Source organism: Capricornis sumatraensis, chromosome 4 (genome assembly GCF_032405125.1).
Source record: "Capricornis sumatraensis isolate serow.1 chromosome 4, serow.2, whole genome shotgun sequence".
Classification (NCBI taxonomy): domain Eukaryota; kingdom Metazoa; phylum Chordata; class Mammalia; order Artiodactyla; family Bovidae; genus Capricornis; species Capricornis sumatraensis.
Genome location: NC_091072.1, coordinates 161,664,884 through 161,809,062, shown reverse-complemented (window position 1 = coordinate 161,809,062; position 144,179 = coordinate 161,664,884).

The window sequence follows — 144,179 nt, the reverse complement described above, 5'->3', positions numbered from 1 at the left end:
TGACAAGAAGAATAAAATACTTAGGAATAAATCTACCTAAAGAAACAAAAGACCTATATATAGAAAACTATAAAGCACTGATGCAATAAATCAAAGATGACACAAATAGATGCAGAAATATACCATGTTCACGGATCAGAAGAATCAATATAGTGAAAATGGGTATACTACCCAAAGCAATCTAGATTCAATGCAACCCCTATCAAGCTACTAATGGTATTTTTCGTAGAACTAGAACAAATAATTTCACAATTTGTGTGGAAATACAAAAAACTTGAATAGCCAAAGCAATCTTGAGAAAGAAGAATGGAACTGGAGGAATCCACCTGCCTGACTTCAGGCTCTACTACAAAGCCACAGTGATCAAGAGAGTATGGTACTGGCACAAAGACAGAAATATAGATCAATGGAACAAAATAGAAAGCCCAGAGATAAATCCACACACCTATGGACACCTTATCTTTGACAAAGGAGGCAAGAATATACAATGGAGAAAAGACAATCTCTTTAATAAGTGGTGCTGGGAAAACTGGTCAACCACCTGTGAAAGAATGAAACTAGAACACTTTCTAACACCATACACAAAAATAGACTCAAAATGGATTAAATATCTAAATGTAAGACCAGGAACTATAAGACACCTAGAGGAAAACATAGGCAAAACACTCTCTGATATAAATCACAGCAGGATCCTCTATGACCCACCTCCCAGAGTAATGGCAATAAAAGCAAAAATAAACAAATGGGACCTAATTAAACTTAAAAGCTTTTTCACAATGAAGGAAGCTATAAGCAAGGTGAAATGATAGGTGGATTCTTAACCTCTGGACCACCAGGGAAGTCCATGTCTGTATACTCTGATCATGATTAGGGGTGATAACAGTAGCCTCACATGCTTATGTCCATCTTTCTAAACTGTAATTCAACAGTGAAGAAAAAGACATTTTTAGGCAAACCCTTTATCTCTGTGTGCTTCCTCTTGGTTAATTTCCATGGTTTTGCCTCTCAGTTTGTTAATTCTCTCTCTTATGCTGTCTCTAATCCTATGTTCTCAGTATGACCAATGAACTTTAGATTTTGTAAATATGTGTGTCTAATTTTTATTTCTAGGGGTTTAATTTGATTTTTCTATAAATCTGTTTATTGATTTCTACTTTATACTTTTATCCCTTAATCTGGTCCTACTTATTTATACTCTTTTTCAGGTTGTTCTATCCTGTTTCCTCCCATTTGCTAAGGAAACATGTGAGCAGGACCTGAAGACTGGGAGTGAGTAGATTCCATGTGTGTTGTTGTTGTTTAGCTGCTAAGTCATGTCTGACTCTTTGCAACCCCGTGGACTATAGCCCACCAGGCTCCTCTGTCCATGGGATTTCCCAGGCAAGAATATGGGAATGGGTTACCATTTCCTGGGTGTTCATTGGAAGGACTGATGTTGAAGCTGAAACTCCAATACTTTGGCCACCTGACGCGAAGAACTGACTCATTTGAAAAGACCCTGATGCTGGGAAAGGTTGAGGGCAGGAGGAGAAGGGGAAGACAGAGGATGAGACGGTTGGATGGCATCACGGACTCAATAGACATGAGTAAGCTCCGGGAGTTGGTGATGGACAGGGAGGCCTGGCGTGTTGCAGCTCATGGGGTCGCAAAGAGTTGGACACGACTGAGTGATTGAACTGAACTGAACTGCCATTTCCTACACCAGGGGATCTTCCTGACCCAGGGATCAAACCCACGTCTCTTGCATTGGCAGGCAGACTTTTTACCACTGAGCCGCCTGGGAAGCCCTCTGCATCTGTGAAGGAGGAGAATTTCGAGCAGAAGGAGCAGTGGTTCCAAAGCCAAGAGGAGCAGGTGACTGGAAGGGTTAGGAGGGAGGTGAGCACGGAGGGGTGGCCAGGGCCAGCTCACAGAGTCTTGGAGGACCAGACCTCAGACTTCACTCCAAGGGAAGAGGAACTCCACTGCGATATTTGAAAGAAGAGATAGATATAACCTGGCCAACTTCCGTTCATCTTTCCAGCTGCTGTTTAAATGTCATTTACCAAAAAAAACAAAACAAAACAAAAAAAAAAAACAAAAAAAAACGCCTGACCCTGCTCTCCACTCAGCACCTGGGCCCCACTGACTCCTAGCTCTTGATTCTTTTCCCACCACCTGCTATGCATGGCAGTGAGACAGTCCCCATGCATCCCACCTTCTGCACACACAGTTTGCACATAACTTTGTGGTTTCTTTCATGCTTGTCTCACAACGAAGCTGTGCACTCAGGAGGTATCAGACCAGTCTGTCCGGCCAGCAGTTCCATGCGTCTGTCTGGTCCCAGCCTTACTGCTCCCCCCCACCTCGGAGCTCCCTCCTCTCTCTCCTCCATTGCTGCGCCCCTGGCAAGGCTGCTCTGTGTGCTGGGCGGCAGGACGTCTCACCTACCATGTGACTGCAGAAACACTGACTTCATGTCTCTATGTTTTAGCATCACTCTCTGTAAAATGGGAGCAAGAACAGTACGAACCTTGCGCAGCTTGAGTGAGTTCTGAGAACACGGTTGCCAAGTTCTCGGTACATAATCACCAATTCCCACCTTGTCTCCTCTGTGTTAGCCTGGAGCTCCTGGAACAGAACCCCATACATGACCCTTCTATGGCGTCTCTCCAGCAAGTCCTACAAAATTTCTCTTACTGTATTTTTCAGTTCAATTCAGTTCAGTTGCTCAGTCATGTCCAACTCTTTGTAGCCCCATAGACTGCAGCACACCAGGCCTCCCTGTCTATCACCAACTCCCAGAGCTTCCTCAAACTCATGCCCATTGAGTCAGTGATGCCATCCAACCATTTCATCCTGTCGTCCCCTTCTCCTTCTGTCTTCAATCTTTCCCAGCATCAGGGTCTTTTCCAATGAGTCAGCTCTTTGCATCAGATGGCCAAAGTATTGGAGTTTCAGCTTCAGCATCAGTCCTTCCAATGAATATTCAGGACTGATTTCCTTTAGGATGGACTGGTTGGATCTCCTTGCAGTCCAAGGGACTCTCAAGAACCTTCTCCAACACCACAGTTTAAAAGCATCAATTTTTTAGTGCTTAGCTTTCTTTATAGTCCAACTCTCACATCCACACCTGACTACTAGAAAAACCATAGCCTTGACTAGATGGACCTTTGTTGGCAAAGTAATGTCCCTGCTTTTTAATATGCTGTCCAGTTCAGTTACATAATGTCTATTTGACTCTTTTACAACTTCTATCTCTTTGCTGAGGTTGTTTTTATTATTTGTTTCAAGAGAATTTATAACTGATTATTGATGCCTTTTCATGATCTCTGCTTGAAATCTCGTCAGATGATTTCAATATCACATTTGTCTTGGTGTCGCTGTCTGTTAATCGCTTATTCTCATTCAAATTGTGACTTTCCCGGTTCTTGGTAAGACAGGTCATTTTCAATTGTATTGCGGACATTTTGTCTATTATGTTAGGAGAGTCTGGGTACTATTTAAATCTTTCCTTTTAGCAGGTGGTCACCATGGGGTAGCAGAGAGTTGGACACGACTTAGTGACTGAACACCACCACCTGTCTACGTTAACACACATGTCCTGGCCTACGCTGGGAGGTTATGGTTCCAACGGTGATTTAATTGTTGGAGTTTGTGTGGTATTAGTTTGGGATGCTTGGCTCATCTGGTGCCGTTGGAGTACCATTTATTCCACCTGAGGAACAGATGGGGTTTCTATAGACCAGGCCCCTAGTGTCTCTTGATGATGAGGGGGGGTGGTCTTAGCATTCTCTGGCCAGGCAGTCATCATGGGGGACCCCTTGTTGGTGCCCCTGGCCCCTCACTGTCAGTGGAGGGGTGTCTCAGGCCCACAGCGGCTGAGAGGGCCCCCACCCACACCATTTACTTTGGGTGGTCCCCCTTGAGCTGACCCAGCATCCATGTGTCTAGGTTGGGGCAGCCTCAGGCCTGATGAGGAAGATGAGTTCGCAGCTGGCCACTTAGCTCTGGTAAAGCTCTCAAGTGATGTCCTCGGCCATGGTCCTGGGATCATTGTGTTGTTGGAGGACTCGTGGGATCAATGAGTTACCTGAGCCAGCTTTTGGTGCTCTCCTGGGGGTGGAAAACACCAGCTTCCTTTCTACTGTGAGTGAGGAGACAGAAGGCCTCCTGCCGCTGTGCCATCCTTCCCTTCCCTGGGATCCTAAACTGTTTGCCTGCCTCTTGCCAGTTTGCAAAGACCCCGGGGTCACCTCCTGCGTTACCCCTGGTTGTAGTTGGGCTGAGCAGAGGCAGCATCTCAACCAGAATGAAGTCCCCTTGCTTCCATGGGCCTATCTCTTTGAGCTCCCGGGTCCATCCCGATTGGGTCCAGGCCCCTTCTCCATTTCTCCTGCCCCTCTGGCTACAGGTTCTCCTTGGGTGACCTGCCTGCCCCCCTGACATCAGATAGCATCCACACGCTGGTGACTTGCAAGCCCCTCCCTGCAGCCAGAGCCCCAGTCTTAAGCAGCAGACAGGTACACCCATCAGCTACTCACACAGCTTTTCTCATCCGATGTCTAGCTGTGTTGCCCTCTTATCTGGCTAAGCAGAGCCACTGATTTTAGCCCCAAGATTCACAGTGCCTGAAGCTTTCTACCTCTTAGAAGACTGCACCCCGCCACCCAATCGTTCTGACCCAAAAGCAGGGAGTAGTCACCGAACGGCATCTTTTTTGTCACCCACATAGGATGCGCTCCTGCCCCTTGGCCCCTACTCACGGTCACAGCCATGACCCTGGTCCCAGTGGACCCCTGCATCACCAGCCCAGCCTCCTTTAAGATCCCTCAGCATCCCCTCTGCTCCACAGCAGCCAAGTGAAAGGTTGGAAGTGCAAAGCACCTAGGACACAGCACTTCTCAAAGCTCTCATGGTTTCCACGACTCCTGAAATTAGAGACACAGGAGCCCAGAGATGCAGGCCCGGCCCTCCCCACGTCCCCGCCTCCTCTGGCCTGAGGTTGGCCTCAGCTCCCTCATTTCCAGGCCGGGATGCCCCTTCATATTCTTTCTGTTTGGGATGCTTTTCCCCCAGATCTCCTATGGAAGCTGCTTCCTTAGGTCCTGACCAAGTGTCCCCTTCTCAGAGAGCCCTCCCCCTGGGGACAAAAGCTCTACTCATCTCCTCCTCTGTCCCCACCCTCAGGATGGTCCTCTGTGTCCTCCCCTCATCCGATCCTCCCCATGGTGCAGCAAGCGCTGGGCATCCATGATTTGTTCACTCAGCCCGTCTCTGCTCCTGAGGACCCACACCCTGGAGTCCAGGGTCCCGTGTGTACGGTCCACCACTGCGTCCTCACCCCCCGCAGAGCAGGACCCCAGCAATTGACAGCTGGAGCATGACCGGCCCACGAGAGCATCAGCTGTGCTGGGCAGGTGGCAGGGAGCCATGCAAGGTATCTGATCAGGGCCACTTTAGCAGCCTTCCCATGGATCACTTCCCTTTGTCTCCCACTGTGAAATTCCCTCCACCTTGGAGCCACCTGGCTGGCGGGGAGGAAGAGGGAGAGAAACACGGGACAGCAGAGAGGGGAGCGGGGAGAGGCAGGCAGAAGTCGAGGGCCAGAAAGGGCTGACCGGGCCCTGGTCTGGACCATACCCCATTGCGGCCCCAGATTTCTGGAGACAACCCTGTGAAGCTGAGCCCACGCCCCAGACCCACAGGGGCAAGGCTCCTCTAGCGTGTGCCCCAGGTCTGGCGCTCGACACGTGATCTGTTTTGACGTCTTCAATTCACAGACCCCAGGCCAGACCAAGGTCCCACATTTACTGTGGGGCAGGGAAGGGAAGAAGGCAGGAGGGGACACTGTGGGGAAGGAGAGAGAGTAGGAGGGAAGGGAGGAGGCCTGCCAAGGACGGGGGGGGAAAACACGATGAGCAGAAAGAAGCAGGGGCAGGAGCAGGGACGTAAAAGGAGAGAGAGAATTCTTAAATTGGATGCTGTCTCTGGCATGGATTTTATAGCCTTTTATGAGATTCTAATGCAAACCAGCGCCTCTGTTTTTCTCCCTAATTTATTTATTTCTGTAGAAACCCCACTGAACAACTGTGGGGAGATTCACGGGTTTGAACTCCTGCAGATGCAGTGACTCGGGAGCAGTGGGCTGTGTTTTTCTTACTCCTTCCTACGCCCCACACCCCGGTCTTCGGTGTTTGTTGCTCTGCATAGGGAAATAATCTTCCCTTTGATGTCAAATGGTCTCTGCATCTTGGAGAATCCTTGGGGCCGTGGTAGGAAGCTGGTGAAGCCATTCACTCCAGAACCTGGCCGGGTAGATAGAGGTTTGTAGACACAATGTCTGTACAAAAACAGTCTCTGGACCCAGAAGGACTGTGAAGCAATTTCACTGCAAACATGGTCTTTTTTTTTTTGGCCTCATCCATTCATTCATAAGCTGTGGTATCGCACCTGTGCAAAGAGCCAGCCACCCATCCCTTCTTTCATTCCAGGGGCAGGAATTAAGTCTCTATTGTGCAGAGAGGCTTTGTGGAGGATGGAAGGGAGAGGGGGCCTCACCCGTGACTTGCAAAGACCAGAAGCAGGGTTTGCAGCCACTGGGGACTACTGCCCAAGTGTGTGACTCCCCAAGTGTAAAGCGAGGCAGGTACCCAGCGATTATGTGAGTCAGGCGATGCACTTAGGTCTTAAAATTTACCCGTGACCCCAGTTCTTCAGGCCTGATTTCCCCATGGACAGTTGAAAATATTTGCTGCACAGTTGGGAGAAAATTATTTTACTTAGTAATTTAATCACTTAAGACATATGCTCAATGATTTCTATTTTTTTTATTTGATATAAAACTTTAAATATGCCTGAAAGTAGAGAGGTCTTACTTTTCACATATTCTCCTCTAGTCACTAGTGAATTTCCCTTCTTTGAAACCTATCTCTTTTTTCAAATTCCAGATGTTGTGTCACTCCTAAATATGTCAGCATGTGTCTCTGAAAAATGGGCATTCTCACTTTTAACCAAATTTCATATCACATCTAACATGATAAATAATTTCTTGAATTCATCCAATGTGCAGTCCAGACGGCTCATAAACATCTGCAGAGTCAGTTTGTTTGACTCAGAATCCAAGATAATGCAGTGACTGTGGTTGTTAAGTCTCCTAAGTGCCTTCATTGCTCCAAAGTCCCTCATCCTCTTTTATCTGGTACATTAACTTGTTTCAGAAATTAGATCAATTGTCCTGCAGAATAACAACCAAACAGGATTTGTCTGTTTGCTCCTTGTGGGCTCATCAGGCTAATCTTCTATTCCGCCCTTTTTTTTTTTTTCCAAATGAAAGGTGGATGCTTGAGTCATTTCAGATGTAATATTTTGAGGAAGCACACATTATAAGTGGAGCTGTGTGATCCACACTAAATCGCATCAGGAGACACACTTTATGACCATCTTCTGGGATATTAAAACCAGTTTTAGGTGGTGGCATCTCGATCTTCGCATTGCCAAGTTTACTGTCATTCATCCAACGGATTCATCCATTGATAAGCATTGCCTCAGTTCGGTTCGGTTCGGTTCAGTTGCTCAGTTGTCTTCAACCCTTTGTGACCCCATGGACTGCAGCACACCAGGCCGCCTTGTCCATCACCAACTCCCAGAGCTTACTCAAACTCATGTCCATCAAGTGAGTGATGCCATCCAACCATTTCATCCTCTGTCATCCCCTTCTCCTCCTGCCTTCAATCTTTCCCAGCATCAGGGTCTTTTCGAATGAGTCAGCTCTTTGCATGAGGTGGCCAAAGTATTGGAATTTTGGCTTCAACACCAGTCCTTCCAGTGAACACCCAGGACTGATCGCCTTTAGGATGGACTGGTTGGATCTCCTTGTAGTCCAAGGGACTCCAAGTGTCTTCTCCAACACCACAGTTCAAAAGCATCAATTCTTTGGTACTCAGCTTTCTTTATAGTCCAACTCTCACATCCATACATGACCACTGGAAAAACCATAGCCTTGACTAGATGGACCTTTGTTGGCAAAGCAATGTCTCTGCTTTTTAAAATGCTACCTAGGTTGGTCATAACTTCCCTTCCAAGGAGTAAGTCTCTTTTAATTCCATGGCTGCAGTCACCATCTACAGTGATTTTGGAGCCCCCCCAAAATAAAGTCAGCCACTGTTTCCCCATCTATTTTCCATGAAGTGATGGGACCCGATCCCATGATCTTAGTTTTCTGAATGTTAAGTTTAAGCCAACTTTTTCACTCTCCTCTTTGACTTTCATCAAGAGGCTCTTTAGTTCTTCTTCACTTTCTGCCATAAGGGTGGTGTCATCTGCGTATCTAAGGTTTTATCAGTCCATTTTAGTTCACTAATTCCTAAAGTGTCAACATTCACTCTTGCCATCTCCTGTTTGACCACTTCCAATTTGCCTTGATTCATGGACCTAACATTCCAGGTTCCTATGCAATATTGCTCTTTACAGCATCGGACCTTGCTTCCATCGCCAGTCATATCCACAATTGGGTGTTGTTTTTGCTTTGGCTCCGCCTCTTCATTCTTTCTGGAGTTATTTATCCACTGATTTCCAGTAGCATATTGGGCACTTACCGAGTTCATCTTTCAGTGTCCTATCCTTTGGCCTTTTCATACTGTTCATGGGGTTCTCAAAGCAAGAATGCTGAAGTGGCTTGCCATTCCCTTCTCCAGTGAAGCACTGCCTGGATGGGTTAACTCTATAGAAGCTGCAGAACAGGTAGTGGTAAAGACCCCGCCTGCCAATGCAGGGGACATAAGAGATGTGGGTTCAGTCCCTGGGTCAGGAAGATCCCCTGGAGGCAGACATGGTGACCCACTCTAGTATTCTTGCTTGGAGAATCCCGTGGACAGAGGAGTCTGGCAGCTACAGTCCACAGGGTCATAAAGAGTCAGACATGACTGAAGCAACTCAGCAAGCACATGCACGCAAAGATTGTCTAAGTCCTTCTGCAGTTAACAACCTACAGCTTGAAAGAGTAAAACTAAAAGGCACTTTGACATGCTCAGTGCTCAATGGCATATCAGTGTATTAATTATTAATTCTTTCTTAAGCATGATGGAGAAGGGAATGAACACTTTCTAGCTTTGCATTTTTCCAGGAGGATGGATGCCCAGTTATTTCAACTCTATCCGTGTTTACTGAGAAGTAACTCTGTGCATGGGTCTTAGGTGAGCCTCTGGAAATCTGAGGTCCTTTCTGCTTTCAAGGAGCTCACCCTCAGGAAGGGAGAGAGAACATAGCATCAGCAGTTCCTTTACAGTCCACCTTTCATAACAAGAGTCCTGTACGAGGAGCAGGATGGGCAAAAGACCAGGTATGAGCAAACATGCCTCCACTGAGCACAGCAATTTAACAGAAGACGAGGCATGAGCATTTACTGTGAACAGTGAGCTGTGTTTCCAAACAGATATGGGAGGGCGTGCAGAGACCCCGTGCAAGGGAGGAGACGTGCAAAGACTGCATGTAAAAGTCCAGTGTTCCTGGGGAATTCACGCGGTCTGGTTGGGGGGACACGGAACAGCCATGTAACTGGCCATCCAAACCAGGATCTGCTGGTACTGAAGGGGCCACGTCCAGGCCTACCCAGGCAAACCAGGATTTAGAGCTACTGTGAACATTGGCTCAAAGTTAAGAATGATGGAAAGTAAGACTGGATAATTAAGCAGGAATCAGTGAAGGACCAACTATTAAGAAAACGAATCTGGGTATAGGTATTTGATTGGCATATTTTGGCAGAATAATGCCACTCCCCAACAAGATGTCCATGTCCTGCTCCCTGGAAACTGAGAACATGTTCAGTTATACATCAGAGGGAAATTAATGCTGTGGTGGAATCAAGGCTGCCAATCCACTGCCTTTAAGATACGGAGGTTATCCTGAATTATCATTGTCACAAAGGTCCTTAAAAATGGAAGCGAGAGGCAGAAGAGGAGGTCAGAGAGGACGCAGCCGTGACAGGGAGGTCAGAGTGCAGTAATGCGCCGAGACTTGGCCCTTCACTGCTGGCCTTGATGATGGAGGGAGGGGGTCACAAGCCTGCGGCTGCACGTGGCTTCTGGGAGCTGGAGAGGGGGAGGAGTCAGGTTCTCCCATAGAACTTCCAGAAACAGATCCAGCTTGGCCAACACCTTGCTGTTCACCCAGAGAGACCCATAGCAAACTTCTGACCCAGAGACTATAAGACGATAAGTCTGTTTTGTTTTAAGTGTGTGGTCATTTGTTACAGCCATAGGAAGCTAGCAAAAGGGTCAACATATGACCCTTAAGTCTCATTTTTGGAAAGCTAGGTGTATCATGAGACCATTCACTGATAAATAGCAAAAAGAATCCTATTCAAGGACAAAGATGATAAATTCAAATGTAGTGGATTCAACTGCCTATTTCTTCAGGAGCCACTGTCACTGAGAGTCCGGAGGTCGACAGCAAGCATAGGAAATGACCAATTGGCTGGATGGATCTCAAGAGATTTTTATGGCCCACTTGTTATTTAGCATACCGCAGGGCCGAGAAAAATGTCTCAAAACCAGACTCAGACTAAGAAGTGTTCATTAACATTTAAAGTCACTCTCATCATAATATTATTTCTGGGTTCCTTTCCCTGACCACGTCCACAGATTGACCTTGATCTATTGCTCATATTTTAAGATTTGAGTAACTGCCAAATTGATCAAACTCTTGGCATCTTGTGGTAACTGGAATATACATTTGTTGCCTGTATATCCAAACAAAATCATCTTCTCTGGGGAAAAGCTTTGTTTTAAACCACGGATTTGTAAGTAGACTACTATTTCAAGCCTCAAAAGTATCATAGTGCCTGTTCCACAGTGATTATAGAAATCCATTTCTTATGCCAGAAGTTTGTTTCAGAAATGCACAGCTGAGCCCTCACTTGATATAGCTGAAACTTGAGAAGATGAAGCAGGCTTGTTCTCTGGGTCAAGGCTATTAGGATATAAACCCACTGTTTACAGCTTCAAGATTTGTCCTTGTGAAGTGAGTCTTGTATCAGTTAGCTCAGGAAAATTCTGCTGCAGTAATATGCATCCTCAAAGTATCAATTGACTCAAGACAAGAAATGTTTGTTTCTTACCCACACTGCCTGCTAGCTAGGGATTCGCTGCTCTGTGTCTCCCTTATTTTGTGATTCTAGAAGAAGGAGGAGGGTCCACCCGGACTACCTGTGAACCCAGGACAGGTGGAGAACAATAGGACAACCGCACAGCAGCTCCTAAAGCTTCTGTTGGGAGGTGGCAGAGTGAATTCTACCCACATTCCATTGTCCAAGCAAGTCTGGGCCAGCTGATGGCCGGAGGACAGGGCCATGTCGTCATTTTGCTGGGGATGAGGGGAGATGGGAGCTCTGTTATCACCCCCCTGCAGTGTGGCATGAAGCCCACGAGAGATGGGCGCTGAGAAGGGACCACCACGGTGTCTACATTCTGGGATGCTACTGCTCCCGAGAGCTGCTGCGACTGGATTGTGGGAAATAAACCAACCACGTTATTTTGCTCGAGGGTGTTCAGCTGGATTTCCATCCTTGGCATTACAAATATCTGGGCTGATTTTTACTCAATCCCCCCAGAGATGAGGCTGGCCAGGGAAGTTTTGTAAAGCTGAAATCCAGGATAAGCTTATATGGATATGACCTTAATTTTTTTGCCATCTGTTTTCTCTCGAACAGTCAGATCACAATGTCTGATATGATGATTTAAAAATACTTAGTCTGAAACATCTTTGCAGCCTTTTTAATTGAGTTGAACACTAGTGAGGCAAAGTGCATAAATCTTAAGCTTCCAGCTCCTGATATCTTATAAAAGGAAATGCGCAAAGTCAGGTTTTTAAAAATTGAACATTACCAGCATCCCAGAAGGCTTCCTCGTGCCCCTCTCCAGGGTCAACAACATTGAACCTGAAATTAACGAGGGTTCAGGCACCACTCATGGTGGTAGTGAGATCCATCCATGCCGCTGTGTATAGCAATACTGTTTCTTTTGTTGCTGTGTACTTACAGCATGAATCGACCACAGCCCGTTTGTTCACCCTCTCGTTAGTGTACACGGTTGTCTCTGGTTCTAAGGCTCTCACAGCTACGGCTGTTGTGACCGTTTCCCCCTTCTGTTTCTACTTCTGTTGAATAAATGCATGTCTGTGCTGGTCCAGTGTGCCTGGGAACCCGTGCTCGGTGATGACTCCATTTCTCCTTAGAGTTCTCTAACTTTGGGGTTCACGTATGTTGAGGTTGCATTAGGTGGACTGCTGTATTACTTAAAGTTGTATCTACCCCTTGAGTTGACCTTTTGCTCATCAAGAAGCATCCCTTTCCACTCTTACCGCTCACCAGCTTCAGTCCACCACGTCTGACGTCAGCCCAGCCCTACCCACCTTCTTGCAGTTGATTTTTAAATATCATTTTGCCTTCAATCCTTCTTTGTCCCTCTTTTGCACTTAATCTGTATGGCGGTTGTTGCTGGTTGAGTTTTTAAATCCGGTCTGATCGTCTTTGTCTCTTAGTAAGAGCTTGCACTTAATTTTCGTTTCATATGTTGGATTGAGCCACATGGCATTGCCAATATGTGATGAATTTAACCAACAGAAAGACAATTTCCCTCAGCCTAGTAGTCGCTGTATATTTGGTTTCAAACTATAATCCTGCCATGTGTTTTCTGTTACTCTCATTGTTTTCCATTTTCCTTTGTTCCTTGAATTTTCTGCATAAATCCAGTATGTTTATTATTCCATTTTCTTCATCATGAGCTTGTTAACCATTTTCTTGTTATTTTAGTGATTAAATAGATTATAATAGGCACCTTTTATATATTACAGCCTTCCTTAAATTACTAGTTTTGCTACACCCTGGATAATACAGTCTTATGACACTTACATGTCACTCTCCAGCCTGCCTCCTTTGGGGCATAGCATGGGCTATTATTCCTAATTCTTCAGTCCCTCCCTGTAATAGGATTACATGTCACACCACTCACCATGTGACATTGTACTTCCTCCCCTCGAGGGGTGGGCTACACCCCCTCCTGCTGCAATCCTCAGCTGGGCAGTGCGCTCCACGGCGGGCCACGGCTGCCACAACACCCGCTAAGACCACGTCATCCCATGTCCCCTTGTGCCTCATCCACTTGCCACGTGTGGGACACGCTCCAACACACAAGGAGTTCAAGGAGAGCCAGCCACAGGGAGGGACGACGGGCCTGCCCTCCAGCCTGGGGCCAGACCCCGGGAGCCCGACTGTACCCAGCCTGCTGGTGAGCAGCCAGTGGCTCACCCTTTTGGAGGCCCCACTCTCCTCCCTAGCATTTACACTTGGGTGTCTGACTTCCATCTCCAGGAGGAGACCCCCGATTTGTCTTCCCTTCTCCACTCGGCCCTGTGACACAACTGTCATGGGCTCATTAAGGTCCCTGTTGGACAATCCCACCATCCAGACCTTCTCTGCATGCTTCCATTGGATATTTCTTCTCAAGACATCGGTCCCACTTTCTTCCTGTTTCTTTAAGTATCATGCGCTTTTGTATTTTATCCTGGACATTGTTTAAAAAAACAGATAGAGACCGAAAGTAAATAAAAGTTAGATAATATTTCCCTCCAGAAGAAAGCTTGAACTTCTCCTGCCAGACCATTATTGTGTAGAGTTGACGTGGGTGAATCCATCTGCTCATCGGTTGAGTTGGGTCTGGGCTGTGCTTGAGCCATAAGCAGAGTTTGTTCACAACTAGACTGGAATATTTTGAGGGGGATATCATCACCTATCTGTTAGCACAACTTGTGACCTCAACATGAATGGTATTCCAGAGATTTCTTTGTGTGTTAGAGACCATTCAGGTGCTTTCTAAAGCAGAGGCCTCTGCTTTTTGACCAACTTGCCAGCTTTGGAGAGGCATCTTCCCCCAACTCACGTCCCCAGCTTTGTGCCCCTCACATACCCCTCCCACCTTCTGTCTCACCCCAGCTCTCAGCCTGCTCCTGTGATCATTCAGGGAGGGCCTGGGGTGCCTTGAAGACATTTCTCCTGGTCCCTGTCCTGCTCCCAGGTGGTGATGGCCCCTGCCCTGTGCTCAGCAGAAATCTGCAGACCTGTGAGCTCCACACCCTAGAAATTGGCCAGCTTATACCCTGCAACATACCAGTTCCCACTGGCTGCCTCAGCTGAGGCAGCTCAGCTCTTATCTGAGAAACACCATCATCTCAACATGTGCTCCTGCCCATCCCCCGAGAAGGGCCAGGTCTGCTGCGTTTGACCTCCTGAGAGTGAAGGGGAGCCCAGAGGGTGCCATCTGTTTTCCTTCCCTCTGCTCTGTTCCCGTGGGGAGGGGCTGGCATAGCGGACCCTGGCAACCTCTCGGGCTGCCCCTGAGCCCAGGTGAATGGGGGAATGGTGCAGATGTCTCCGCCACAGCCTCAGGGCCCAGCTGGCTTCTCCAGTCCATCCTGATCGCCCTCCAGCGTGGCTGTGGGGCTCAGGTAGCCACCACAATCCCCAGTTCAATCCCGGGTTTGCGTCTCAGCCAAGCAGAGCCAGGGCCACCAGGACGTGCTGAGTATCTAACGAAGGACCCAGAGCCCGTGTCCCTGGTGAGGAGAGGGGCATGTGAAGCAACAAGTCCAGGGCGAGTCCTCAGGGCGGGGGGGGGTCCCCTTGATCTCCCCCAACCCCACTCGCCTGCTGACTAGAGACAGCCCCAGGCCCTGCGTTGATGCTGGGGCAACCGTGGACCCTCATGCCTTCGCATACCCTCTGGAAACTCCAGCAGCAACCACTGCCAGTCACTGTGGGCACAGGGCAAGGCTCTCCCTGCAGTGAGGATGGGGGCCAAGCCCTGGCGAGGGGAGGGGCATGAGGCTGGGAGGAGGTGAGGGGCTTGCACAAGTGGAGAGGACCGAGCCCCACCAGTCCCCACTTTCTGGGCAAGTCCCCAGGGCTGACTTGTAACCCTGGTCCCCCACCTGCCTGGGAAGGGACCAGAGGTCCAGGGGTATCTTGCATCAAATCCATCTTGTTCGCCTTTCCTTGGAACTAACACAAACCCTAGTCCAGGCAGAGAGGATGGGGGATGGGGCTGCAGGGGAACATCTCTGAGACCCGTGTTCATCTCACTCGGTTCGGCCCGGTGGACTGAGGTGCCAGCCTCTGGCGTGCAGTGGCACCTGGGCCGAGAGGAAGGCCTCAGTGAGGTCTCCATCCTGGCTCCTCCTGTCCGACACGTGTGGCTGGGAATGGTCGCTCTGCCTTCCGGGCTCTCAGTGGCTTCCGCTGCCCCAGGATCTGTGATTCCCGTCGGGCAAGCGATGGGAGCAGACACCTCACTACAGGGGACCTGGCAGGTCCTCCTCAAACTGCCTTAATCCCCCCATCACCACTGTGCCTTGACAGCCAACGCCGTGCCCCTCTCTACCTCCCCCACACTAGCACCCAAGTGGATCGGGGAAGACACGCTACAGGTCACTTTGTTTGCAATACTTACATTTGTGTCTTTTTTCCCCATACATTTGCCTTTAATGTCAGAGAGAAAAAAGAGAGAAATTCTTGTTGCCAGTGTTTCCAAAGACAGAGGTCAGAGATGCCCCCGGCCCGGGCTTCCCCAGCCTTCCTCAAGAGCGACTCTTGTATCAGGGTAGGCGGCAATGCAAAGGATGCTTCCAGTCTCAGAATCCAGGAGAGAGCCCTGGGTCCGGCGCCTTCTTCCCTGTTCCTCCTTGAACCCCTCTCCCTGCCAGGTCGGGGGCCGAGGTGTATCCATCCTCCGGTTTTCCTGCCTCTGCCTCTCCTGGGGACTCTTCCCGGCTGGTGAGCCACCAGGAGGACATGGTCCCCTGCAGGGAGCTGGTGGTTGCCCAGCTGCCCCGTGCAAACCCCTCGGCCCACAGCCTTGCATGGTCCCCGTGCAGCACCGCGCAGATTGGAGACCACCTCCCGTGACCCCACGGTTGGCCGACAGAGAAACTGGGGATCTGAGGAGTGGGCAGCGGGGAGTCAAGACGATGGTGTCTCTTGTCTTCTGAGCCAGAGCTTTCCTGTTGTTTTTCTGCCTTTTCTTTTTTCTTTTTTCGCTACTGCCCAGTGCCTCAAAAAATATGCAGTTATATAGTTCCGCTTTCGGGCATCTGCGACCCCTGAGACCTAGGTAACCTGGAAAGGAGTCCCCCAGTCCAGCCGGAATGTCATCCCTTTTACATTTACTCAGAAGAGAGGGAGTGAGAGACGATATAGAGACAGAGATGGAGACAGACATCTGAAGAATGCGTGAAGTCAGACAGAGAAATATAAATATCATATAATATCACTCGTAGGTGAAACCTCGAAAAAGATCCAGATGAACTTATTTCCAAAACCGAAAGAGACACAGACATAGAAAACAAATTCATGCTCCAAAGGGGGAGAGGGGGGAGGGGGATAAATTAAGAGGTTGGGATTAACAGATACACATGCTCCTACGTATAAAAGAGATAAACAAGGGTCTACTGTGTAACACAGGGAGCTGAATTCAGTATTTTGTAATAACCTACAGGGGAGGGAAGCATAGATAGATAGATAGACTTGAATTACTTTTCTGTGCACCTGAAAGGAACACAGTGGTGTAAATTGACTACGCTTCAATTAAAAAAAATAAATAAATTAAGAAAAGAATAGCTTCCATTTTGTGCCCAGCACCAGGACCCACTTCAGGAAGCCTCGGCGAGCCTGGCAGGCTGTGACGCTGGCTCTGAAACCAGCATGGGGCACATTAAGCCCTCATCGTAACTGCTTTTGTCTCCCCGATGATGTTTTGTCTTATATGACAATTTCTGCAGGAATAATTGATTTTATGGCTTGATTTCATTCCTTGCCTATCATGCTGAAGACATAAACACATAATGAGATTGTTGTCTAACATTCAGAGAGATGAAACACCCGTGGAGGGGTCTGGGATTAATCAGCCCGGTTTCCTTCATTAGATTATCTGGATCAAGGCGGGGTTTCCTCGGGACTCAGCTTGCAGCCTGTCCCCGCACACGTGGCCCAGGAGCGCATGGCCGTTCCCAAGCGGCCTGACCGTAAAGGGTTCTGGCTTATTATCAGGGGGATATTGCAGCCAGGGAGCCCTGACTGCCCAGATCCGGCTTCTCCTGGTTGCTCCTCCCAGTAAGCTTCCAGGCGTGTATCAGGAGAGCCTCAGGCCTGAGTCAAAGCACCCCTTTTCATCACTCCCACAATCCGGGGCTAAGTGAAGCGGAGATGTGGTTTCACAAACCAGGCACGAAGTCTCCTTCCTTCTAAGAGGAAAATGGACGGGGGACGGGGTGGGGGGCAGCACCGCTGCCCTGCCAACACCTCTCCCTGCCCAGTGATCAGTGTCCTGGGCTGCCACACGAAGGCCTGCAGTCTGGGCAGCTCGCACAGGGGACGCTTACTCTCTCACCATGTGGAGGCTGCGAACCCGAGGTCAAAGTGTTTGCAGGTTCCTGTGAGGCTGACTCCTGTGGTGTAGATGACATCTCCCCGTGTCCTCACGTGACTGTCCTTCTGTGTGTCTGAGTCCTGACCTCTTCTTATAAGGGCCCATCCTAGTGACCTCCATAAAGACCCTCATTAATCACTTCCATAACGACCCATCTGCAAATACAGTCACGTTCTGAGGTCCCGGGATGAGGCTCCTGGATGTGAATTTCAGGAGGCTTCCCAGGGGGTGCTCGTGGTAAAGAATCCACTTGTCAATGCAGGAGACGTACGAGCTGTGGCATCCATCCCTGGGTCGGGAAGGTCCCCTGGAGGAGGGCGTGGCAGCCCACTCCAGTGTTCATACCTGGAGAATCCCATGGACAGAGGAGCCTGGCGGGCTACAGTCCACAGGATCGCATAGAGTCGGACACGACTGAAGTGACTTAGTATACGTCACAATTCAGCCCCTAATGTCAGCTTATACTTAAGAGGAAAAGCTCTGCAGGAGTGTGTGACCATCACCACTTTGGTCCCTCCCACCAGAAATGAGGCCAGTCCTGAACCCTCCTCCCTCAATATGATTTCCTGCAGTAACGCTTACTGAGCACAGAAAGGGGCAGGATGGCCAGACTGGGCAAGCCCGGCATGGTCCTGCTCTCTGGGGATGGGGCGGGGACGCACAGTCCCCAGGTGACACACACACATTGTTCTAAATCAAGGCCGACCAGGACTCCCATCTAGGAGTGAGTAAGAGGCGTGACAGAGCCTCTGGGAGGAGGTGGAGAAGTTAGGAGAGGTGGGAGGGCTGCAGGAGGGTCTCTGCTCAGATTGAATTGCTGTGGACACGTCCTGGTGGAATGAGGGGATGATGCTCAAGATGGAAGGAGCAGGGTTTGCAGAGAGGCAGTCATGGCTTCAGATTCAGACCACAGGTGAGTTTCAATGTGGCTGACACCTTGTGGGGAGGGCAGACACATGCTAGGATGAAGGACAGAGAAAGGAACGGGCCCCACAGTGGCTTTGGGAGCTGCTGACATTGGCCTTGACAAACCCCAGAACCTGGCGTTGCACCCTGCAGACATCACATTTGACCCTCCCAGGAAAACTCCCAAAGGAACTCTCACATGGCAGCTCCACGGACACTGAAGCCGAGTCCAGAAGCACCTAAGACCACACATCCGGGAAGGGTGGGATCCGAACCCCAGGGCCCCTATATCCTGGCAACGCCTGTCACCTTGACGACACACAAAGGTGGTTGTGCAGAGGCAGGTGGCTGGGGGAGAGGGCCAGGATCAGAGCGCTGCTGGGCTGTGCAGAGAGGGTGCCCCATCCCCTCAGAAGCTCCTGCCCTGCCCCCAGGTCTCCCCCACCCCCTTGAGAAGACACTTCAAATCCCCAGCTCTCTCGGCCTCCAGGGGAGGCGGCCTCCTGCCCACTGACAGCAGAGGAGACTCAACAGAGAGCAGCTGAGGGGCGCTTCTGCTTCCACCACGTTTTAGCTGCTGATCAAGGGAAGAAGCATCATCCCCAGGAGCCGCACGCCGGGGACACGCTTCCCAGATTGTAGGACACCGTCACCCCCTCCCGTCCCGTCTCCAGGGCTCTGGAAATTGATCCTCGTGGGCTCTGCCCTGCCTCTCCTGCCCTCTCTAACAGACGCTGACTAAAACCCACTGAAGTCTCTAGATGACAGGTCAGACCCCAGCCCACCCCTTCTGGGAGCCTACTGCTGTGGATTTCAGCGCACCGGCAAGACACCAACCCCACCTCCGACCCGCAGGTCTGATGCCCTCACTCCCCTCCCTCCACCCACCTCATCGCCTCTCCTCTCGTTAACTTTTCTTGCCGAACTGACCTACTTCCAGATCATTCACTGATTCACAAATATTTCCTGAGCAACTACTATGAGCTCCAGTCTAGGACAAAGTCACACCCCCATAGAGCTTAAAATGCCAGCTTCTGAATTCCGCAGGCTCCCAACCCCTGAGGGTCCCCGGGGGTCCAGACTCCCTGGACCTTCTATCCCTCGAGGCCCCTCACCCTCCCCCAGGGTTATTTCTTGAGGATGAGAAAGTTTCCCCATGCAGAATATTTTCTCTGTACCAACGACCATTCCAGGGCCTTGTCTGTATTTATTAAATCTTCAGAGCACTATGAGGCATCATTTTTTTTAATGCGGCATATTTGCTTTATAATGTTGTCTTGGTTTCTGCTTTTCAACGAAGTGAATCAGCTATATGTACGCATATACCCCTCCCCTGGTGCTTCCCTCCTGGCCTCCACCTCGCTGCTCCCAGTCATCACAGAGCACCCAGCTGAGCCTCCTGTGCAGCCCAGCAGCTTCCCACTGACTAAGCAGGGAGAAAAGAAAATCCTCAGGATGGGAGAAAAGACGTGCAAATTAAGCAACTGACAAGGGAGTAATCTCCAAAACACCTAAACAGCTCAAGAAGCTCAATATCCAAAAAAAAAAAAAAAAATCAGAGAATGGACATGCTAAGCTGCTTCACTCATATTTGACTCTTTGCAACACCACGGACTGAGCCCGCCAGACTCCTCTGTCCACGGGATTCTCCAGGCAAGAATACTGGAGTGGGTAGTCATGCCCTCCTCCAGGGAATCTTCCCAACCCAGGGATCGAACCCATGTCTCCAGCGGCTCCTGCATTGCAGGTGGATTCTTTACCGCTGAGCTACTGGGGAAGTCTCCAAAGATGGGCGCAAAACCTAACTTCTCCAAAGAAAACATACAGATGGCTAGGAGGCATATGAGAAGATGCTTGGCATCACTAATTACTAGAGAAATGCTGAGGCATCATTTTCATCCTGATTTTTCAGGCCAACAAACTGTCACAGACCCAGAGGGATAAATAACACGCTTACAGTTATACTTGGGGCATAACTGAGCAGGGACCCCCAGGCCCACAGACAGTTGGCGTCCCTTACTATGGACTGTATTCCCTCCTACATTAATTTAACACCTGTAAGCGTCCATCATGGGAGACTAGTGATGAAGTTTACAGCATCTCCAGGATGATCAGTGAGAAAGAGTCACCCCTGGATCACTGTAAGCTCTTGCTATGAGCCGAGGTGCCAAGCACCTGCATAGACCGCAGTTGAGCTGAGCTGCCGACAGAACCAGCCCCAAAGTAGGTGATGGGCAGAAGGTAGCGGGCACGGAGTGTAGTGTTGGTCACAGAGCCCAGAGCAAGGGAGGACTGCTCAGGGCTGGAGAGCCCAGGAAAGACTCCAAGGAAAAGGTCCTTGTCCACCAGGAGCGGAAAGACAGCCAGGCTGGTAGCTGGCGGATGCATCTGAGCATCGTCATTGGGAGTGGCGGGCACGTTGGTTTAAGTGGAACACTGGGCAGACGAGGTCCCTGGAGACAGGAAGGCGAGATGCAGCTCAGGGTCATGAGAGGACTGTGGATCAAGTTGAGGGGTGGCTCCTTATCCACGAGGACTTGGTCCCTGGAGTTGATGGGACAGGGTGTGACAGAGACAGGAGACCCTCCTTCCAGGGTGAGAGGGGAGAGGCTGGGTGCCAACCTCTCGGAAAGTTGGTGGGTGGATCCTTTAGGGCAGGGGTCCCCAACCTCCAGGATTAATGCCTGTTGATCTGAGGTGGAGCCAGTGTAATCATAATAGAAATAAAGTGCGCAATAAATGTAATGTGCTTGAATCATCCCGAAACCATCCCTCACCCCCGTCCATGGAATAATTGTCTTGCACAAAACCAGTCCCTGGTGCCAAAAAGATTGAAGGCCACTGCTCGGGGGAAAAGCCAAGACCCGGGCCCACACTGGGCTGAGCGCCAAGATCAGCTGGGGAGTTCACAGCAAAAAAAAGGCCAGTTTCATCCACCGAGCTCAAAATATCTGTTTTCCCTGTACCATGAGATGGGGCCAAGGAAGCTGGTTTGAAGGCCACGTAAGTTTCTGGTGATTCATCAGCCTTGGGAATCCCTGGCCATGCCAGGGGGCTCCCTGGGGAGGCGTCTGCCCCTCAGAGGCAGGGTATTTGAGGAACTCTGTCTTTGTACCACTTGGCTTCTGCGAGCTCTGCATGACCTGCAAGAATGGGGAAAAGCTAATACTTCTAACAACTCAGGCTTTAACTAGCTTCACACACTCAGGTCATCTCAGCCCGTCCCGCCAGGTGGCTCTAGGGGGCGTGTGGCGGCAGGCACAGGTGACGTGTTTGGAATCGATGTGCCTGTCACTGTGCCTGGAACTTCTGTGGATTAACTCCATTGATCCTGATTTAATTAGGACCAAAGGCACATCAATGAGCGGCAAGCCTTCAGGTACTCAGGTCACGTGTGAGTCACATTTATCATTGTGCTCAGAGGCGATGCCCCCACTCACCCTAGTGTTCTGGGAGCCCGTGTGGTCCAGCAGCTGGCTGCTCCCGCTGAAGTCACTGTGGACAGCGCTGGTCAGATGGCCTCGCTGGGGACCATCCGGCTGTGGCCGCCTTCTCACCATGGAAGCTACCTCGTAGAAACCCCAGGATGGACACCTACATGGGTCTTCTAGAATCAGCCCTGTTCCCACTGCTGCCATCAAATGCACACACACAGGTCCACTCCTCCACACACACCTACACACACGCATCCACACACATGCACATGTCCACTCCTACACACACACTCATCCCTGAGGACACACCCAGCTTTCCCCACATCCTTCTGGGCACGTTTTTCTTATGAAAATCAATGAGCTGTGGAAGTTGGAACCCACCAGGCCCTAATTGTGCAAACGGAGCTCCAAACAGCTAAATAAAAAGAAGCGCCAGGACTTCCCGGTGGTCCAGTGGCTAAGACTCCATGCTCCCAATGCAGAAGCCCAGGTTTCATCCCTGGGCGGAAAACTAGACCCCACATGCCACAGCTAAGAGTTCGCTGCAACTAAAAATCCTGCATACTGCAACTAGGACCCAGCACAGCCAAATCTATAAATAAAACAAATACATATTTTAAAAAAGAAGGGCCAAAGGCCGTATCTGTGAATTCATGCATATTTGTGACTATCTGTTTTCTGCTCTTTTATGCAGACATTTGGCATCACAAAGACAGTTTTGAGAGACATGTTTCTGAGCTCTTGTAGGAAGTGGGGACAGGGGACAGAGCTTCCTCTGGCCTCCTCCGGTGGGGCCACCCAGGCGGCAGCCATGAGACACAGGGACCGTGCTAGGCAGCGGCCTGCAGCGGAGGCTGGCAACAGGGTGTTGAGTGGAATGTGGGCCACTTGCCCACTTAGTTCCTATGTTAACTTCCGTCGCTCAGTCATGTTTGACTCTTTGCAACCCCCATGGACTGTAGCCCACCAGGCTCCACTCCTCTGTCCATGGGATTCTCCAGGCAAGAATGCTGGAGTGGGAAGCCACTCTCTCCTCCAGGGGATCTTCCTGACCCATGGATAGAACCCAGGTCTCCTGCGCTGTAGGAAGCTTCATTACCATCTGAGCCACCACTGCCAGCTATACTCATGGGGAAGCCGTCAGTGTGCCAGCTTTAGACACAGGGGAGCGAGAAGTATAAAGCTGTTTTAAAAAAACTCTTTTTTGTATTAAAGTACAGTTGACTTTGAATGTCGTGTCACTTCCAGGTGTATTATGGGAAAGTGATTCCACTATACATGCACACGTACCCACTCTTCCTTAGGTTCTCTTCCCGCTCAAGCTATCAGAGTTTTGAGGAGAGCTCTCAGTGCTGTGCAGTAGGTCCTTGTCAAGCCTGTCTCCTGCAGGGCACGTGAGCCATGCAACCCTGAGAAGCGGGAGGGGTCCCACTCCGTCCGTAAGTGAACTGCAGAGTGTGCCAACCTGTGCCCTTCAGTCCACAGCCACCTGGCTGTCACTGGGTGCCCAACCTTGGTAGGCTGAGGGTGGGCACAGAGAACACATCCCGGTCCTGGATCCCTGAGTCACCACCTGGAAAGGAGCTGGCTGTGGGCACAGCCACAGACCCGCAGTGGATGAAGTGGAGTGAGGGTCTGAAAGGGAAGGCCTGCCCGTTACACAGCAAAACCATGCCCATCCTGCCTGATGCGGGCCCCAGGGGGAAGAGTCCTGAGTGCTACACGGACCCCAGGGGACCATGCCTGAATCCAGGGGCCTGTCTGGGGAGCTGGGAAGCAGGGTGGATCCCAGGATGGGGGCCAGGGCGCATATCACGGGGCCCAGGCTCTAAGAGCAGACCTCTACCCCCGCAGGGTTGCACCCTAAATGCCAGCTGGCTCCCTGCTCCTGACAGCCTCTTGGCCAAGTCAGGGTCCCACATCCCCTCCGGGCAGACTTCCCGGGGCCACGGATGCCAAGCATGAGGCCAGCCGTGAACACGGCTGGTGGCCAGGGGGCTGTTCTGGGGAAGCCCCGCTGTTGGTCGGCACTTGGTACCTGAGGGTAAGAGGGACAGTGAGGGGCCGGGGCAGCTGTCCCCCACAGAAGCCTGGAACTGGGCCCACCTGCTCCTCCACCCAGCGTTTACCCTAGTGGGCCTCAGGCTCCGGGCAGTGGGTGGCACCTTCACAGGGGTGTGGCTGGACCACCCATTTCGGACAGTCCCTGACCACTCATCAAGCACTTCTGGGACCAGAGGTGAATCCAACTTCACCCCTACCCGGCAGGCGACTGTTTCTGGTGGGAAGCAATTGGAGATGGATCTGTCCACTGCAACGTGGCCCACCCATGCCCTCCCGTGTGTCCCCTCAACACCATGCCCTGCACATCCCCCCAAGGGACAGCAAAGCTCCAAGCTCAGGAGACACAGCACTCAGAGGCTGCGCTCTCACCTCCAGACCCTCCCAGGCACCGCCTCCCGGCTGGAGCTCCAGCCCCAGGCTGAGCCCTCCCGCACGCACGCCTTGTGATGTGAGCCGATGAGCCCATGTGTGTGGTTCCTGTTCGCAACTTTGGGTCCTTAGAGCCAGGAACAAAGTTTGTGGGTTCCTACGGCCCTCGTAGCCACAGACACAGGCTCCCAGGCTCAGAACACACGGCCCGGCCAGTCAGATGGTTATCTGAGCAGATGGATGGGAAGACAGACGAATGAACAGTAATCTTCTTTCCCATCCACTTGCCCAGGCTAATGAACTGAAGATGTCGATGGAGGAATGGATCTCAGATCTCCAAAGCTGCCACGAAAGAGCAGGATTGCAGATAGATGAGAGTCAACCTGGGAAAAAAGAAAAAAAACTCACAGCCGAATCCTTCAGGGAGTTTATTTTAAAAGACAGACAAAAGGCACATTTAATTTAATGCTATGCTAAAGCAGTGACAAGGTTCAAAGGCCTTGCAGAGTCAGAGAGCAATTGCTTCTGCAACGTTTGGGATAATAAACCTCAGGAAGAACTAGGCTGCTCCTCAGTGTGTTCTGTGCAAGCGTCCTGCTCCTCCCTTCCTGCATGCCCCTCACGCCCCGACTCCAGGATATTCATTCCCTCAGGGCCAGGGTACCCACCTGGGAGCCTTCACATGCCAACCCGTAAGCCCTGCAGGCATCAAATGCTCCCCACTCTCCAGGTCCCTCCTCCCCGCCTCCCCCTCCCCCTCCCCCTCCCCCTCCCCCTCCCCCTCCCCCTCCTCCTCCTCTGCCTCCTCTCCCCACTCCTCCCTTCTTCATCACACCAACCTCTGTCCCTCCACACAGCCGTCCTCTACAGCCAGAGGACAAATTGGACAGTGCACTGAAAGCTTCAGGAAGAGGTGCGGCCGAGGGTAGGCTCCCAGGAAATGGCAGCAGTGGCGGAGCAAATGTGCCAGAGGTGGCTGGGGGCCTGGCAGGGAAGGAGCCAGGTGTCGAAGCCCCTGTTCTCCCTGAGCTGAAATTGTAGAGGTTTGATCGCGTGTTTGCAAACAGAGTCTCAGTATCCCTAGGCAGGCGTGAGAGCACTTGCCCCAGACTGGGGCATCCTTCTAGAGGTCCTCAAGCCGGTATCTAAGCCCTTCGGGGCTACTCCAGAGGCGGAGAGTCGGATCAGGCCTGATTGATCTTGGCACAAGTAGGCGGGTTAAGTAGATGGTCATTAAACGTTTCACTGGGTGAATTAGTCCACAGACAGGCTCTGGCCGTGACGCCCAGGCACCCGAAGCCAGTAGGCAATCGACTTTTTCTCCAGTGACTGCCCCGCACGGCATTCCTACCAGGAAAATTAAACTCCAGCAGCTCTCTGTTTCAGTCAGGGTTTAATTGGTTGGTAACCTATTAGTCAAAAATGGTAGAACCAATATTCTGTGATTTGAAAGAAAGTTCTGACCTGGAGAGAAAAACACCTTAGCTCTACCGAACCATGGGCAGCCAGGGTCCTGTGGCTCAGAGGATGCTGACAATTCGGTACAATTTTCAGCCTCTCTGGTGCTAATATCACCTGGAGGAGATGATTATTTCATGTGTTCTTGTGCATTTTACATGTGTTCTCCAGGCATGTAAAGCATGTTTCTGAAGCTGTGGCGTTCCTATGTAACAAACAGTATAAAATTTACTGGAACCACCATGTCCTGTTGAAATGCCTGATCAGCACGAACAGGTTGGCTCCAACGCGACTGAGGTGGAAGGACCCGTGGGAAGGGAGTGTCGGCCGCGAGGCTTGTAGATAATAGAAACTGACACTCATGGTGGCCTGGGTGGGCAGAGGAGATCTCTCTAGGCAAATCAGCGTGATTGTCTTTTAATTAACCTTGAAATAGAAATATTCTCAAGCTTGGAAGGCTTTTCCGGTGAACTGCGATGGAGTGGAGGCACCCTCTTACCATAATAACATTTCAGACTTGATAATGTATTTAACATTTGTCTAACGCAAGTGCCTGTAAGTGCTAGGATATGCTGGTTGTGTTAATAAGATGGAAAGACAGTTCTGAACCAGTAACAGGGATGAGATGAGGACATCTCATTCAGGCAAACTTCCACCTCTGCCCTTGGGGACTTGAAGTGGGTCTTGCACCGGGAAAGTCTCTACCTGGCCTCCTTCTCACTTTGAGAGGCTGCCACGCAATGCAGTGAAACTGTGGGACGCTCCTGGGCCAGGCTGTGCTCCTACACAGGTATCGGTGAGACAGGCGGCCCGCCCTAGGGATCCTGCCAGCGTCAGGGGAGAGCTGGGTCCCCCGGGAGAAAGAGAAAAGCCAGCCTCTCCAGGAGGGAGGGCTCTGACTCCCGCCTTCACCTCCATCCTGGGAGAGCATCCTGACGAAGCTCACATCTCAGGAACTCGGCGCGAAAACCAGCCACAGGGCATCTCCGGCTTGGTCTCCGGAGGCGCCGTGCTCCCGCAGTCATCAGGGACTCAGCCTCTTATCTCTGATGGTCCCGTCTCTTCTCTTCCTTCCCCCAGGAAGCTGCCACTTTACCCTCTGCAGCCAGCTGGCAAATGGAGAAACAGAAGCACGGGGAGGATGAAAGGCTGGAAGCCCCTGCCTGGGAAACCCTCTTGGCTGGGAGAACGGTGCTCAGCCCTGCCTACGGGAAAGTGTGCGTCCAGCAGGGAGGTGGAAGGTGGTCCATGGACCGGACCATCCTCTCTGCCCCGTCGGCACCTGTGTCTGCCTCTACTGATGGGGCCCCACAGGGGCAGGGGCAGGGCCCAGGCTGTCTCTGCCCCAAGGCCCAGCCCTTGGAGTGCTTTGGTCCAGCCAAGATGTGAAAGTCTTCAGTGGGTGACTTAGTAAAACAGGCGGCTGACGGCATGTCCGGGGCAGGAAAGGAAGCGATGGAGCGTACGCAGTGTTCTCGTCGGCTCTCCGTAGCGTGACAGGAGACAGAGGGGCCCAGAAGGAGCTTGCCAAGGTCACTTGTCCCGACCTTGGAGCTGGGAATGGAACCAGAGCCTTTTCCTTTCCACTGACCTTCCCGCGGCTAAGCTGGGCGCCAGGGGCAAGGGCAGCTGCCCCAGAGAGGACCCAGGAGGAGGCAGCATCTCGGATGCCCTCGGGGACGCAGTGATAAATTGCTTTTCCTTCCTCCCTTCTGAACCCAGAGAGACCCCTGCCCCAGCCCGCCCTCCCACACCTGGTGAAATGCCAGGGCAGCATCAGCCCGGGCCCCCCCCTAGACTCCAGGCTTCTCTTGGGGAACTTCAGTCTGTTCTCTGCACTAATTACAGCCTGTCATCCGGAACAAATACCTCCTATGACAAGCCAGATAATTAATATGCTGAGAGAAAACTTTCTTTTTTTCTTAATTAAAGCACACAATTCCCTTTAAAAGCCAGGAAAATATATCTATTGTCTCAAGTCAGTGCACGTACACATCAAAGTCTGTGCAACACTCCTGTTTTCTTGTTTGGTGCTTTCAAGTTTTTTGTTGTTTTTTTAACATATATAAATAGTTAGCAGTTAACATTTTTGGGGGAATAAAAATCAGCCAGAAAGTACCAGATAAGCAATAATAATAATGATATTGACGGCTATTGTTACCACGGCTGCTGCCACATTGAGGGTGTATCTGATACATACAAGGCATTTCGTAAGTGTTATCAGTAAGGACCAGTCCTTCTTTCTGGATTTAATGTTATTCTGATTCTACACATAAGAAAGTGGGTCATCAGGGCATTTTAAGGCCGTCACACTGTTACAGGCTTGGAAATAGCAGTTGCTCTCCTTGCTGTTCAGTCACTCAGTCGGGTCCGACTCTTTGCAATCCCATGGACTGCAGCACATTAGGCTTCCCTGTCCATCACCGTCTCCCAGAGTCTGCTCAGACTCATGCCCATCAAGTCAGTGATGCCCTCATGGTGATGGAAACAGCAGAGCAGGGCTCAAAGCACTGATGCTCATAGCCCGAAGCCTGGTTCTCCCTTCCAGGCCAAGCCGCCCCTCTGGGGTCAGCACTGAAGCCACTCTGCAGCCCTGACTGCCTTGGGGGCACCTCTTTGTGCCAGGCCCTGCTCCGCCAGCTGCCAGGCCTGTGAGCAAACAGGTCCACCCTCTCGGGAGGTTTGTAGGAGGCACACTTGAGGCAGGGACAAGAATAGGCCGGAGGACCAGAACTCTCAGTGTGACCCTGGGGGTTCCTGGCCATACCCCAGGATGGGGAGGGCTCTTCGCCCCCACATCCAGCACAGAGGAAGCTGGGGGAAGGGGAGCTGGCAAACATCCATGCCAGCAAATCACAAGCAGATGACCATACCTGTCACTTCGGGAGCGAGTGCTCAGCCCTGATCCGTCCCCTAAGGAGATGGAGCTCCAGCGCCGGCGCCCCTGCCCAAGGTCACTCAGAGAAGACGGGGATAAAGAGCTCAGCTCTTCATGTCAAGTGTTTTATCTCTTCCTCATAGAGACAGCTCACCCGGGCTTTGTACATCCTGATTCATGCTCCTTCCCCTTCTTCAAAAGCATTCAATTGTATGGCTTTAGCCATCAAAGGAGAGGGAAACAACCACGATTTCTTGTGAAAGGCTCGCCCAAGCTCACAATTCTCTTTATCCTCTTAAGAAACGGTGAGCACAAAGTGCCAGCCCCCCAGGAGCCACAACCAGGATCTGGCAGTGCCCACCAGCTCAGTGAGGGGCAGGTGGAGAAGCCGTTCTGTCTAGGGGCTGGAGGCCTCCAGCAAGCTGGAATAGTGCAATCATTGGTCTGAAGTCCTCGGGCTGGATTTGGTTTCCATGGAAAGGACCAAGCTCATCCGGGAGCCACACACCTAGAGGGGCAGGTGCAGAGGGCTCCCGGCTTCAGCATCCCTACGAGGGAGCCACCCAGCCTGGCTTCAAGTCAAGGGGGCAGGAAGGGCTGCTGCCTATGTGGTCTGCGGAGGTGGGGACTCAGGGAGCCAGCAGAGGGTGGAAGTCCATGCCCTTGCCTCACCCCCTCCTGCTGGAGGGTCCAAGGTTGCGGAGGGACTGCTGGGCTCAGCCCTAGCTCAGCCTGCCCTGGGGCCTGGCGTGGCCCATCAAGACTCCACGCAGCAGAGAAACAGCAGGGCCTGGCCAGGAAGGAGGAAGTCCCAGTTCTAGAAGAAGGGTCAGTCGTATTTGCTCCTGTTTGAAGCTGAGGTCAGCCAAGGAGGGACGATGGGAGGCAAGGCGTCAGGTGAGCGGTCCACAGCCCTCTCCATGACGGGGCGCAGCCTTCTCGGGCACAGGCACTCTGGCAAGGTCATGCCAGGGACTGAGGAAGAAGCTCAGAGTAACCCCCACCCCAGAAAGAGGGGCCCACGTCAGACAGGCAAGGAGGTGGGAGAGGATGCTGGAGATTCTGGAACAGTGGGCCTGGGGCTCAGGGCGCCCCTGGCCGTGCGGGGTGGCCGCTAGACACCCCACCTCGGCAGGCAGTCAGCACTGCTCCACACGGGACAGGATTGTGTCCAGGTGGGGACGCCTGAGCAGCGCTGGGCCTGCAGGGGCAGGTGTGTGGGTGTGTGGGGTGGACGTGCACACTCCTGAAGGCTTTGACCTTGAAGAAGACCTCGCTCTTTGCTGAGCCTTCAGTTTAGCTTCAGTGCCCCCCATCCACTTAGCACTGCCCCCCAGCTCTAAATTCCGTGGTAGAGGGACTCTGCCTTGGCCTGTTTGGACACTTACCAAGGGAAGCGGAAACCCATCCAGGTGACGCATTCTATCCAGCCCCCTAGACACACCTTCTGGACCCGGAATAGTCTCCAGGCTTCAGCACAGCCAATCCCGCCCACTCAGCCTCTGGGCAGAGGCTGTGCAGCATGCCTGGCCTTCAGTTCCCAAAATCATGGAAACAGTGCGGCCTCCCCTGTCCCTGAGGCTGGCCTGTCACGTGACCAACTCACCCAGTGCCCAAACCGGCCAGTGAGGGGAGGGTGTGACCACCAGGCAGCATTCATGAAGTGAGGGTTAACAAGTCCTTGTTTTGTAGGTGATTGTGGGGCATACCAACTCATCTGCCTACTCATTCATCCACTCATTTATTCAGCACGTATTGAGCACCGACTGCATGCCAGGCACTGTTGCAGGCATTTGTGAACATGAGCAAAGAGATAAACATCTCCATCTGCAAGAACTTATACTGAGTTGGCAGAAACAAACAACAAGCAAGATAGGTGAAAAGCAGGAAGAGGAAAGGAGAAGGAAATGAGAGAGAAGGAAATGGCAACCCACTCCAGTATCCTTGCCTGGAAAATCTCATGGACAGAAGAGCCTGGCGGGCTGTAGTCCATGGGGTCGCGAAGAGCCGGGCACGACTGAGCGACTAACACTTAAGTACTCACAGTAGAAGAGGCGGGGAGCCGGTGAGTGGGGTGAGAAGGAAAGGGGCTTAGGCGGGGGCTGCAGGGGTTTGCTCCACACACACAAACACAGTCTCTCCAGGACTCCCCGTGGGCAGCAGCCGTGGTTCTTCTGTGTCAAGACGCTTTCCTGTGTGTGTTCCAGCCCCGCTCCCCCTTTAAATAATTCAAAGCACCAGGGCTTGCAGCTCTGGCAGGTCGGGCGTCCTCCCGGGAAGCAGCTGGAAGAAGAAGAAATGGCTGCCACTCAACCCTGAGTTCAAGAGCTGGCTAGAGCTTTTAATTTAGTTTGATTGATTTAATACTGTGCATCCCAGGAGCTACACTCGGTGTGATCCTGGCTGCCTCAGTCCCAGCTCAGTGGGCAGTGGGGCCAAGCACCACGGGACCCCAAGCAGTAATAAGATGCCCTCGCCTCTCCTCCTGGCCCATCTCCGGCTGCCAGGGGCTATTTGCAGGGAGGAGCAATGGGCTGCAGGGGCCACGGACGGTCACTCTGAGTTGGGCCAGCCCCTCTCCTCCACTTGGGGAAGCCCAGCAGGACCGCACCATCTCCTTACTCTGAACAAGTGCTTGGGTCCCCTTCTGCTGCCACCTGAGCAGGTTTTCAAAGAGGTCCCTCCTCCACTTATCTTCTAATCCCACCAATGAGGACATTTTTGGCTGGGGCTTCCTGCGGTGCACGTGCCTCCTCCTCCAGGAAGCCGCCTAGGACTTGATCCTGCCTTTGTAGCTCTGTGGACCGAATGTCATCAAGTTCTAGCACACCAGCTGCTCTCAGTGGCTTAGACCCATCATCTCCCTCTGGAACAAGAGGTGTCTTGCAAGCAGGTCCATGGGCTGTCTACCATATCATCCTGGGCCCAACCCCAGCACATCCAGGGCAAGAATGAGGGCAGGTGAAGCCAGGGAACAGTCATGCCTGCTCTGCCGGACAAGCTGTGGGGTCAGTGAGGGGAGAGCCGGCGGGATCCCAGCCCCAGCCTCCTCTCCAGGCCTCTCCTCGCAGCTGGGACTCCCCACTCACATGACATACCCCCAGTAAGAAACACAGCAAGGGGTGGGGAAGGGGTGGGCTGGGAGTTTGGGCTTGGCAGATGGAAACGATTATGCAGAGAGTGGAGAGAAAACAAGGCCCTACTGTGCAGCACGGGGGACTGTATTCAATCTCCGGGGATAAACCACAAAGGAAAAGAACATAAAAGGAACGCACGCATGTGTATAACTGAGTCACTGCTGTACGGTAATAATTAACGCAATGTTATAAATCAGCTATACTTCAGTAAAGAGCTCAGTTCATTAAGGAACACCCACGTCAGTCTCCCCTCGCCTCCTTCGCAAGGGCAGCCCCAAGGCCCGCTCTCTCCCCCTCCGACCAGCCCAGCCCGGGCTCGCTGCCTGTAGTGCTTGCAGACAGGGACGTGTAGGATGGAGCAGCAATGGCCAGACTTCAAGGAGCACCCACTGCCTAGCACACACGTCCTGAGGCCTGTGGATGCCACACTCTCACGACGACTTCTGCTTCCGAGGCAGCGCAGAGCGCAGTAGCAGCCAAATGGCTCAGAGACAACTTGCTCCATTTCGTTTCTCCCCAGTGCAGGTGTCCTGGGAGTGACACTCCTCAGTGGGAGGGTGGGCCAGCCAGACCCCAGCTCAGACCCCGCTCTGCCCTTGGCTGCCGCCGCATCCTCTCAAGTGGAGCATCCTTCTGTCCCGGCAGTGACAACGGGGCCCTAGGCTGGCACATGGTTATGGAGGCTGAGACGGCCCACAGTCTGCCGTCTTCATGCTGCAGACCCAGGAGGGCCCGTGGGGTGGCCCAGCTCGAGTCCAGACGCCTGAGAACCGGGACACCCCGTGTCCCAGCGCAGAAGAACATGAAGCCCCAGCTCCAGAGGAGACAGCAGGAGCTCGCCTTCCCTTCGCCTCTCTGTTCTACGCCGGCCCGCAAAGCGCTGGGCGATGGCAGCCCACCTGGGGACGGCAGGTCACCGTTACTGATTCAGAGGCAGCCCTCTTCCAGAAACACCCACAGATGATGCTCCCAGCTCTCTGGGGCTCTCTGTCCTGTTGAGCGGGCACATACAAAGTTCACCACCACACGCCTTGTTTTGATGTTGTTAAACATGTTGTCCTTTACTCACCAAGTCGTGTCTGACGCTTTGAGGCCCCATGTGCTGTAGCCCGCCAGGGTTCTTTGTCCACAGGATTTCCCAGGCGAAAATACTTGCGTGAGTTGCCATTCCCCCCTCCAGGGGACCGTCTGCCTCCAGGGATGGAACCCGCGTCTCCTGCGTCCCCTTCATTGCCAGGTGACTCTTTACCGCTGAGCCACCAGAGAATCCCTGTTAAAGACGAAATATATCCATTTATGTATCTTCCTGGATCTCGTCCCTGGGAATCCCAAAGACTTTTCTTATTATTTCGAGTTCGTTTTGTAGATTCTCTGTTACAAACTCTATGAAAAACGTTCATTTATTCTGCAAATAATGACAACTTGGTTTCTTCCTCCTTGGTGTGTATAACTCTGATTCCTAAGCCCTCAGAACAACACTGAGGAAAGTCTTGCTTTTGCTTCTAAATGGAACTAGCCTGTAGCTTCACCATGGTTGTGAAATTTGGTGGTTGGGTAGAAGGGTTTTGGATTCAGGCTTTTCTCTCCTGTTTTGATCTGCTAAAACACTGGGATATTTATGTTGTTACACATTTGCTTATTTTATTTGTTTTAAATATTAGGTATTTATAACCTTTTTAAATATTTTTTTCTTTGTGAATTGTGATACGTTTTTTTTTCACTAATTTCTTCATACATTAGCTACATTTATAGATTTTTTTCTAATGGTATAAAAACTATTGCATTCCTGAAATAAAATTGAAAAACAAATACTCCCTGGCCATGTATATTATTTTTTTAAAACAGTGCTGAATTCAATTTGCTATATTTTTGCGTAAGAACTTTGTATCTGTTTTCATACCAGAAACTAAGCTATAATTTTATTTTTTCTATTGTTTTGTCCCATTTTGGAATCAAGGACATTTTAGTCTTGTAGAGAGAACTGGAAAGTTCTCTCATTTTTTCCCCGATGTATGCGAAAGAGATTATTTGTTCCTGTAAGGTCTTGAGACACTGACCCTCTTACCCTCAAAAAATCCTTTCTTGGTGCCTTGATGGAGCTGGGAGTTGGAGAAAAAATGATAATGAAAAGAATTCTGGGTAAAGCTGCAATTTATAAAATTGTTATAAGATCTTCTCTGTAATTTTTTCTCTTCTAATAAATTTTGATATTTTATAGTTTTCTATAAAATTCCCATTTCATCATAGATATTAAATTTATGGACACCAAATTGGCTCCAAGACAATTTTTAAACTCCATTGTATCTATGTTTTATTTTACTAGTTTTATTTTGTGGTTTCTGTTTTTTTATTCATCACATTTTGTCTGTTTCATTAATCTCTTCAGTCAAACTACTTTTGGTTTTGTTGAAATTCTCCATTGTTTTTCTTAATATTTTATCAATTTCTGCTTTTAAGTTTGTAATTTCTTCTTCTAGACTTCATTTTGCTTTGTTTCCAGGGGGCTGTGTAACTGTGTGCTCAGAGCAGTGTTTATTCTACTAAGCGGCTGACTTGGAGTGTCCATGACATTTTTCAGTTTCCATTTCTAATAAGAGAAATAAAACATTACTGCTAAACTAGTATCCTATGATCTTTGCCTTGACTTCTTCCTTGTGAGACACTAATGTTGACAGATCTGATTTATATTTTGAAAACATATAGGATATGTTTCATTCTGCCTGGATATATTTTTCATTTGAATATTTTCAATTTGTGTTATTTAGCTCTAAATGTACCTCTTCAAATACCCTGAACTCTGCCTCCTCAGAGTTGTTTTCTTATGCTTATTCTAAAAGGTTTGTATTTTTAACTTAAAAATTTAGACCTACAATCTATTTGAAATTAAGTTTTTAGTATTGTCATAGTAATTCTTAATTAAAAAAAAAAAAAAAAAAGACATCCAAATAGCCAAGTTGTTGTTCAGTCACTAAGTTGGGCCTGATTCTTTGAGACCCCATGGACTGCAGCACGCCAGGCCTCCCTGTCCATCACTCTCTCCCAGAGTTCACTCAAACCCATGTCCATAGTGTCAGTGATGCCATCAGCCATCTCATCCTCTGTTGTCCCCTTCTCCTCCTGCCCTCAAGCTGTCCCAGCATCAGGGTCTTTTTCAATGAGTCAGCTCTTCACATCAGGTGGCCAAAGTATTGCAATTTCAGCTTCAACATCAGTCCTTCCAACAAATATTCAGGCTCAATTTCCTTTAGGATTGACTGGCTTAATCTCCTTGATGTCCAAGGGACTCTCAAGAGTCTTCTCCAACACCACAGTTCAGAAGCATCAATTCTTCATGCTCAGCCTTCTTTATGGTCCAATTCTCACATCTGTATCCAACTACTGGAAAAACCGTAGCTTTGACTATATGGACCATCATTGGCAAAGTGATGTCTTTGCTTTTTAATACTTTGTCTAGGTTTGTCATAGCTTTTCTTCCAAGGAGCAAGCGTCTTTATATATTTTGCAAATAAGTTTATTTATCAGCCTGAAATAAAGGAGGTCCTGCTGTTTGCAGCAACACCGACAAAACTGGAGGATATTACGCTCAGTGCAATAGGCCAGACACACAAAGGGAAAAAAACTGCACGGTCTCATATGCGTAGATGCTAAAAGCGCGAATCCATAGAAGCAGAGAGTAAAGTAGTGGTTGCCCTGGGCTGGGGATGAAGGGAGTGGGGAGATGTTTGGGAGAGGCTACAGATTGCACAGATAGAGGATGATTAAGGCTGGAGCCCAGGTGTGCCTCACGATGACTAAAGTTACAAGGCTGTACTGAGCAGCAGCAATGTGGACTGCAGGCTTTCTCATCACATACACAAAAAGCTGTACCCGGGTAAAGAAATGCTGTATCAACTTGTTTCACTGTAGTAATCATTTCTGTGATTAGAGTTTCAGTGTGTCTGCCCTCTGATGCCCTCTTGCAACACCTACCGTCTTACTTGGGTTTCTCTTACCTTGGACGTGGGGTATGTCTTTATGGCTGCTCCAGCAAAGCGCAGCCGCTGCTCCTTACCTTGGATGAGGGGTATCTCCTCACCGCCACCCCTCCTGACCTTGAACGTGGAGTAGCTATTCTCAGCCCTCCTGTGCCAGCGCAGCCACTGCTCCTTGGACATGGGGTTACTCCTCTCAGTCCCTGCCCCTGGCCTCGGACGTGAGGTAGCTCCTCTTAGCTGCCAACCCTCGGGCATGGGGCTCTCCTGGCTTCTGCCCCTGACCTCGAATGTGGAGTAGCTCCTCTAGGCCATGCTTGTGCACCATCACAGCCGCCTGCAGCCTGGTCTAACTCAATGAAACTAAGCCATGCCGTGTGGGGCCACCCAAGACAGGCAGGTCATGGTGGAGAGGTCTGACAGAATGTGGTCCACTGGAGAAGGGAATGGTAAAGCACTTCAGTATCCTTGCCTTGAGAACCCCATGAAGAGTATGAAAAGGCTAAATGATAGGATAGTGAAAGAGGAACTCCCCAGGTCGGTAGGTGCCCAATATGCTACTGGAGATCAGTGGAGAAATAACTCCAGAAAGAATGAAGGGATGGAGCCAAAGCAAAAACAATACCCAGTTGTGGATGTGTCTGGTGATAGAAGCAAGATCTGATGCTCTAAAGAGCAATATTGGATAGGAACCTGGGATGTCAGGTCCATGAATTGAGGCAAATTGGAAGTGGTCAAACAGGAGATGGCAAGGGTGAACATCAACATTCTAGGAATCAGTGAACTAAAATGGACTGGAATGGGTGAATTTAACTCAGATGACCATTATATCTACTACTGCCAGCAGGAATCCCTTAGAAGAAATGGAGTAGCCATCATGGTCAACAAAAGAGTCCAAAATGCAGTACTTGGATGCAATCTCAAAAATGACAGAATGATCTGTGTTCGTTTCCAAGGCAAACCATTCAATATCACAGTAATCCAAGTCTATGCCCCAACCAGTAACACTGAAGAAGCTGAAGTTGAATGGTTCTATGAAAACCTATAAGACCTTTTAGAACTAACACCCAAAAAAGATGTCCTCTTCATTATAGGGGACTGGAATGCAAAAGTAGGAAGTCAAGAAACACCTGGAGTAACAGGAAAATTTGGCCTTGGAATGCAGAATGAAGCAGGGCAAAGACTAATAGAGTTTTGCCAAGAAAACACACTGGTCATAGCAAACACCCTCTTCCAACAACACAAAAGAAGACTCTACACATGGACATCACCAGATGGCCAACACCGAAATCAGATTGATTACATTCTTTGCAGCCAAAGATGGAGAAGTGCTATACAGTCAGCAAAAACCAGACCGGGAGCTGACTGTGGCTCAGATCATGAACTCCTTATTACCAAATTCAGACTTAAATTGAAGAAAGAAGGGAAAACCTCTAGACCATTCAGGTATGACCTAAATCAAATCCCTTATGATTATACAGTGAAAGTGAGAAATAGATTTAAGGGCCTAGATCTGATGGATAGAGTGCCTGATGAACTATGGAATGAGGTTTGTGACATTGTACAGGAGACAGGGATCAAGACCATCCCCATGGAAAAGAAATGCAAAAAAGCAAAATGGCTGTCTGGGGAGGCCTTACAAATAGCTGTGAAAAGAAGAGAAGCGAAAAGCAAAGGAGTAAAGGAAAGATATAAGCATCTGAATGCAGAGTTCCAAAGAATAGCAAGAAGAGATAAGAAAGCCTTTCTCAATGATCAATGAAAAGAAATAGAGGAAAAGAACAGAATGGGAAAGACTAGAGATCTCTTCAAGAAAATTAGCAATACCAAGGGAACATTTCAAGCAAAGATGGGCTCGATAAAGGGCAGAAATGGTATGGACCTAACAAGCAGAAGATATTAAGAAAAGGTGGCAAGAATACACAAAAGAATTGTACAAAAAAGATCTTCACAACCAAGATAATCACGATGGTATGAACACTCACCTAGAGCCAGACATCCTGGAATGTGAACTCAAGTGGGGCTTTGGAGGCATCACTATGAACAAAGCTAGTGGGGGTGATGGAATTCCAGTTGAGCTCTTTCAAATCCTGAAAGAGGATGCTGTGAAAGTGCTGCCCTAAATATGCCAGCAAATTTGGAAAACTCAGCAGTGGCCACAGGACTGGAAAAGGTCAGTTTTCATTCCAGTGCCAAAGAAAGGCAATGCCAAAGAATGCTCAAAGTACTGCACAATTGCACTCATCTCACATGCTAGTAAAGTAATGCTCAAAATTCTCCAAGCCAGGCTTCAGCAATATGGGAACCGTGAACTTCCAGAGATTCAAGCTGGATTTAGAAAAGGCAGAGGAACAAGAGATCAAATTGCCAACGTCCGCTGGATCATGGAAAAAGCAAGAGAGTTCCAAAAAACATCTATTTCTGCTTTATTGACTATGCCAAATCCTTTGACCGTGTGGATCCCAATAAACTGTGGAAAATTCTGAAAGAGATGGGAATACCAGACCACCTGACCTGCCTCTTGAGAAATCTCTATGCAGGTCAGGAAGCAACAGTTAGAACTGGACATGGAACAACAGACTGATTCCAAATAGGAAAAGGAGTACGTCAAGGCTGTATATTGTCACCCTGCTTATTTAACTTCTATCCAGAGTACATCATGAGAAACGCTGGGCTGGAAGAAGCACAAGCTGGAATCAAGACTGCCAGGAGAAATATCAATAACCTCAGATATGCAGATGACATCACCCTTATGGCAGAAAGTGAAGAGGAGCTAAAAAGCCTCTTGATGAAAGTGAAAGAGGAGAGTGAAAAAGTTGGCTTAAAGCTCAACATTCAGAAAATGAAGATCATGGCATCTGGTCCCATCACTTCATGGGAAATAGATGGGGAAACAGTGGAAACAATGTCTGACTTTTTATTTCTGGGCTCCAAAATCACTGCAGATGGTGATTGCAGCCATGAAATTAAAAGATGATTACTCCTTGGAAGGAAAGTTATGACCAACCTAGATAGCATATTCAAAAGCAGACATATTACTTTGCCAACGAAAGTCCATCTGGTCAAGGCTATGGTTTTTCCTGTGGTCATGTATGGATGTGAGAGTTGGACTATAAAGAAAGCTGAGTGCTGAAGAATTGATGCTTTTGAACTGTGGTGTTGGAGAAGACTCTTGAGAATCCCTTGGACTGCAAGGAGATCCAACCAGTCCATTCTAAAGGAGATCAGCCCTGGGTGTTCTTTGGAAGGAGTGATGCTAAAGCTGAAACTCCAGTACTTAGGCCACCTCATGCAAAGAGTTGACTCATTGGGAAAGAGTCTGCTGCTGGGAAGGATTGTGGCCAGGAGGAAGAGGGGATGACAGAGGATGAGATGGCTGGATGGCATCACCGACTGGATGGACATTTGTTTGAGTGAACTCCGGGAGATGGTGATGGACAGCGAGGCCTGGCGTGCTGCAATTCATGGGGTCGCAAAGAGAGTCAGACACGACTGAGCGACTGAACTGAACTGAACTGAGTAATCATTTCTCTATGAATATATACATCAAACCATCATATTGTATACCTTAAATATGTATGATTATTATTTACAATAAACAAGTTGAACTAAATATGTTCTCATTTTAAACATTATACCTAAAACTTCATTTACATTAACTACCAGATTGACTGGCTTCTACCTCACCATTTTTCTCAGTCCCAAATCCACCTTCTTATTGGACTCATGACTTTTGTTTATGTTTATTTTGTGTAGGTATAGATTTAAGCTACTTTTTAAAAAGTGCCCATAGAAGCTAAATTTAATTTTCTGATTTTTCATGCACAAAAATTGCTTGATTTTCTCTGCTAGTTAAGGAATAGTCTTCCCAGGCATGGAACTATAAAACCAAACTTCTTTTGGATCTTTGAAGACTTTTTTATTTTTCACAGGGTGTGGTGCTGCTATTAAAAATTTGACACCAATGTGATCTTTGTTCCATTATGGGAATCTGTCTTTAATGCAGTTATGAAGATTTTTAGACAGTTTCTTGATTTTTTGAGTGCTGGCATTTATCCAGACTGTATCCACATGTTTCATTTTTTTCTTAATCTTCTTGTCCCATATTAGACACTTGGGATGAAAAACTCATAGCTTTTCTCAATTCAGGAAAAAACTCTTTTCATCTATGAGCATTTTCTCTCCTTTAGTCTCTAGTCTCTCCTTTTCCATTATTTTTTGTAAAGTCCCATAAGAATCATCTGGGTAAGCAATTCAGTATTTGGCTCTAACGGTTCTGCTATTTGCCCATTTGGGGGGATTTTAATGATATCTAATCTCCAAGTACTTTGATCATTTTTATTGCTGATTCTTTTTCTTCTTATGTCCTAGGATGTAATCTGAGGATGTCTCCTGAATAAAGGCCCACCATCACAACTTCCTGAAGACTTACCTGGAAGGCACACGGTCCCCCAAGCAGAGCTCCGCTTCCTTCTGACACTTCTCTACCCTTGTCAGCCTCATTCTTAGCTACCAATCTGCCTCCAAAACACACCAAATAGGAATTAACATCCGGTGATACTGACAGCGAGCCAGACACCTGGAGTTAGATAATTCTCGGGATTCCCGTCATAAGAACCTTGAACAGATCTGGGATTCAGACCTGGAGAGGCTGATCCGGAGCAAACAGGGCTCCACCGTGGGGTCATCCAGCCTCGCCAGCCCCAGGCTTTGTTCAGAAAAAAAAGCTTCTGATGCTCTTCCCAGGGCCCGTTTGCTCAGAATCACCTTAGACAGCTTCCACGCGCATCCTCTGCCTGATGCCGGCCGGGCTCCTGGGGGAGGACCGCTCTGATCTCAGCAGTAGGCCCTCCTGCTCACTCTCGCTGATGGCTTCCTCCGGCTTCCCCATCAGTCTGATGTGACTTTCCATCCCCAGAAATCCTGCAGCACTTCCGCCCCTTCCCTGACATCCTCCCTGGCTGTCATCGCTCGTAGAGCTTCTTCTCACTTTTTCTTTCTTAGTCTGTCATTGTTGTGGGATTTCTGGTGGGAGAGGAAGTGATTGTGTTGCTCGGTAGACCATTTTAGTCCTATACAGTCATCTTTCTGAATGTACTATTGTCTCACTCCAGAGTGCGGCGAGTTCCCCATTGATGCTGGTATCGTGTCTACACTTTCTAACTGGGCTCGGGAGACTCTGTAGGACTAGATGCCTTGCTCTCCTCTGGCCCTGGCTCACCACAGCCAGGCCCATCCCAGGGTTGCAAGGAATCTCCTAAATGTGTCAGAGGGACCACATGTTGCTCCTGTGATGAGCCTGATGGTCTCGAGCACAGCATCTCTCATACTGTGCTGCTTTAGTGGGTGAGGGTCCTTCTGCATTTTTCAGACTTTCTTCTTCTGGAAGGCAAGGATCATGCTTTCAAGGTCCTTTCACAGGATGCACACATGGTGGGTGTTCAATTTGTTGCATGCCAGCACCTCTCCTTTGTGAAAAAACCAACAGTCCCCGAGTGGCTTGTGCATTTCATTGAAGCCATTCCTTCATGCATCTTTATCTGCCACTGGAGCGGGGCTGTCTTGAGCAGGGAGTTAGGATTGCATTGCTACATCCTCTGATAGAAGAGTGCACTGTTGTTGCTCAGGCGCTCAGTCGTGTCTGACTCTCTGTGACCCCATGGACTGCAGCACGTCAGGCCTCCCTGTCCATCTCCAACTCCCAGAGCTTGCTCAAACTCGTGTCCATTGAGTCGATGATGCCATCCAACCATCTCATCCTCCGTCGTCCCCTTCTCCTCCTGCCTTCAATCTTTCCCAGCATCAGGGTCTTTTCCAATGAGTTGGCTCTTGGCATCAGGTGGCCAAAGTGGTGGAGCTTCAGCTTCAGCTCCAGTCCTTCCGATGAGTAATCAGGGTTGACTTCCTTCAGGATTGATTAGTGTGTGATGTGCAGTAAACACTCTGTTAGCCTTGCTCAACAGATGAAAGTGACTCCATCCTTAGCTCCTCCCCTGCCCATCCAGTGCCCGGGTCCTCGGCCCACCTGTCTCATCTCTAAACCTCAGGTCCTACAGGTGCACGTCTCTGTCCTGAGAGCTGCAAACTCTCGGGGCCAGACTGGCCCTCTCCCTAACAGCTCTGCTCTCGCTGTGCAAGACTGCTTCCCCAGGCAGCAGGGAGGCCCTTTGAGCAGAGATGATGATGCTTTTAGTGTGTTGCTCTGTCCCTTCTTGGCCCCTGGAAAATGCCAGACAGAGAAGGGTAGCTCATTACATCCTCAAAGGCAGTGGAGCACGGTGGCAAAGGTGACCACACAGATATGACTCTAATCCGAGGGTGATAAGGCCAGGACCCCCAAGCACCACCACCAAGCCCAGAGTCCAAGTCTAACCTTGGCTGTGTCGAGGCTCAGACCTTCCTGACCACCAGCATCAGTGGGCAGGTGCAGCCAGGCCCAGGAGGCGGCTGCCTCTGACTCGGGCAGAAATCTTTTACTCCCAGTGGCTCACGCATCCATTGCTACATCAACTCAACTCTTTGACTGCAATTGTGAGTTGGTACCGTCTGCTGAGCACCTCAAACACAGTCTCACAAGGCTCCCCCAGGCCTCACCACCCACTTTATAGTTGTGGAATTGACAGCTGGAGAAACAGGGAACTGGTCAGAGGTCCGACTGAACTTGAATCCACTGCTGTCTGATTCCAACCCGGCCATTTCTCCCGCTCCAGAGAGCTGCCTCCCTGACAAGTAAAGATCACACGATGCCCGGAGTTTCCAAGTTCCTTCTTGAATTTTTTAAGCCATCATCAAAGTTTAATACTCGAAGACATTAAGAAATACCATGAAAATACTGTCTGTCTCAAGACCAGGGATGTGTTTCTCTCCTGGGATCGGAGGAGAATTCTCCTCCTGTGTGAGGAAACATGTGTACCGGTTAGACTACTAGAGCCCACTAATAAAGCAAATTAAAGACTGGAAACCCAGACGGGCCCCTGCGGTTCGCAGACTCAAGATGTCTGAAGCTCTCGGCTTCCACCCAGCTCCCTGCGCCCACCCCCTAGCTCCCCCGCTGTCGCTGCCCACTGGGGATTGAGGATGTGTGGTTGGAGCACAGACTCCGAGCAGGACTCCCCACAGGCGTCCCCATGAGGAATGCTCAGCTTTAAGCAAACACTCACTGCTCTAGCGGGTTTCTCTCTGGGGAGGGGGCAGGGGAAGGAAAGGAGGCCTGGCAGGTGGTCCCGGACCACCACCCACCCTGGAAGCCTGAGAGGACCAGGACTGGTGCCCCTGGCCATGGGGCAGGCAGGAGAGGAGGGGCTGATGCCAGAGCCCCCAAGAGGGTCATGGAGGGCGGAGCTGTGACCCCGAGTTCTGTGCTGAAGCCCTAACCTGGAGAACCACAGAGGGTGACTATGTTTGCAGAAGGTCTTTATGGAGGTAATCACAGTAAATGAGGTCACAGGGTGGGACCCTGATCCCACAGGATTAGTGTCCTTATAGGAAGAGGAGATTAGGACCCAGACACACACAGAGGGATGACCACGTGCAGATCCAGGGAGAAAACCACCTCTGCATGCCCAGTAGAGAGGCCTCGGGAGGTACATGTCCTGCACACACCTTGACCTTGGACTTGCAGCCTCCAGGATGTGAGGAGATAGATCTGCTGCTTAAACCGCCCCATGGGTGGGCCTTTGTCACAGAGGCTGGAGCGCACTGACCCAAGGGGTGACTCAGATGTGTCAAAGGGGCCTCTTTGGCATACTGAGAGCCCGGGTCCTACAACCATTCTGCCCCTGGCGTGAAGGGTAGTCTTGGGAAGCCAGGACCCTGTACTCCTATCGGATAGAGTGAGAACTCAGACCAGGAAGAGCTGCATGTCCTGAGATCCAGTGGCTACTTTCTACCGGAGAGGAAGCCAGAGCAGCGGGGAGACCAGTGAGGCCTCAAGGGGCCAGGCAGGAAGTGGTGCGGGAGGAGAGGCCAGGGCTGGGATCTCTGGGGAGTGGCGTCACCCACTGTCTCCCATCTCCCTGCACCCTCCTCCTGGGAGGAGTCAGAGCCACTCCAGTTACGCCATGGGACTTCTCATTTCCGACTCCAGGCTTCCCCCAGAATCTTCTCCCTGGCTCTGAGGGCACGTTTGTGAGCGGGCCTCTGCCCTGAGCCTCCAGGATCTCCCTGGCAATGTCCAGCGCAGTCCCACCTCTGCTGTGTCCCCTGACACTGCCCACCCCAGCCCCCCAGCACTCCACTCCCGCCACTCAGACCACCAGCTCCGCACCTGCACGCTGAGCCAGCCTTCCACTGTTCCGACACAGAGCTGCCCTCACTTCCCCTGCCCACTGGCCAGCTGGTCACCTCCAAGTTTCCTCTAAGTTGGACAGCACGCATGCCTTAGATCTCAGAGTTCCACCTGCCTTCTCTGTGTTGCTTCGTGGTATATAAAGTGGCCACGGCGACAAACCGATGCCTGTGTAGCGGCTTGCTGTCGGGTCAGGGCGAGTCCATTCACACAGTATGGTTAGGACCATCCCCAGCCCACGCGAAGACTCCGTTCCTGTTGGGTGCTATACACATTCTGTGTGTTACACTTCGCCGTGGTGTCACCATTTCAGGCCCAGGAGGGATGTGTCCTCTGCTAAAGGAACCTGCTGATGACCCCTCTCCCCACGCTGGACGCAGCCCTGCTTTTCCCGGGTCACTGATTCATCTGGACCTTCCCTCCTTCCACAGCTCCCTGCTGTCATCCATTGTGTGCCGGGACTGTCCCACCCTTCACAGCACCTGCCCCACCATCGGACAGATCCTGTTGAGCCGTCAGTGAGGGCCACAGCCCAGCTTGCGCCTGGATCCTACCAGCGGGTACCGGAGCACAGAGATCACACGTCCAGGTAGAGAGAAGCTTTCCATGTGGGTGGCCACTGCCCACTGCCTACAGCCGTGCCTCCATCCACATCCAGGGGCAGGGAGGGTTCTCGTGGATGAACCACCTCCAGCCCTGATGCCAGACACAGAGGCGCAGCTCGGGGTTGACATAGCAACCAAGCCAGAAATACCGCCCGTGCCTCTGCAGGGAGGAGAGCCGGGAGGGGTGGGGTGGTTCCCACCCGGAGCCCGCGCCACCTCCAAGCACAGGGGCACAGCAGCCAAGTCGACCATCCCGGAGAGGGGCACATGAGGCAGCCCAGCCCGCTGTCACGGAGCGAGCCCCACGTCCTTCACTGCACTGCATCCACATCTGTGTCCGCCGCGGTGAGCCCCATAGGGTGGGATTCTTCGTCTGCCCAGGACTCCTCCGTCTAGTCTTCTCTCTCAGCCTGGAAGGCACCACAGGCAGCACCGCAGGCAGCTGGGCAACTGAGGCTCCACGTTTGGCATCAGTGTGAGCACCTCCCTGGTGCCCACGAGCCTGGGCCAGAACTGGCACAAGAGAGGTGCTCGGTCAGCAGAGGAGGGCACGAGCGCTCTCTCACCATTCACTCGTTAAACCAGTCCACACTGACCGCCGGGCACACTGAGGTCAGTGGCCAGGCAGTGTTACCGCAGCTCTGGCGTCATATTAAGTGCCCTGCGCTCCTGTTGGCAAAAGGCAGGCCAGCCCTGGGGGAGCCAGATGCCCTCGCACACAGCCTGGAAGTCAGGGGTGTCCAGTTGCATGGAGTTTTCCATTGTGTCGGACACCATGTGCCCACTGTGGCCCTGGTCCTGACCTCGTAGACAGAGGGGTCCGTGTCACCTTTTTATGGGGGCGGGGAGTGCCTTGTTCATGTCAGGCCCTCTGGGCAGGGTCCCGAGCTAGAAATCCATCCATCTGGAGAACAGGTCACAGACAGTCCTTGTCAGTGAGTTGTAGCCCACGTGGAATAAGGCAGCCAGCCTGCAGCGGGTGGTCTGACAGTGGCAGGGCTGGGGCAGAGTGGGGTCTGGGACCCTGTTACAGGGCCTGTCGAGACCTGCTGATGCTCTCAGGGTGGAAGGGCAGCAGGAGTGAATCGAATATGTCACCAACCAGTAACGCCTCCAGAGAGACTGGGAGGCTCTGACTTGCAGCCTCCTGGAGCTGAAAACCAAAGCCCCGGGTTTCACACTTGTCTATCGTGAGCTGCCCATCTGGGTGTGAGTGTGACCAAGCCTGAGCCCCAGGGGGGCTTCGTCCAGATGGCGAATGGTCACAGCTTTACTAAGATGACGCCCATCACCAGGGAAGCACAGCTCTCCCTGAGCTCCGCAGGTGCAGGCACACAGCCTGGACCAGGACCCACGCGGCCGCTCGCGTCGTCCTGAAATGTCTCCCGGGGGGGCCCCAAGCTCCATTGGCCACAGTCTTTCCGTTCCTACCAGGGAGCTTGGTGAGCAGCCTCTGGGACTGAGTCCCAGGCTTTCCTGCACTGAGCTCCCCCTACGGTGACATCTCCTAGATGGAGATTCTCTGGCCTTTCCACCACGGGGAGCTGGCCTTCAGAACCCATCCTGGCTCGTACAACTCGGGAAACAGTTTCCCCGAGGACCAGATAAAGCTCATTGACGCGGGCCCCACTGGGCTGTCGGCTGAGATGCCCCTGACCTCGGTGCTCGGTGAACAGGTCCCAAGTTGGCAATGTGATCAAGCAGCCAGTCCCGGCACTGAGGTCCTAATCACGCAGAACTCGGGGGCTAGTTCAGCTTTTCCGTGGGAAGGTGGTCTTCCTCTTCTCCCCTCACATTTTCATCTGAGGCCAGCTCCTTCCTGGAGACTGGAAACCCGCCTTTGTTCAAGCCAGAAAACCTCCAGGGCAGGTTTGCTGCTAGCTGTCCTTGGCTATGAGCTAAGAAAAGGGTCAGCTCCTCAGGAGGAGGCCCAGGTTTCCCACATCACTGAGCTGAATGCACCTTCTGCCCTTCTGTCTGCTCCCATCAACAGTCATGCGGAGATGTTCTCAGCTTGCTTCTTACAGTGTTCTCATTTGTTCCAGGAGAGGGAAAGTGTTGCAAGGCAGAAGCTATGGCTGGGGCCAGGTCTCAGAAAGCCTGTGTCATCCTAAGGAGAGGACAGTGTGAGTTCTGGGGCCATGAGGAGCCACCCCAGTGATAACCAAAGAAGAGACGATCTGAGGTGTGTTCCCAAGAGGTGGCTGCAGCACGGACTTGGCTTGGCAGAGACAGCCAAGAATCCATTGCCGTGGAATCCTACTCAGTAATAAAAAAGGAAATGATGCCAGTTGTAGCAACGTGGATGGACCTAGAGATTATCACACAGAGAGAAGTGAGTCACATAGAGAAAGGCAGATGCCATATGACATCACCTAGCTGTGGAATCTAAAGCTTATCTATGAAATAGAAACACACAGAGACCGAGAGAGCATCCTTGTGGTTGCCAAGTAGGGTGAGGGGATGAGAGAGGGAAGGCCTGGGAGTCTGGGGTTAGCAGACGCAAAGTACTATCTGTAGAATGGATAAACAAGGTCCTACTCTATAGCACAAGGAGCTCTATTCAATATCCTGTGATAAACCATAATGGGAAAGAATATGAGAAAGAATCTGCCCATCTGTATCACTGAATCACTTTGCCTTACAGAAGAAATTAGCACAGCATTGTAAATCAACTGTACTTCAGCTTAAAAGAAAAAGAATCTCTTGTGGCCTGGCAGCCTCTATTCATCTCCAGCAACGGACACACATTCACTGAGCTGGTAGGATCCATTCACTTCCTTTTTCCTCTCATTATTGTATTTGGTTTTCAGATGCAATCCCAGCAGCTAAGCATGGCAGCTGAAATGATTCTTACTTTTCAGGATTTTTAAAAATATCATTGAAATGTTTCAATAGCATTTAGATTCTAAGGGATGTAAAATCAAGTTGATACACCTCTTTCTCACTCAACCTTATTTAATCCTTGAAAAGGCCCACTGAGCAGTCACGTTCCCCATGTATGACTGATGGGGAGGCTGAAGCGCTGAGAAGCCGCATCATGTTCATGGTCCAAAGCCTGGACACGTGTGCACAAAGCCGCAAGGCCATCTGACCCTACTCTGCCATGGCCAGGTGGGGAGGAAACAGACGATAATGGATGGAGAAGGACTCCTTCTAGAAGCACCCTCCAAGGAGCCTCTGCCACCCCTTCCTGCCCCCATTCTGTTCCCATGCCCCTGGCCCAACCAGTCCACACCTCATCCATCCTGCAGTGCTCAGTGTCAGCCAGACCAGAATGGGGTCTCCAGTGGGCTTGAGGAAACCAAGGCAGACATGGAACCCCCAGGAAGCAGCGGTCCAGGCACGGCCTCCTGGTTCCCTCCCATTCCATGCCCTCCCAGGGGGCTCCCCTTCTTCCAGGACGCTCCTTGCCCTGATGAGAAACAGAGATGCTGGCCATCGTAACCGCCAGGCGCACATGCGTGCTGTCCATTCCGTGCATTTTCTCATGACCGGAGTGCTGTCTGCAGCCCCTGGGTGCACCCAGACCTTAAGACACAGTGATGGACAGGCCCCGGATCCTGCCTTCTGCAGGCTGAGGAGCCAGCGCAGACAAGGTGAGCAGCACACTGCCAAGCCAGACGGGCTGACGTCCTCGCCGCGCTGTGTGGACCACAGCCGTCACCTGTGTCAAGAGGGAGCAGGGACGACTGTGATGCTGGGGCCAGGGGCAGGCAGAGAACATGCAAAACTGCAAGTGCCCTTTAAAATGCCGTCACTCCTAAAACATGGGGCGCTCTTTTGTGGATGGGGCAGGAGCTTCCCAGGCAGAAGGACTGGAATTTGCAAATGTGCTGAGTTATTAAAGTGCTTGAAGTGTCTGTGGGACTGCAAATGAAGGCCACTAATATTAATTTAGTTCTTGCATGATGGTGTAATTTTCAAGGCAATACAAAAGCAATCGCATATCCTAATAACAACAATATAGCAACCGAAGCCTCAGTGACTGAGTCCTCATGGCGACGCAGACTCTTGCAAAGTTCTGCAGGAGCTTTATACCCCCAGAGCCCCTGCAAGCCTGGGGGAGGCACTGCCATCATCCCCGTCTCGGTCACTGTCTGAGGACGCATAGCTACACTCCAGCTACGGCCCCTGGTCTGTCCCGCCATCCATACTCCCCTCCTGAAGGCAACCCCCGCTTGTAAAGAACCAGTCTAGTAGCACCATGATAGTGCATCCCAGTCTTGACCTCTGGCCCTGCCCATTCCATCCCGCTTAAATGATGCTGACCCACCCTCTCCTTATACCCACCCACCCTGATGTCAGGCATGGAGGTAGCCACATGGCCTCCACCCAGCCAACCAGCTCATGGACCAGAACTCAGAATCCCTGAGGAAAAAATGACCTGGTGCAGGAGAGAAGAGCACGTGACCTAAATAGGATCTTGCTCACAGTTCTGTCTTAACAAAACTTCTGGGAAGCTTTGCACCCACTCACAGATACATTGGTGAACACACTGGTGTCCCTCAGCTGCTGGGGACTACCTTTCCCTTATGTGGACAGGATAAGGGCACACAGTCAAGCAGGACCAATGGAGGAATGAAAAATAAAACCAAGTCCCAATAATGTCATCAGGGATTCTGGATTAAACCATGCCTGAAGGCAAGCCATCCCTTGAACTGTCCAGTTACATGAAGTAATACATTTCATGGTGATTGTTGTTTAAGGCAATTTAAATTCTATCTCCTTTCTTGTAACAAAGAATCCTAATCGCATGGGAGAATCAGAATATAGATCCAGAGCCCATGTTTTTAGCATTGACAGTGACTTATTTGATGTCTGCACCTGTCTTTAATGATAATAGCAGTTCTAGGACCAGCCCTGCTAGTCCAGTCCGTCCCAAAGGAAATCAGTCCTGAATATCCATTGGAAGGACTGATGCTGAGGCTGAAGCTCCCATGCTTTGGCCACCTGATGTGAAGAGTCGACTCATTGGAGAAGACCCTGATGCTGGGAAAGACTGAAGGCAGGAGGAAAAGGGGTGACAGAGGATGAGATGGTTGGATGGCATCACCGACCTGATGGACATGAGTTTAAGCAAACTCTGGGAGAAGGTGATGGACAGGGAGGCCTGGTGTGCTGCAGTTTGTGGGGTCACAAAGAGTCGGACATGACTGAGCAACTGAACAACAGGCCTAGCCCTGCGTGAGAAACAGCACTTTCTGTGCTGAGTCCTGGATCCCCATGGTCTCCTTTTTCCCACAGATCTGGGATGTGCTGGTTACAATCATCCCATTTTACATATGAGGACGCTGAGAAAGAGCTCTACTGTGGTGGCGCTTTTGAGGGCTTCACATGAATCGAATCATAAAGAATATGAAGTTTGGAGACTTACATCCTTCCTTCAACATAATGTCCTTGAAATTCATCCACCTTGTTACGAATGTCACCAGCTCATTCCTTTCGTGGCTGAGTGTGGGTATTGCAATTCGTCTATCTTTGCACCTGCTGAGGACACTTGGGTTGTTTGCATTTGGGATGATTATTAATAAATTGCTACAAGAACCCCTGCACTTGTGCAAATGTAAGTTTCTTTGGTAATAGAACACCAGGGTCATATGGTAGGCGCTGGTTTAAATAGATGGGAAACTGCCGATCTGTGTCTCAGAGTGGACGTGCCATTTTGCATCCCCACAGCAAAATGTGAGACACCCAGGCACCCTAGGGGCTTTCCAGGTGGCACTAGTGGTTAAGAACCCACCTGCCAGTGCAGGAGACACAAGAGACACAGGCTTGGTCCCCGGGTCAGGAAGATGCCCCTGGAGGAGGGCATGGCCACCCACCCCAGTATTCTTGCCTGGAGAAGCCCATGGACAGAGGAGCCTGGCGGGCTACAGTCCACGTGGTCATGGACTCAGACACGACTGAAGTGCCTTAGCATACACACACCGCAGTCACCCTAGAACTTGGCTTGGCCAGTGTTTTTTATTTCTCCACCCTAATAAGTGCATCTGGTATCTCGTTTGTTATTGCTATCAGTCACTCAGTCATGTCCATCTCTTTGCAACCCCATGGACTGCAGCACGCCAGGCTGCCCTGTCCTTCACTGTCTCTCGGAGTCTGTCCAATCTCATGTCCGTTGTGTCAGTGATGCCCTCCAACCAGCTCACCCTCTGCCCTCTGGCACGTGATCCAGAAATCTCTTCATGTGATCGTTTTCCATCCTGTGTTCTCTTTGGGATTACGTGTCTGTTCAAACAGCCCATCTAGTTTTTATTTTTCTTAACTGTTGAGTTTGGAGAGTTTTTTAAAACATATATATATTCTGGATACAAGCGTTTTGTTGAACAGGCAGTTTACAGACAGGAAGTACTTTAATTCAGTCTGCAGTCTGCACTGTACATTTCCTGTGGACACTGCAGCCACAAACTCGGTGGCTGAGACACAGAGGTGCTGCTTCTGACGGGTGTGGAGGCTGGAAGTCTGAGGCCAAGGCATGCGGTCTGGGCAGGAAGGAGGTGCTCCCGCCCCCTCCCCACTCCTCCCTGAGTCTCTCCACATCACCTTTCCTCTCTCAGCATCTGGTTCCATCACTCCCCTCCCCATGAGGACGCCAGCCGTATTGGGTTGCGACCCACTGTAATGATCTTATTCCAACAGGATGGCCTCTGTAAAGATGCTATTGACTAATAAAGCCCCATTCTGAGGTCCTGGGGATTAGGGCTGCAGCACGTGGGTTTGAGAGCGAAAACGCTGACCTCGTAACCCTCATCTTCTCATTCTCTGAGGTCTTTTACAACAAAAGGGTTGAGTTTTGGTGAAGCCCACTGTATCCACTTTCTTCCCTTTGGGCGTCACGTGACATCTAAGAACAAGTCCCCAGCCTTTGGTCTCTGATGGCTTCTTTCAAAGGCTTTACAGTTCTCTGTTTTGCACTGAGAGCAATGATACTTTCTGAGTCAATCATTGTGTGAGACGTGCTGCTGTGTACATTCCAGTCTGCTGTGCTATCGTTGCCGCTCCATCTGAACGTTTCTGTAAAGAATTCTCTTCGACCAGTGATGGTGGCAATGAACTCTTTAGCTCTCTTTCAGCGGAGAATATCTTCTTTCATCTTTATTCCTGAAGGTATTAAAATTTATCTCTTCTAGGTTGACAATCCTTTTCTTTCAGCACGTTAAAAAGTCCTGCGCCTCTCCATTTTTGCCTCCATGGTTTTGAATGAGAAATCCGCAGCCAACTGAATTGCTTTTCCCCTATAGGGAACACATTTGGTGGGGGGGCTGCTTTAAGAATTCTGTGTGTGTCTAGTTTTCAGCAGTTTGATTATGAAATGTCCGGGCGTGAATTTCTTTGAGTTTATTCTCTCTGGGGTTTGCTGAGCTTCTTGATTCTGTTGGTTTACGCATTTTTCCAAATTTGGGAAGCTTCAGTCAATATTTTTTCATCATTGCACTCTTCCCTTTGATTTTGATGACACAGATGCTGGAACTTGTGTTGACCCACAGGTCCCTAGGCTCAGTTCTCTTTTCAAATCCTCATCTCTGTTGTTTGTTTAGATTGGGTATTTTCTATTGATCTGTCTCTGAGTTCACTGACTCCTTTTTTTTATCATCTCCATTCTGTTACTGAGCTGATCTGTGAAGTTTTGTTATTTTAATGTTCTTTTCTTCAGAGCTTTAACTTTCATTTTCTAAATTTTTTATGATTTCCAATATGTTTGTGATTGCTCATTGGGAATATTTAACAATAACTAGTTTAACGTGTGTGTGTGTGTGTGTGTGTGTGTGTGTGTGTGTGCGCGCGCACGCTAGTCCCACAGAAATGTCTGACTCTTGCAACTCCATGGACTGTAGCCTGCCAGGTTCCTCTGTCTTTGAAATTCTCCAGGCAAGAATACTGGAGTGAGTAGCCATTCCCTTCTCCAGGAGATCTTTCCAGCTCAGGAATCAAACCCAGATCTCCTGCATTGCAGGCAGATTCTTTATTGCAGCCATCAGGGAAGCCCAGCTTAACATACACGCACTTTAGTCAAAAGGCTAAAAAGTTCTGCCAAGAGAATGCACTGGGCGTAGCAAACACCCTCTTCCAATAACACTAGAGAAGACTCTACACATGGACACCACCAGATGATCAATACTGAAATCAGAATGATTATATTCTTTGCAGGCAAGATGGAGAAGCTCTATACAGTCAGCTAAAATAAGACCAGAAGCTGACTGTGGCTCAGATCATGAACTTCTTATTGCCAAATTCAGACTGAAAATGAAGAAAGTAGGGATAACCACTAGACCATTCAGGTATGACCTCAATCAAATACCTAATGATTATACAGTGGAAGTGACATATAGATTCAAGGGATCAGATCTGATAGACAGAGCACCGGAAGAACTATGGACAGAGGTTCATGACATTGTACAGGAGACAGTGATCAAGACCATTGCCAAGAAAAAGAAATGCAAAAAGGCAAACTGGTTGTCTGAGGAGGACTTACAAATAACTTGGAAAAGATGAGAAGCAAAAAGCAAAGGAGAAAAGGAAAGATATAAGCATCTGAATGCAGAGTTCCAAAGAATAGCAAGAAGAGATAAGAAAGCCTTCCGCAGCCATCAGTGCAAAGAAATAGAGGAAAAAAATAGAATGGGAAAGACTAGAGATCTCTTCAAGAAAATTAGAGATACCAAGGGAATATTTCATGCAAAGATGGGTACAATGAAGGACAGAAGTGAAAAGGATGTAACAGAAGCAAAAGATATTGAGAAGAGGTGGCAAGAAGAACTGTACAAAAAAGATCTTCATGACGCAGATAACCATGATGGTGTGATAACACCTAGAGCCAGACATCCTGAAATGTGAAGTCAAGTGGGCCTTGGGAAGCATCAGTACGAATAAAGCTAGTGGAGGTGATGGAATTCCAGTTGAGCTCTTTCAAATCCTAAAAGATGATGCTGTGAAAGTGCTGCACTCAATATGCCAGCAAATTTGGAAAGCTCAGCAGTGGCCACAGGACTGGAAACAGTTTTTATTCCAATCCCAAAGAAAGGTAATGCCAAAGAATGTTCAAATTACTGCACAAGTGCACTCATCTCACAAACTAGCAAAGTAATGCTCAAAATTCTCCAAGCCAGGCTTCAACAGTATGTGAACTATGAACTTCCACATGTTCAAGCTGGATTTAGAAAAGGCAGAGGAACCAGAGATCAAATTGTCTCTGGATCAAAACATCCACTGGATCATGGAAAAAGCAAGAGAGTTCCAGAAAAACATTTATTTCTGCTTTATTGACTTTGCCAAAGTCTTTGACCATGTGGATCACAATAAACTGTGGAAAATTCTTCAAGGGATGGGAATACCAGACCACCTAACCTGCCTCTTGAGAAACCTATATGCAGGTCAGGAAGCAACAGTTAGAACTGGACATGGAACAACAGACTGGCTCCAAATAGGAAAAGGAGTACATCGAGGCTGTATATAGTCTCCCTGCTTATTTAATTTATATGCAGAGTACATCATGAAAAATGCTGGGCTGGAGGAAGCACAAGCTGGAATCAAGACTGCTGGGAGAAATATCAATAACCTCAGATATGCAGATGACACCACCCTTATGATAGAAAGTAAAGAAGAACTAAAGAGCCTCTTAATGGAAGTGAAAGAGGAGAGTGAAAAAGCTGGCTTAAAACTCAACATTCAAAAAACTAAGATCATAGCATCTGGTCCTGTCACTTCATGGCAAATAGATGGGGAAACAGTGGAAATAGTGTCAGACTTTAACTTTTGGGCTCAAAAATCACTGCAGATGGTGACTACAGCCATGAAGTTAAAAGACGCTTTCTCCTTCAAAGGAAAGTTATGACCCACCTAGACAGCATATTAAAAAGCAGAGACATTACTTTATCAACAAAGGTCCATCTAGTTAAAGCTATGGTTTTTCCAGTGGTCATGTATAGATGTGAGAGTTGGACCATAAAGAAAGCTGAGTGCCGAAGATTTGATGCTTTTGAACTGTGGTGTTGGAGAAGACTCCTGAGAGTCCCTTGGACAGCAAGGAGATCCAACCAGTCCATTCTAAAGGAAATCAGTCCTGAATATTCATTGGAAGGACTGATGCTGAAGCTGAAACTCCCGTACTTTGGCCACCTCATGTGAAGAGTTGACTCATTGGAAAAGACCCTGATGCTGGGAGGGATTGGGGGCAGGAGGAGAAGGGGACGACAGAGGATGAGATGGCTGGATGGCTTCACTGACTTGATGGACATGAGTCTGAGTAAGCTCCAGGAGTTGGTGATGGACAGGGAGGCCTGGCGTGCTGCAGTCCATGGGGTCGCAAAGAGTCGGACACGACTGAGCTACTGAACTGAACACATAAAATAGATAACTGATAGTGACATACTACTGCCCAGCACAGAGATCTCTATTCAATGCTCTGTAATAACCTGTACTGGAAAAGAAGCTAAAAAAGGAGTGAGTGAGTGTATGTGTGTGTGTGACTGAATCACTTTGCTGTGTGCCTGGAACTAACACATCACTGCACATCAGCTGCTGGTGCTCAGCCTCTGACTCACGTCTGGCTCTTTGCAGCCCTCTGGACGGCAGCACACTAGCTTCCCTGTCCTCTATGTCTCCCAGTCTGCTCAGATTTATGACCATTTAGCTGATGATGCTATCTCACCATCTCATCCTCTTCTGCCCACTTCTCTGTTTCATTCACCATATGCCAAGTCATCCTGGGTTATATCTTGGACATGCACAATGTTATGTTGAGGCTCTGGGTCATTCTCTAAAGGAGAATCTTGTGTTTCTGTTGAAGCAGGCAGTTGGCTTGTTTGCACCTGGCCCACGAGTTCCAGCTTGCCTTCTCTGGACCCCCTGCAGCGTTTACATGGGCAGTTCAGGTTTCCAAGCCTTTGCAACTCTAGTAGATTCTTTCTGCACACGTGCCCCTCAGTAGCCAGTCTAGGACCTGATCTGTGGTCTGTCTGTTAGTTCAGTCCCCAAAATGTTTGCACAGCTTGTTGGTGGAAGAGGGTACTGGCCCTGGGAGTTAAGAAACTGTCCTAAAGGATCACTTTCCCAGGTTCTTCAAGCTGTAAAACTGGGATCCTGCTCTCAGAGCATCTGCTCTGCCGTCCGCTCCTTGGACCACTCTCATCTGTGGTCGAGCAGCCCAGGAAGAGGAAAGAGGGGCAGCGTGTGGTGTGGTCTCCCCCGCCCCAGGAACTCCTGACCCACTGTGTACAGAGGACAGTTACCTGCCTCCAGTGAGGGTTCCTGCGGACTCTCGTTTTTGGCTGCTGCCACCGCCTCTAAGCTACTGCTTGAGGAATTGGAGCGTGCAGAATTAAAAATAGGGAAGGAAACGGCACTAGGGAATTGCCTCTGTGTTAGGGGTCCCCCTTCCTGCTCCTTGAGCCGTAGCTGGAATGTCTCCTGGAGCTCGTCTACCTGCCTATTTGTGAGTTTACAGTGCAGTGAATTCAAGCTGGAGTAGACTGGGGGGGGAGCGGGGAACCGTAAACTCTTTTCATCTGGTGGCATTAAATTCTGGAGATCTTTCCCAAGTTACCTGCTGCTCCCCACTTTCGCAAGTCTTTAAATAGTTGTCTCACATATTCCAGCCAGCATTTACGGGGATAATCAGTGGGAGAGTCAAGGGGGAATGTGGGTAATCCAACTTACCCAGATTCAGAGCCAAGTATGCTTGACTCTGCATCAGAGATGTTCACACGTGTGCGTCTTGAGCTCCTTCTGTTCAGCCCTCATGCTTTGTGTCTGCTCAAAGCAGAGCGGCCAAGCTCTACCTGGTGGTGTCAAGTAGCACGTTTTGATGAAGTTTTCTACATGTGCTCTTTGTAAGACTAAAAAATATATATATTCATGTAGCCTTATCGATTTTGATTTGGAAACATTTTGAACACTTTTAACAGAATTCTTGTTCAGTGTGTCCCAGACCCAAGTGTCTGGTAGTAAGCTGAGAAAAATAAAAAATGGATTTGCTTTCCTTTTAAGAAAATCAATAAATCACAAGAGATGAATTTAATTTAAAAAAAAAACAGAGAAATGAAAGTTTCTGCCTGATTATAGCATTCATGTTGGAATTCGAGATGGGATCTGAGAGTCGGTCACGTGGGGACAGTGGAGTGGCCATCCGAGAGAAGGCGCAGGCAGGAAGACCGATGATGGGTGGCCTGGAGTCTTGCTGGTGAGACCTCAGCTCAAGTGAGAAGAGCTAGGATGCAGGGAGCCGGCTGACCCTGAACGCTGGCTCCAGAGAGCAGGAGGAAGGGGCTCAGGAGCCAGGGGCAAGGGTCAGCGGAGAGCTGACCACAGAGCCTCCCAGGCTGCCATGCTGTGAGCCACACGGTGACGAAGGGCCATGCGGTCCACCCTGGGGTCCCAGGGCGGGAGGGCCGGAGGTGATGGGGCTGGGGGAGAGGCAGGGGTGAGGACTCCCTGGAAGTGCTCTCGGCTGTGCGGTCTCACTTTATCCCCAGATGGAGATGTGGACGCCAGAGGAGATGCGTCTCAACCCGCACCCGTGGGGGCTTCCTCCTGCGTCCAGGTTAGAAGACCACCAGGTCTCTTCTCCTGGTCAGTGAGGACCGTGGGACTCACCATCACCCTGATCCAGCCAGTGGCCACTCCACCGGCCTGGCATTGCCCTGGACCGCATGTGGTGGGGAGAGCCCTGTGCTGTGGTCCACGGGTGCCCCCTCCACTGGACTCGGCGGGAGCTCTGCCCTCTCTGTGGTCCTCACTGTGGATCAGTCATGAGCACATTTGACAGCTGTGAGCAGCCTAAGAGCTGCCCATGTATGATCAGGAGAGCCTGTGTGAGCCCCATGCGAGGCTAGGCATCCACTCCCCGCCCCGCCCCAGCGGGCAGGACCTCAGCCCATCGCCCCCCCCAGGCAGGGCCTCACCCCTCCTGCTTCCAACAGGCAGCACCCCCTCCACCCCCAGGCAGGGCCTCACCCGCCTCCCCAGCCCCCCACCACCCCCCCCACTGCGTCCCCCACCCCGGCCTCCACAGTGTGCCCTCAGCCCCCAGAGAGTCAGCTCTCATCTGGCTGGAAATCCATCCCCAGGAGCTGCTCCAGTGCATCCCTGACGGACCCAGGCCAGGGACTCCACGGGATCTTACATAAGCAGCCTGGCTGGTCAGCACCGGCCTATTTTAGGAGCCTCTGATGGGAGCCGACTTCGGGCGCAGAAGCATGCCGGCAGCAGGTGACTGAAGATGGGGATTTAAAGACACACATCTCCTCAGATTGAAGTGCACACAGAGCACCCGGGGAGAGGAGGCTCTCTTCTCTGCCTCCAAGTGGAATCCCTCACTTCACAGCAATCCGTGAGCTCCTGGCTTCCCATTGAAATCTTGCTCCTCAGAAGGAAGTCATGGTGGGCAGCGTGATGGTGTCTGGAAAGCAAAATTGAGGCCAGAGAGCCTGGAACATTTCAGTCCATGGAGAACGGGCTTCCCTGTCCCCCCCGCCCCATCCCCACCGTCTGAGACTGAGTGTGACTGACAGAGCACACACGGAGAGACTTCATCCTCTAACTCAGCCTCTGTGGTCCAGCACGGACCACGCTCTACGAGGTCATCCAAGCAGCACAGAGCTACACTTGCTCTTCCATCAACCTCGCTCCGCCTTTAAATATGCCCTCTGTGGACCCAGCCTCATGTCTCGAGCCCAGGCTCCTCCCTGACTCCTCGACACTTGTGTGGCAGTGGAGGACCCACAGTCAGCTCAGACTCACCATGGCCAGCACAGGGCTCTTGACCCTGGTCCACCGAATCCCTGCACTGCAGCAGCAAAGGCCAGCCCATCCCACCCCCCCAAGTGGCTGGAAGCCCTGAAGTCATCCATAACTTTCCTCTCCTTCTTGTCTTTCCATAACCTGAGACCAAGTCATTGGCAAACACTCCCCAGCCTCGTCCATGACAGACCCAGAACCCCAGCATCTGCCCACCAGTAACTCAGACTCTACTGCCTCCGCCAGGCCACCACACTCTCTCCTGGACCGTGGGGACACTCTGACTGGTTTTGTACAGTCCTTTCTGAAAAAGCAGAAGTCAGATCTTGTCATTCCTCTGCACAAAGTCCTCCGAGAGGCAGAGTCTCCAGGACACACATAGAAGCTTCCATGTGATTTATGCTGAGCTTAAGCTGGGAAATCCATTCCTGAGCTCATCCTTTTCTTCTTTACTTTGTCCAGGGATATCAGTGCAGTTTAATTCCATCTCAGCCATATCTGATGCTTTACGACCCCATGGACTGCAGTACACCAGTCTTCCCTGTCCATCACCAACTCCTGGAGCTTGCTCAAGTTCATGTCTGTCTAGTCGGTGATGCCATCCAGCCTCTCATCCTCTGTCATCCCCTTCTCCTCCCACCTTCAATCTTTCCCAGCACCAGGGTCTTTTCAGATGAATCAGTTCTTCACATCAGGTGACCAAAGGATTAGAGCTTCAGCATCAGTCCTTCCAATGAATGTTCAGGACTGATTTCATTTAGGATGGACTGGTTGGATCTCCTTCAGTCCAAGGGACTCTCAAGAGTCTTCTCCAACACCACAGTTCAAAAGCATCAATTCTTCAGTGCTCAGCTTTCTTTATAGTCCAACTCTCACATCCATACATGACCACTGGAAAAACCATAGCCTTGACTAGACGGACATTTGTCAGTAATGTCTCTGCTTTTTAATATTCTGTCTAGGTTGGTAACTTTCCTTCCAAGGAGTAAACGTCTTTTAATTTCATGGCTGCAGTCACCATCCGCAGTGATTTTGGAGCCCAGAAAAATAAAGTCTGTCACTGTTTCCATTGTTTCCCCATCTATTTGCCATGAAGTGATGGGACTGGATGCTATGATCTTAATTTTTTGAATGTTGAGTTTTAAACCAACTTTTTCACTCTCTTCTTTCACTTTCATCAGGAGGCTCTTCAGTTCCTCTTCAATTTCTGCCATAAGGGTGATGTCATCTGCATACCTGAGGTTATTGATTTTTCTCCCAGCAATCTTGATTCCAGCTTGTGCTTCATCCAATCTGACGTGTGGCATGATGTACTTGCATATAAGTTAAATAAGCAAGGTGACAATATCAGGAGCCACCAACAAAAATCATTACATTTGTTGTTTTTCCAAAAATAATTGAAAGTATCATTTACAGAACCACCCAGCTCCTTGCTTTTTATAAGTAGTTGACTAAGAGAATCCAATGCCGATACTTTGTGTGTCTACTGCTAGCTGACACCACACAGGCTACCTGTGTCCCACTCACCACCAGAAATAGAGTCAGCAGAGTGACGTCTTCAAGTCTAATTGGATTAGAGAGCAGATTCCAGGAAGCCCAGACCCAGTTCCATAAAACTTATCTTTGCACACTGCTATATTTAAAATGGATAACCAACAAGGACCTACTGTATAGAACAGGGAACTCTGCTCGATGGTACGTGGCTGACTGGACGGGAGTGGAGTGTGGGGGAGGATGGATACATGTATATGTATGGCTGAGTCCCTTCACTGAAACTATTAGAGCATCGTTAATCAGCTACAGGCCAATACGGGCTTCCCAGGCGGCGCTAGTGGTAAAGAACCCGCCTGCCAATGGAGGAGACATAAGAGACGCGGGTTTGATCCCTGGGTGGGGAAGATCCCCTGCAGGGGGGCCTGGCAACCCACCCCAGTATTCTTGCCTGGAGAATCCCACAGACAGAGGAGCCTGGCGGGCCACAGTCCATGGGGTCGCAGAGTGGGACACAACTGAGTGACTTAACACGCACACACACATATCCCATACAAAATACAAAGTTCGAAAGAAAAAAAACCATCTTTAAAATGTTGTCCTCTAGAATGCCTCTCAGAACCAAAACTTGTGTCAGTTAGGGTTCCCCAGAGAAAGAGAACCAACAGTATATACAGACACCTAGAAAGAGGTTTGCTATGAGGAACTGACTCACACAGATGATGGAGGCTGAGGAGTCCACGGTCTGCTGTCTGCATGGCGAGGCCTACAGAGGCCAGTGTGGCTGGAAGACCACCGAGCAAAGCCGAAATGTGGACTCCAGTCCCCGTCTGAAGGCCTGAGACCAGGAGATGGACGTCTCAGCTCAAGCTGTCGGGAAGAGGCAGCAAACCCCTCCTCCTTTCATGTTTCTGCCTATTCAACCCTTGGTGGATTGGATAAGATTCTGCCATCTTCAGGAAGACAGTCTGATCTACTTGGCTCACCAATTCAAAGGCTAACCTCTTCCAGAAACACCCTCACAGGTACATTCAGAACAAATGCTGGACCAGGTACTGGGCATTCCAGACCCAGTCAAGTGGACATGAGCAACTAACCACTGCACCATCCCACTCCAAGCAAAACCCGAGGTGGTGAGCACAGCCCAGCCAGGAAGCCCCTCGCCTCGCCCCATCCCTGTGTGCCTGCGTCTCTCTTCCTCTTTATGCTGTCCATCGTGTATCATCAATGACCACAAGCTTAATGGCTTAAAACAGCACGTTTGTTATCTCACCGTCCCCGAGGAGCGGGGGTCCAGCGGAACTTAGCTGGGCGCTTGGCTTAGGGTCTCAAGAGGCTGCTCCATGCATTAGCCAAGGCTGAGGGCTTCCCTGGAGGATCAGAGCATGAAGGGTCTGCTTGCAAGCTCCCTGGGGTCATCAGAGGAATTCATTTTCTTATTAGAGCAGAACCGAAGGTGCTGGTTTCTTGATGACCGTATGCAAGAGACTACCCTCAGGCCCTAGAGGCTGCACACAGGGCCTTGCACAGGGGATCCCCCAACGTGGTCACTGAGATCTCCAGCCAGCAAAGAGTGTGCCAGCAAAATGGGTCTCACCTACCATCGGAGTGGGAAGGACGTGCCATACTCCATTGCTAGCCGCAATTCACAGCCTCCTGACCCACACTCCAGAGCAGGGGTTGATACCCCAGGAGATGGGGTCAAGGAGTCACCCCAGGGTCTGTCTGCCCCACCTTCTCATTTCCCTCCATCTCATGGAATCCTACACGCCTGGGTCCATGTGTCATCTGCCACAGACAGAGATGAAAATAGCCGGGACCCTGGTCAGATTGTGGAGGACCAGTGCCACACACTTGAATCCCTGGGAGAAAACCTCCAACTTAATCTAAACAAAATAAAGTAGCACTGACAATTTTATCTGTTTTCCAAAGTTGCCCAACACAATATGAAAGGTTCTCAAATATTTCACAACTCCCTCCCATGGGTTCATTGTCCAGGGTATTCTATTCAGTTCCAATCAGAGGAAATTGAGTTTTACTTGCTATCAGCTCTCATCTAGACTCTGTTGAAGATGGAATTTGGGGTGATGGTGAATGAGATTTCCAGTGTGGTCCTTGCTAGGGCTAAACAACTTCAAACTTAAACCTCGCTGCACCAGATTTTGTTTTCCAATCTCCTTGTCTGTAATAAGAAGTCTTCGTATTTTCCACTCTGGGAATGGCTTTTACACTGTTCGGGTGAGGAACACATCTCAAGGGTGTAATTTGTGCTGGACAGTCAATCACATATGTGGAATTTAATACATGATAACTCAGACTCCTTCACAAAAATAGGGAAGTGCCCAGTCCATTTGTAACTTCTAGGAAACTGGACCGGATCCAAGAGGACCCAGGGATGAGGGCCAGCCCCCGGTGTCAGGCGTCCCGTTCCTTAATTGTCCTGTCAGCATCCGATGTCATCACAAAGACTCCAGGCTTATGGCGATTTAAAGTGCAAGTCATGCGACCACTTTAAGCTTCACCTTCCCATGTGTGGATTAAATGACTCTAACCTGGTAGACATGTTTCCCCACAGTTTGTGAATTTTTATTTGGTGACTTTTTATGATCTACAGAAGTTTCACTTTTTTTAACAATTGTGTTTTATTATCTTCTATAGTCAAGTCAAAATAAAATATCACTAATTTCACGTGCAGATTATTACTGCCTTATTACATGCTGTCGTTTATCCCTCAGGGCAAAAACTTTAGGATCAGACATGATGTTTACTTGGCTTGGGGCAGCACTGGCTCTCCTTTCTTTTCTTCTTTTTTCTTTCTCTAGAGTTATTATTTATACGGAGGAATTCCTCCTCCATCACAACCCCAGAAGCTAAAAGGCACCTTGATTTTTTTTTTTACTTTTTTTTTTTTTTTTAGTCATCATTATTTTGCTAAACAGAAGGTCCTTGTTGGTTACCCATTTTGGAATTTCAAGTATTTTAATGGAGTCAAATCTATTTTGATCTCCTCTGTGATTTCTTCCATTAGCTCACCCCTACAAGGGTCCTCCCTGTTCTGGTATCAGTTGATTATTTGCACCCATATTTTATTCATAGGTTTGTGTACTTTAAACATGTTGCATTTTTAATGCATGTGTACACTTTGGTGCAGAGTGTAAGTGAAGATTATTTCTTCCAACCATCCGATCTCATCAGTGTCATTTATTGTTTAATCTACCTGGGTTAGTCAGTTTTCTTGTAATGATGTCACTTAACAGCCCTTCAATATCTCAGAAGCTTAAAAACAACAAATACTGATTTCACACTAACAGCCCAGATCTTGATACTTCAGCTGCAGCAGGGATGCGGTTCACGTATGCTTTGTGTTTATCCAATTTCAGGGCCTGGACTAAAGGACCGGACACTCTCTGAGCTGGGATTCCTCCTGGTCAAGGGGAGAGCATGAAAGGAAGACTGGCCTTTGTCTCTTAGACCCTTTGTTTGGTTTGCTGTCGTCTCCATCCACATTCCAATGGCCAGAGGATATTAGATGGCCAAGTCCAGTGTCAGTGATGCAGAAAGGATTCTCTCCTTGGGCAGGAGAAGTGCGCAGAACTCCTTAGAAGAGAGTGTGTACCTTCTGACCAGTCCTGCAGTCTCCGAAGTCATCCTCTTGGTCTGGCACGTGCACCTCCTTCCTCCCTAGGCAAGACATCCCGAAAGGACATGAAGCCCAGAAGTTACAGCTATCTTTTCATCAGGTTTGGATGTAACTCCTCTAGACCTGGGGATTGCTTTTTTAATTATCTGCCTCCCACACATAGAGAAAGTAACGGTGCCCCAAAGACAGGATTGCTGTCTCCGACACTCATGTTGAAACTGGCAGAGCAGCAGGTGCCCAGAGTCCCTGGTCCACAATCATCCTGCAATCCAGGTGCCAAGCGACGTGAGGGCCTCTAGTAGAGGGTCGGGAGTTTTTGCTTTAGGCCCAAGTTCTGTTCTCTTGTTCTTTGTCACTTTGAGCTTCTCCCTCAGAAAGTTCTTTATTTTTCTTCTAGGTCTCATCTTGAGAGGTTCCGGAAATGGTGGCTGATCAGCTCTTTTAATCTCTCTTTCTGCCTTAAGAAATGCTGTGCCAAAGGCCATTTTCCACCTCAAAGCTTATAGGAGGCACTTGCGACTTGCCTGGCTTCTCAGGAGCCACATGCTTGGTCCTTTTCACTGAAACACCGGGAAATGTTCCAGCGCAGACCCGCCCTGGGCTCCAGACCTTTCCTTCACAAGGACTGTGTGAACAGCATCCATTCCGGTGACCCTGGTACTATTCACGTCACTCAAACATCCTCCGCAGGTGGGTGAAGAGAACAAGACCTCTCGGCAAGCACAACAGCAGTAGTCGTAACACAAAGACAAGCGCCAACAGAATGCAGCGTTTAAGTACATGGACTTCACTGTCACAGAAAGAACTGCTGCAGATTCCACAGGAGAAATATCTATCAGGAGATTTAGAGCTTAAGAACGTCTCCGAATTCTCTAAACTCTGCAACTCAATTCTGCTTCCTCTTCGAACCCTCAGAGTTGATGTGCTTCTGCACCAGTTTCTGTTTCCCCACTTTGCTGTCACCGTCCTTAGCCGCTCAGTCGTGTCCGACTCTCTGTGACCCCATGGGCTGCAGCCCGCCAGGCTCCTCTGTCCACAGGCTTCTCCAGGCAGGAATACTGGAGTGGGCTGCCATTTCCTCCTCCATCCCTGCTTAACTCTTCAGAAACAGTTACTCCAGAAGCTGCATAAAATGCACATAAAAAGGGAATATATGTTGAATGAAAACAATCAGAAGGAAGAATCAGATTCGGAATGTCTAGCTCACCTGTGACTGTACACAGTCTTCCAAGTCTTTCCTTTCACTCATGTTAACTTGTTAAGCTCATGCCCATTCATTTCGTAACTCTTTATGGAGTGAGCAGCATCTATCAAAACAGGAGATTTTTAAAAGAGTTTTAGAATCTTCAAAATGTTTTGATATATTACCAATATGCATTTGGATAAAGATATCTAATCCAAATAAATAAACAAACACATAAACAGGTGGATAAATAAAATATGAGAATCAATAAAAGGAAACCTGGATTGTTAGTGGAAAAATATAATTTCTTGGGGGAGGGATAAATTGGAAGTTTGGGAATGGCAGATACAAACTACCATATAAACCTCCCTGGCAGTCCAGTGGTTAAAACTCCATGCTTCCAGAGGAAGCATCCCTAATTGAAGAACAAATATCCCATGTGGCCTGGCCAAAAATTGCTTGTATAAACTCATCAATTTATTTTATAAAACAAATGCTATAATTCAAATAATTTTTTAAATTAAACAAATATAATATTAGAAAAACACACACTCAACCAAAAACAATAGATAAACAGAAAGGTCCTACTATACTGTACAGGGCTCTCTACTCAATACGGTTTATTCCTGTAATAAATCATAATGGGAAAATATGAAAAAAGAAACATATGTTTTTCTTCATCTTTTTATAAACTATAAGAATAAATATTTTCACTGCTAAAATAGGTGTAAAAAAAGAAAATAGATGTTCTCAAGTCAAAAACAGTTCATCACTAAACCTGTATGACGCACTCACGTTGTAGAACAGACAAGACTGTTTGGATGCTAAATCAGGAGAGGGGCCTAGGGGTACACCTCTCTTTACTTCCAAACAGGTGCTAGTGAATTAACAGCAACATCAGGATTGTCTTGTGTTTGGAGAGTGCATTTCCCAAGAGCTCATATCATCCATCCCCACGCCCCTAGCCAGGCTAACCGCTATTAACCAACTTAGCTGATTAGTAACTGAAGCTTTGGGGAGGAACTGTCTTGGCGCCATTCATAAGACCAGTGAAAAGCAAAGCTGAAGCAAGAACCTAGCGTTCCGGCTCCTCCTGCAGCGCGGTATCACGTGGCTTCTGGTTAGTTTCTGCTATTTCCTTCTACTCTTCGTTATTTTAAATCCACATCAGATGCCTCCGAGCTAAGGGTCACCCACGGATCCAAGTCTATCACCAGTACTTCCTCTTGTTCCTATTTCCTGATATACCTACTAGTTTTTAAACTGATTCCAGCCTTGTGTGGGGAGACTTCAGAGGTTCTGTATACTATCTGTCCCCTGAAACCTTTCACTTGGTTGCCTCCCAAGCCATATGAGGAGAGGAGAACAATGCAGTCAGGCCACGAGCTGTTTCGAGGCTGGGATTCAATCAAGCGTTTCCTGGTCCAGACACTCCTGTGTGTCTCTGATGCGGAGCTTTGGCTGATAGCCGGGCTGCGGGTTGGAGGAAGGTTCCAGGGTGTGTCCTCCATGGCACGTTCCATACCCGCCTTCGGTTGCCAGCTCTGTGTGACCGTCCAGACCTCTGCCAGCCTTCCTGCAGCTCTCGCTCTTGGCCACTTAGCAGCCAGTGGCTTGAGGCTTGAGAACATCAGGGTTGCCTTTCTGTGCGTTCTTTCTCTCTGGGAAACTAGCCCCACGAATCTGTCTGCTGCAGAGTCTCTCTAATGCCTCCAAACTCTCTTTTGATCCATATCTTCAAGCTCTCAATGGGAGAATGGTCCATTACTGCTAGCTGATCATAGCTGCAAGGGGACTCCTTCCTTCCCGGGGTTTCTGGGATCCTAACGTGAGCAACGTGAATGTTGCGAAACAGGTGTCCAGTAACATAACCAACACAATTACAATAATTCAAAAAGTATTACGGCGATGATTACTTCTACTAATCTTAATGACAATATTTCAAAATCAAAACTTCAAATTAAATATTTTGCTGTTATAATTGAGCTTCACGTAGACAGCAGATATTGGTTTTTCTAGCTTACTTGATGGTTGATTTAATACACTGACATTTTGATTGATGCCATTATTTGTAAATTTGGTGCGTATAATAGCAATATTAATAATGATAATCAGAACACAACAATAGCAACCGATAGGTACCAACCAATTAACACATGTCAAGTTTGGTTCTAAGTCTTCTGTGTCAATTATTTCATTTCCTCCTCACAGCAAACCTGTAGGACAGATACTGTTGTGACCCCCATTTCACACAGATAGAAAGTGAGGCACAGACAGACGAAGAACCCCCCACGGGGCCCCACGGTTAGTAAGCAGCGGAGCAGGGTGGGGCTAAGGCTGCCTGACTCCCATTCTGCGCTCCTGGCCTCTCTGCTGCTTCCCGTCAGTTGCAGGACAGCTGCCAAATACTGAGATTCCACGAGGCCGCGAAAAGATTCAGATTTTGAAACACAAGCTTGGGAACCCTGGGAGGTCCCAAGCAGACAAGCAACAGATGTTTTCGCCCTCCTTTAACTTCACAAATGTGAAGCAAAAGCACTTACTAAGCATATTCATATGCAATCATGGCTTTAAATGGCTTCCCTGGTGGCTCAGACAGTAAAGAATCTTTTTCCATGTGGGAGACCTGGGTTCGATTCCTGGGTGGGGAAGATCCCCTAGAGGAGGAAATGGCAACCCACTCCAGTATTCTTGCCTGGGAAATCCCATGGACAGAGGAGCCTGGCGGGCTACAGTCCCTGGGGTCACAAAGAGTCAGACACGACTAAGAGGCTAACATTCTCACTTTCATTGTTTTAAAATCTGGAATTCAAAGTTAACAAAAGTTACACATGGCCCCTGTCCCTACTGAGTCCTCGTCTATGGAAAGGAAAGACTTCCATCAAAGCTTACACCTGTAGTCCATCTAGTCAAGGCTATGGTTTTTCCTGTGGTCATGTATGGATGTGAGAGTTGGACTGTGAAGAAGGCTGAGCACCAAAGAATGGATGTTTTTGAACTGTGGTGTTGGAGAAGACTCCTAAGAGTTCCTTGTACTGCAAGGAGATCCAACCAGTTCATTCTAAAGGAGATCAGTCCTGGGTGTTCATTGGAAGGACTGATGCTAAAGCTGAAACTCCGGTACTTTGGCCACCTCATGTGAAGATTTGACTCATTGGGAAAGACTCTGCTGCTGGGAAAGATTAAGGGCAGGAGGAGAAGGGGATGACAGAGGATGAGATGGCTGGATGGCATCACCAACTTGATGGACATGAGTTTGAGTAAACTCTGGGAGTTGGTGATGGACAGGGAGGCCTAGCGTGCTGCAATTCATGGGGTCACAAAGAGTTGGACATGACTGAGCAACTGAAGTGAACTGAACTGAGAGAATGCCAAACCTGGAAGGAGGATCCCAAGGGCCCATGTTGGTCTGGAGGGCTAAAGATGACTTTCTGATGGAAGTGACATTTCTGCTGAATGCTGTTAGAAACATGAAGAGCAGGTAAAGAGCATGATGAGCAGGTGAACCAGTATGCACAAGGATCTGGGGCTGAAGGTGGGGTTGGAAGGGGCCTGAACCATTCAGGGAAGTGCAAGAAGGTCATCCAACTGCTGGTATCTACTCCGGAGGAAAACTCAGGGAGAAAGGGAAGAGAACTCAGTGGGGGCCAGATCATGTTATATTAAAATATGTCTAGGTTACAAATTTGGAATTTAACTGATGAGTGATGGAAAGTCATGGAAGGATTGACAGAAATGGCATGATCAGAACTGTGAAGCTGCATTTTTAAGAGATCATTCTGGTTGTGTTGCAGAAAACACACTGAAAGAGAGCAAGCCTTGAAGCAGGGAGTAGCCCAGGTGAGCAAGGGCCCAGGTGAGCAAGGGCCCAGGTGAGGGTCCAGGTGAGCAAGGGCTCAGGTGAGGGCCCAGGTGAGTGTCCAGGTGAGCAAGGGCCCAGGTGAGCAAAGGCCCAGGTAAGGGCCCAGGTGAGTAAGAGGCCCCAAGTGAGCAAGGGCCCAGGTGAGCAAGGGCCCAGATGAGCAAGGGCCCAGGTGAGGGTCCAAGTGAGGGAGCAGCCCAGGACATAGGCTTAGTCCGAGGAAGGCGTTAGAGGTGGTGATGAAGAGAGAAGGACAGCACAGGGCGGATTTCAGGAGCAACCGGCAGGAGGCAGGACTTGGTCCTTGGCTTCAGTAGAGACCGATGTGAAAATACTCTCACATTCTTGGCATGAGCAACTGAGGAGACAGTGGTCGGTCCTGGGAGGAGAACACTGGTTTGGAAAGGAAGTTTCTGAGATGAGTTTCTGACAGATTGAGCCAATGCTTCTTGGGAGACACCTTGGAATTTTCGGGCCGGCGATTGCAAACACATGTTAGGAGCTCATGGGAGAGGTCTGGGCCACACACAGGAAGTCAGGGGTCCATGTCAAACAGACCATAATTTAGGTGACAGGAGATGGTGGAGTATCTCAGAAAGAGCAGATAACCAGACTCAGGGGGGCCAAGCCCGGCGACCTGACGGACTAGAACATTCTTTAGTCTTGGTCCAATGTTGCTGACTCTTCCACCTCTTTCTCCCAATTACTTTTCTTGTTTCTTCTTGGAGATGCAGGACTAGATTCCTCTTAGCTGCTCTTCCCAAGCCCTCAGTGACCTCCCCCTGCAGGTCCCAGACTGCAGTCCATCTCCCAGGTTGGAAATATTTCTCAGCCATCAGCTGATCTCTGGACACCCCAAATCCAGACCCCCTGTTCCTTTGCAAGGATGACTGTGACAGGCTCCTGGAATCCTCACCATGGCCAATCCCACCAGGATCATGGTCCCTGGGTCAACACGAGCCAGGCCTTCCTGGAGCACACACCTCTACACTCACGTGCTGTGTGTGTCCTCCTCCTGAAAACTCTGCATCCACAGCTCCATCCCTCCTGACTCGCCTGCCCCCACACAGCGGCCACCCTTAGTCCCTGGCCCAGAGCACTGTGTGACCTACCGCCTGGCTCAGCCGTACCTCTGAGTCTTTGCCGAATTTGTCCGCTGTGCCTGAAACAGCCTTCCTTATTATTTCAGAGGTGATGCTGTATTTGCGCATTTTGATCCCTCCACTCTGAGCACACAGGAAAACCACATCTCACACCCCACTGCATGTGGACAGGGCTGCGTGATTATCTCCAACCAGCAGGAAAAAAATGATGACATGAAGCTTCCATGCACTGCCCTAGAAAACACTCCTGAAGCCAAGCATTGAGAAGGACACCATCCCAGAGCGGCAGAGGGAGCACTGGTCCCTGGAAGGCTGCAAGGAGGAGGCGCCCTTGCCCCTGACTGCCAGCCTCTTGGGAGGGTAATGGAAGCAGCTTAAAAGTTTCTTCTGCTGAGTGTGTGAGATTTCATCATGTACTTGTCTCACAGCACAGCCCAGCCGGGCTGACTGACACACCATTACCCTCCCCTACCAGACCTCTGTGCACCCCACAGGTCCTGGGGGACCCCTGTTCTCTTCCCAAAGACCCGTGCCTGAGAAGCAGTGGGGAAGTGGACTCAGGGGTCAGCCTTGTCCAGCAGCCCCCACCTCTTTTCTTGGTGTGATTGTGCTGCCCCTGCCCGGGCTGTGAAATGCAGTGTTGCCTCTTGCCCAGTGCCCCACAGGTGAGTACCAGGGACCCCGGCCAGGCCAGCCACCAGGCCTTCTCCTCCTGGGCCTGCACCAAGGTGGGCACATGGGAAGCCTGCTCTGGGGCTTCCCTATATTCAATACCTGGAGATACAGACACATAGCCCCTCTGCCATCGGGAGCCCTGCGATGAGACCCTGGCACTGGTGGCCCCGCCTCAGAGGCATGTAAGAGAACCCGGGGGATCTGGTTGGATCTCGGAGAAAAGCGAGATAATGGTGATAAGACAGAGTCCCTACAGCCTTGTTGAGTCCTGGAGCCCCACCTCTCCCTCCAGGTGTCTGAGGAGCAAGTCCCTCCTTCAGGAAACATAGCTGGAGTCAGCAGGGTTATTCACCTGGAACCGAAGAGCTCGGACTGATACCGATGCGCTGATATCAGACATGACACCCCAGGCTGTGTCCGCCTGCTCATTCGGCCACACGTGCGAGCCCTCAGGTCTCAGGCGCTCAGTGGATCCCTGCCATGCCTCAGTGATCCATCCTGAGCAATTGTGTGCAAGTGGCGTGAGGTTCTTCTGGAGTTTCTCCTGGGTCCACTCTAAGGTTTTCTGTGGACACGTGTGTTTGTAGGTGACAATGCAGACATAGAGCGGTAGAGATGGAGAGGTTCTACTTGTGTACTTTGTGTCAGTGACCAGAGATTTCTTGTAAGTGTGCAATGCTAGTACGTGGTAAAATTAACAGAAAAGACAATCACAGCCTGTGGTTTAATGTATCAGATTTATCCCATGCATCCTTTACAGTAGTTAGAGTTTATTTCAGTAAAATGCAAAAGATAAAACCTATAAAATATTTACCACAGGTTCAATGTGTCCAGCCTAAAATTCAACTATTTCCTAGCACAAATATCTAGCTTTTAGAGATTTCAAATCTCTTTGGTTCTAATGCTACCAGGAAAGTTCCTTTGCTGTCTAATTTTTCCCATTCTTTCACTTTATGTGCCACAAGGATGCAGGAGTCTGCCCATTTCTGCAGAGTACGGAGAATTCAAGAAGCTTTCCAAAGTGCAGTGGCATAACTTCATCTTTTTTATATGAGTTGTAGAGTCATGAAAATATCGTATTGCCTCATCTTGGGTCAGGCAACATAATCTGAATGAGGAAGTTATTCAAACGTGTAAGATGTATTTGTGAAATTCACACAAATTCCTGCTAAATTTTTTTACTTAAATTTTGTCCAATGTAAACAAGCATTTGTTTACTCTAAGCATGTGCGACAGTTTCAACAGTAATTCCAAAATGGCTTTGCACATCCTGAAGCCCCATCCACTGCTAGAAATTTCCAGGGGCCATTAACAGCTCATGTAGAAAATCACAGTGGCACTAGGATACACCAGCAGCATTCTCCTTCAGAGAGTTAAAAGTTTTAGGGAATTTAATACAAAAGTCTGTTGAGGAAATTTACCTGTGAAACAATTCGGATTGAAAACTTTTTCTCTGAACAAATAAGAAAGAAAAGTATAATAATTATATCAATATTGGTGGGGTTCTTTCAACATTTTGAAAGTCTGAAAGAGAAAATGGAAAAGTCATGTGATTCTCCATCCACTTCACTAGCAAGTGTTTCTTCTTTGCGAAAACACCACCTCCCCATGGACCTGCTTATATGGAATCAGGATTTCTACACAGTTTTCCTCTGTTCATGTTCACAGATAAGGCATCACTCTGGCCATGAGGATGAAGCTCTAGCTGGGGGACTATCGTGTCAACGCTAGGGAACAGGCATGCAAAATGCTTCCAAGTAGAGACATTATGTATGCTTATAACCTCACAGGTATATAGGTTTTGCTTTCTTTATTACCCCCAAATGATGCTTTTTTGCCAGAAGAAGCCTAATAGCACAATGAAATCACAGAAATTATGACCAGGAAGGACTTTACTGAGTGCTTAATCTAGACAAAACATTGCTTTTTCAGCAAGACTTCATCCCGAAATGCTATACAATAGTGTGTACAGTTTGTATTAGGTTCTTAATGGTCTAATTCCATGAACATACTGAAATCTATTGTCTTGTAAATAATTCCATAGACAGTGAGTATCCCCTGGTACAAGCTAAAAATAATCACTAAGAATCGAGTGTGTCCTGTCTCGGTGGACAGTAGTAGGGGCTGCACACACTGCTGGATCATTCCACGGGTTCATTAGGCTGGGCTGCAGTGCACGGATGTTTGGCTGAACACCAGTCTGCATGTGTCCAGCTGTGATGACCATCTACAATCTGGACTCTGAGTAAAGCAGACCACCCTCTATAATGTGGGTGGGCCTTGTTCAATTAGTTGAAGACTTACCCTACCCTAGACTGTGTTTGTCAGGGACAAACCACTGAGCCTGCCTTTAGTTCTTAGCCAGGTCTCTGGCCAGAGAGGAAAAGCCTGGATCTCGAGGTTCCTATCCCAGCTATGGTGCCACATGAATGAGGCCTCGCCTCTCTCAAAAATGCAGTGACGTTTGCCCTGCCTCCCACCCAGGCCAGGGAAGAATAAGAGTACAGAACCGGGAAACAACTTTGGGATCAAGAAGTATGTGAGTAAAATTGCAGAGGAAGGAACACTTTCAAATTCATTCTACAAGGCCTCCATCACCCTGATACCAAAACCAGACAAAGACAACACACAAGAAAGAAAACTACAGGCCAATGTCACTGATGAACAGAGATGTAAAAATCCTCAGCAGAATTTTAGAAAACAAAATTCAGCAACACATCAAAAAGCTCAGACAGCATGTTCAAGTTGGGTTTATTCCAGGGATGTAAGCATTCTTCAATATACAGAAATCAATCAATGTGATATACCACATTAACAGAATGAAAGATAAAAACCATATGATCATCTCAATAGATGCAAAAAAAACCTTTGAAAATATTCAGCACCTATTTATGATTAAAACTCTTCAAAAAATATGCATAGAAGGAACCTACCTCAGCATAGTAACGGCCATATATGATAAGCCTACAGCAAACATTACTCTCAATGGTGAAAAACTGAAAGCATCCCCCCTAAGATCAGGAACAAGACAAGAGTGTCCACTTTCTCCACTGTTATTCAACATAGTTCTGGAAGTCCTAGCTACATCAATCAGAGAAGAAAAAGAAATAAGGAATCCAGATTGGAAAAGAAGTAAAGCGCTCACTGTTTGCAGATGGCATGATACTGTACATAGAAAACCCTAAAGATAGTATCAGAAAATTACTAGAGCTAATCAGTGAATTTAGCAAAGTTGCAGGATACAAAATCAATACACAGAAAACAGTTGCATCTCTAATACTAACAGTGAAAAATCAGAAAGAACAATTAAGGAATCAGTCCCATTCACCATTGCAACAAAAAAATTAAATATCTAGGAATAAACTTACCTAAGGAGACAAAAGAACTGTACTCAGAAAATTATAAGACACTGATGAAAGAAATCAAAGATGATATAAGCAGATGGAAAGGTATTCCAAGTTCCTGGGTAGGAAGAATCAATATTGTGAAAATGACTATACTACCAAATGCAATCCACAGATTCAATGCAATCCCTATCAAATTACCAATGGCATTTTTCACAGAACTAGAACAAAAAATTCCACAATTCATATGGAAACACAAAAGACCCCAAATAGCCAAAGCAGTCTTGAGAAAGAAGAATGGAGCTGGAGGAAGCAAGCTTCCTGTCTTCAGGTTATACCACAAAGCTACAGTCATCAAGACAGTATGGTACTGGCACAAAAATGGAAATATAGACCAATGGAACAAGATAGAAAGCCCAGAAATAAACCCATGCACCTATGGGCACCTTATTTGTGACAAAAGAGGCAAGAATATACAATGGGGCAAGGACAGCCCCTTCAATAAATGGCACTGGGAAAACTGGACAGCTACACGTAAAAGAATGAAATTAGAACACTTCCTAACACTGTACACATAGCTAAACTCAAAATGGGTTAAAGACCTAAATGTAAAACCAGAAGTTATAAAACTCTTAGGGGAAAACATAGGCAGAACACTCAATGACAGAAATCAAAGCTTGATCCTCTATGACCCACCTCCTAGAGCAATGGAAATAAAACCAAAAGTAAACAAGTGGGACCTGATTAAACTTGAAAGGTTTTGCACAGCAAAGGAAACGATAAGCAAGGTAAAAAGACAAGCCTCAGAATGGGAGAAAATAATAGCAACTGAAACAACTGACAAGGGATTAATTTCCAAAATATACAAGCAGCTCATACAACTCAATGCCAGGAAAACAAACAACCCAATCAAAAAGTGGGAAAAGACCTAAACAGACATTTCTCCAAAGAAGACATGCAGGTGGCTAACAAACACATGAAAAGATGCTCAACACCGCTCATTATTAGAGAAATGCAAATCAAAACCACAGTAAGATACCACCTCACACTGGTCAGAATGGCCATCATCAAAAAGTCTACAGACAATAAATGCTGGAGAGGGCATGGAGAAAAGGGAATGGTCTTGCACTGTTGGTGGGAATGTAAATTGATACAGCCGCTATGGAAGATGATATGGAGATTCCTTTAAAAACTAAGAAAAAACACCATATGACCCAGCAATCCCACTCCTAGGCATATACCCTGAGGAAACTAAAATTGAAAGAGACACATGTATCCCATTGTTCATTGCAGCACCATTTACAATAGCTAGAACATGGAAGCAACCTAGATGCCCATCGAGGGATGAATGGATAAAGAAGTCGTGGTGCACATACACAATGGAGTATTACTCAGCCATAAAAAAGGACACATTTGAGTCAGTTCTAACGAGGTGGATGAACCTAGAATCTATTATACAGAGTGAAGTGAGTCAGAGAGAGAAAGATAAATACCATATTCTAACACATCTATATGGAATCTAGAAAAATGGTTCTGAAGAATTTATTTACAGGGCAGCAGTGGAGAAACAGACAGAGAATAGACTTATGGAGAAGGGGAGAGGGGAGGAGAGGGTGAGATGTGTGGAAAGAGTAACCTGGGAACTTACATTACCATATGTAAAATAGACAGCCAACGGGAATTTACTGTATGGCTCAGGAAACTCAAACAGGGCTCTGTATCAACCTAGACGGGTGGGATGGGGAGGGAGCTTCAAAAGGGATGGGATATATGTATACCTGGCTGGATGACATCACCGACTCAATGGATATGAGTTTGAGTGAACTCCGGGAGTTGGTAATGGACAGGGAGGCCTGGCGTGCTGCGATTCATGGGGTCGCAAAGAGTCGGACACGACTGAGCGACTGAACTGAACTGAACTGATGGCTGATTCATGTTGAGTTTTGACAGAAAACAGCAAAATTCTGTAAAGCAATTATCCTTCAATAAAAAGATAAATTAATTTTTTAAAAAAGAAGGGTTGTGTGTGCGTATGTGTATGTGCGTCTGATGTGTGTGATGGGATGTGTGCTGTATGTGGTTGTGTGTGTGGTATGTGTGTGTGTGTGTGTGGTCTGTGTGCGTGTGTCCAATGTATGTGATGGGATGTATGTGTGTGATGGTGTGTGTGTGGGTGTGGGGGGTGTGTGGGAGGGTGTCTGATGTATGTGATGGTGTGTGTGGTTGTGTGTGGTGTGTGTATATGTGTGTTTGATGTGTGTGATGGGGGTTGTGTGATCATGTGTGCTATGGTGTGTGTGTGTGATGGTGTATGTGTTTGTGTGCTGTGTGTGGTTGTGTGTGTTGTGTGTGTGTGTTTGATGTGTGTGATGGGGTTTGTGTGATCACGTGTGCTATGGTGTGTGTGTGATGGTGTGTGTGTTTGTGTGCTGTGTGTGGCTGTGTGTGTTGTGTGTGTGTGTTTGATGTGTGTGATGGGGTTTGTGTGATCACGTGTGCTATGGTGTGTGTGTGATGGTGTGTGTGGCTGTGTGTGGCTGTGTGTGTTGTGTGTGTGTGTTTGATGTGTGTGATGGGGTTTCTGTGATCACGTGTGCTATGGTGTGTGTGTGATGGTGTGTGTGTCTGTGTGATGGTATGTGTGTGAGGTGTGTGTTTGTGTGATGGTGTGTGTTCTGAGAGAAAGCTACTTCCTGAGATTTAGGGCTTCCAAATACAAATGCCGTTCTGGAAGACTTTTAAATTCATATAAATCACGATTAATGGGAGTGCAGAAAAGCAAAGAACATTTATTTTGGTTAAAAAAAAGGCCGTTGCAATAAGTAAACCTCCGGACTATTAAGCACAGAGGGAGGGACGGTGGGGGAGCAGGCGGCGCACTCCTCTCCCTGGCCTGGGCAGTGAGTGAAACACCGTCGGCAGAGCAGGGAGCGAAGAGAGACGCGGGGAGACCCCCGGGAGACCCCCTCCTTCTCCAGCATGGATGTGGGCGGGGCGGCCCCCCGGCGTGCATGTGCCCTCACACAGGCGTGGCCACGCACACTCACCAGCACCATGCACGCACACACACACATAGGCATCTGGGCCACGGTGAGGTGAGATGTCCAGGGTCCCCTGTAAGGTCAAGATCAGGCAGAAACTGGACAAGACAAGGCAGTCCCCTGCGGCTGCCCTTGAAACATGTCCCCGGGCAGAGCCCCGCTTCCCACGGGGCTGCTGGTGGGCTGCAGAGAGTGCTCAGCCTGAAGAGGAGTGAAGGTTGGGTTTCACACACCCAGGAAGGGCTGTGAAGGGGGCCGCAGAGGCTGGGGGCTGGGGGTCTGAGCAGCTGGCTGTGGACAGGGTATCTGGGGAGTGGGGGTCTGGTGGCTGGCCCTGAGGCCTCCCTGTGGAGACAGCCCTCTTTGGCCAGGGCTCTGACTCCTAGGATCTGAATAAACCACTTCCCCCTGGCACGTGTACCGGCAGCGCCCAGCTCACAGAGAGCCCCCATGCCCACCTCCAGACAGGGTGGCCTATTTCCAGCTGGACTTGGTTACACGGGCAGGGTCTCAGATCCCTCCCTGGCCGAGGCCCAGACTGCGTGCTCACACGTTGCCCAGGGGGTGTGCAAACTCGCTTGAGTTTGAGAACGGTGGCTCTGTACATCTGTCGCTGACGCTATCTTTCATCACCCTCTGAGAGCTCATGCCTGCTTGCCTCCCTGGTGGAGCTCCAGCCCCAGGGGTGGGGGCTGTGCCCCAGGACGGGGGGCACCCTGCTCCCCTCCCCTCCACTTGCCTCCCTGGTGGAGCGCCAGCCCCGGCGGATGGGTGCTGTGCCCCAGGACGGGGGCACCCTGCCCTCCTCCACGGCTCCATGGGATATGGACAAGTGTCAGTCTCCCCGAGGCTCAGCTGCCCTGGTTGCTGGTGGTGTGGCCCCCACCCTCCTGGGCGGGGCTAGATGGAGCCCACACTCAGGGCTCCCTGGTGGCATGCAGAAGTGCTTACTGAGATACTGTTAAATGGTTAATTCTCATTCTATAGTCATCATTCTTATATATATGAGGCAAATGAGATGGAGAGAACTCCCATTTCTAGATATGAGTGACCCGTCGTGGGTGGTGGAGCTGAGACTTGAACTTGAGTTCATCAGAGCCCACATCTCTGTGGTCTCCACTGGACCCCGCTGTTTCCTAATGAGCCCAGGAGTGAGGCCACCGTCTCACAGCTTGGGGCTCCCGGATCCTTCCCCTTTCTCCCTCCCAACAGGTCACAGCTCGGGGAAGGATGACGGGATGACAGGATGGGTGTGATCGCCCTCGGCCTCACCTGACAGCCTGTGTCCACCTGGGACCAGTTCCAGCATCTGGGACTCCCACACTGGATCCCAGGCATCAGGAAATCAAAGGACCAGAAGGAGATCCCAGGGACCCACTTGCTACTGAGTGTGAGCCCACTGAGTCCAGGGTTAAAAAGGGCTGGCACCTCCTGCCCTTGGACCGTAAGCGTCCTGTCCCAGCCTAGAAAGCTGAGGACAAGAGAAGGAAACAGTCGCCAGCAAACCACTAGATTCCCCAGAAGTGATGATCAAGGGAGCTGCTTCCAGCTGTCAGATTTCCAGAGAGAGGGGCGCCTTTAACAGCAGTGTGCGTGGGTGTTAAGTCACTTCAGTTGTGTCTGACTCTTTGCAACTTCCCAGACTGTAGCCAGCCTGGGTCCTCTGTCCAAGGGATTCTCCAGGCAAGAACACTGGAGTGGGTTGCCATTTCCTACTCCGGGGATGAAACCCATGTCCTTTGCGGCTCCTGCATTGGCAGGCAGACTCTTTAGCACCAAGCCACCTGGGAAGCCCTTAAGGGCATCAGCAACGCCAAAAACTCACAACAGAGCTCCTCTAGAAAGTGAGGACCCAGCAGGAAGTGATGCGGTGGGCTGGATCTGAAGGGTGTTGGGAGCCGTGAACTGCAGAGACACCATCAGGAAACACGGAAACACTGAAATCTCATAGAGCAGTGCTGGGGGGCAAGTGAGACTCGGAAATGCCGCAGGTCTAAGGACAGCGAAACCTTTGATTTCCTGGAGAAGTTCAGAAAAACAGCTCACCGTGTCTGAAGCAGTCTTCAAGGGGAAGAACAGATCATGCTGAATGGCAACCTGCTCCCAGCCCAGGACGTTAAACCTGCAGTGCTGGGGCGCAGAGCAGAACCAGGAGCTCTCAGGAATCCTGGGGACGCGGGACAGGTTGGGGGGCCTCCTCCCACCCCAGCACTCTGCTCGCGGCAGCCCGGAGCCTAAACCACTGGGCCAGGCTTCTTGCATCACGCTGTGAGTGCCAACAAGGCACATGTGGAATAAACCCGACCTGGTGACCACCGTCCTCTGCATGGAGACATCTCTCCAGTGGGAAGCAGGGACAGACACGCGTGGAACTCGGGCTGCCATGAGACTCCCTCCCAGAATCGCAGCTCAGACACCAGGTGAGAAGCCCTCCACCCTGCATCCAGAGGTGTGGCGAAGTGGTCCATGGCATGGCCCGCCCAGCCTCTCATCTCTGAGCCACACAGCTAAGGAGAGGGGGCCATCCCTTCAGAAGACATTGCTGGAAGCTTGGGTTCCTGCCGTGCTGGCTGATGAGGGAGGTGGGCTGCACCTTCTGTCGACCTAAGTGACAAGGCTTCCAAGGGCAGGTGGGGAAAACTCAGTCCCCAAGGCTGCCAGAGACAAGTCATTCTGAGGGCCCGATGGAAAAAGAGCCTCAGGAGATGTCCACCCAGGTGCCTGGGGAGTCAGGAGAAAGGAAGACAGAGGGAGAGAGAGACAGAGGTGGAGACAGAGGCACAGAGAGAGGGGTAGGGGGTGCGCCAGCTGAAGAGCGCAGGGCGGGACCCCTGGGTGACCCTGGCTCCTTCACCTGAGACCGCTGTGCTCACAGGCGAGTTCCTTCCTCTCCTTCCATCTGTGTCCTTGCCTCCTAAGAGAGATTAACATAAACAAGAATGAAATCATGCCGTTTGCAGCAACACGGATGGGCCTAGAGAGTATCCTACAAAGTGAAGTAGGTCAGAGACAAGCATCACATGATAGCACTCATCAGTTCAGTTCAGCTCAGTCACTCAGTCGTGTCCGACTCTTTGCGACCCCGTGAACCGCAGCATGCCAGGCCTCCCTGTCCATCACCAACTCCCAGAGTTTATTCAAACTCATGTCCATTGAATCGGTGATGCCATCCAGCCATCTCATCCTCTGTCGTCCCCTTCTCCTCCTGCCTTCAATGTTTCCCAGCATCTGGGTCTTTTCAAATGAGTCAGTTCTTCCCATCAGGTGGCCAAAGTATTGGAGTTGCAGCTTCAGCATCAGTCCTTCCAATAAATACCCAGGACTATCTCCTTTAAGTAGGATGGACTGGTTGGATCTCCTTGCAGTCCAAGGGACTCTCAAGAATCTTCTCCAATAGCACAGTTCAAAAGCATCAACTCTTTGGTGCTCAGCTTTCTTTATGGTCCAACTTTCACATCCATATATGACTACTGGAAAAGCTGATATCCCTTATATTTGGAATCTAAAAGAAAAAAAAGACACAAATGAACTTATTTCCAAAACAGTAAGAGACTCAACAGACACAGAAGATAAAATTATGGTTACAGAAAGAGAAAGGGGACTGAGGGGAGGGATAACAGGAGGCTGTGATTTCATATTCATATAAAATCCCCTGGAGAAGGAAATGGCAACCCACTCCAGTATTCTTGCCTAGGGAATCCTATGGACAGAGGAGCCTGGTGGGCTACAGTCCATGGGGTCGCAAAGAGTCAGACACAACTGAGCAACCAAACAACAACATATAAAATAGATAAACAATTATGGCCTCCTGTGTGGCACAGGGAACTATAGGACCTGCAAGGGAAAAGAATCTGAGAAGCATGGATACATTGCGGCTGTTGCTCAGTTCCTCATCCATGTCTGACTCTGTGACCCCATGGACCGTAGCCCACCAGGCTCCTCTGTCCATGGGGTTCTCCAGGCAAGAGTACTGGAGTGGGTGGCCATTCCCTTCTCCAGGGGATCTTCCCCATCCAGGGATCGAACCTGCGCCTCCCACATCAGCAAGCAGATTCTTTACCACGGAGCCACCTGGGAAACCAGTACATATATACATATGTATACTTATATATATCAGGCAGGTCATGGTGGAGAGGTCTGACAGAATGTGGTCCACTGGAGAAGGGAATGGCAAAGCACTTCAGTATTCTTTCCTGGAGAACCCCATGAACAGTGTGAAAAGGCAAAATGATAAGATACTGAAAGAGGAACTCCACAGGTCACTAGGTGCCCAACACGCTACTGGAGATCAGTGGAGAAATAACTCCAGAAAGAATGAAGGGACGGAGCCAAAACAAAAACAATACCCAGGTGTGGATGTGACTGGTGATAGAAGCAAGGTCCGATGCTGTAAAGAGCAATATTGCATAGGAACCTGGAATGTCAGGTCCATGAATGAAGGCAAATTGCAAGTGGTCAAACAAGAGACAGCAAGAGTGAACATCGACATTCTAGGAATCAGCGAACTAAAATGGACTGGAATGGGTGAATTTAACTCAGATGACCACTATATCTACTACTGCAGGCAGGAATCCCTCAGAAGAAATGGAGTAGCCATCATGGTCAACAAAAGAGTCCGAAATGCAGTACTTGGATGCTATCTCAAAAATGACAGAATGATCTGTGTTCGTTTCCAAGGCAAACCATTCAATATCACAGTAATCCAAGTCTATGCCCCAACCAGTAACACTGAAGAAGCTGAAGTTGAATGGTTCTATGAAGACCTACAAGACCTTTTAGAACTAACACTTTAAAAAGATGTCCTTTTCATTATAGGGGACTGGAATGCAAAAGTAGGAAGTCAAGAAACACCTGGAGTAACAGGAAAATTTGGCCTTGGAATGCAGAATGAAGCAGAGCAAAGGCTAATAGAGTTTTGCCAAGAAAACGCACTGGTCATAGCAAACACCCTCTTCCAACAACACAAGAGAAGACTCTACACATGGACATTACCAGCTGGTCAACACTGAAATCAGATTGATTATATTCTCTGCAGCCAAAGATGGAGAACCTCTATACAGTCTACAAAAACAAGACCAGGAGCTGACTGTGGCTCAGATCATGAACTCCTTATTACCAAATTTAGACTCAAATTGAAGAAAGTAGGGAAAACCTCTAGACCATTCAGGTATGACCTAAATCAAATCCCTTATGATTATACAGTGGAAGTGAGAAATAGATTTAAGGGCCTAGATCTGATAGATAGAGTGCCTGATGAACTATGGAATGAGGTTCGTGACACTGTACAGGAGACAGGGATCAAGACCATCCCCATGGAAAAGAAATGCAAAAAAAGCAAAATGGCTGTCTGGGAAGGCCTTTCAAATAGCTGTGAAAAGAAGAGAGGTGAAAAGCAAAGGAGTAAAGGAAAGATAAAAGCATCTGAATGCAGAGTTCCAAAGAATAGCAAGGAGAGATAAGAAAGTCTTCCTCAGTGATCAGTGCAAAGAAATAGAGGAAAAGAACAGAATGGGAAAGACTAGAGATCTCTTCAAGAAAATTAGAGATACCAAGGGAACATTTCATGCAAAGATGGGCTCGATAAAGGACAGAAATGGTATGGACCTAACAGAAGCAGAAGATATTAAGCAGAGGTGGCAAGACTACACAGAAGAACTGTACAAAAAATATCTTCACGACCCAGATAATCACGATGGTGTGATCACTCACCTAGAGCCAGACATCCTGGAATGTGAAGTCAAGTGGGCCTTAGAAAGCATCACTACGAACAAAGCTAGTGGAGGTGATGGAATTCCAGTTGAGCTATTTCAAATCCTGGAAGATGATGCTGTGAAAGTGCTGCACTCAATATGCCAGCAAATTTGGAAAACTCAGCAGTGGCCACAGGACTGGAAAAGGTCAGTTTTCATTCCAGTGCCAAAGAAAGGCAATACCAAAGAATGCTCAAGTGAAGAGGAGCTAAAAAGCCTCTTGATGAAAGTGAAAGAAGGGAGAGAAAAAGTTGGCTTAAATCTCAACATTCAGAAAACGAAGATCATGGCATCCAGTCCCATCACTTCATGGGAAATAGATGGGGAAACAGTAGAAACAGTGTCAGACTTTATTTTTGGGGGCTCCAGAATCACTGCAGATGGTGATTGCAGCCACAAAATTAAAAGACGCTTACTCCTTGGAAGAAAAGTGATGACCAACCTCGATAGCATATTCAAAAGCAGAGACATTACTTTGCCGACTAAGGTCTGTCTAGTCAAGGCTATGGTTTTTCCTGTGGTCATGTATGGATGTGAGAGTTGGACTGTGAAGAAGGCTGAGTGCTGAAGAATTGATGCTTTTGAACTGTGGTGTTGGAGAAGACTCTTGAGAGTCCCTTGGACTGCAAGGAGATCCAACCAGTCCATTCTGAAGGAGATCAGCCCTGGGATTTCTTTGAAAGGAATGATGCTAAAGCTGAAGCTCCAGTACTTTGGCCACCTCATGCAAAGCATTGACTCATTGGAAAAGACTCTGATGCTGGGAGGGATTGGGGGCAGGAGGAGAAGGGGACGGCTGAGGATGAGATGGCTGGATGGCATCACAGACTTGATGGACATGAGTCTGAGTGAACTCCGGGAGTTGGTGATGGACAGGGAGGCCTGGCATGCTGCGATTCATGGGGTCGTGAAGAGTCGGACACGACTGAGCAACTGAACTGAACTGATACTTATATATATATTTATAGTGAAAGTGAAAGTGTTCATGGCTCGGTCATGTCTAACTCTTTGCAACCCCATGGAGTGGGGCTCCTCTGTCATGGAATTCTCCAGGCAAGAATACTGGAGTGGGTAGCCATTCTCTTCTCCAGGGGATCTTCCCAATCCAAGGCAGAACCCGTGTCTCTTGCACTTCAGGCGGACGCTACTGTTTGACCATCAGCAAAGCCCATATATGTATACTGCTGCTGCTGCTAAGTCACTTCAGTCGTGTCCGACTCTGTGTGACCCCACAGATGGCAGCCCACCAGGCTCCCCCGTCCCTGCGATTCTCCAGGCAAGAACACTGGAGTGGGTTGCCATTTCCTTCTCCAATGCAGGAAAGTGAAAAGTGAAAGTGAAGTCGCTCAGTCGTGTCCAACTCTTCACGACCCCATGGACTGCAGCCCACCAGGCTCCTCCATCCCTGGGATTTTCCAGGCAAGAGTACTGGAGCGGGGTGCCGTTGCCTTCTCCAAATATATGTATACATTTATAACTAAATCTCTGGGCTGTAGACCTGCAACATAAACAATATTATAAATCAACAATACTTCAGTTTTTAAAAACTTATTTAAAAAAGAGAGGTTGCTCATACCAATGTTAAAGAATGGTGGACAAGATGAACTACCCAACCTGGCAACACCTAGCCAGGGGCCCGGAACCTCCAGGTGATCTGGAGAATGCCTCCCAGCTCCTGGTGAGGCTGGTTCCAGAGCCAGCGGGTGACCCTGTAGCCCCGTGGATGCCCTTGGGCTCCTCCGCACAGCTGGCCAGCCAGTCTCCTGATGCCCCTGCTATGGCCTCTCTGACCACAGATGAGCCCGAGCCCCCCAGCCCCGGCCCTGAGCTCCCACAGCCTCACCTTGCATCCTAACCAAGGTGTCTGGCAGGTTCATTTCCTGTCCCGAGTGCAGTTTCCTTTTCCCTTAAAATGCCACTCGAGGGTGACTCATGCCGGCAGTAAACTGTGCTCACAGCACACGGGAGGCAGCCCTCCGCTCTCCAGACTCACCTAGAAGCCAGGAGCGGGCCTGGGCCGTCCTTACTCCAGCCCAGGAGATGACTCACAGCCTGGGCGAGGATTCTGTGCTGCTGCCCGGATGGGCCAGAGAGGCAGGGCCATCGCCCCGGAGCCTGGCCCGCGGGGGACCAACCACGTGCATTTCTGCAAGACTGCTCTTGCTCTAAGAGGAGCCTGGATCCTGCTGAAAGCAAACAGCCTGGTGAGAAGAGCGCTGGGGAAAGCATGCTGTCGTGCACCTTTGTGAACGTGCCTTCTCCACCCGGCTCAGAGAAAAGCAGCCCAGAGTTTCCTCATCCTGCCTTTGCGGGTGAGACTAGGCAGGCTGATCTAGCATAACACCCACATGCAGAGGTCTTTCATTTACGTCATTGCTGTTGTTTTAGTCGCTAAGTCGTGCCCAGCTCTTTTGCAGCCCTGTAGACTGTATCCTGCCAGGCTCCTCTGTGCATGAGACTCCCCAGGCAAGAATACTGGAGTGGGTTGCCGTTTCCTTCTCCAGGGGATCTTCCCGACTCAGGAATAGAACCCGCGTCTCCTGCATGGTAGCTGAATTCTTTACCACTGAGCCACCTGCATTTATATACGCACAAATGGACTATTTCTTTTTTTCTATTTCTGGCTCCTCGAGGGAGCAGCTGGAGCCAGGGTTTTTTCTGTCAACACCTCAGAAGCACACTTGTGGCTTCCCTGGAATACCTGGCGTGCCTAGGATACCGGTCACACCTGCTCCAGGTCCTGGGGAGGGACAGGACGGGGCTGGCATTGGCTCAGCTCATGCCTCCAGCAGCCCCTGAGAAGCAGAGGCGGTGAGGAAAGACCCAGGTGACCACGGTCCTCCCCGCAGGCTCCAGCCGGGATTCCTGAAAGGACCACAGGAACCCTGAGCTCGGTGGTGGCACGCATCCCTTTGTGGACAGCGTGAGATATGGACTCTGAATATATTTGAATTGATTCTCAGCCTATTTCCCTGTGAATCACAGTCATATTTAAGAGCAAGTGATGATGCCAGGGCCTGTGATTCACAGACCTGCCAGCCCCCAGCCCTCATCGCACAAACTCTGCGGCCATTTCTTGGGGGAAACCGCACTGATGCCAGGGTCTGCTACCCTGCCCTTTTGCAGTATCGCTGGTGCCCAGCTGGGCATACCTTCACCTGCCACATCTCCCAGGAAACCCCTTTTCATCTCACAAGACTGGGCTCCAGCCCCAGGTCATCCCAGAGCCCTCCCTTCCCTCATCTTTCCAGGCTGAGCAAGCATCGTAGACCCACCTGGCACCAGATCCCGTCTCATCACCACTTGCCATGAGGCCATAGCCAGGACTTCCCAGGGTTTAGAACCACCCCCAGGGGACCAGTTGACCACCTGGTGACAGGCTGATTACATTAAGTGCCACACATCACGGAGGAGGCAGAGATGCAGCCACACAAGAATAATCACGTCTTGTGGACGTGGAATCTGCCTTTCCTTGCCTGGCACGCTTCTTCCACCACTGTCGCCTGTGGGCTCACAGGATGCATCGTCTGCCAACATGAAGTTCCTCCCAGCACTGCAGCTGGTCAGGGAGCCCTGTCACAGCAAAGAGAGGGCAGTCGAGGGCCTGTGCCCACGGAATTAAGTGGTCTTACCTCACACTCCATCACCCATCCGGAAGCAGACGGCCTGATTGAAAGGTAAGACGGCACGCTGGAGATAGCTATGGTGTGGTGGGACTCAAGGTCCTGAGAGGACGGGTGGCATCTGGCAGGATATGCAGCCATGCTTCAAGTCAGACGGTTATATGGACTTTCTCCCCGTAACGCACGGGCCTGGGGATCAAGGAATTCAAGCAGCAGTGGCCGCTCTCACTACTACACCTACTAATCGAGCAGCTATATGTAGCAGATGTGTGTGCCTAAAACTAAATCATGACCAACGCTTGATGCTGTCGATTTAAAATTACAATTTTTAAGCAAAAAATGTTGCATTAATATTTTCATTTCCGCTCTCTGACTATTCACGACATTGATCATCTTTTATGTTGTTCGTTTCCCAAACAAAATTTATTTAGCCAAATGCTTTGACCATTCACATTGGGTGACCTTTTCCTTATTAGGTAATAGGTGTTATTTTTAACATCCCAGGTAATTATAATTTTTTATTAGAGTTATAATTTTTATAAATTTTTATAATTAAAAATTTCTGATTTTGTTTATGTTGTCATTTATTAATCAGATTTTATTTTTATTTTTATTAGGTCAAATCTTCCTATATTTCTCATTTTCTCATGGTTTCTAAATTCTGTGCTTTGTTTTGGAAGAACTCTTATATACCAAATAAACACAGAAAATATTTATCTTTTCTTCTCCTGTTTTATCATTTATGACATTATCTCTCATTATATGATTAGACATTTGTTCCAGTGTCCTTTATTTAATAATCTAACATTTCTCCATGAATTTGAAATGCCTCCTTTACAGGCTTATCATACACTAGAAGTTGATATTTACATGACTGTATTTCTTGCCCTTATTCCATTCATTTTAATATTTTTTGTCACACAAATAGCATGCTGCTTTAACTGCCTAAGCATTGTGCCGTGTTTTGATATTCCATGGAGCATCTCTTCTCTTGTTTGCCTTTATAATATCAAGACAAAAACCAATGATTTGGTCTACTTAGTCTTGCAATTTTTCTTTCACACAAACTTTAAAATCAATCTGTCAAGCAGCACACAAATTTCACTGGAATTTTTTTTAGAAGAGGGATTTCTCTGATCCTGTAGAGTAATTTGTAGAGAACTTTCATATTTGAAATGCATTGATAAGGAAATTCTATTTAATAGGCTACATGGGAAGTCTTTTCTTAGGAGATGAAGCTTGAGCAGAGACTGGCATTAAGTGAGCTAGTGAATCCTGAAGGAGGGCATTCTCTGCAGAGGTTACAGAAAGTGGAATGGTGTTCAGGAGGGCATGAGCTAGGAATGTTTGAGAGATAACAAGGTGCGTGACGATTTGGAACTAGAGTGAGCCAGGCAAGAACAGGAAGAGATGAGGTGGGTAGGCAGCAGGAGAAGATGCTGGGCGCCCTTCAGTCCATGCTGTGTCTTCATAAACTGATATGAAGCAATCAGAGAGTTCTGAGCAGCGGAATGCGTGGTTTGGTTTTTGTATTTTAAAGAATCTTTCTGAACCCCTCCATGAAACATACAGTGTAGATGGTCAAGAATGGAAGTAGGGGACCAGCTAGCATCTCCTGCTGTAGCGCTAGAGAGAGAGAATTATATCTTAGATCAGCATCCCAAATCTTGAAAGGAAGCTTACATTTACATACCAAAGGTAAGGACAATAGGATTTGATGGTGGATTTGATGTGGACCTACGGAAGGACAGAGGGGCCAAGGACCAGGGCCTGAGAGACTAAGGGAGGGAGAATCCACCTCGTATGTGGAAATGGGGGGAGAGAGCAAGGTTCAGAGTGTGCTGGGAAGGGTACCCAGAGCCTGTCTTGAATGTCAAGTAGAAATCAGGCCACTCCTTCACTCACAGTCTGCCAATAGCATCCTCTCTCACACTAAAGCAACCTCCATACAGTGATTTGGCATTTCCACATGACCCTCTTTCCTGCAGCCATCTCTTCCCTGCCTCTTCTCCAGATCCCCTGGCTCTCAGCATTGCAAGAATATGCAAGCAAGGCTGCTAGCTCAGGGCCCCGACGCCTCTGGACAGCTCTCCTGCTGGGTTTCTGGTTTCCCTCAGATCACTACACCCTCTCAGTAAGGCCTCCTCTTCCATCCTGCCTAAAATCCTAACCCCCTGCCCATAAATACTCCCTTTCTTTTCCTTGCTTCATTTTTCCATTAGAGGTTATCACCATCAAATGCGCCATATGTAATATTTATTTTCAACCATCTGGTTACCCTACAGTGCAAGGTCCATGAGGGCAGGAACTTGCTTTTCTCTTTTGCTATACTCCTTAACCAGTGACTCAAAGAAGGTCTGACACGTAACACGGACTGCACAGACACCTGTGAGAGAAAGGAAGAAGGAGGAAATGTAAGAAGTGTTACTGAGCAGGCATTTTGTTTATATGAATCTAGAGTTCAAGGAAGGAATTGGGGTTTTCTGTATGAGGAACCCTTTTATCATATGTTGATTTTTTTCACCCAGCCCTCTTACTGAACTCTTTTATTACTAAAATGCATTTCAAGTGTGTTGTTATTTTCTTTTGCTTGATACTTTTAAATAGACCTCTTATCTTCAAAAATGGCCATTGATTTCTTCCATATTACGTATTACCTCTTTTCTTGTCTTATTGCATTGGGCCAGGTATTCAGAAAAATGTTAAGTAGCAGCCTATATGCATATTCAGGACACTTCCCATCAAGGATTCTCAATGTTCACTATTCAGTAGGTTGTACACCATGATTTCTTGCAGAAGACCAAGTTGAGTCATTGTGTTTATTATATCAGACAGTGAAATCAGTTAAAGATTTTGTTGTTATTATTATAGCTGCTCTTGTTATAACCTAACTCAACCACAGGGTATTTTAATACACCTATTTGCTGATTCATAATGTCAATTATCAAAATATATAAAAGTATCCTCAGTGGTTGTACACTTAAATTTCCAGCAGTTGACAAGGAAAGAACTTCCCTGCTTGGAAGATTTTGCATTCACGTTTTCCTGCCAGAACTCATTTGCAATTAAAAATCTTAACCAATTCTCAGTTGAATCAATGTGAAAATGTCTGCTAGTGGAGAACTGTTAGTTTTCTCAGGCAACCATTTTGTTTATGCGTAAGTCTTTCTTTGGTACATTTTTCCTTATCTTAAACCGAAATATTATTCCATAGTACATCCACTCCTCTGGAGATTTTGTGCACTCCAACAAATCTCTGCTCTCTCAAACTCCACCCAGGCGTTTCTTATCTTCTGGCCAACCCTCCCCAGTTCTTCATATCTTCACAGTTAATTAAACACATGTTTATTGATTTGGGCTAGAAAAGGTAAAATTGTGAACTCTGTTCTGTCATCCAGCCATGTTCCATCCCATGGACAGTTTGATTTCCAATATCTCTGGAAACAGAATTCCACACATAGTCAAGTGGGGGTAAACAGCAAAAAACCCAAAGGAAGACAAAGGAAGAATTAAAGGAAGAGAAGGGGGTGAAAGAGGTAGATGGGAAAGAGAGAGAGATGAGGATAAAGAGGGATGTGTTAAGTTGTATCTGCTGAGAAGTGGACCCCAAGTCGGGATTTGAGCAAATGCCTGTGAAGGACAAAGCAGAGAGCAGGAGACGGCAAGGAGAAACTTCAGACCACGGCGTGGGTCAAAGACGTGAGGGAGAGGAAGGAGGAGGGTCACGTAGAAAGAGTCTCTGACGGCAGCACATTCCAAGAGAGTTTCGGCCAGGTTGATGGCAAGTCCTCAAGCCAAAGCTGCCCATCAGATGAATCCCCTTCCCGCGTGTGTGGGCCCAGATTAGCACCCCTGCGGTGCTCAACCATTGGATGCAGGGATTACACAAGTAGACACGGAGTCACAGGTGGTGGTGCCTCCATGGGGGCGCCATCCGGGTCCGTGGGTGAATGAAGGTTCCCTCAGCAGGAGATCTGAGCGGCCCATTTTTCATGGCGACCAAAATGTAGAAAAGGAGGAGGGAGAGGAGAAAGTACAGAGTGGACAGGGTTTGTAAGAGAAGACATCATAGCTGTGTGTGTCCTTTTCCACTTTCATTCTTTTTTAAAATGTTTATTTATTGGGCTGCACCAGGTCTCAGGTGCGGCACGTGGGGCCTTTCATTGCAGCACACAGGCGTCCGGAGCATGGGCTCAGTGGCTGCAATGCTCCGCCCTAGCTGCCCTGCAGCGTATGGGGTCTTAGTCCCCCAACCAGGAATAAAACCCACGTTCCCTACAGGGGAAGGCAGATGCTTAACCACTTGGACCACTAGTGAAGTCTCTCCACTTACATTCTTGAAAAACGATAATGTTTACACATTTATGTAAAAGTCTGTCCTTTCACAAAAGGAGCGTCGTCAACTGATTCTTGTTTCATAATGCTAACATCAGAAGACTTCAGCATCACATGTAGAGTCTCTCAGAGAACTACTCCCAGGAAGCACAGGATCTGGCCAAGTGCTCCACCAGGACAGCTGAGGCAGAGCTGGGAGAACGAGCCATGGATCCCCCTTCCTCACTGGGGAGGAAAGAATGGATCAGTATTTTAAAGGAACTTTCCTCCCAAGGTGCTAGCATCACTTTCAAGTGACCATCCATCCGTTCTTCCGCAAGCATTGCATAAAACAAGATATCTGTCTCCAAGCTTCTTCCACTGACTCCAGGAGCAGTGAAGAGCTTCGTTTGAAATTAATTGAGTACCACTGTGGATGGGGGTTCCCACTGAAAAAATGGGCTAGAGGAGCAGCCCTCCCTCACCACAGTGATCCTCAGAGGAGTGTGCTGGGGAGAAAGCAGAGATCATCTGAGGAAAAGGGCCAAGTCCTTCTGCCTGATGGTCAGTGCCCAAAACATCCAGATGTCTGTCAACAGAAGAAGAAGGATGAGCTTCCCAGGTGGTCTGCTGGTAAAGAACCTGCCTGCAACGCAAGAGATGTGGGCTCAATCCCTGGGTCAGGAAGATCCCCTGGAGAAGGAAATGGCAACCCATTCCAGTATCCTTGCCTGGGAAATCCCATGCACGGAAGAGCTTAATGGGCTACAGTCCACGGGGTAGCAAAAGAGTCAGACACGATTTAGTGGCTCAACAAGAAGAAGCAGGAGAGTGGTTTATGATTGGCCGAAGTTTCAAAGGGAGCATGTAATGAACTTTGGGAAGAGAATGCAGACTCACTCTGAGTAAGTTATATCCGCTATCCATATTCCCTTTTCTCAAAAAGTTGAGGTAAAAATCTACATGCTATGAAATGCAGAGACCTTGATTGTACAGATTTTGGCATATACACACCTACCAAGATTCAGAACATTTTGATCACCTCTAGAGTCTGCTCACCTCCCTCTCCAGTCACTCCCACCCTTGCAGGCAATCGCTGCTCTGATTTCCATCCCACTGCTCAGGTTTGCAAGCCTCTTCTTGTGCTTTGTATGAACGTGTGCCCAGAATACGTGCTCTCTCGGTACCTGGTTTCTTTCACTCACCACAAGTTTCTGGGTTCATTCATGTTTCCCCATGTTTTTATGTCTTTCCATAAAAATCAAAGTAATTTATTTTTGTTTATAAGGAATATGTCACTACGTTAGTGTTCCAAAAGATTGTTTATTCCTTCTCCAGTTGATGGCTATTTGAGTTGTTTGCAATTCTGGACCTCTGTGAATAAAAGGAATATACCGCTCATTTACAAGCCTCTGAGCAAGTACATTTCTATTCCTCTTGGAACAGAAATTGCCATGTAGGTATACATTAAACTTACAAGAAATTGACCAGTAGTTCTCCAAAATCAAAGCATCATCTTTTACTTCAGCAAGCAACACGAAAGAATTCTAATATACCTATATTCTTGACAACATCAGATGTTGTCGATCTCTTTTTCAATTGAGGTATAGTAAATGTACAATGTTGTGTTGGTCTCTGGTGTACAGCAATGTGACTCAGGTATACGTACATAGATACGTATGTGTTTATCTATGTATGTATACAGTTTCCCATTGGGACTTATTACAGGATATTGAATACAGTTTATTGTCAATCTTTAATATGGATGGGAAGATGTAATTAGTTGTGGTTTCCATTTGTATTTCACTCACTAGGATTTGTATTTCACTCACTAGGATTTGTATTTCACTCACTAGGATTTGTATTTCACTCACTAGGATTTGTATTTCACTTACTAGGATTTGTATTTCACTTATAAGTTTTTAACCCATTTCCATTCACATACTGACATATCAACCCTGAATATTCATTGGAAGGACTGATGATGAAGCTGAAGCTCCAATAGTTTGGCCACCTGATGCGAAGAGCTGACTCACTGGAAAAGCCCCTGATGGTGGGAAAGGTTGAAGGTGGGAGGAGAAGGGGATGGCAGAGGATGAGACGTGGGATAGCATCACTGACTCAATGGACATGAGTTTGAGTGAACTCCAGGAGATAGTGAAGGACAGGGGAGCCTGAGGTGCTGCAGTCAGGGGTTTGCAAAGAGTTGGACAGGACTGAGCGGCTGAGCAGCAGCAACTCTGACACCCTGACACCTGCATCTGTGGAGCAGCTATGAAGTCATTCATTCTTTTGCTACTTTCCTTGACCTTTTATAACTGGTTTAAACGATATTCTTATATTATGTAAAATGAGCTGTTTGTCTTGAGATAAAAGTTTGTGCCGTGTTGCTATATTGTTTTGCCAATGTTTTCTCCCAATCTGTGTCTTGCCTTTCATTTTCTTAATGAAGTGGTGTCTTTTGATGAGAAAAAGCTTTTAATTTTTAGGAAGCTCAAATTGTCAATTTATTTTCTTTTATGGTTATTGCTTTTTGTAACCTGCTAAGAAACTTTGCCTACTCCGAAATCACGATCGCACTCTTTGATTCTCTTTTAAAAGTGTCATAGTGAGGGTTTTACATGAAAGACTATAATCACAATTAATTTTTGTGAGCGATGTGAAATAGGGATTGAATTTCATTTTTTTCTGAATGGATATCCAATTGTTAGAGTACCATTTATTAAAGAGATTTTCCTTTCTCCATTGAATTATCTTGACATCTTTGTCAAAAATCAATTGCTTTATATGTATGAGTCGATCTGGATTCTGCATTATTTTTCATTGATCCGTGTATCTAAATGTATGCCATTAACACACTATTCTATTTATTCCAACCTTCAAGTGCATGCGTGTCTGACTCTTTGTGTCCAGTCTCCTCTGCCCGTGGGATTTTCTAGGTGAGAATACTGGAGTCGGTTGGCATGCCCTCCTCCAGGGGATTGACCACAACCCAGGGATCAAACCCAAGTCTCCTGCGTCTCCTGCATAAGTACAGATAACTGTTATAAGACTTCCAACTTAGCTCTTAAAAATATTTTATTCTAGTTTCTTTGCATGGTACTATAAGCTTGAGAGTCACGTGTTACTACCAAAGAAGAGAAAGAGTGAGTAGAAAAACAAGAAGAGAGAAAGGGAGGGGGGTGGTGGGGAGAGAGAGAGACTAGATTTTGAATGAAATTGCATTTATTTTACACATCAGTCCGGGGAGAACTGCCATACTAATAATATTAATTCTCCAAATCTCTGAATATGGTGTATCTCTGCATTTATTTAGCTCTTCTTTAAATCAATAAACTATATTTTATTTTTTTTACATAAAAAGGTCACATATGTCTTTTGTTAATGTTATCCTCAAGTATTTTATTTCCTGATACAAATTAAATTGCTTTTAAAAATTATTGATATTTAAAATCAAATGGTTGCTGCTATTTTATCTCTAAAAAGGACTTTATGTTGATTTGATTCCCATGACCATGGTTAAATGTACTAAATTATCTGATTTTTTTCAAGATTACTTTAAAAATTTCTATGCAGCCAATAATGCTATAATTTGGACAGAGATAGTTTTACTTTCTCCTTTCAGATATTTATAAATTCCTTTTTTTTTTTTTTTGATTCCTTAATCTAGTTAGGACCTCTGGTATAATGTTAGATAGAAATGATGAAAGCAGATGCTGATGCCTTGTTCCTGTTATTACAGAACAATACTCAGCATTTCACCACAGCATCATGATAGCTGTAGGTTTTTCATATTCACCCTTTATTTGTTAATCTGATGAATTACACTGACTGATTTTTGAAAAGCAAGCATCGTGTTCCTGGGATAAACGCCATTTAGTCATGATGTATCTTATTTTTATATAATATTGCTTTCTACTCGCTAATGTCATGTTTAGGGCTTTTGTGCCTATAATGATGAGGAGATTGGTCTATGGTTTTACTTTTTGTAACATCCTTGTTAGGCTTTATTCTCAAGGCTATACTAGCATCATGCAGCAATTTGCAACACAGTCTCTTTTCCGTTATGCTTTGAAATAGTGTGTGAGATTGATAATACTTCTGATAATCAATCAGTTCAGTTCAGTCGCTCGGTCATGTCTGACTCTTTGCAACCCCATGAATCGCAGCACACCAGGCCTCCCTGTCCATCACCAGCTCCCGGAGTTTACCCAAACTCATGTCCATCAAGTTGGTGATGCCATCCAGCCTTCTCATCCTCTGTCTTCCCCTTCTCCTGCCCCTAATCCTTCCCAACATCAGGGTCTTTTCCAATGAGTCAACTCTTTGCATCAGGTGGCCAAAGTATTGGAGTTTCAGCTTCAGCATCAGTCCTTCCAATGAACACCCAGGACTGATCTCCTTTAGGATGGACTGGTTGGATCTCCTTGCAGTCCAAGGGACTCTCAAGAGTCTTCTCCAGCACCACAGTTCAAAAGCATCAATTCCTTGATGCTCAGCTTTCTTAATAGTCCAACTCTCACATCCATACATGAATACTGGAAAAACTATAGCCTTGACTAGACGGACCTTTGCTGGCAAAGTAATGTCTCTGCTTTTGAATATGCTGTCTAGGTTGGTCATAACTTTCCTTCCAAGGAGTAAGCGTCTTTTAATTTCATGGCTGCAGTCACCATCTGCAATGATTTTGGAGCCCCAAATGATTAAGTCTGACACTGTTTCTACTGTTTCCTCATCTATTTCCCATGAAGCGATGGGATCAGATGCCATGATCTTAGTTTTCTGAATGTTGAGCTTTAAGCCAACTTTTTCACTCTCTTCTTTCACTTTCATCAAGAGGCTTTTTAGTTCCTCTTCACTTTCTGCCATAATGGTGGTATCATCATCAATACTAGGGTTGAATTCATTATTTAGACTATTCTGGCCTAGGGTTTTCATTGCAGAAAGGTATTTAGTGATGAACTCATTGTTACTATAGACAGAGAGCTGTTCAGAGTTTTTGTTTCTTCTTTCTTTGATAAATATTTTGCTTGAAGAAATGCATTCATCATATTTAATTTGTAAAAGCAACTGACATAGAGACATTCATACTATTCTCTTATCATTTGTTGACTGTCTGTAGACCTTTGAGTGATATCCTCACCTTCACCGTGATATTGGTCACTTGCAGCTTTTCTTTCCCCTTCCCCTTTGTGGGGTTTGTGTGTGTGTAAATGTGTTATTATCTGTGTTGCTAAGGTTCTACCAATTTTATTAACCTTTTCAAAGGACTTTTTTCACTGTGTTAATTTCTTAATTGCAGGTTTTCTATTTCATTTAATTCTGCTCTTTCCTTTATTGTTTTTATTATACTACTTTCTATGGAAATAATTTGCCCTTATTTTTCTAGCTTCTTAAGGTAGATCATTAACTTCAAATTTTTATTCCCTTCTAATTACTCATTTAAATTTATCAGTTTCTTTCCAAGGTTTAACCTTGGCTCATAAATTTTGATGTGTGGTGCTACCATTTTCCTCTATTTAAAGATATTTTTCTAATTTTCATTGTGATCTGGCCTTTGACTCGTGGGTTATTTGTAGCTGTGTGCCCACTTACCACCTATCTGGGTATTTTACTGTTATTCAATTTCTCTTTTGACTGTAATGTCTTTGTCGTGTTTCAGTATCATGGTTATGCTGGCATCACAGAGCAATCTGTGAACGATTCCCTCCTGCTCTATTTAACGGCACTGTGGCCAGAGAGCATGCTTATTGTTTCAATCCTGCAAAATTTACTGAGACTTACTCTATGCCACAGCATATGGCCATTCCACCCTAGTGAACTCCCATTTACAGAGGGAAAGAATGTGTACCCTGCAACTGTCAAACAGACTGTTTACAAATGTCAATTAGATCAGGTTTGGTGATAGTTTTTTTTTTTTTTAATCTTCCATATCTTTAATGACTTTGTGTCTGTTTGTTCTATCATACAGAAATATAAGCGTTAAAATGTCCACATAAGATTATAAATATATCATTTTCTCCCTCTAGTTTTCCAGTTTCTGCTTCATGTATTTAATTCATTATCAATACGGTTCCACAATGAAGAAAATACTAAGGAGTCGTCAAAAACCCAACAGAACAAATAAAATGAATTTATCAAGATCATAAGATACAATTTCCATACACAAAAATTAATTACATTTCTACATACTAGCAATGAGCTAACTAAAAGTGAAATTTTAAAAAAGAATTCCACTCAAAATAGCATTGAAAGGAATAAAATACTTAGGAATAAGCAAAAAAGTATAACTTGTACATTTAAAACTATAAAGTTGCTGAGATAAATTAAAGATATAAATAAAAAACATTCCATGTTCATGGATTGAAAGACTCTATTTGCTAGGATGGCAATTCTTCCTCAAAGTGATTCACAGATCCAATGAAGCCCTAACATAAAATACTCTAAGATTTTTTTTTAATATTATAGAAAGAAGGTGTTAGTCACTCAGTCGTGTCCGACTCTTTGCGACCCTGTGGACTGTAGCCTGCCAGGCTCCTCTGTCCATGGAATTTCCAAGGCAAGAATACTGGGGTGTGTTGCCATTTCCTTCTCCGGGGTATCTTCCCAACCCAGAGACTGAACCTGGGTCCCCTGCATTGCAGGAAGATTCTTCACCATCTGAGCCACAGGGAAGCTCCTTAATATTACATGTTGACCCTAAAGCATTTATGCAAACATGAAAGTCCAAAAAGAGCAAAAGTCATTTTGAAAAAGAAGAATAAAGTTTGAGGACTTATTCTTCCCCATTTCCAAACTTACGCATTGGTGGTATTGGCATAGGGATAGACCTATAGATCACTGGAATAGAATTAAGAGTCTAGAAATAAATCCCAACATTCAGGGTCAGTTGTGGAGGAGTGCGTGTTCAGGGGAGGGAGACTTAGATGTTCACCTTACACCGTCTGCAGAATTGACTCTAAACGTATCAGAGGCCTGACCGTAATCATTCTAAGCTTGCCAGTGCAGCAGCCACGGCTTCAGTCCCCTGTCTGGGAAGATCCTAGTGGCCGCGGAGCAGCTAAAGCCCTGTTACCCGCAACTACGGAGCGCTCGCACCCTAGAGCCTGTGCGCCACGACAGGAGAAGGCACCGCGGTGAGACCCATGCGCTGCAGCGAAGAGCAGCCCTGCAGCCTCTGCCCCCAGCAAGGAGAGAAAGACGGGAGCGGCAGCAAAGACCCCGTGCAACCAGATAAACAAGTAAACTTTTAAACGTCACGTTTAAAAAAATCAATCAACTCATCATAAACGTATCGATTCCACACAAGATAAACACAAGCATCTATCTACACAAAGGCTTGTACTGGAAACGTCCCTGCAGCTTTGCTTGTGATAGCGCAAAGCTGGAAACAAGCCCAGGGTCGGTCCACTGTCGGACAGACCATCAGAGCATCAGCTAGCCGAACAGTGGAATTCTCCATAAAGAAGACGGTTCCAAAGTTCCCTCTTTCCTCTGGCTGTTTCATCTTGGATTGCTCCTCTAGGAACACCTTCAAGCTGAGGTTATCCTCTGCGAGGTCTGATCTGCTCTTCACCTGGGTCCAGTACACTTTTCACCTCTCACGTTGCAGCTTTCATCTCTAGAAGTTTAATGTGGGTGTTTTTGATATCTACAGTGCCTCTGTGCAACGTTTTCAGCATATGGATTCCGGTGATCCGAGTTTTAATGCTGTGGCTGCCATATGCTGAGGGCCATCACATCAGTGTTTCTCATCAGACTCCACAAATGGACACCCAAGCACAGCACACTTTCCTGGCATGTAGGCAGACGGCGCCACGCAGCTTTGCAAATCACCTCCTAGATTCCACGCAGCCAAGGCTGTGTCCTTCCCTGGATCACAGGAAGGAAGCGTTCGCTTGTTCTGAACCGGAAGCAGCCACACTCAGTTGAAAACCGCGGCCCACACCTTGAGGCGCACTCATCTAGGGCCCACCTGGATCTTTCTGCGCTCAGGTGCACATCCATTCACTTAAGAAACACATCGTGAGCACCCCCGGAAGGGGCCAGCAGCGGTCGGGCACAAGCACGGAGGGAGGGCTCTCCGCTTGGACGAGGGTGCAGGAGGGTGCCCCAGGGAGACTGCCAACTGGGTAGAGGTGAGAGGCGGGTGGTCCACGGAGGGCGGGCGGCGCCCAGCAGAGGGCGCTCGGGATCAGCCCTCGGACAGCAGACATCAGGGTCGCCCATCAGCTTCCTTGAGCGCCTCTCCCGGTGGGTCTGTGGGGTGCACCGGTCCCCAAAAGGGCTGTCACAGAGCGCGCGGGAGAGGACGAAAATTGAGCGCAGGCATTTAGAGATGTTTATGGAAAATTGACAGAGTAATTTTATGTCTGTTGAAATTATTAATAAAAGCGTGGAGTTTGTTTTGTATTGCCTTTTGATTTCATTTTCTGAGTAATTTCTTTTTGCTGTAATTTTCAAAATACCATCTGTGATGGACAAGGGAAAAAATATTCTTCCTCCACCACAGATGATGAAAAATGCACACAGCGCTTGCATCTCAATAGAGGTGAAGCTCCAGGGGCAGGTTGGCCGGTGAGGCCAGGCAGTGGGCCAGGGGGGCAGTATCTGGGCTGGGAGAAGTCAGGTGGCCCTAACTGGGGCTTCCAGAAGGCTGGACGCTCTCAGATCTGCCTTCTAGATGGTTCTGGTAAGGGTATCAGGGCGGGAGTAGGAGGGGCAGGTAAGGAGGAGCAAACTCTGGGCGTGGCGCTAGTCAGAGACATTTCCCCAGAGTCCTGGGGGCCCTTTCTGGGCAGCGGGTGAAGGTGTCACTAGCTCAACTGTGTCTGACTCTTTGCGACCTCGTGGACTGCAGCCCGCCAGGCTCCTCTGGACATGGGATTCTCCAGGCAAGAACACTGAAGTGGGTTGTCATGCCCTTCTTCAGGGGATGTTCCTGACTCGGGGATCAACCCGGGTCTCTTGTACGGCCTCCTGCATTGGAGGTGGATTCTTTACCGGCCGAGCCACCGGGGGAAGCGTGGGTGGGGGGTGGGACGTCAGGAGCTGTCAATCAAGGAGCTGCCCCTGCCCCACCCCGCCTCCCCAAAGCCCACCCTTGGGTCCACCCAGCCCTTCCCCTCTAGTGGCATGGAGGGAGGATTTGTAAGGAAGAAAGAAAGGGTCTTCCCTGGGAGGAAGTTAAGCGTTTTTTAGTCCCTCAAAATCAGTGAGGCCCCAGTGGAGTCCAAACCAGCCGGACACTTCTCCGTCACACGGTGGAAGAAGACAGCACCGCGCAGGGGGTGTTTGGGGGCTGCGGACAAACTCAGAAATAGGGAGGGGTGAGCAGTGAGTCACAGCGACCCTCTGCCAACTACAGGTTCAATTTTAAAACACGTCCCTTCTCCTGCAGCTACTGACTTTCCAAGGGAAACAGGTAAGTATCTAAGAGACCCTCCCCGTGCTCTGGTTTGCTATAACTCCCTGAAAAGAGCCAAGACCGGGGGCCTTGCTGGAACCGTTTCGAATGCCCTGTGAGGGGTGAGGGGGCTGGCCTTCCCCTAAGCCCCCAGCGCCGCTGGCTGCCCCGGCTCTGGGCCCAGCCCAGAAGCCCCCTCAGCGGTGCCGAAGGGCCCCGGGAAGCTGCAGAGGGAGCCTCTTTCCTCCAAGGGTGAGTCCTCGCAGACCCCGGCGCAGGTCACCTGCCCAGACCTCACTGGAGCTTGAAGATCCCCCCCAGACCCCGTGACGCTCCAGAACCCCCAGCGTGCTCTCCACCTGAGCCCTGGTCCTCTAACGAGCCTCCAAAATGAAGGTCACACCCTGGCTTCCGCCTTTACTCTCTCAGCGGGTTCAAACGTGGGCGCCACAGCAGGTAGGAGGGAAGAACTAAGCCCTGGGGGCCGGGCCCCAGTGCCCAGCCGCCCCTACCTGGCTCCAGACCTGGCGGTTAGCGCGGAGGCTGGAGGCGTCATGAAAGGCTACCCCAGGAAGTGGAGACTCAATGAGGTGGCGGCTGCTCCCTGGAGGGCCTCTCTCCTCTGAGCCAAGCACGCGGGAAAGGCCACCAGCTGGAGGGGACACCGTCCCCGCCCACAGCCCCTCACCAGCTCGGGCGGCCAACGTCCCCAGGGAATTGAGGTCACAATGTGAAGAATCATACTGAGGGACCGTGATTAAAATACAAGGATCTATACAGACAAAATAGAAACAAGACATACTTATTTTCAAAGTGATAAAAATGCCAGAGGTGCATCCTAGTCCCAGGAGGAGAGTGAAGACAGAAAACTCGGTAAAAAAAAAAAAAAAACTGACCACCAGAAATGAGCAAGAAATAGAAAATGGAAAACCTTGAATTGAAAGAACTCAGAATGCCCTAAAACAACAAATAAGGGGGAAAGCAAAAGTAGATAAAGTAAATTTCAAAACATCAAAGATAAAAACATCTAAATGCTTCCAGCAAAAGCGTTTAAAATCATGCACGTAAATATGAATAAGAATCAAGTTGTATCATATGAGTCAGTGTCACAAGCAAGGCAATGGTGTAATCATCTTTACATATTAAAGGAAAAATGATGCTCAGACTTGGCACAAGCTCATCTATTATTTAATGCTAGGGTAAGATAAGATTTGTCAGGCATATGAAAAGATTGATGCATTTGACTACAGTGAAATTAGGAGCTTCTGTTCATCAAAAGACAGTCTAGGAGAATGTAAAAACAAGACAGAATAGGAAAGATATTTGCAGTACCTGTAACCAAAAAAGTTCATATTCAGAGCATATCATTTAAAAAAAAATCTTACCAATCAATAAAAAAGAGAAACAACTCAAAAGGAAAATGGCTAGAAGAACGAGAACAGATACTTCAGATCCTTAAAACAAGAGAATGGCTAGCATTGCCCGTGACAAATATTCTCTCATCAGTAATCAGGGAAAGGCAAGACACACTGTGCCAACACATGCCTCTCTCACCAGCATGCCCACCAAGACACGTGGGCATGCTCACAGCAGCCTGGCCTGCAAAGCCAGAAACGGGAAACTGACCAGCAGCCATCAGCACAGTGAAACTCACAGTGCCCACTAGGTTGTGCCGGAAATAAGTGAGGCATGGGTGCAATGCCAAAATACACCCTTCAGCGAAACAGGAAAACTTTGAGATTCCACCCTTGTGAAATCCAGGCGATGGTTCCATTTGTGTGAGGTTCATCAGCACAGGTTTGCTAAGTCACTTCAGTTGTGTCTGACTCTTAGCAACCCTATGGACTATAGCCTTCTAGCCTCCTCTGTCCTTGGGATTCTCCTATCAAGAATAATGAAGTGGGTTGCCGTGCCCTCCTCCACGGGATTTTCCCGACCCAGGATCATACCTGCCTCTCTCAAATCTCCTGTCTTGGCAGACAGACTCTTTACCACTAGCGCCACCTGGGAAGATTGAAACTCATCAGATGCAGAATTAAATGTCTAGTGATAAAGCAACAAAGCATGGGCAAGAGTATCTCAAAGGCCAAGGTCGCTGTCATCTAGAGGAGCAAGGGCGGGGGACCCTAGGCTGCAGGTAACTCTGTATCCCGTGGCCAGGGGGCTGGCTCCAAGGCAGTCTCATCTTACCCATTTGTCAGCCTGCATGTATGTTCTGTGCCCTTTAAATGTTTCTGTGTTAAAATTCAGGAAAAGAAGTGAAACATCAGATAGGGAGGAAGGGAGCAGGGAGGGAGGGAGAGAAGAAGGCAGGAAAGAAAAGGGGAAGAAGGAGGAGGGAGGAAAGAGATTCGCGTCAGGGAGCCACTGAGGGGAAGACAGGAGGCTCTTCTCCTGGAAGACGGGACAGAACTGTGGCTCTTAGCGGGGCTCCAGCCCCCCGTCACTGAGAACTACTTCTCAGCCACCAAGAGTAGGTTCTCCAAGACTCTAAGTCCAGGGTGCTTATGTATTCACTTATACTGAGAAATAAAAAGAGGTTCGACAATCTACTTAAGTTAATGAATGAACTCACTTAAAAGGAGGTGTGTGGAAAGTTTACAAAGGTTGGCTCGATTTTTACAGAAAGAAATTTGTAAAAACACACGGTAATACTTTTCATTATTAGACTAAATAAGGCAAGAAGCATCACTGTGATAAAGAGCAATGTTATATCCTGACAAAACAGAATGATAGATCAAGAAGACATCGTAGTTGTGAATATATGTGCCTTTTAAAATTTCGTGTCACAATACATAAAGTAACAACTGACAGAATTGTGAGGGAAAAAGGAGGCAGCAAAATTTATTATTCAAGATCTTAACAAAGCCCTCCTAGAAACTGGTAGATCAGAGGAACAAAAACGCCAAAAACAAAAAGGCATAAATACATATAAAGTTTGAATGACAAGATTCGTAAAAAGCTCTAAGTAAAATGTGTGGTGTGTGTCTGTGTGTGTATAGGGGAGCTTTCACAACCACAGATAAGGAAGCAGATTGGAAGGTCTGACACCCAAGCAATCCATCCGGGTATAATATATTCTCTGAGCAATAAGATTAGAAATCAATAACAAAAGATGATTAAAAATAAATAAAACCTCAGATGTCCACAAACGAAGTAATCAATCATTCTGCTAAAAAAAATCAGTGCTGCTGCTGCTGCTAAGTCGCTTCAGTCGTGTCCGACTCTGCAACCCCATAGACGGCAGCCCACCAGGCTCCCCTGTCCCTGGGATTCTAGGACAGAGTAAAGCATAAAAGACACACAAGACAATACAACCGTACTATAGCGACTGCTGCACATGTTTACACATCATCAGAAAATAAGGAAGAGCATGGAAGAGAGGAGCTAAGCAGTCAACTCAGGTGACAGTGGAGTCGCTCGGTTGTGTCCGACTCTTTGCCACCCCGTGGACTGCAGCCCACCAGGCTCCCCCATCCCTGGGATTCTCCAGGCAAGAATACTGGAGTGGGTTGCCATTTCCTTCTCCAGGGGATCTTCCTGACCCAGGGATAGAACCCAGGTCTCCCGCATTGCAGGCAGATGCTTTCACCTCTGAGCAACCTGAGTCAGCTCAAGGAGAAAACGAAAGAGGAACAGAAGCAACCCGAAGAGACAAGAAGAAAGGAAGCGCCACAGATAAGAACAGAAGTCAATGAAACAGAGAAGATTACCAAAACCGAAGCCTCTCTCTCTAAAGGGTTAGCGAAACACGCAAACCTCTGGCAAATCTGATCAATAGAGTGAGGGGAGGACGCAGATATACAGAACACAGAACCCGGAAGAGAAGACGACGGTGTGAGCAGCAGAGATTTTCCGAGATGAAGCCATCCATTTGCAAAGAGAAGCCAAAGGGATGCATCTCTCAGAGACAATACCCCCAACTGCAGCAAGAAGAAGTAGAAGATTTCCATTTAAAATGTGCAATGGTAATTAAACTCCTCCCAAGGGAAAACAAAACAAAACAACCCCAGAACCAGCCCTAGAAAGCTCCACAGAAAGTCGCGTCGGAAGTTCAAAGGAGAATTTCTGTCTCCAGAAGTTTCAAGTTGTTCCAGATAATGAGAATGCTTTTATTAATTTTAAACACCTAGGGTTCTGTTGATTCCAAAGCTGTCAAAGAACACTTCAAAAAGCAAAGTACAGACTCATTTCACTTAGAAATAAGCTTATTTATATATTTTCTAATTGACTTTAACATTGCGTCAAAAATAATATATCATCGTAAGTAGAGTTTATCAAAGGAATGAAAAGAAGGGTGAACATCAGAAAATCTATGAACGTAATTTATCACCTTAAGGTACTAAGTTAATAAAGCAAAAAATATTGACTAGGTCAGTAGAAGTCCAAAAATGTTGTACTTGGAAATATACAACGTATTTTTAAATAAAAACTCAGAAAACTGGAAATAAAGGGGAATCTTCTTTATCAGATAACTATGAACTTATATTCTATAGCAATCACCATATTCAGTGAATTAATTTGAGACATGGGTCCTTTAAGACCAGAACAAGAAAAACAACCATTACTATCTTTCCTTGCAATACCCTGACCAAGAGAAAATTAAGAGAACAATCTTAATTTAGCTAGAGTTAGAAGAATTTATCAAGAAGCGTGAAAGTGGTCCTCATTTGTACTCGATATGATCACGTAAACAGAAAAGTCATCAGAATCAATAGACAAAATATCGGAACTGACAAAAGTTCCACAAAATTTAGAGGCTTAATGTTACAATGCAATAGGGTTCCTTCCCACTGGTCATTTCTAACTAAAATACTTCATAGCAAAACAATATCTCTACAATAGCTAGAAAAGCTACAATGTGTCCAAGAAGAGATATAATAAAGAATTCATGACACTTTGATGGAAAAAGTTGTAAAATTTATTCAAGGATATAAAGAAAGATCAAAATAGAGGGAAAATATACCATACCCAATGACAGGATGGCTTAGCATTCAGAGAGATGGCAATTCTAATTCTTTGCAAAAGCCTTATTTTACTGAGTTCAATGAAATTTTTCAAGAGTAAGTTTTGCAAACTTCAACAATCTTATTTTAACATTTATATGGAAGCATAAAGGTCTATGAAAGAAATCAATTTCAGAAACAGGAGAAGCGTGAAAGGGGGCTAAGCCTGCAAGACATGAAGAAATTCTAGAAAGCACTAATTTTAAAGAAATGTGGTTTGGGTATAGAATTATTGAATTGTTGTTTAGTCACTCAGTTGTGTCTGACTCTTTGCGACCCCCATGAACTGCAGCACACCAGGCTTCACTGTCCTTCACTATCTCTCAGAGTTTGCTCAAACTCATGTCCATTGAGTCAGTGATGCCATCCAACCATCTCAACCTCCGCCACCCCCTTCTCCTCACTAGTACAATAAGACAGAAGGCTCAACAGCAGACTCATGTATTCGGGGACCTATTTTCTGAGAAAGATGACCTCACACTTCAGTGAGAGGAATAGATTTTTTTAATTGATAATATTGGGTACAAAGAGCTCACTTTGTGGATAAAACACAAATTCCCTGACACCCTAGGAAAAATGATCCCTAGCTTGGTTAGAAACAAATGCAGTTAAGTGTAATAATAACGCTAATAGAATAAGTGCTAGAAAAATGTAATCTTGAACTGAATATGCACTTTCATATGATACTCAAAAAGTATAAAAACTAGTAAAAAATATTAATAGGTGACTTTAACCATGACAATATAAAGACTTGGGTTCAAGTTACAGAATCACGTCATTAAACAGATAGATGACACGTCACGGAAGTTTGCTTCTTAAAAGAAGTCAGCCAGAAATTGACACCTGGAATATGCTAGGGATGATCAAAACCCAACAAGATGGCGACCATATGCTCATTAAGTGAGTGAAGCGTATAGAAAGGGAGAGCTGAACCGCTGCTGTGTGATGGAGAGATGGGCAGCTTCTCTCGGAACCCCAGAGGTGCCAGTTAAAGCCATCATCAGAATACATTCCCCACCCATCCCTCTGATTGGCACAACTTGCAGAGAGCCTGAAAATGTCGGTGAGGGTGTGGCGAAAAGAGGCCCTCATGCACTGCTGGTGGGATATGGCCCGTCACGCCAGTGTGGAGAGCAGGTGGCTGCCCCTAGTGAGACTAACCGTGTGGCACAGGGCCCGGCAATCCTGCTCCTGGGTGGGAACTGAGAGAGGTCAAACACAAGGGCGTAGCATTGTGGGGAGAGTGGGGAGGGAGACCAGAGATAGCCAAGTGTCCATGGGAGAGAAACAGCAGGTGAGATGTGGCGGGTGTGGGAGGTGCGAGCGATGAACCAAAGGTCTGGAGTCCCTGGAGGTAGGCAGGCACATTTTAAAAAGTGTAGTGTTGAGTACGAAAATAAAAGTAATAAACAGAATGCGGTCTGTGGCACAACAGCGTGTAAGGAAATTTCTTTGAAAATGAGATTCTTGAAGTTGCACAAATATTTAAGGACAGGTAGAAATGCATTCGGAGAAGGCAATGGCACCCCACTCTAGTATTCTTGCCTGGAAAACCCCATGGATGGAGGAGCCTTGGAGGCTGCAGTCCATGGGATCCCTAAGAATCTGACACGACTGAGCAACTTTAGCAGAAGTGTATTAGAAAGAGTGAGTCCATGGGTGTAAAAGAAGGGGCTGGGAGGATCACAATCTGGGATGAAGGAAAAACAGAAAAAAGGGGCAGAGAAAGCAACACGCTTACAGCTAATGATGAAGACAGAGCATCGAGAAGTGGGGAGTATGACTAACGGCGCTCTGAAAAGTAAAAGTGTTAGTCGTGTCTGAGTCTTTGCGAACCCACAGACAGGGCTACAGCCCGTGATATTCTCCAGGCAAGAACACTGGAGCGGGTAGCCTTTCCCTTCTCCAGGGAATCTTCCCGATGCAGGGATGGAACCCAGGTCTCCTGCATTGTAGGCGGATTCTTTACCAGCTGAGCCGCCAAGGAAGCTCTAACAGCCCTCCACAAACATGCAAACCAAAGCATCCCAGCAAAAGCGTATACATAGATGAAAGCAGGCCCTTTGGAGAGACCTCAGAGAATGAGTTTGGAAGTATTTCTTCCTCTGCAGATTTTTGGGAAACTTTGAGTAGGATAGGCATTAACTCTTCACTAAATGTTGGGTAGAAACCTCCTGTGAAGTTATCTGGTCCTGGGCTTTGGTTCACTCGGAGATTTTCCTTTTTTCAATTGGCTCTTTTTTTTTTTTTTACTGGTAATTAGTCTATTCATATTTTGTATTTCTCCCTGATTTTTCCAGGACAGTCTTGAAAGTTTGCATATTTCTAGGAATTTTTCTAGTTTATCTAGATTGTCCATTTTATTGACATATAATTGTTCATAGTAATCTCTTACGACCTTTTGCGTTTCTGTGGTGTTTGTAACTCATCCTCTTCTATTTCTGACTGTATTGATTTGGGTCCTCTTTTTTTCTTGATGCATTTGACTAAAGCTTTATCAATTTAGTTTATCTTTTCAAGGAGCCAGCTACTCTGGATATTTATCTAAAGAAAATGAAAACACTAATTAGAAAAGATATTTGCACCCTTCTGTTCATTACAGAACTATTTGCAATGGCCAAGAAATGGGAGCAACCTAAAGAAAGTGCCCACTGATAGATGAATGGATAAAAAAGACGTGGTGTACATACACAATGGAATATCACATGGCCTTAAAAATCTTACCATTTTCAAAAGCAGTGATGGACCTATTGTGCTAAGACACAGGATGACAAGAATGACAGGACAAATGCATTCAGTTCAGTTCAGTGCAGTCGCTCAGTCGTGTCCGACTCTTTGCGGCCCCATGAATCGCAGCACGCCAGGCCTCCCTGTCCATCACCAGCTCCCGGAGTTCACTCAGACTCACGTCCATCGAGTCCGTGATGCCATCCAGCCATCTCATCCTGGGTCGTCCCCTTCTCCTCCTGCCCCGAATCTCTCCCAGCATCAGAGTCTTTTCCAATGAGTCAGCTCTTCGCGTGAGGTGGCCAAAGTACTGGAGCTTCAGCTTTAGCATCATCATGATCACTTATAAGTGCAATCCAAGAAAGAAAACAGATGAACAAAAATACAAATACAGAAGCAGAGTTATAAAGATGAAGAACAAGCAGGTGGCTGCCAAAACGGGCCAGAGGGGAAGGAATAAATAAAGTGACAGATCAAGATGAGTAGGAGATATCTGCAGTATGTTCACGATATGGACGGCAAATAAGGAAAAATAACTCTTACCTATTTCTTAATAGAAGACAGTCAAGAAAAAGTGAGCAAAGACTTGAACTTCATAAAACAGGATATCAAGATGGCCAATAAATATGAAATAGTGTCCAATTTTATTAGTCGTCGGGTAAATGTATTTGAAAACCAGAAAGAACTCCAGCAGTGTTCTCACATAAATTGCTTACCTTTTAAAGACTGACCACACCAAGTGCTGGTGAAGTTGTGAAGCAGCAGAAACTCAGATGGTACCGCTGGGAGTGGAGATGGTATGCGACTTTGGGAAGCTGTTGGACATGGTCTGTCAGAAATAAACATCACCTCCTCTCTGACCCAGCCGTCCTACTCTTAGAACCGAAATGTGTCTGCACGTGCCCCAGAAGACATGTCCGCCACGGGGCAGTGTTCTATTAGCCAACGCTGGAAAGAACCCGAGTGTCCCTCGTTAGGATTAATAGAATCGATGCACGCACAGCATCAGTTCCTGCAATGGACTCTAGCGACAGGAAGGGATGCCCCACTGGCGCCCTGGACCACAGGGATGCACCACCCCACAGACCTGATGGGTCTGAAAGGTGCCGGACTCAAAAGAGGGCCAAGTGTGTGATGCCGTTTATGTAAGTTTGGGGGGGAATCGATGGCCATACAGTAAGAACAGTAGTGACATTCAATGGGCGATGGCTGGGAGGCTTCTGAGCTGACATTTCTATCTCCCTGTCGGCGGCAAGAGTGTCCTTTCTCTGGGTGCCTCGCTCATTCAAGCCCTTTAGATCATGGTCTTTAATATTTTCTAAAAGACGGTGTCTTAAGAGGAATAAGAGAAAACCACTGAGTTCACAAGACTGATTGAAACATGGGGAGTTAAAGACACTCCATACTTGTTAGCTTAAGCTATTAGAATGGCAAGCACATTTAAGTGCTTTGGAGGTTTGTTTGCTAGTCCATCAGCTGAAATACGAAAAAGAAAAGAAAGTGTATCAGATATATTCATTCCACTTAAAATAAAGTCAAACATTAATCACAGCTGAATCTAAAGGGGTAAAGAAGTTATTTTTTAATGTGTGGTTTTAATAAACCAAATAATAGTTTCTAAAACATAAGGCCCTAAGTGACCCTGGAATCACATTTTCGGTGGACACAAACAGTTCTCAGGGTCCTGAACACCTCCCCCTGACACACAAGACGTGCCAGCATGGGCCTAGGAATCAAATAAGCAAGGAAGGTTGTCACCACTGTGGTTCGAATTCCACTCATCCTCGTCACCACGCGGGTCATTCTTCAGGTGTCAGCACAACTCCCTCCGGGATCCCTCTCTGCGGGGCTGTCTCATCTAGCCACACCCACTGTTACATCACCGAACCACTGTGGTCCTGTTGGAGAGGTTATTGTTGTTCAGTTACTAAGTCGTGTCCGACTCTTTGCGACCCCATGGACTGCAGCACTCCAGGCTCCTCGGTCCTCCGCTGGCTCCCAGAGTCTGTTCAGATTCATGTCCATTGAGTCAGTGAGGCCACCTAACCATCTCATCCTCTGCCACCAGGGGTGATCAAAGTCAACTCAGCCTCAGGTCCTCCTGTGCGAGTCTTGGGTTAATGTAGTAAATTTCATGTTCATGAAACCTCACCACGGTTTTCTTTAAAACAAATATGATGAGGACCCGGAGGTGGCGTTTTCTTCTTCCTTTACCCCAGGGTCTCCCTGGAGACACCGGCTCTGTGACTGTTTAGTTGCCAGCTCCTCCTTGGAGCTCATGTGGGTGCATTCCAGACCCATCCAGGGTATCCTCATTCTGATCTCGAGAATCCGTGAACATGGCCTGTGGGCAAAAGGAACTCTGCAGAGGCCAGGAAGGGTCTGAGGCTGGAGATGACCCTGGACACGCTGGGCCACTGCGAGGGCCCTCCCAAGAGGAAGACAGGAGGTCAGAGGGCATGTGAGGATGGGCACACACGTCAGAGAGAGGCTGGAAGAAGCTAGCTTTGAAGACAGAGGAAGGGTCCCCCAGCCTGGGGATGCTGGCAGCCTCAAGAAGCTGGAAAAAGCAGCAAACAGCTTCTCCCACCAAGCCCACCCCCAGCCCACCCCCAGCCCAGAAGGCCTGCAGCCCTGCCACCCGCTCGGGACTTGGATCTCTAGAACCATAAGATCATAAATCCATGTGGTTTCAAACCACTACACTCACGGTCATTTCTTCCAGCAGCAGGAGAAAAGTGAGCACAGTCTTCAAATATCCTCAGTTTCCCCGCCATGGACAGGCCTTCGTTTCTCAGCCCTGACACCACTTCTGCCTGTCTGTTCTTCCCTACAGGACTCCTCAGTTAGTCACACATTCTGCCTGGGGCCCCCAGGACTAATCCCCTGCCCTCACAGTTCAAGAGCTTCTCCCTGGGCCTGATGCAAAGATCCAACTCATTGGAAAAGACCCTGATGCTGGGTAAGATTGAGGCCAGGAAGAGAAGGGGACGACAGAGGATGAGATGGTTGGATGGCATCACCGACTCAATGGACAGGAGTTTGAGCAAGCTCCGGGAGATGGTGAAGGACAGGGATGCCTGGCATGCTGCAGTCCATGGGGTCACAGAGAGTTGAACACTGAGCAAGTGAACAACAGCAACTTTGGGCCTCATGAGTGTAGACACAGCCACAGCCAAACTCCATTTTGAAACCCCTTCCCACTTGAGAAGAATTCTGGTCTTCTCGATGGCTCCCCGCAGGAGGCCAGAGGAACAGGCTGCCAATTACGCTCTGCTGTTTGGAAGGCATCATGGAATCTTGCAATTAAAGGTATTTTAATTACTCCTAGTCCCAAGGCCCGAACCAGATCTCCCCATCTCCCGATACGGATGCTGGAAAGAGCACAAATGAGGTTCTTCCCAAGACAGACTCTCCAAGGCCTACCTGAGCCGCTATCTTTTCCCTTTGGAATGTACTTTAATTACACACTGCTAGTCACAACACTTTACATCTGAGAAGGAAATTGTATAATCCCTTTAGTGACAATTAAGAGGAAGGATTTGGCTGCAGGTCATCAGGACCCTCTCGGAGACATTGCCAGGCTGTTCTTGCTTTAATCCTGTTATCTTGTCTCCTTGGGGCACCTTTCTTTATTACTTTCCAAACCTTATCAGGGAGGAGAAGAAACAATCAGAATACTTGCATGATGGTTATCTTGGAATAAGTGATTGGAATCCATACAGCCATCTCCAAGACCTGGACACCAAGAAGTTGCTTTGGGAGCCGTTCAGCCCAGGCCTGGAGGAGAAGCTCCGATACAGTGTCAGTGTGCGAGGCCTCCTGGGGTCCAGCATCAGGAAGGGTGCTCAGAGCATGGCCCCTCCCGGGGGGCAGGAACCTGGCTGACCCTAACGTCTATCAAGGGCAGAGATACAGGTGGTCATGGCAGGCACACTTCCTTTCACACTGAGTCCGAGGTGAGGATTAGCCTCTGCTTGCTTGTGCGGCTAGGCTCTGGCTGAATATCTCAGTGTCCTTAACAAACTTGTAAAGAAAGTCCGGAGACAGTTAACTGTCCTGTCTGGTCCCCGTGCAGTGAGGCAAGCTCATCTTTGATAAGCACTCTCTCTGTATTTGGATGACACTCATATTTTTGTTGCAGGAAAGAGCAGGTTCTGAAGCCATATGGATCTGCTTCTTTGACTTTAACCTTGGTTTTCATTGCTTCTGTTACATTGCCGTTGGTGTTGTTGTTCAGTCGCTAAGTCATGTGTGACTCTTTGCAACCCATGGACTGCTGCACACCAGGTCTCCCTGAGCATCACTATCTCTCAGAGCCTGCTCAAACTCATGTCCATTGAGCTGGTGGTGCCATCCAACCATCTCATCCTCTGTTGTCCCCTTCTCCTCCTGCCCTCAATCTTTCCCAGCATCAGTCTTTTCCAACGAGTCGGCTCTTTGCATCAGGTGGCCCAAAGATTGGAACTTCAATACGATAGGATATTTATTACTTAGCCTTAAAAAGGAAGGAAATTCTGACACCAGGTACAACATGGATGAACCTTGAGGACATTATGCTAAGAGAAATCAGCCAGCCAGTCACAAACAGACAAATACTTTCTCATCAGGTGACCAAAGTATTAGCGCTTCAGCCTCAGCATCAGTCCTCGCAATGAATATTCAGGGTTGATTTCCTTTAGGATTTGATCGTCTTGCTGCCCGAAGGACTCTCAAGAGTCTTCACCAGCACCACAGTTCAAAAGCATCAATTCTTGGGTGCTCAGCCTTCTTTATGGTCCAACTCTGACATCCAGGCATGACTACTGGAAAAACCATAGCTTTGATTATATGGACCTTTGCCAGCAAAGTGAAGTCTCTGCTTTTTAATATGCTGTCTAGGTTTGTTATTATAGTCATACATAATGACCTACTTCAGGGAACTCTGACCCTCTGATTAACATACTCCTAACACAGTCCTCCTTGAGCTTGGCCACTCCAGGAGATGTCTGCAAGATAATGGTCTTTACTTCCTCAACTCCTTCCCCCATCTCTATTCTATAAAAGAACCTGCATCCAGACGCCATAAGATGGCTATTTTGAGACATTAGTCTGACATCTTCCTGGTCAGCTGGCTTTCTGAATAAAGTATTCTTTGCCTCAACATCTCATCTCTCAGTTAATTGCCCTGTCATGCCCTGAGCAGACCAAACTTGGGCTCAGGTAACATTTTTAAGTTTCAAAGAGTGTGCTTTGTTCTGAGCTGCTGTTGTCTTTCTTCTCCATCCACAGGTCCCCATGGAAACCTGGCTCCTCCTTGGAGGTGGAGTCCAAAGGCACCTCTGCCTCCATCTGCCTGCATGCAGCCTCTGTTCTCTGACCATCGGGCTTAGACAGCATTTATCTCCCTATATTCCTATCTCCACAGTGTCACTGACCACTCACAGGAAACAAAGGCTTCCAATCTTGTGACCTCCGTTTGCCCTTTCTCCTGAAGTCCTTGCCACCTCGATGGAGAAGATGTGGTGTCTTGCTTTCTGTTTGACCCACAGTCAACCACGGACGGGGTGGCAGGCCTCTCCCAGGCTGTTTGCTGAGTGAATGAATGGGATGTTGATAGTTCAGAAGGTCTTATTTGTACAGCCCTAAGAAACTGTAAACTCAGCTTCCAGATTGCCAGGTGGCCTTGGACAGCCATCCATGGTGGCACTCTGGGCCTCCATTTCCCCATGGATTAACCACAGGGAGTGATTGGGTGATTCCAGAAGCTTCTCCCAGCTCCATGTCTCTGCCAGTATGATATATGCTAGAAACTAATTCACAGACCAGTGGTTGCCACCGAAACCTTGGCTTTCTCTGCCCACTGAAGCTGAATAAAAAATACAGAGACAGAGCCCGAGGGAAATAGAAAGGTGACTTTAATCCTCGGGGTGGGGGGGTTGTGGGGGGAGGGAGCACACAGCAGGCTCCTGTCTCAAGAACTGTGCCACCCCACCCGGCCAATGAGGAGCCTGGGGGATTATATAAAATGAGGGCTCACAATCAGGGGCCGGTGGTGAGGAACAAAACGATGCAGGGGGCACGGGTTTGCTCCCTGGTCTGGGGAAATTCCACATGCATGGAGCAGCTAAAGCCTGTGCCCACCACTGCTGAAGCCTTTGTGCCTGGCACTTGTGCTCTGCAACAAAACAGACGAGAAGTGAAATGAAAGTCGCTCAGTCGTGTCCGACTCTTTGCGACCCCATGGGCTGTACAGTCCCTGGAATTCTCCAGGCCAGAATACTGCAGTGGGTAGCTGTCCCCTTCTCCAGGGGATCTTCCCAATCCACGGAATGAACCCAGCTCTCCCGCATTGCAGGCAGATTCTTTACCATCTGAGCCACCAGGAAAGCCCCTGACTACTGGAATGGGCACCCTTTCCCTTCTCCAGCGGATCTTCCCAGCCCAGGAATCAAACTGGGGTCTCCTGCATTGCAGGTGGATTTTCACCACCTGAGCTACCAGGGAAGCCCACATATGTCACTTAAGCCTTCTTTCTATTTTGCAAACAGAGAAAAACTACAAGGGGTGACCTGTGAAGAGTGCTGTAAAGGTAAGCCCCAGATACAGGACGTAATTAGCATACAGTCCAAGGATAACAAGTGCAAAATGTAGCTCACACAAAGTTAGGGAGCAGAAAAGCAAACTTAGTTACAGCTACACATTAGGAATGGGCTCCTGAGGTGGCCATCGTGGTAAAGCACACACCTGCCAGGGCAGGAGACGCAAGAGACCCAGGTTCGATCCCTGGGCCAAGAAGATCCCCTGGAGGAGGGCCTGGCAACCCACTCCAGTATCCTCGCCTGGAGAATCCCACGGACAGAGGAGCTGGTGGGCTGCAGCCCAGGGGTCACAGAGTCGGACACGACTGAAGCGACTTAGCCCGCATGCACAGGTTACGAACAGGTGAAGGAAAACCTCAGGCCTGTTCACTGTTCTCTTTATCTTCTTTGCTCGCGGGAAGGAAAAGAAAAAGCCATTCCTCTTTTTGCCTTCTCACTGCAACACAGTCTTCAACATACAGACCCTCAATGACCCTAAGTTTATAAGGGGAAAAAAAAGATATTTATGATGTGAAAATCACAAACAGAGCCAAAACTCTGGCGTCAGAATCAGTTACATTTGTCAAAAAGCTGCAGAAGCCATAGCTGGTTGGATGGCAACAGTCACCAGCTGCTGTTTATTCATAGGGCGGGCAGAGTAACAAAGGAAGTCTCTCTGTGGACGGCGACTACAGAGGCTAGCGAAGGAAAGCTTTTAACTAGAAACTTCCAGCTCCTCCTTCCCCGAAAGGGGACCCCAGACAGCCTGGGCATCTGTCCCTGGCAGGATCAGCCCTTCCAGCAGCGGACAGGTGGGTAGAGTCCAGAACAATTGGCTGCCTGCCCCGGCGGATAGTTGAAGACAGGGGAACTAAGAGTCTGGCCTCTTCTCTTGGGTGAGTAATTTGACAGCTTGACAGAGAAGGGAGTTTCCCTGTTCCTCAGCTTAGAAGGCAGCTTCCAATCCCCGGTCTATTCCCATTTCAATACAGGCTGATTTCCAGCTGCCAGGGACACCTGGGGTTCTTTTCTATTGAATCTGCATCTCAATGATTGGCGACGGCGGGGGACAGGGAGCCAATTTTTAGCTGTGAGCTTATCAATGCAGGAGTCCGCCCGAAGTGAGCTTCATCTGGTTCCTGGAAGGGCTTCCCCCCAGCCCAGCTGCAAACTTCAGAACGAAAGGAAGGATGTCAGTGCAGATCAGGAGGGTCACTGGGCAGGACACTCAGCCTCACGGGGATCAAAAAGGTGTCAGGACGCCTCCGGGATGACGCACGGGAACGGATGAAGAGCTCTACTTGAGAAGCAGGCGGCTTTCTTCTTCAAAGCTCTGGGGTTTCAAAGTCCCCTAGGGAGGGAGGGAACGTGGGTGGGAGATGAAAACTGGGTTCTGAAGACATGTTAATAAGTGACTTCTTGGAAGACAGAGCAATGCCCTCCGAGTGATAAGGCTGTGCATGAAAAGGCGGCTTCCCTGTTATCTGCAGCAGCTGAAGGTCCCGGGAGGTCAGGGCACAAGCCCTCACCAGATCTCCAGGAAGGAAACCAAGGCACATGGGGCTGGGAGAGTGAGGGCTGGCGAGGTGTCAGAGATGTGATGCTTGCCAAGGCGTTAATTTGCTACTGTTCATCTGAAGTGTGGACACCTTCCGGGTGTCAACTGGGCATCAGAGCAAGGGGGAGACCAATCCGTTCAATTTGTGGAGAGCAGTCAGCGCCTGGAGCTCGGCCAAGCTGGACCCTGTAGGTGAGCTCCTAGGGCTCTGTGCGCCCTAACTCCTGGCAGCCCAGCCCTCAGTGCCAGCCAATGTCCAGCTTGTAATATAGTGAGAAAGAGAAGCACTGAGACACATAGGCTGGGGCTGGATCCTGGTGCCTTTGTCAACCAGCTGACCTTGGGGCTGATTAGAAGACCTCTCGTCCCCAGCTCGCTCACCAGTTGCTATGGGTTACCATCTCTCTGCTGGGAGTGCTGCTGAGATTAACATCTAAGATGCGTGTGAAACGTTGAGGAACTCCCCACCACTTTCATGAGAAATGAGAAGATGACCCCCATCACCCGCTCACTCTTGCCCCAAGCCCAGGAAGACGAGAGAGGCTGCAGGGGGTCAGGGGCCACGGGAGAGCGTAGCCCACAGGTCCTGACCTTGCCCGGATCACACAGGCACAGAGGGACCGGCTGCGAGTGGGCCCTGGCTGGTCCCAGAAGAGAGAAGAAGGGGTCTCACCACCCTAGCAGCCTCCTGGCAGCCGAGCCAAGCCCAGACACACATTCTACAAACATGGCAAAGCTTCCTGACCCAGCCTCTGCAAAACTCTCCCCAAGTGCATTTATGCATTTGATGGACTTCCCAGCAGAACCACAACAGAGCGCTTCTAAAACTTGAGGGATTCTCAGATGTACCTAGAAAACTAAAAGCTAAGGATGGCCCAAACCTATTGCAACAAAGAATAATAATACAAAAGAGACTCATATCAAATATGAAGTTGTATGATTATTCAAAGCAATTAAAGCAAGAGAGTGATGAAGCAAGGGTAGACATAGAAAGGAAAATAAAATCTCCAGAAATAGAGCTGAAGATAACAGAATTTCAAGGGATGGAGACTGCTGATCTGATGAATCGCCAAGAAAATGCGACGTGTAAACATTCAGACATTTAAAAGGTCCAACCCGCACCTCAGAGCATATTCCAAAATAAACTTAGATGTGTTAAAGAGTTTAATCGGAAAAAAAGAAAATCATGAAACTTGGCGTAAAATGCAGGAAAAAGTTTATCTCATCTCAAAGCAAAGTAAACCAGATCTTTAAGAGCAAATAGTAATAATAATAAGTTCATAGAGAAAGTTTATGTATTAAACTGCATAAAGATTAAAAACTACTACAAAATTCACATAAACAGAATTCCGTTTTAAAAATAGCAAACATAAAATGTCTTAACAATATATAAGTTAAATAGCTTCAATATATAAAGTACTCTTCAAAACCAACAAGAAAGTAAGATAATAAATCAATTATACTGTGAACAAGGAGGATGATTTGTACATGAGTTTGAGCAATCTCCGGGAGATAGTGAAGGACAGGGGAGCCTGGTGAGCCACAAAGGGGCTCCACAAAGGCGAGTCCACGGGGCCACAAAGCGTCAGACACAACTTAGCGACTTAGCAGCAACAACGACAGAGGACAAGCAAGAATTAACACAGAAAACATTTAAAAACTTGACATTGACGGCAATCGCATGCACAGTAGCACTTACCACAATAAACTAATTTTCACATACTTGTTAAAAACGAAGTGCTTACCGCAAGCAGAGCTTCCAGAACAGTCAGGACAGCGGCCCTTGGGGGGAAAAACCAAAGGGAAGGTCTGTGGTCGTGCTGGAATGGACTGCTTGCTACTGACCGACACTCACTATCGCCTCTTGATGATGGGACTCCCTTTATACTAAATACGTACCATTGCACGTCAGGAGTCCAAGTGTCACTGGGCTCCTTTGTTTAATCTGGTGATGCTGTGTGCAAGGCCGCTGCTGAGTTGGGGTCCGCAGGGGGCACTCCTCTGTCTGAACGACATCTGCAGACCCAAGGGGCCAGAGGAGCAAGATGCTCCCGGAGACCACATCCTGTCCTAGAGTCCTGTGTCTTCTCTCTCAGGGCCCAGCCAAGGCAGCGATGTTGCAGGACTCACTGCAAACCCCTCACCTGCTCTGGATTCCTGTTCACAGAGGCAGACCTGTTGCAGCTGGCTGCTCCCGCACGCCGGGGACTAATGATCCCCCGCCTCCCGGGGTGGGATCCTCGTTGCCAGCTGACCCAAGAGTGGCGTCAGGGTCAGAACCCCACTGTCAAGTCTGCTTCCTGGGAGGCGGCTTCTGTCACCTGGGGGCCATTCGCCAGCAAAGGGGAGCAGCCTTGGCAGGCTGCATCCCAGCAGCGGGGGCTGGATGGACACCCCAGTACGCACAGTCTGTGTGGGCATCACAGCACCATCCACAACCGCTGACTTCTCAAGATTAAAGACCATGCAACCAGAGGACACAGAGCCCACTGGCGCACGGGAGGCCAGCTGGTGACGGTGATGACCTTGGTGATGATGATGGCACTGACGGCAAGGAGGTGCCGTCAACAGCCTGATCACCAGACCCACGTTTGACTTTTCTCAAGTGGGACAAGTGTCATGATGAGGAGCCAGCACACAGTATGGCTCCGCAGGCTTCCACGCCCTCATCTGTTGCTGTTGTTCAGATTCTCTATGTCCCCTTCAACTGCCGCACGCCAGGCTCCTCTGTCCTTCACCATCTCCCATAGCTTGCTCAAACTCTTTTCCATTGAGTCGGTGATTCCATCCAACCGTCTCATCCTCTGCCACCCTTTCTCCTTTTCCCTTCAATCTTTCCCAGCATTCTTTTCCAATAGAAAAGACCCTTCTCTTCCAATGAGTCAGTTCTTCGGATCAGGTCGCCAAAGTATCGGAGCTTCAGCTTCAGCAACAGTCCTTCCAATGAACATTCAGGACTGATTTCCTTTAGGATGGACTGGTTGGATCTCCTTGCTGTCCAAGGGACTCTCAAGAATCTTCTCCAACACCACAGTTCAAAAGCATCAGTTCTTGGGCGCTCAGCCTCCTTTGTGGCCCACCTCTCGCATCCATACATGACCGCCAGAAAACCCATGGCCTTGACTAGACGGGCTTCTGCCAGCAAGTGAGGTCTCTGCTTGTTAGGTTTGTCACGGTCTCCTTCCAAGGAAAAAGCCTCTTTTAACTTCGCGTTGCTGTTGTTCAGTTGCTCAGTCCCGTCCAACTCTGCACCTGCAGCCCATGGACTGCAGCATGCCAGGCCTGCCTGTCCTTCACCATCTCCCAGAGTTTGCCGAGTTCACGTCCATTGTGTCGGTGAGGCCATCCAGCCATCCCATCCTCTGAGGCCCCTTCTCCTCCTGCCCTCGATCTTTTCCCAACACCGGGGACTTTAATTTCATAGGGCTGCACTATAGTTTTAACCCTTGGGACATCTTGGCACACCAAGCCGCGACCTCCTGGCCTCTGATTCCTCAGTGCAGAGGCCAGCAGCCTGCACTGTGCTGACTCTGTCTGTGACACTCAGCCCCTCCCCAACTCCCAGGTTTCCCTCTATGTGTGCTGGAAGCCACACACTCTCCCCCTGCACCGCCAGGCTCCTGCTCCTCCGGCAGGCTCCCGAGATTCTACCAGCGGGAGAGGCTCAGGTGAGATGCGAGAAGCAGACGCAGATGCCACACTTCCCTCGGTGGACTCAGGTGTGTGGATGGACGGGTGACTGAAAGCCACCGCAGATTCAGGATGAGCCTCTATGAATTCGGTCCAGGTGCTGAGGGCAGCCGAGACCCAGGACGTGGCTTTCGTGCAGCGCATCACAGCCACATAACAGTTTCTCCTCCTGAACTCCGGGCCCCCAGCCCTCCAGATGTCTTCAAAGACATCTGATTCCCTGACTTCAACACCCTGCTGAAGCTTCTCTAGCAGCTGGTTTTCCTCGATCAGCCTGAGAGGGTAACGGGCAGGAAGGCCAGGGGTCTCCAAACGGAGGAAGTCGGCTGCAAGGGTTTCTTCTCTCTCTCTTAAGATGCAGGAGGAAACAAACTAGCGTTATATTTTTTCCTTCTCTGTACAAATTTAAAAAGAGGTTTCTCTTAAAATTCTGTGTTGCCACAAAGACACCTGGTTCCACCTGAACTTAACTTTTCTCAAGCCTTGAGCTAACCAATGCATTTTTCTTATGGAAATGTTTGTCGTAAGCTATGTTAATGTACTATGTATTTACCCAAGATTCTGTCTTCAAGCCCATTCCACCTAACGGCTCAGAACCCACTTGACAAACCAGTATGTTATTCTCATGCACTGTTCTCCTAATCTACGTTAATGACACGATATATTTGTATGGAAATGTGCCTTTCTTCAAGATTCATGTCAATGTTTTATGGCCCGGGATGACTCTCCTGGTGCCAAGATTATCTCAAAATGCATGTTGTGGGTGAGGGGCTTGGGGCCACTCTCTGAGTTTTGAGACATTTCCTTTCTCTAATTAGCAGACTGCTAGTAGCTATATAACATCCAGCTAAAGACTAGCAGGGGGCACTCTTTCTGCTCCCTTCTGATGTCTCTGTCAGAAGCTTTCTCTACCTCTTTTATCCTTTAATAAAACTGTATTATACAAAAGCTCTGAGCGATCAAGCCTCGTCCCTGGCCCCAGATTGAATTCTTCTCCTCCGGAGGCCAAGAATCCCGGAGTCTTTCACGGTTTAGCAACAACCTTTCACACCCTGACAGACAGATTCCCAATAGTCCCTCTAACTTCCCCAAACCAATAGCAACAACACAGCAAATGTGAATTTGAGCAAAGTTGGGGAGGCAGCGAAGGACAGAGGAAGCTGGCGTGCTGCAGTCTGTGAGACTGCGAAAAGTCGGGTAGGACTTGGCAACTGAACAACAGCAATCTCAAATAGGTTATAAACTAAGAATCTTTAGCCAAACACACTACAGCTGCAATTTCCTCATCTGAAAAATAGGACACACAGATGAACTAAGCATAGGACTACAGGCTTCAGTGGACTGCTGTCAAGAAGGACTCTCTTACTGAAGGAGGAGACAGACAGAACAGGCTCCCTCTTGAAAGCAGGACTCCATCTGTGGACTCTGAGCTATATACCCAGTATCTATGGAAAAGACATACCAATTAGAAAACCAGGCCCCCCGGAAGGAAGAGCCCCAGGGCTCATACCTAGACTCCCCATCATCTAAAAGAATACCCTAATTATCTGTGTAACCACATAGAATCATACATTCTATTACACTTATTGGGGTATGACCACAGGCCTATCGACAATTGTCCACTGTTAACTACCTAGGCTTAAGTCATATGGATCACGGGTTAACTTTGATTGTATCTTTCTTTTCCTTTGTTCAGACTAGTTTCAGATTGTATCTTTCTTTTCCTTTGTTCAGACTAGTTTCAGGGAATTTGGGGAGGGGGGTTTGGGCACGTATACTTAGGGTATATAAGGTTTTCACAAAAACTGGTCGGGGTCCTGGACTAAGAGGAGACTCTGCCTTGGGCCCAGCGGTGTAACAGACTGCCATCCGCTATCTGCATTGTCCTTCTGAGTGAGTTTGTTTCCCAGAATGCAGGGCTGCAACATTACAGCATCGTTCCTGGTCCAATATGGACGTTCAATAAACAGTCCTGGAAGCAGCCCTTGGATTTTGTCGTCCATGAATGCCTAGGCCAGCACTGGCTGAGTTATGCTCATCTTTCTCCTGGTCACCAGAAGCAGATATTGTCCACTTATTCACACAGCTGCACTTATTTACCCTAAATGCTCTGGACAGCTCTCGCAGGCAGTTCTCATGTGCTATCACATGGCTCCTGTCTTCCTCCCTCCCACACATTGCTATGCTAAGTTGCTTTAGTCATGTCCGACTCTGTGCAACCCCATAGATGGAAGCCCACCAAGCTCCCCCATCACTGGGATTTTCCAGGCAAGAACACTGGAGTGGGTTGCCATTTCCACACATTAGGTTAGGGCTTATCCACGGTTGGGCTGCTCTGCAGGTACCAGAGATGACACCTGGGTGTTTGAGGCAAAGTGTTCCAGAACAAAGGTGTTGAGAAAACCTCATTGTGTGGCCAGTGTTTGTCCTCAAGTGCTTCACCTCCACAGGTCAGAATGGAAGGGAAACTAATCAAGCTTTTGCAAACATTCCTCTGATCAATCATGTTTTATGGCCTCATTAGCTTTGGGACCACAGTCAATCAGGCAATCTCATATTTCATTCTTTGCACATTGATTTATACAGGATGCTCATGGCTGCCTGCATGTTAGCAGAGTGGCGTAGAAGCCCTTCTTCCCTGGTGGCTCAGATGATAAAGAATCCACCTGCCAATGCAGGAGACTCAGGTTGGATTCCTGAGTTGGGAAGATCCCCTGGAGAAGGGAACGGCTACCCACTCCAGTGTTCTTGCCTGGAGAAGTTCATGGACAGAGGAGCCTGACGTGCTGTAGTCCATTGGGAGGCAAAGAGTCAAACACGACTGAGGGACTAACACTTTCACTTTCCACTTTCTGATGATGAAGCCACATGGGGGCGTCTGAAGGTGACGCAAAGCCCTCAGTGTCCTGTGACGATGGAAGGGCTACTAACAGTGTGCAGTCTTCACAGAATTCTGTTCTTACTTTGGCCTTTTCGTGGGCACCACTGCACTTCTGTCAGAGGTGGCTTTTCTTGAGTTCTTTCATTTATCAGCTACAAACGAAGACTTTTCATCAGACAGCCGTTGACCTCTTAGAAAAACATTTTACACATTTTGGGATTTCCATCAAGAAAAAGCTACTTGGGCTTCCTAGGTGGCTCAGAGGAAAAGAATCCACTTACCAGTGCAGGAGACACAGGAGATGTGGGTTCAATCCCTGGGTCAGGAAGATCCCCTGTAGAAGGAAATGGCAACCCACTCAAGTATTCTTGCCTGGAAAATCCCATGGTCAGAGGAGCTGTCCATGGTAGGCTGCAGCCCATGGGATCGCAAAAAGTCAGACACGACTGAGCAAGCACCCATAACATCAGGAAAAAAAGTGCAACTCAAGGACACATGTTAGTTTTTAGGATTTGACCCCTATCACCTTCGATACCCTCAAGGCCAGAGGGTATCACCATCACCATCACCAATATTACCATCACCACCCACAGGATGGCCACTCCCACCGTAACCCCATCCCCATAACTCATCTGCCCACCAACATGGCCACCACGTCACCCTTCATCCAGGCCATCTTCTGCTTCCCTGGCCCCTCGTGTATATAGAAAAGCAGAATCGTAAAGTCATCCCCACTTTAGTTATAAAATGCTAGAACCAGAGGGAAATTTAGAGACCAAAAGCCAAGCTTTCTACATGTGCCAACACTCCCTCAGCTGGTCTTTCCCTGTGTTCACTCAGAGGCAGCCAACTCACTGGGGAGAAGTAGGGATTTTTAGAGATACACTAAAAAAAATTTTTTTAACCATAGTAAATATCAAAATCTTAAGAAAAATCTCTTCTGGAGTTGTAAGAACTGGCATATTTTAAGTATCAAAAAAACATATGGATGCTGTTAATTTAGGAAGGAAGACTGATGCTAAAAAAACCTAGTTTTCCTACCAAAAAAAGAGAAAGTTCACCAACTTCTGAGGATGAGGAAGGAGAGAAACAGGTAAGGAGGAAAGGGGCTTAGAAGCCCATGGATCCCTAAGAAAGGACCAAACTCCCTGCCTTTCTCCCTATCCTGCAAATCACACATAGACAAAGAGCCTCACACAAGAAATGCTTTCCCCTGAAGCAGGAAGGGCCCCGGCTGGCCCTGAACACAGTCTGGCTCTCTCCCTACACAACTGCTGATTAAAAACTGTCTATTCAACACCAGGCTGACCAACCTTTCCAGTCTGCCCGGGATTGAGTGTCTTGGCACATGGGGTTTTCTGTGCAAAAACCAGGAAGTCCCGGGAGAATCAGGATGCCTGCACCACCCCATAATGGTGCTCACCTCACGTAAGTACGACCAGTCATCACAAAGGGAACTGAGCCTGAGCGGAATGCAGACCCAGAAAGGGGAAGGGAGGAAGAGAAGAGCAGTGGTGATGAGGCTGCAGGGGAGACCGTGCCACCAGCCAGGCCAGCCCAGAGTCTAGGGGGCCCTCCTGATGAAACCAGCAGAGAGCAGGACCAGGGCTACGAGACTCTGCATGCAAGTGGAGGAACAGCCTGAGGAGGTGAACCAGGCATCGGCTGGTAGAACTTGGAGAAGGAGTTGAAAAGAAAACTTAATATCCCCCATCAAACAAATGGCACCGTGGAAGCAAAACTTTTGAAAAAGCAAAACACTCTGGAAAAAGGCACACACAGGACATGGCTGAGGGGGAAAAAAATGAAATAAAACTGAACTGAACAAAGAATTTAAGATGATTAAAGAGGAAATAATAAATGTAAGAAATAAAAGAGATCTTACAGAACCATAATTGGTGTCCCTAATCAACAGACCCAAACAAAAGAGATCTAGACATAATTCAAGAAAATTTTTATAAAGTAAAAGAAAAACTGATTCTAAAGAGCAAAGCCTCACCATTGCACAAGAGAAAAGGAAAAGAGAGGACAATCAACGCCAAGACACAGCCTAGTGAAATTACTGGAGTCTGAGAATCACAAAGAAGTCTTTGAACACATAGGAAACTATATCAAGATGTTTGTAAGGGAAAACAATTCTAAATAGCCTCCGCCTTGTCCAAAAACATGATTCAGTTCAAGGAGATTAAGAAACCATGCCTCCAGTCTTCAGAGACTTTCTGTTTCAACTAGACTTTCATTCAAACATCTGAGCAAGAGACAAATATTTTTGAATATTCAAAGATTCAAGGGATATGATTCTTGAGAGAAAGGAAAGAAACCATAGCAAAAGGGTTGACATAAGAACTGACTCTGTTCAGTTGTTAAGAATTGTTTTAAGACCAAAATAAATATAAAAATTATGATCATACAATAGGAGGTAATTGTCATCAATCATGATAATAATCATCCTAGTTCCCTGACCAGGAATTGAACCTGTCGCCTACGTTGGAAGGAAGACTGTTAACCACTGAACCGCCTGGGAGCTGGACTCTGCGACCCCATGGACTGTAGCTAGCAAGTCTCCTCTGTCCACGGGGTTCCCCAGATAGGAATACTGGAGTGGGCTGCCGATCCCTTCTCCAGTGAATCTGCTCAACCCAGGGACCAAACCTGAGTCTCCTGCGTTGGCAGAAGGAGTCTTTACCTCTGAGCCACTAGGGAAACCGTTGAAAAGTCTTTTAAGCATATTTAATTCCATTTTTGGTAGGTCAAACTCTTACTACTTCTTTGCCATGATTTTGCTCCTCTACACATGCACTGATTTAAAAAAAAAATTCCCAAGACAAATCATTACATGAAAGAAGATACAAAAAAAGCTTATGTTTCTTAAGAAAGAGAATGCAGTGACTGTGTGTGTGTGTGTGTGTGTGTGTGTGTGTGTGTGTATGTATTCATAAACTGCTTCTGTAATTGTAAGCAGGAAACTGGTAGCTATGGGTGCCTTTGTGGGAAGAACTGGAAAACGAGGATGAAATAAAGACCTTTTCCTTTATGCTATTAAAACTTTTAAAATGCACACCTTTTAGCAAGTCTATTACTGTAAACAAGAGTTTGGCAAAATTGCTGTGACAGAGCAGTGGCTCTCAATCAAGGTCAATTTTGGCCCCCTTCGATGGGGAGGGGGTGGACCTCCAGTAATACTGGGCGACCACCAGAGAGGGGTGCCACAGGCATCAAGCGGGTGAAGGCCCGGGGTGATGCTTCACACCTCCAGTGCCCAGGACGGCCCCACAGCAGAGATTTATCCAGGCAGACGTCAGCTCCAGGCTGAGACGCCTGGCACAGAGCAGTCACTGTCTCCACGAATGCAGCTCCCAGGTGACTTCAAGGTACAGGTCTTCTACATCAGAAAACCCAAGACCCCTTCTGCCTTTCCATTCTGTTCTCTTGTATCTATTACCAATCTGACCTTGTGCTTGACCTTGAGCAGAGCGTCCCTCACACAAAGCATCACCTGCGCTTTTCTCACCTCTCCAACTTATGACTGTCAGGTGGTGCTGTAGGGACCAAATGACGTAACGGTTGGGGGAGGGCCGTGTAGACGCTCAGCAACTCCGCTCAGCGAGCTGGTTGGCGTGGAAGGAGGAGGGAGCAGCCAGAGCTGACTCCTGAGCCACAGCCAGGCTGAAGACACGGTGACAAGTGGACAGAAGTCCAGTGCACTTTAGCTTCAGCTTTAGTAACAGTCCTCCCAAGGAATACTCAGGGTTGGTTTCCTTTAGGATTTTCTGGTTTGATCTCCTACAGTTCCCTTTGTGATGACTGGTCCTACTTACGTGAGGTGAGCACCATTATGGGATGGTGCAGGCATCCTGATTCTCCCAGGACTTCCTGGTTTTTGCACAGAAAACCCCATGTGCCAAGACACTCAATCCCGGGCAGACTGGAAAGGTTGGTCAGCCTGGTGTTGAATAGACAGTTCTTAATCAGCAGTTGTGTAGGGAGACAGCCAGACTGTGTTCAGGGCCAGCCGGGGCCCTTCCTGCTTCAGGGGAAAGCATTTCTTGTGTGAGGCTCTTTGTAGGGTTTGTGGGTTTGTAGGAGACTGTTACTAAAGCTGAAGCTCCAATACTTTGGCCATCTGGTGTGAAGAGCTGACTCATTGGAAGAGACCCTGATGCTGGGGAAGATTGAAGGCAAAAGGAGAAGGCGGCCACAAAGGATGAGATGGTTGGCTGGCATCATCGACTCAATGGACATGAGTCTGAGCAAACTCTGGGAGACTGTGGAGGACAGGGAGGCCTGGAGTGCTGCAGTCCATGGGGTCACAAAGAGTTGGACGCAACTTAGTGGCTGAACAACACCAGCAACAAAAAAATGAGTGACGATGCAAATACTATTCTCAAAGTCTATGCTACCCTGCTGTGTTTCTAAATAGCCTCCAAGTTCTCCCCTCAAACAACTTTTCACATTCCAGGACCCAGGAGAAATCATTTTAGGGCGTGGAAGTGTCTGTCCGCAAACCTATGATCTGTTGCTGCGGCATCACAGTGCTTTGGCACTGATGTCAAGGATGTGGAGCATGGTCTCCCCAGACGTGAAAATTGGACAGTAATCCCCCTCTTATCTGTGTCTAGAAGCTCCAGTTATACAGAGCTTGGAAGCAAGCCTGCCAAGCAGCCAGTTATTTGCCTGATCTTTCTGGTAAGAACCCTGCATCTGAGGGAGCTAAAGGGACTTAACTGGGGTGTCAGAGCTGCTCTGGCATCCTGAGAGCGGGCCTTGCTGTTAACATTCAGATTTGAGCCTCATGGCGGGGAGCAGCCCCTGAAAGTACCTGGAAGTCTAATATTCAAAGACACTTAACATTAACATACGTTCAATAAAGCCAGGCGAGAATATAAAGCCCATCTAGACATCATCTTCATCAGACAGTGAAATTAAATTAGATTTTTCCCTATAACCAGCTTCTGGAGGCCCATTTGCATTGCGGGTATGAGATTAGAAGTCAAGTCATTCGATAATGAGGCTGCTTGCAGAATTTCTGAGCCTGCCTTTGGGCTCAAGTTGGTCTCCATTTCATTTCAGATGCACAAAGTTTCAGCTTTAATGCAGATGCAGAGGTCAGATGGTCAAAGCACCCAGGGCCCTCCAGCCTCTGCCCTGGCGTGGGGAGCCCACCAATTCCCCAGATCACCCCACTCCGGACTGAGTCCCTCTGGGACCAAACTTCCATCAGGCTCCTCTGAACTCTTTTCCCAAGTAGGCCCTGACTCCTGGGCTTCTGTGTACCTCTGTGCATTGTCAAGTTTTAGGTGGAATTCTGCCAAGTCCGTGTAGACCGTCCCCTCCACCCTGGATGTTTGATCATTTCACTGGCACCAATGGGCCTGCCATTCAGGGTGCACAGCCAGGAGCCCCCCAGGTACTTTCTACCAAAGCAGAAGGGTGTATTACTCGTAACAAGCCAAGAGACTGTTACCCAAATCTTGGCTCTCTCTGCACCAATGCCAAACAGAAATGTGGAGACAGAGTTACGGAGGAGAAAGAAGGAGAGGCTTTAGCACTTTGCCAGGTAAAGGGGGAACACAGTAGGTTCGTGCCTCAAGAGCTGCGCCCCGCCCACCATGGTGAGTAGGGGAAGGTTATAGTCAGCCAGGAGTTATGACAAGGATCAAGTCAGCAATAGTCGTGTATTCTTCTTTTTTTCTGCAGTTTCAAAAGGGTGGAGTTTCTGACAAGATTAGGCTATGTGCAAGGTCCTAGGTGGTCTCCTAGTTTTGAGGAGCCTCTGCCTCAGGTGTTTTCACTGCTTCTCCTTTGATTAGCAACTATTATACCCTTTGGAGTAAAAGGTCATGGAGGCCAGAGTCCTGCCTATAAGAAGTGAGTGAGTGAAGTTGCTCAGTCGAGTCCAACTCTTTGCAACCCCGTGGACCGTAGCCCACCAGGCTCCTCTGTCCATGGGATTTTCCAGGCAAGAATACTGGAGTGGGTTGCCTTCTCTGGAGATCTTCCTGACCCAGGGATCTAACCCAGGTCTCCCGCATTGGAGGCAGACGCTTTACCCTCTGAGCCACCGGGGGGTTCTGAAGGTAAGGGAGGAGCCTGTAAAGAATGGGGGACACAAAGGCCTCCAGGCCCTGGAGCCCCACGGGGCCCTGTTCTGCATCAAGACAGGGAGTTAGTTCTCAGAACACTGTCTCCCCAGCAAGATGGGCGGACTTTAGAGCTAAGGGTTCATGCATCTTCACGAAAGGGCCAGCAGACCTTCTACATAAGGGTGGGGCTCTAGATGACGACATGCTCCAACATTTGTCCCATGTTCAAAAGTGATGGCCATTCTTGAGGGAGAAATTTTAGCATTAAAATGAGGCAGCAGTCACTGTAGGCTGGCAAAATGCAGGCACCCAGGTGAGTGAAGTCATGAGGTCAGCGAAGGTCGGCATCACACTCCTTACCCTCCAGCTGGTCTGGGGGTTGAGTGCAGGAGGGAGTTTGTACCTGCAGGCTGATCTTCACCTTTGAATCAGAATTAGGAGTCCTCACGACTGATTCGTTAGCTTTGTTATAGCTATTTCTCTTGCCTGGTAACAGTCACTTTGTAAGTAGATAGGAGAGGAGGTCCCAAAGAAAGAGAACCAGGTGTGGCTTTCTTGATGTAATAGAAGCCATTTTTGGCCAAAGCCATTTGGACCTCTACAAGCGAGGCCACAGTGTTTGCCCTTAAACAAGTCTCACTAATCAAGGATCTTAACGGAAGTGAAGGAGCAGAGGAACAAAAGGGGAACAGTCAAGAAGCAACAGGGCAGGCCTGGGGCACAGCCCTACACGTAACAGCATATCTTTGTGTGCTGCAGGCACTGAGGCTCCCTCCCAGTTGGAGGATGGAAAGATGACGTCAGCCCTCCTGACTTCAGTTAATCAAAGCCTGGGCTCTGTGGACCTCTGCCTCAGTTCCATGTTGAACTCGCCTGTGCTTCTTCCTCCTCATGAACATGTATGTCCCTTTAGGTTAAAACTTCCCCAGTCCTACACAATCTCAGAAGCCCATTGGACTAGCCCCCTACCTTGAATAAAGCCCGTCTTACTATTTTTTAACAAGCATTGTGATTGATTTTTACTTTAACATCCCACATAAAGTTAACTCCGTGCATGAAAAATGTTGCCCACCATATCAGTAAGCAGAGGCTGTTGCAGGCCTCAGCCACTACCACTGCCTTTAAGGGTGCCCCTGAAGGGGTTCAGGATGCTGGCCCCACGTGGCTGAGGTGCACACTAAAGGGAAAATTTCAATGAGCCCAGACCCTTGCGTTGTCCTATGTATGCTGATGTTGCCGCTAAGTCGCTTCAGTCGTGTCCGACTCTGTGTGACCCCATAGATGGCAGCCCACCAGGCTCCCCCGTCCCTGGGATTCTCCAGGCAAGAACACTGGAGTGGGTTGCCATTTCCTTCTCCAATGCATGAAAGTGAAAAGTCAAAGTGAAGTCGCTCGGTCATGTCCAATTCTTAGCGACCTCATGGACTGCAGCCTACCAGGCTCCTCTGTCCATGGGATTTTCCTGGCAAGAGTACTGGAGTGGGGTGCCATTGCCTTCTCCATGTCCTATGTATAGACATAGGACACTATAATCCTTAACTTGAGTTGTCTGGTTTTCTTTAATAAGCAATAATCTTTTGATGTTCAGACTATCTGGTCTTTGTTGCAAAACCCCCTATATATACTGACTCCTCCCTGGCCTCTTCAGAGCCGTTCCTCAGACTGATCTGAGCTGTCTTCTGGGCTTAAGTTCTAAGAATATGAGCCAAATAAACATAATTCTCAGCTTTTAGGTTGTGCAAAATTTTCAGTCAATAACCTTAAGAGGTCGAAAACTGGTCCCTCTGTCAGGGGAAGCACACTGATTGCAACCGCCCACCTTGGCCAGCACCATAGAAACCATTTGTGTGAGTTATTTTATGACAGGAGGTCCTAGTAAGGATCAGGGAACTAATAAGCCACCACCAACCAGAAGAGCTCAGGAAAGATCAAAAGGAGACACCAAGTGTCCAACCACCGCCCAGAATCCTTCTCACTGGGGTTCATCTTGACTGAGCAATGTGTGCACCACTGGGAAGAACCCTGAGTCAGAATGATTGGCCAAAGACCACCCGGAAACTAATCCCATCACCATAAAACCCGAGATGGCAAGCCACGTGGCAGAGCAGTTCTCCTGGGTTCCCGTACCCTACTGCTCTCCTGCCCCCCGACTCCTGGTGAAGTGAAAGTCACTCAGTTGTGTCTGACTCTTTGCAACCCTATGGACTATACAGTCCGTGGAATTCTCCAGGCCAGAATACTGGAGTGGGTTGCCATGCTCTTCTCCAGGGAATCTTCCCAACCCAGGGATCAAACCCAGGTCTCCCACATTGCAAGCAGATTCTTTACCAGCTGAGCCATGAGGGAAGCTGGGTGGTCTTTCCAATTAAGTCCCTTGCTTTGTCAACACATGTGTCTCCTCAGGCAATTCATTTCTGAGTATTAGACAAGAGCCCACTCTCAGGCCCTGGAAGGGGTCCCTCTTCCTGAAACACCTCCATTAAGACAAAATCCACCTTGGTTTTGTTTTGGTTCTTTGAGGCCACAAGAGACCAATCCGCCTGCCGCAGAACAGCTCTGCCCACTTCAGAAGGGTATATCCCTTTCCCTCTTTGCCGCGCAGCCCTTCCTGCTGCCACTGACCTAACTTCTAGCTGCCTTCACATAGCTTTCTCTTGATGGGTGGGAGCTGATGGACTTGCTCTCTCCTGGGTTGGGAGACAGCAAGGCAGCCAAGGTGAAGGACCTTCCACGAGTGATGATCCATCCTTGGCTGGATCTGAGGCTGGACGTGAGGGCAGAGCTCCGACGGGAGTGCAGGCAAGAGTCGGAGCATTCTGAGTCAGAACCTGATCTTGGAGCCAAGGTTCCCTCCAGAGGAGCCTGAAGTCCAGATGGGTCCTGTGGTTAAGGTGCCTGAGGGACCGCAGGACCACAGACATCTTCTGGGGACCACACATCTCTCAAGACTTGGCATCTTGGGGGTCTTGGGCCATCTCAGGCCAACATCACTCTGGAAAGAGTTTTTTTCCAAAACAATCTCTCATCCCTACTCAACACCCAGCACCAGACCCCAGCATCTTCCTTATAATGCTAGGTTTGCCAGCTTGAGTAAATGAATTAAAAACTATTGTCTTAAAATATCCTAGTGTGCATTACCAGAGGAAGAAGAGGCGAGAGGAAGATATGAAGAAGAAAGAAAGAAAGGTGATGACAAAGGTTAAGATGAGAAAGAGAAGCTGGAGGGGATGAAGAGTGAGAAAGAAATGAAGAAGGAGGGGGAGAAAGAAAGGAGGAGATGAACGTGATGGAGAAGGATGAAGTGAAAGACGAGGAGGAGATGGAATTGATAAAGAAGATGAAAGAAGAGGGGGAGGAGAAAATGGAGGTGATGGAGGAAGAACGAGGAAGAGGAGATGGAGGAGAAACGGAAAGAGACAGAGGAGAAGGAGGAGGGAGTTATCAGCAAAGGGGGAGAGTTCCTCTCCAATCAACGCTTCCGTAAATTTCAGACTGCCCGCAGCCTTCAAGAATGTGGGGTGAACGTGAGTGGCCAGAACACCCCTGGACATCCCTGAGCGGCTCTGACAGAGCGAGCAGCCACACAGCAGCCTCCAGCCCAGACCAATGTCCCCCAGAGGACTGGTCACGCTAAGCCTCTTGGAGCTCAGAGCAGGATGTTCAGGGCCCGGCAATATGGACTGAGCTCAAAAGGAAAATGAGCTTCTCTTGATCTTCTCTCTTCAAATAAAAGCACTTTATCTGCACGTGCAGGAGAGAGGCTGAGAGTTTATGTTGTCAGGAAGCCCAGATGCCCAGCTCTATCAAGGGACCCACGTGCAACATCACAGACACTGTTTGTCAAGGAGTCAATTAGCGGCCACTTGAGTAAAAGGTAGTTATGTCCTAGAGAAGGAAGTAACACTGTTCTCTGGATGCACTGTTGCTTTCCAAGGGTCACTACCATTTAATCCCCTATGAGCATTTGACAGTCAGCTCTGCACGGTACTGGCCTGCTGCTAGTTCAACCCAGGGAGGAGGAGGATGAAGACTTATAGCCAGAGGGCTCCTCCAGGTATCACCTCTCCTCCACATCGGGGGCGATGGCCGGTGAATGCCCAGGAGTGCTGAGGTCGGGGACAACACAGGGTGCGGAGAGCTGCATCTCTCAGGGCTCAGAGGGAGGAGAAGCTGTGAGATGATTTAAGGATTCATTTAGCTGTCAGTTTGCTTGGCCACTGTGCAGAGGACTCAAGGGCAGGAGAAAGGGAGGACTCCTACACATGTATAATTAATAATGATGGCCATGAGTAATACTCCTCATTTACTAGCACTATTGTTCTAGACATTCATTGCCCCCAGTGAGTCCCAACCAACTCTAGAGGAGGGGGCAGAGTCCATGACGGGGTGTGCTCAAACCTGTGCCCAGGTGGGACAGAGCTAGCTGGCACAGAACCAGAAGCCACGCCCTTCGACAGCAGAGCTGCCATCTTTCCATTGCATTGCCTGGCAGCGCCCCTCAATAAAAAGACCAGGCTCCAACTCCTAGAGAAGTGTACAGAATCAAGCTAGCATTCACTTCAGGTGGTCACTCCCACGCCTCCCTGCCTGACCAGGGGCTGGGATCAAGTTGGGGGGATGACAATAAGGCACGCAGCTCAACGCTCATCCCTGGGCCTTCCAGCAGGTCCCAGGCACCTTCAGGCCCTTTTGCATCAATAAGTCATTCCCAATTATCCTGTGAACCTTCCCCAAATCCACCTCCCCACATTGCCCTAAGCCTCATGTTGCTCTCCCTGGCCTGCGGAGTACAGACAGGACTCCATGGCCCGGCATCTAACCTCCCTGCAGGTTTCACCTGCCTCTCCACCTGTCCATGCATTCAGTCATCCAAGAGACCGTCTGCAGCTTCGACTTTCCGTGAGTCCCTGGTGGGGTCTGGGGGTGGGAAACGCCTCTCACGATGCTGATGGAGCAGGACGGACAAACACAGAGCCCGCATGGCACCCCCACAGCTGTGCCCAGAGGGGAGCAGAGCCTCCACACGGTGAAGTGGGCCAGGATGCTGTCATCGCTGTTCAGTCACTAAGTCATGTCCAACTCTCTGTGACCCCATGGACTGCAGCTCGCCAGGCTTTCCTGTCCTTCACCATCTCCCGGAGTTTGCTCAAACTCGTGTCCATTGAGTCGGTGATGCCATCCAACCATCTCATCCTCTGCCGTCCCCTTCTCCTCCCACCTTTAATCTTTCCCAACATCAGGGCCTTTTCCAGTGAGTCAGTTCTTAGCATCAGGTGGCCAAAGTACTGGAGCTTCAGCTTCAGCATCAGTCCTTCCAGTGAATATTCAGGGTTGATTTCCTTCAGGACTGATTTCCTTTAGAGGGATTAATTCCACCAACGGAAGCAGTGGGGACTTTCAGAGGACCTGGATTTTGTGATAGAGCTTCACAGAGGGGCAGGTGTTGGCCCTGAACAGAGGGTGAGAGCCTTCCTGGCAAAGTGAACAGCTTGGAGTGTGGGAGGGTGTCCTTCAGTCCCATCCCACCCCTTGACTGTACACTCACCACAGGATCTGTTCTGCACAGAACACACAGCCATCCCTGAATATTTTTGTGCTGCAGGAGGACAGTCAGGCTGTGGTCCAGCTGCTCTGGATTCAGAGGCTCACCACCAGCTGCAGGACACGTCTCCCTGCATCGCTGAGGCTGCGTTTTCTCCCTGGGACATGAGGATCCTCCCATCCTCTGATTGAGGAGCGGAAACGATGCCTGCAATGACCCTATCAGAGGGCACAACAGCTGACAACACTCAATTAAACAGAAGTGTGGAGACAGGGACACTTCCCCACCCAGCCAGGATCAGGAGAAAACAGTTGGGATGTACACCAATTTTCAGAAAGCGAAGCAAGGCCCCTAATCACAGATCTTCAGTGTTATTATCACTGTGATCACTCTCATCCTTCTCAACATCATCACCACCCTCACGGCCAAACACGAGCTCATACATAACAATAATATTTTGCATTATCTTTAGTGGAAACAGGAGGAAATTATAAGAGTGTTCCTGTGGATAAACTAGATTCCTTTCCAGAACACTGTGCTCAACTCACAAGCCATCAGACATTTACTGGTGGAAGTCTCTTTAAATATAACCCAGTAAATATATGTGTTCTCTGTTTCTATTAATAGCCAAACTCTGTTTATTAAAGAAAAAATGAGACAGAAAAGAAAGGAAAAGGGAATCTAAACTGGTGGGGGGGGCATGTGCTTTAGCAAAATCTTGTTTATGAAACTCATATTCTCCCTGAGCCACCTCTCTGCCCCAAACTGTGGAGGAGGAGGCAGACCCAGGGCACTCGGGAGTCAGAGCATCTCTGCTGAACTGAACTGAGCCCTCAGCCCTGGGGCCACGTTGAAAGCACGTCCTTATTGATCTGCCCATCCGGAGAGGTGCCCAGTGGCCAGGATGAGGGAAGTGTCACCTGCGGGTCCCATCTCGGGCCACCAGTAATCACAGTAATGGCTGCAGCGTGGCTGACTCTGCTCAGGTTAGCTTCCCCATGGGCCAGTGAGACCCTTCACTGGATGCTTCAGGGACATGGTGCGGGGGGGCTGAGTGGGAGGTGCACACCCTCTGGGCCTGGACCAGGAGCTGCCCATCAGCCCCATCTGTTTCCAGGCTCCTGTCCTGAGGCCCCGGCTGCAGGGGAGGGCTGGTGTCTCCTGGGCCAGCCAAGGTCCCCAGCAGAGAGGTGGCAGGAGGTTTGAGGGAACCCAGAGCCAGATTCACTCTGATCTCAGGCCCAGGCTCCAGGTGAGCCAGGTAACCAAGGAAGCAGTGCTGGTCCAGCTGGAAGGCCATGCTCGTCCTGCTCCTTCAGGGACCCGCTTCCCCTGTGAGTCCCGGGGAGGGGCAGTCATGAAGGGCTCAGAGAGTGGGCACCAGTGAAACCCCATGGGTTATAATTAAAGATACTGGGGGCCCAAGGCTGGGGCGTCCTGCAGAAGAACCTGCTCTGTGACCCTTCAGCTCCCAGGGCTCCTGGGCTCTATCACTGTCAGATATGGGGAGAGAGGCTGGCAGGGTCACCTGGGAGCTGAGGTTACACCCCAGTCTGTGGTCTGCGGGCAGTGAGGGCCTGACTGCCGCTGTGAATGCCATCTGCCCAGGAGCTGAGTCTCAGGGGAGGCCTTGAGTGGAAGGGGAACAAAGTGTTGTTTGATCACCCCAGCTCATTTGAGAGGCTCCTTGAGTGCACCCCACCTCTCCTGGGTCCTCCTCTCTCCTTCCTTTCAATCCCACCAGTAAGGCTCATCCATGGCCTCAGACTCAGTCAGGCTCTCTTTCAAGGGAATTGTGTAAGAATTCTCAGCTTTGTCGAATGCTGTGCATGAAGTAGTAGAAAGAGTGGCCTGCCTTAGCCCATCAGTTCAGTAAGAAAAATAAAAAATCAGAGAAACCCTTTGGTGTTTGGCTTTGAGATTAAACTTCTAAATGATTCAGAGTTCATCTCCCTCCATGTGTCCTCCACCCCTGCGAAGATTCAACCTGGACAGCCAATCAGTCACAGCCCACTTCCCCATCAGGTGGGCAATGGCCTGCCTTGGTGCAGAGCCCCGGGCCTGTGGTCAGCACAACCCTCCTGCTCCCAGCTCAGGAAAGACCCCATGTATCCCAAGCTCCAGAGGAGTCACAAGTCCTTCTTTCACTGAGGTCCCCCAATGTGGAGAGTCGATGCTCATGAGCTCAGGTTGTGTTAGAACATCTCTTCACCTTTTTGTTAGATGGATAACAATGATGCTTTTGATGGTGGTGGTGATGAAGCTGGTGGTGGTGGTGGAGATGGGGAGAACTGGCTTTGACTGAGTCTTCATTACATGCCAGGAAATGTACTCAGAGCTTCACTTGGAATATCTTATTTAAGCACATAAACTTGCTTCTCATTTCCAAGAGTTTAAAGGACTTATTTGTTTTTCTATGAAAACATGATGTTGGAAAACTATGAATATACTTTCCTGACCATTTAAAATATTATTGGAAAAGCAGAAATCACCGGAGGCCTATTCCAGATTTGCCCCAATGACCTGTGTACTTTGGACAAGATAGTTTGGAGTTTTGACTTACCTAGGGGTGTGCCTGTGTGCATGTGTCTGTGTGTGCGTGTGTGTGCGTGTGTGTGTGTGTGTGTGTGTGCACGCACGCGCAGCTTCTCTGGTGTGAGAGCCCACTGCACACCTGTGCTCATGCATGTGCCCCTCACAGGTGTGTGGCTCAGAGTCAAGATCTGCCTGGCAGCCGCTCCCTCACCCCTTCCTCCTCCTCCACCCCCTCAGGAAGGAGGAAGTTTGGCACTGCTTGTTCCAGGAGAGACAATCTGAAGCAACGCTGGCAGAACAAAACCCCAGCCTAATACCTTTCCAAAGAGCATATTGCTTTTTGTAGCTGCAGCAGCTGAGAGTCCAAAAGCTATTCCCCAGACAACCCAGTGCAGAGCCAGGCTATTTTTAGACTGCATCACACCTAAGAGTCCGTGCAGAAAAGACACTGTGCCCCAAGCAGACGCGCTAGCCCTCCCTCCAGCAACCACTCAGCTTCACACAAGAGGAGCAGCCTGCCTGCGTTTTCCTCATGTATCAGATTCCAGCAACAATATGCCATTCTCTCTGAATTCTTTTCAAGTGTCTGGTACACGTTCATATCTGCTGATAGCTATTATTGCAACACCCAAGTCAGTCCAATGCCAAATGACAGAATGGAAGCGGAAAAAAGAGACCCTCACATATCCCCGTGCTCGGTGGGCAGGGCGTCACTACAGCTGGATGTCTGAGCGTGTTGCCATGTTTGACTGCACTTTCAGTTTTCACTGAGATGTGTGGCATCAAGTGGAATATTCACACCCAAAATAACATTAACATGGGTAAGTGCAAAAAAAAAAAAAAACTTTACATTATAAAGTAAAAAGTACTGGCAGTTTGGAAATGTTGGAACCGATATATAATTTTCCTGGGGAAATGATGCATTTGCTGACAAATGTTTATTCTCATTGATGTTGTCAACTTAATCACCATCACCACGGCCATCATCACCATTATCATCGCCATCCCAACTGCCATCACCACCGTCATCACCATCATTGCCACGACCATCATCATCACCACCGTCATCAGCATCCCCAACATCACCACCGGGATCATCAGCTCCACCACCATCACCACCACCGCCATCACCACCACCATCTCGTTATCACTCTCTGTGCCATTTGTCAATCAGCACCAAGTGCCCAGTTAGACGCTCATCGTGTCTCACACTTTATCTGCACGTCTCAAAGAAACTTGCATCATAAGTGCTAGATCTTTTTTTTTCTTTCCAAATAAAGCTTAGAGAACTTAAAATCACTTGCCTAAGACTAAATAGTGGTAAATTGCAGAACTGAACACAGATCTCTGAAACTCCCTACCCCCTTCCTTCACACTGGCTCACTCCCGAACGTGCTAAATTGCCTCAAGATTGTGGTCTGTGGAAATGACGAGGGACTCCAGCCTGCTGCCCTCTTGGGTACCTGAGGAAATTGCGCCTACGCTGAGTCCTGCTTCCAGTCTCATCTGCATCTCTCCTCACAGTGTAGCCACCTATGAACGGTGCTGCCAGGCCACTGCTGCCCTGGGACCTCTCTCCTTAGCTGGTCTCTCTGTGGGCAGCTTGGACAGCCATCTGGGGGATACCTGGTTCCTCCCAGGTGCTCAGAAAATAACATTAGCATGAGCACTGTGTTGGCCTAACCTCACAAAGAGGGGTGCTTAGAACGTGGAGGTTGAGTACACGCTTCTGAGCCTGAGTGTGCTCCACCCGCAACCAGCCAGGCTGCCCTGGATGGGCCGCAGAGCCCCAGCAATCAGCCTTGACCCCTCACTTGCCTTCATGACCTCATCCAGACTCGACTGTTATCACCCTCAAAGAATTTTCAAACTCTCCCGTTTCTCTCTCCAGACCCACTCAGCATCAGTCTTCCAGGATACAAATACCAGCCACAAGGTTCCGTTTCCCTTGGTCTTCCCCATCAAACAGCTCTGTTCTATCCCCAGCTGTCCGTGGAAGCAACCACATGAAACATTGGAGCAGTCCTTGGCCTTGCCTCTTTTCTGTGAACACTGTGTTCAAGAGACTGAAGATCCCATCAGCGGCGGCCTCAGCACACAGCGGACTGGCCGCTCTCACGCCATCACAGCCCCACCACTGTCGGCGCCTCCCTGCCCCTCGGACCCCTGCGGTAGCCCCCTGACCCACCTCCAGTCCTGCACCCCCACGTCTCCGCCATCTGCCCTGCGCCTGGCGGGTGACCGTCGTGCTGAAAGTCCTGCAGTGCCTTCCCGCCGGGTGTCAGGTCAGAGCCCAAACGACAAAAGCAGGTTCAGCCATCCTTGGCCCAGCCGCTTCCATCTCCCCACACTTGTTCCGGCCGCTCCCCTTCCCTGGGCAGGCTCCGCATTCACAGCTTGGACACCTGCGCTTCTCTCCACCGAGGGCGGGACCGCTGCCACTGTGGTGGCCGGGGGGCTCTCTCGTCATGCTCGGTGGGTCCCTTCTCAGCCCCCACTTCTCAGGTTGAAAGTTACTTCCTGCCGACAGCATCCCTAGCCCCAGGCTAAGATCAGATCCTTCCCCTGTGTGGGTCCAGGCTGTGCGTCACCATGGGTACACAGGTATTCACCTGTTGCTAATTTTTCTCTCTCCTCCCTCCTTCCAACTAGAAAGGAAACTCCTGGGGCTCCAGCCTTGCCCTGCTCTCTGCCGCACACCCGTCCAGATGGCAGCACCCAGCACACGGGAGGACCCTCCCGGGCCGGGTGGATGAGTCAAGGAAACCGGGTAACCACTGTGCCCTGAGTCCAGCTGGCTGCTCTGCGGCTCCCGGAGGGGAAGGTCTGCGGCCTTGGGGGCCCTCGGTCATGATGACGGCACAGCCCCCATGAGGACACGTCTGCCCAGCTGGTTAAGAAGAAAGGACCAGAAATACACCCACCACTGTGACACCGTAGGCAGCTGTCCTGCTTCCGACGGCATTTGTCTTCACCAGTGAACAGAGGGGGGCCCCAAGGCTAAGCCGACAGGTTGGTGTTGAGCAGAAGCTGAAGAACAGGACTCGCAGAGGGTGCGGCCCAAGGGCGCGTGGGGCCACGTGGTCTCCCTTCCAAGCTGTCCCTGTTGGCTCACAGAGAGGGCCAGCTGCCCTGGTCCCTGAAGGCTCCTGGGTGAGCCCCTTTCCCTGGGCAGCCTCGCTTGGACACCCGCTGCTACAGGCGTCCTGTCAAGGACAGAGCCGGCTTGTCTGCACACCAGCCCTCTCTGCATCACAAGGACCCACAGGTTCTGCCTGAAGGGCTTCCAGCAGCCTCCACCCAGCTCCAGCCTGGGCCTACGGGCCATCTTGGGGCCACTTCACCCTCCTTGGACCTGGTCAGGCATGCATTCCTGCCCTAGGCTTGGGTCCCTGCCCTGCTGGACAGTTTGCTCGTCCATGCAGTCAGCTCCCGCGGAAGAACGGGAGAGACAGGTGGTCCCCGAGGAGCCCCCCGGGTGGGTGATGGACAGGCCTTGTCAGCCCTTCGCAGCCGTGCTCCACCATCTGCAGCTCCCAGCGCCGAGCAGGACGAGGCCAGAAGAGGACACCAAAAGGAATTTCAGGGATCTCATGTCCACCCAAAATTACAAAGAGAGCATTCTGCACGCGCACATCTACATGACTCTTCAGAGGCCTTTATATCAGGCACCAGGCTAGCCAGCGACTTTGGATAAGGAGCTGATTGCATCTTAACCACGATGTGCTTTAGGGAACAAGAGAGCAAACGTTTATGGAGCATTCCATAGGTACCAGGCGTGATGCGTGTGCCATCACAAACAGAAGTGCGGAAGCCTTTGAATTCTGAGAGCAGGGGCCCCGGAGCGGGAGGGTGGAGTGGAATCCAGCTGTGCAGTCTGGACAAAGACGCTGGCGATGGGGGTGACGGCGATGGCGATGGCAATGGTGGTGAAGACGGTGGTGATGCTGGCGGCAGCCACGATGGCCTCTGGGCTCGGCTCCCACTTGGGTTGAAACTGCATGAATAATTCATAGAAAACACTTAGACAAGTACTGAGCACGTAGTAAGACTCAATAAACCTTAGCTATGAAAATTTCCAACTTAGAGACGAGGACTCTGGGACCCACACAGTTTTTAATGCACTCAGAGCTACTCTGAATGGATTTCAGGGCAAGGGCTTGAACTCTTGCCCCCACAAAAGCCGTCTCTCCTCCCCAAATCTTTTGACTGTTTCCCAGAGACAGAGATATGAACCCATTTGTCGAGGATGCGTCTCATCAGAGGCTCAGGAATTTTAAATACTGTAATATCAGAAGAATATAATGGAGGAAAAATCAGTGAAGATCCATCTCTAGTGGGGGTGGAGGCAGGGAGTGGTGGTGGCGTCCAGCGTGGACCAGGCGTCTGCAGACACTGGCAGAGGACGAGGAGGGGAGGGCAGGGAGCTGGGAGGCTTGATCACAGCCCTGGGCTCCAGCGGGCCCTGGGATCCCAGATGAAGCTTCTGTTCATCTGAAGCCATCAAGGCCGCGCTGAGCGAAGCCAAGACCCTTCCCCACTCAGCACTCCACTGGGTTCCTTTTGGCTCAGCAAGCTGCCCCCCTGCCCTTCCTGTAGGCTGGGAGTGCCCGCAAGCTGGGGCAGCCAGGGTGTACAGCCACATGCAGAGATGCTCTCGTCCAGCGCTGCCCAGCCATGCCCTCCGCCCACAGCGACGCCTGCCCGCCCTCTGCCTGCACCGAGGAGGGAGGCGTAAGGTGGTAATTATTTTCCACTCCTGCTGTTTCCCATCCGCGGGGCGTGAGGGGCAAGCCTTGTGACACATCCCGCTCTCACCTGAGTGCCGGGCCCAGGTGTGTGTTCATCACTCTGGCTGGCTGGTGCCGTCTCCGCGGGCCTCCTCCAGCACTCTGCCTTGACACTGGAACTGTGGAGTCCCTGCCAGCCCACCTGCTGCTCACACCTCCTCACATGTACCCAGGTTTCTCACTGGGCTGATACCTTGCAGGCCCAGGCCAACGTGCTCTAGCTAGAGGAAGGAAGCACACTCTCTCTAATCCTCTGGGTTTCTCCTGGACCCCAGTCATTCACACATTTAGATAGACAGGTGGGTGCAGAGATAGACAGACAGGTAAGTGTTGGTAGGTAGATAGATGACGTGTGTGTAGGTAATCAGTCGTGTCTGACTCTTTTCGACCCCATGGACTGTAGCCCGCCAGGCTCCTCTGTCCACGGAATTTCCCAGGCAAGAATACTGGAGTGGGTTGCCATTTCCCCCTCCAGGGGATCTTCCTGACCCGGGGATCGAAACTGTGTCTCCCGCATCTGCTGCATTGACAGGTGGATTCTTTATCCCTGAACTACCTAGGAAGCCCAGATGGATGATGATAGATATATATATATAGAGAGAGAGATAAATTATATATGGATGATTTGAGCTTGAGTAAATTCTGGGAGTTGGTGATGGGCAGGGAGGCCTGGTGTGCTGCAGTCCATGGGGTCACAAAGAGTTGGACACGACTGAGCGACTGAACTGAACTGAACTGAATACATAGGTAGATGATAGGATAGACAGACAGATGTAGATAGATTCATAGATAGATGATGGATGGATAGCTAAGATAAACAGTTTATAGACAGACAGACATACACATATACACACACACATCAGCAGACAAGCCCAGTCCTGTTCCCAGGGCCCCCCTGCCTCCGAGCCTGCTCTCCCTGGATCCTCCTCCTTCTTGTCCACACACTGGTCACCCAGCACAAACTGTCCCATCCCCGCACTGGACTCACAAAGGTCCCCTGGGGACATGAAGCTCCCCATGGCCTCTGAATTTCCAGCCCTGGGATTGCCTTCAGTGGTTCAGCAGGACAGACTCAGCGGCAGGTCTACACGGACAGCCCTCCTGTTGGCACCTTCACCCCTGGGCTGCAGGGAGTGCTACCCCCACCTCCACTGCCCCTTCTCACCCTCAGCCCTGCTCCCCTGCCCTGGCTGCTCACCCAGGTTTGGACTCCCTGGGCTCCTGCTTCAAATGTCCAACAGACCTCTTTCCAATTTCCTATTAAAAGTCCTGTAAATATGAAAATACATGAAAAGGGGCATAAGCAATGGAAAAAGAAGCCCCTGACAGTCTGACGAGACAAGAGGACATTAGATACAACGTCCTACAGAAACAACTGCAGACACAGAGGCCACCCACCTGCCCGTGAGGAGGGCCACTCCCCGCAGTGGGCACTGCAGACTGTGGGCACTGTGCTGAGACTTTTATCAGCATTACCGTATTTACTGTCCCCAACAACCCTATCAACCAAGTCCCAGTCATTTCCACTTATAGGTGAGAAAACTGAGGCTCAGAGAGGACAATGAGGTGTCCCACATCGCTCAGCAAGGATGGGGAGGAGCATGGCCTGAATCTCGTAGCTCCTGCAGGACCTGTTGTTGCAGACGTTCAGCCACTGAGTCATGTCTGACTCGTGATCCCATGGACTGCCAGGCTTCCCTGTCCTTCACTGTCTTCCAGAGTTTGCTCATGTCCACTGAGTCAGTGAAGCCATCCAACCATCTCATCCTCTGTCGTCCCCCTCTTCTCCTACCCTCAGTCTTTCCCAGCATCAGGGTCTTTTCCAGTGAGTTGGCTCTTTCATATCAGGTGGCCCAAGTATTAGGGCTTCAGCCTCAGCCTCAGTCCTTCCAGTGAGCACTCAGGGTTGAGTGCCTGCCGGGAGCCAGCATGAGGAACTCTGCCCATGGCAAAGGTCCTGAGGAAGGAGGCTTCGGCATACACAAAGGCGGGATTGAGCCTCAGGAAACCCCCTGTTCCCGAGCATCTACCCCCCCAAACCAGAGTCTGTTTTGTGCTCTCACCTATACCTCTGACTTTACGGGGGGCTGACCCCCTACCACCTCTTTCAGAGAAGGAGTTAACTTACAGCTCCAACTTAATAAAAATTCCTGGGAGTGACAAGAGTGTTTCAACTTACAAACTCCTCTGAAGTTTCTCTAGCCTGCCTGAGCAGGTTCATCCGGCCACATGTGATTGTTTACAGCCTCCCAACCCTGAGAGGCACGAGGTGCTTTAAACTTTCTATATACAGATTCTTTTGAGAAGTTACAAAATTATTAGTATAGTATTAGTGGGTTGATAAGAAGTATTGGTGAAGGGTTTTTCACTTGTTGAGCCAATATTTGCTGCTAAATCTCCATATTCCCTGCCCTCATAATGAATATAACTAGCATATAGGAGAAATAAGTATTAACCTTTAAGATTAACCATGTTAAACCTTAAATTCCTTTCTTGATTGTAACCCACTACACCCTCACCCTATAGGAATGCAACTTTATTTGGAGGGTGGCGCTTGGTTTAAGAAAAATCACCCCTGGAAAAAATAAGTTTTCTGGTTGACTGACCATTATCAGAAAGGGCCATAAAATGTCAGCAGGCCTCATGGCCAGAATATGATGTAAAACTCATAAGACCTTTGTATACATTTATATGAAGCACCTGATTTTGACAAAGGTCAGGTCTGCTGACCCCCATGTGACTCTGTATTCATCCCTATGTATAACAAATAGTATATAAGCAAACCCAAAAAATAAAGAAATGGGATCAGTGTCTGGAAAGACTGATTCCCCCATGTCGTTCTTTCTTTCCCCTTCTGGCTGAATTCCCATCTGGAGCGTGGGTGCTCACCACGTATACCTACTTGTCCTGGCTTCTAAGATCTGTGAGAGAGGGAGCCCAAGGCGAGGCACCCTCCAATATTCAAACGGGCACCAGTGGCCCAACGTAGATGGTGCAAAGTCCTTGTCTTGGAGTTGGTATTCCACGTAAACCAAGTTATTCAGCCTCTTTTTCCCCATTAATATTTCCTACTACA